We start from the raw sequence: 143,501 nt of genomic DNA, 5'->3' as shown, positions 1-143,501 counted from the left end.
GGAGCAGAAGGAGCAATTACTCCAAATGCGGGCTGTTCAGATGCTTTAAGTTTAGAGCAAAGGAGGCATCCAGTTGGAAATAAAGCCATACACCGAGTTCCGGGCCTGGCAAATTTTCTGATTAAACAGAAGCGGTGCGATCATGAAAACAGCCTGCCGTGCTCTGTACCAGACCCTGCTCTGAGGGAACTGCAGGCTGGGATCCACTGGAGCCCGCTGCGGGGATATCCTCCTCTGCCTCCCCACCCAGCCTCTCAGCTTCCGGTTGGACTCATCCAATGAAAGTTCCCAGCAAGAGGCTGGGGCGTGAGAGAAGACAGCGGTGGGAGAATTGAGGCCTCAGCCACAGATTAGCAGGGGCTAGGTCCTCCCCTCTGGCTGACAGTTCTAGGCAGGGTGGCCCGCTCTGGCTCCAGGCTGACACCACTCCCTGCCCCTGAACCTTCCAGCTAGGGGTGGTAAGCACCCCATCCCACGGGGATTTCCTTCATCCCCAGCCTCCCCTTTGTGAGCAATCCTAAGCTCTCTCTCCTCAGGGACCCCACTCAGGGGTCCCTTCTGTTCCCTGCCAAGACCTAAATGATCTCCCCACCTTCTCCAGAAATTCCCCCTGGAAGACTGCAGCCTCCTTCCTTGAGCTGCCATAAACACAGCTGTTCTTCGGATGCTGGTCCAGTTTGCCAAGCCAGTTCTGGGCCTCCAGGGAAGGGACCAGAGCGTACACACTGTGCACACCATTTATATCTACAGTGTGTCTGCTAAGCAGTTGTCTGGTTAAGCTGTCACACCTTCAGAAAACTCCCCCTTTCCCTGCCAAGTTCATGGAACCCGAGGGCGGTGGCCAAGAGGCCAGGAGGGGAGGGAGTGAGCCTGGGAAAGAGAAACACAAGCCTGAGTGTCCAGAGGGGGGGCAGAGGGGAGGCATCCCCCAAATCCTCCTCTCCACTCCCTGCCTGGCTCAGCCCCTTTGGCCAACAGCCAGCCCCGAGGCAGAGCTGGAGCCATCCTCAGCCTCTGGCTTCTTGCTTCCTAGAAGAAAGCATATGCAGTCAGCAAACACAGACTGAAAGGTTACCCAGGCCACACTGAAACCAGGCATCAGGGCCCTAAACAACCAGGACCTAGACCAGCATCTGTCCTGACTGGCCAGTGCCTGTGCTTGTATCAGTTGCTGTTGTAGAATTACAATGTGCGGTGGAGGGATTCTGACCTGGCGCCTGGGAGACTTCCCAGGGGAGGAGGCCTTTAAAGAATGGATAGTGTTTGATAATCCAACACTTCTTTAATGGAATCCGTGATGCTTTACCTCTGGAAGGGACCTCAGAGGGAATCTAATGATCCCTTCATAGGAAAAGAGAGGGAACCAGGGCCCAGAGAGGGAAGAGGACTCCTGGTACAAGGCTCCACCCCTGCAGATGGCCCGCCTCCTGCAGTGGCCCGGGCACCCTTAGGACAGGTACCAGTTCTTAAAGGACCAGCTGCCCAGCGCTGCAGTGCAATTCACTCAATGTGTGCAAGAGCCTCACAAAAACGCCCCCTTGCCACAGGGAGGAAGCTGAGTGTCTAAACTCAGGAGAGGATTCACAGTCCCTGAAATCCTCCATAGGAATTTCATTCTTCTGATTTCAATCCCTCTCATTCTGTAAATATTTGTTGAGGCTTTTAGGAGTCAGGCATTGAGAACCAAGGCCAGAGGGGAGACAAACCCAAGTCAATGGCGATGATGCCATAGAAGGCCTATGGGGAAAGCAGAGAAGGGAGCAGCTAAGTGTGCCTGTGGACAGAGGAGCCGACAGCTGAGTTGGGTTGTAGAGGATGCACTGGAGTTGGCCAGGCAAAAGAGAAGCAACTCAGGGAACATCACTCCAGGTGCAAGGAAGAGCATGAACAAAGAAGGGCAGGGTGGAACGCTCATGCCTGGGTGGAGAATGGAGCAAGGCTGAGGAAGTGGGCAGAGAACAGCTGTGGGCATCACCAGGGCAGTTCCAACGGTTTGCATCCAGCATCTGTCCTCATTGGTCAGCGCCTGTGCTTGTACCGGTTGTTAAACAATTTGACTGTCATGTCTGTTGGACAAGGGCTGGAGCAGCAAATTATCAACAGCAGATGGATAGGACCAGGCTTGTTTTTACAGAAAAATCTCTCTTTGTGCATAAGCAAGATGGACCCAATGTTGTGGAAGGAGGCAGGTGAGAGGCAAGAGCCAGTTCCAAGGACCTGGCCTCTAGCCTGCACACAGGAGCAGGCTGAGATGGCTGGAGAATCCACATACAGCTATAACATGAGCCCAAGTCCCACAGGGCTGGGTGAAGTAGAACCTCAGAACTTGAACTCTGGAAGGTCCCTCCAAGACCACCCAGGTCACGTCCCTTGTTTTACAGATGTTCTACCAGAGATGAAATTAGAACTTATAATGCATTTAATGATTCGGTCAATGTGGGAGGCCCCCTCTGTGCCAGGCACTGCCCAAGGCCTTAAAGACAGAGCAGAGAATAAAGTAGCCACGACCTTGGCCCTTGAGGAGTTCATATACTAGTAGAGAAAAGAGAAAATTAAATAATTCAAATTCTGGGAGGTTTTATGAGAGAAGTAAACAGAATGATGTGATTCAGGGCTTTACAAAAGATAGCCAGTGGGCCAAATCCTGCCCTCAAGTCTTTCGTAAGCCAGCAAGCTAAGAATGATTTTTCATTTTTAAAGAGATGCAGAAAACAAAAACAAAACAAAGAGAAAACACGCAACAGCAACTGCATAGCTCACAAAGCCTAAGATGTTTGCTGTCTGGCCCCGAACAGGAAGTTTGCCAACCCCTGCAGAGTTAGCGGGAGGCTGGGGGCTCTCGTAACTAGCAAGGTCTGGCTTTCTTCCTTGTAATATGGCCTCTTTCTACTCCCCAGAGCTGCCTCCACCTTAGGGAGGATAAAACATTGAAATGGTTCGTCACAAGTTCACTGGAGCTGGCAACCTGCCTGCAGCCAAGAGTCCGGATTTCCGGACGCCTCCTTCCCCACCTGCTGTCTGGGGTCTCACTCAAGTAACCTGGTCCTCAACCTGGCCACAGCTGTGCCTCCCCTTCCCCGGCCAGCAGACAGGAGCCACACGGACAACAGCCTCCCCCACAACAGGCCCCTAACCCCCCTGCTTACCTCTAACTCCTGCTTGAACCACTCAGTCAAAAATAGAACCACATGGATCCCTATTTCAAGACAGCTCCCTGGAAATCCAATACCCAGAAACCCTGACTTCTTTTATTTCAGACCACAGCTCAGAGTTCAACTTTACAAATCCTGACATTTGGCAACAAAGGCAGAAATGTGTCTGTCCAAACAAAATCAAATGCACAAGTCTAGCTCTCAGGAAAGAAAGTCCGTAGAACACATTCCAGCAGCAACTGTGAATGGAAACCCACACGAAGCAAGAAATACAGCGTAAATCCCCGAGCTCGCCACTCCGGTGGCATCTCTGATACATTCCATCACATTTCTGTGCAAAACAGGAACCAAGTTGTCTCTTTAAAAAAAAAAAAAGTTTGTCCCATCAACGTTCAACACTGAGCCTTTCCTCTCCCACAGCCCATCACCCTGGAAGGTTGCAGAAGATCATTTTGTTCACAGTGAAATCTGTGCTTCGTGGGAAATGAATTACACCTGAAAAGTTAACTTTGCAATCATTAAACTAGCCATCCCCTAAAGTTAAAATAACTCACCTGTTCACACAAAGTGAACAATAAATTCTTATTATGGTGATGGTGAAAACGTCTGATGAAAGGTGATAAGTGGAACACATTCACTTGTGGTTCCTCCCCCCACCACCCTCCCACCCCCACCATCCCATTAAAACCATAGCAAAGGGATTCTTTAAAGGAATAAGCCCACAAGAACAAAAAGAATTAGAAATAGCAGGAACAAAATTTGGGAAGATGGGAAGCAGATGGATGAGCTGTAACTGAGGGAGTAGAACTGAGAAAGCCAAGTAGAGCACTGGACCCCACCTGGTTTCCACGGAAGAACCCCATCCAGGCATCAGCACCAGGCACCTGGCAGAAGGGCTCAAAGTGGGGTCAAGACGATGATGATGAGTTGAACCTAAGGACCAGGTGGACCCTGATTACCCCTCACACTCCTTGTAGTCGACCCAGTGGACCTTCTGCCCCCGTGGAAGACTGGGAGCTGACTCTGGAGAAAGGAAAACAGGATCTCTACCCTGGGGGGCATCAGGGACCGATGGGGATGGAGGACCGGTGCCGAACACAGGAAATTAAGCCAAAGCTTACATGTCAGCTATCCAGACCCACAGTCTTCTTCCCCGGTTCATATCTCAGGATGTGGGCCAAAAAAGGGGGGGGGGCAGGAAAATGGAAAATTCTTCACGGGGGAGTCTGACCAAGTCAAGAGAAAAGAGCTCTGGGTGCTGACACGGTTGTCTTGTGCCCTCAAAGGACGAATGACAGACCCGTAAAAAATGTTTTCCCTGCTTTTCTTTCAGGGATATTTAACTTAGAATTTAACATCCGTCAGAGAAAACACAATTTCCTGCTCCCACTCTATATTATTTCCCACCATTTCTGCTGTAGAGGGGGGAAATAGTATACAGTGTTTGATGTATATGATTACAAGTTTACAGAATCTGCTTACATTTCTGCTATTATTGTTTCTCAAGACAGCTGAACTAAATCACCCTACAGCAGGGCTCTCAAGTTTACCTGCAATTAGAATTCCCTGAGGAGCCTTAAAAATATACCATTCCCAGAGCCCCACCCTCCAAAGGTTGATTTAATTCGTTAGGGAGGGGTCAGGTATCCTAGTTGTAAAAGCTCCCCCGGTGCTTCTAATGTGCAGCAAAAATTGAAAACCACTTAAATAACAAATACAGAAAAAGTGAAGCCTACAGACAAGCCTATTTATTCACTCAGAGGATCCAACTGGAGATACTCCACTAAAATCAGCAAGAGGAGGACATAGAATCCAGGAAGCAGAGGGTCCAGTACAGGAGAGAGGCAAGGAAAATACCCAGAAAGGTGTTGTGGGGAGATTCCGGGATGCATCAGATCTAGAGAGCAATTAATCCAGGGGAACTTGGAGCTTTCCCAGCCTACCCCTGCAGCTAGGATGAGTGCATCGGACCTTAGCCACACCAATCAGTGGATGCATGTGTGATTTCATTTCTGGAAAAAACAATTAAGAATCAGGCATCAATGAAAGACACCTGCTCATCAAGAGACGCTAGCAGAGAAGGCATCTAACCTTCCGGGACAGCAGGGTAAAGGGCTCGCATCCCTGACATCCAGCCCTGTGGTCTGAGCACTGGCCCTGGGTGTGACGTCTCCAAGCCTGAGTCTGGAGCCAGTGAACATCCTGTAGCAAATTCTTCTAGCTAGAGGGTGTTCTGCTTTTTTGCAACTAAGCACCTGACGGATAGAGTGTTACCAAATATTTAGGGCTGAATTCATAAATAGATGGGAAATTAAGCAAACAAAAAAGGCAATTGTTAACTACAAGGAAAACCCCAAAATAAAAGAAAAGAAAAAATGTAATTATGTATGCTACATGGATTGGCTGGAAACAATGTTTAATCTTATGTAAACATTAGATTTTGAGTTTTAAGTTATAAATATATCAGAAAGAAAGGGGATGAGGAAGTATGTGTGTCAAAGTGGGAGGTGTGTTTTCCATCGATGCAATTTGCTGCACGAACTTGGTAGCTTGATGCAATGGAAATTTATTAACCTCACACTCGTGGGTCCTAAGTCAGACATGGGTCTCACTGGGCTAAAGTCAAGGTGTGGGCAGAAGGAGCTCCAGGGACAATCCACCCCCTTGCCCACTCAGGTTGCTGGCAGAATTCAGATCTCTGCCACCAGTAGAACTGAGGCTCCAGTTTCCTTGCCGGTTGTCGGTGGAGGGCAGTCCCACGTCCTGGAGGCACCCACGTCCCTTGACTCCTGGTCCCCTTCCTCCACCTTGGAAGCCAGCACTGGGGCTTCCACAGTCTCCTACCTCATCTTCCTTTGTCACATCTCTGACCTACTCCACTGCCTTTCACTTTTAAGGACTCGTGATTAGATCAAGCCCACTCAGATAATCCAGGATAAGCTCCCCATTTCAAGGTTCTTAACTTTAATCACATTTGCAAAGTCTCTTTTGCCATATAAAGTAACATTCACAGGTTTGGGAGATTAGGGCAGGGGCATCTGTGTGTGCGTTGGGGGCGTGGTGCAGAATTCGGCCTACCAGGGCAGGGGAGGTGCAAGAATGTTAAATCCCCATCTTCCAGAGGAGGAAGTCACGAGTGCCTAAAATGGAAAAATCAAAAAAGAGCAGTGTAAACACTGGAAATGGAAGTAGAAGCCAGAAGACATTTCTAGAAGAACAGAAAAATCATTACCACTGAGCAGCGGGATGGGGGACAGAGTTTTGCAGTTTTTACATCAGAAGCCTCACACAGCACTATTTAATGTTTAGCTTTTTAAACCACTTATCTTTTTAAGCTATGTACATGTATGACCTCCTGCATAGGAAACACCCCTGGGTTCTGTCCACTCTCAATACTCAAAGCACACGTCAGACAACTGGGGACACATCTGACAATGTCACAAGTGGTTCTCCACACCAAGGAATCCTGCAACACCAGCTGGATGTCCTACAACTTAACTCAATTCTGACACAATCTATCTGGAGAGAGCATCACATCCCACAGGTTAAGGGCTCAGTCCCACAAGACTGCCCCCCACTTCAGAAACCACTTACACATCCAGGTTGTTACCCAGATGTAACAGACCAGATGTAAATAGGAGGTTCCCACAGCTCAGGGAAACAGTTTATTTACTAGATTATTGGTTTATTACGAAGGATATTGAAGGCTACGAATGAACAGCCAGATAAAGAGAGTCATAGGGTGAGGTCCAAAAGGGCCCCAAGCACAGGAGCTTCTGTCCCAGGGGATTTGGGGCGTGCCCCCCTCTGGCACATGATGTGTTCTTGTTCACCAACCCTGAAGCTCTCAGAACCCTGTCATTTAGGATTTTTATGGAGGCTTCGTTACATAGGCATGATTGATTGTCATTGGCCATTGGTGAATGATTAAGCCTTCAGCCCCCTCTTCCCTCCCAAGGATAGGGTGTGGTGGGGAGACTCAAAGTTCCAACTCTCTGATCACATGGTTGGTTCCCCTGGCAACCAGCCCCTCCTCATCCTTAGGGGCTTTCCAAAAGGCCCCTCATTAACATAAACTCAGCTGTGGTTGAAAAGGGCTTGTTATAAATAACAAGAGACACCTTTATCCTCTTACCACTTAAGAAATTCCAAGGGTTTTAGGAGGTGCCAGGAACAGGACGAAGACCAACTGTATATTTCTTATTATAAATCATTCTAGTTCCTCTGCTGGGAACACCCTCTTCTCTAGGCCTCCCCTTAACTGTTACTGACTCCTCTCCCAGCCAGTAACCCCACTCCATGCTTCCACAGCCCCTCACATGTCCCCCATTATAACTCTCCACCCAAACTGAAACTGCACCAGTCCACTTGCTGGAGAAAGCTTATTTGTAGGATGAAAACCAGAGACAAGCCAACCAGAGAGAGAAAGAGGGCAAGCAGCAATGAGATGCTTGGTCATGAGTGGGACATTCTCTCCTGAGGATTTGAAGCTGAGGGGATGTGAAGCCTGGAGCTGCTGCAGCTATTTTGTGCTTCTGAGGTTAGGGTCTGAAGTAGGAACCACTGTGAGGAACAATAAGAAAAAGGGAAGAGAGACATGCCAGTGTCTCTCAGTGATAGCACAGTACCTACAGTTGTTCCCCTTCCGTGTCTCTGGCCTCTGGGATTTCTAGTCCTAATTACCCTGAAGCAGTGGCTCTCAGCCTTGGCTGCCATTAGAATCACCTGGAACACCTTAAAAAAAAAAAAAACGAAAAACCCAGACCTGGTCTCACCTGCCCCCCCCCAAGAGATTTTGATTCACTGGGTCTGGGGCTCCGGGTGGAGAAGCTCTGGGAGGATGGGGAGGGGAGAAGGGACAGAGCAGCAAGAGGAAATAAGTGTTTCAGCCACATTTTCTCATTTTGATAAGGTTGGTCTGATTAAGCTTGGCTTCATGCTATTTGTGCAAAACAAACACCAGATTTTGTATCCCCTTTCCTCCCCACTCACCAGAGGGAATGGGAACTCCTTGACATTTTGGTGGAAAGCAGCAAGAGAAAAACAATTCCAGAAAGCAAATGGAGGGAGCCCTTTGGCTTTTGAAGGTGAAGGAATAGTCCTTCACTCGGTGAGTTTTGAACACTCTGGAAACAAGAGATGCTGAACAAGCAAGCAGCCCACAGTCTCTCAGAGGAGGGTGGTAAGCTGATGGCAAGGGCCCACTAGGGCAGGGAGACCTGCCTGAGCTTCACAGGCCCCACGGTGGACTCACCGTAGGAGTCAGCCAGGAGGGCAGGGGCTGGAGCCGGCTTGCTGGGAAGGACACCAGCTCTCCCAAAGGTTGGGAGACACAGACGGTATACTCTGCCTCAGGAGCTGCTGCTGGGAGAAGGGAGGGCCCCTGAGGCCAGGATGGGGAGGTCTGAGGGCAAGGAGGTCCTGGAAGGCCATGGGCACCACACAGAGGAGTCTGGACTTTGCCTGTGTCAGTTGGACCATGGAGGCATGAGAAACCCCAGACAGGTGGCAGAGCTCTGAATCATCCCCAGGTCCAAGCTCAGGTCCAAGATGACACCTTGAATGTATTTAAAATCGTTTTGGACTGAGCCCGTCTGTGTTCAGTCCCCACTGAGCATCATCTATACCTGCTAATGTGGCCCTGGACTGGAAGGTATGAAGGAAGTAAATGTTCCCTTTTGGGCTTGACAAGGTGCTTCTCAAAACACCCTCATACCCACTATCTGTTTCCAAACACTCCCAGGGGCGGCTGATCGGAAAGCCTGGCCAGGTGGTGCTTGGAAGCTTTTTAACTTGCAGAGACCAGTAACCTCCTCCTAGGCCCGAAGACGGCTGTGAACTCCTCCAACTAGGGTGAGCTACTCCTCACACAACCCTGACTCCTCTCCATAGGCAGGGAATGGTCCCTGAAGCAAACTGCTGAGTCAAAGATAGAGGAAGTCAGAGAGTTAATAAGCAGAAAATGATGCAGATAAAATACATTACTACTGATTTTATTATTGACAGCGAATACCGTTTATGCTCAAAACAGCCTAATAGGTAGATACTATTTTTATTATCTCTGTTGTACACATAAGCACACTGAGGCTCAGAGAAGTATAGTGACTTGCCCAAGGTCACACAGCTTCTCAGTGGCATGAGTTGGAACTAGGACCCTGGTCCCCCAATCCTGAGTCCACAGCTACATCTGCCTTTGCTATTATCCAGACATTCCTGTGACCTGGCATGACAGATCGCCAGGCAGAGGACCGCTGTGCTCCCTCTGGGCTCCAGCCAGCCAGCATCCCTGGGCAGTTTAGGCTCTGGCGGTGAGACCAGGAGTCAGCATGCCTCACCCACCCCAAGCGGTCTCCAGGGAACCCTGAGCAGGTCACCCTCCTGGCCACAGCTCATGAAAGGAGGGGCTGTGCAGGAGGCTTTAGCTGTCCTGCCACCAGCCCCTTGACCCACACCAGCCCGCTGCATTGTCAGCACCCTCTTAGGTAAAGCACAAGGGTCTCGGGCTTTGGGAAGAAAGCCACACTTTCCAGGACTGGGTGTCAGGCAGACACCCTGGACGCAGGGCAGGGCTGGGAAGCATTAGAGGGGAGACCCAGGAGGGGCGGCGATGGCCGTTTCCGTCTGTACCTGTGACTCGTGCTCATGCTGAGTGGGTAATGGGGCCAGAACCACTCAAGTCCCCCCTGCCTGTGAATTCAGTGTGGCTGGGGCCAAACACCCAAGGGGGTCAGGGGCATGAACCTCCCTCTCAGGGGGCGTGAGGGTTAAATGAATGAAATCACACAGCAAAGAACTCAGAACAGAGTCTGCACCCCTGACCACCCAAAGTCTCCCCACCACCCCCAGCCCTCTCCAACCCCTCTTCTGCTTTATTTCTCTCTTGAGCACTTTTCTCCAACTGACATCTCTTCTCAGCAAGCTCCTACCCAGCTTACTCTTCCGGGATGGTCTCCCTGGACTTGACATGGCCCACTCCAAGCCCGGGGCCTTTAGGCCACTTTAAGTCCCATTCCCTGGTGCGCTCCAAACCAGTGCTTTCAAACTTAAACAGGTAGTCATCCATCACCCAGGGCTCTTATTAAATATAGAAATTAAATCAGTAGGGCTGAGTGGGCCTGGGAATCAGCATTGGGATGCATTCCCAGATGGTGCCGGTGATGCTGGCCTTGGGCAGAATTCAAGCTCTAGAGTTTACCTTCTGGGCTAATGTTCTTTTCATTTTCCTTTTTTTCCGCCTCTCCTTTTGTCTCTCCCCCTGCCACTCCCCTTTTCTTCTGTCCCCCACTCCTCTCCCCTTCTCTTTCTGCTCATTGTCTCTCTGTTCCAGTCCCTCTCCCCCTCGCTCAGTCTCTTCCCATCTCTCTCCATCACTTCCACCTCTCTTAATGTCCCTTTCTACCTCCTTACTCATATCTTCCTTTCCTTTTCTTTCCCCACCCCTGCCCGCCCATTAGCTTCCCCAGGAGGTTAACTGGCACCCTCAGGCATTGTCCCAACCTGCTGGGCTCTAAGATCAAAACCCCTGATTCTAGGGGGTTCCAGAAAAGTTGCCTGGCTCCTTATTTGCAGAGGCAAAAACCAACATTAAAAAAGCCAGGAGACCCTGGAACTTAGCTATTCAGAGCTGGACTCATCACATTCCCTTCTTAATAACCACATAATGACTCCTATTAACAGCCCATCAAAGGCAATTACTACTCTGAAAGGAACAAAGGCTCCCACTCGCTATTTTTCTCACCGTTTGCAGCAAATGGCTCTTATTCCACACCTGCATCCTAACCACTCCCCCCACTTCTGAGGGCAAGTCTTACAGATACCTTCTTCCTCCTGGCCTTTCTCCAGCAGCTTCTCAAAGGACAGCTCCTCACCCATCCTTTCCCAAGGGACAGACTGAGAACCTGGCACTATCTTCCTAGTCCTTTCCTCTTTTTCCCTTAGTGAGGACATTTGATGGAGGCACAAGGAATCATCAAGAATCTGTCCTGCAGAAATACTCATAAGTGCCTCTGTTTACAAGCTTAATTGTGCAGCGTGGATTGTAAGAGTGCAAAACCGGAAATTATCTCCATGACCATCCCTGACAAGTAGAAAAACCGGAAAGCCGTAAATACAACTAGGTGAGCCCAAAAGAACAACAAGAGCCCACCCCTCCTCTGAGCACTTTATACATATTATTGCATTTAATGTCACAACAACCCTGGGGAAATTATCCCATTTCCCAGCTAAGGAAACCAAAGCTTAGGTGTTATTACTACCTGTTTTTGCCCCAAAATGAATTCCACTCCACAGCAACCAATGTCTAATCTTTAAGCAAATTTTGGGTTTTCTTTTTATGTATAGACCATGGAAAGTAAAACAAAAACTTCTAGAAAGTAATTAGGAGAATATCTTCATGACCCTGAAAGGCCAAGATTTCAGAAGCAGGACGAAGTGTGAGCTTCCTGGACTTCACAACAAGCAGTGGGTGTTACCCTTTACTCCCGTGCATCCTCTATCCTGGAATTCAGGAAGGTGGGAGGGTGGGGCACCAGAATTTGTTCAGCATGTGCAGTCCTACTGTACATTTCAGTTTGGAACTCCATCTGGGAAAGAGAAGGTGATGACTTCAGGGGAGGGGGACCATCACCGGTCATTCCCAAACAGGGCAGATGATCTATGGTGATGGACACCAGGGGGCGCCCTTCAGACAGTGCATCCAGTGGGGCCAGCGGCTCTGGCTGGAGTGAATCAGACCTTCTGCTTCCCTGCTGTCCCTATCCCAGCTTGTCTCTGGCAGCAGAGAGACAGAACCAGAATTTTCAGGAGAGGTCAGCAACTAGAAGGAAAGGCCCCTCAGCCCAACACCGTGGTTTACAGAATGCCTTCACCCACACTGTATCCTCACACCAGCCCGGTGGGGAGCGCCTACCCCAAGTGATGGATAACGCAGCGGTTCAGTAAAAGTAAAACAATGTGTCTGAGGCTTCCCGGCAAGTGAACGGCAAAGCCCAGCTCCCAGGCCTGCTGCCCGGGAGGCCTGCCTGCGCTGCCCTGAGTTGTCGCCTTCTCTCAGGCAACTCCCAAGCACTGGACCAGACCTTCGTGGCAGCGCCAGGTCTGGGTGGCCTGCAGGAGACCCACATGGGAGCCTGCTAAGTCCGCAGGTTCCTGGGGCTCAGCTGCCTTCTACTCGGGGGCCTGGTGCCGGCCCAGGACAGTGGGGGTTGACAAGCCTCCCAGAGGGTTCTGATGCCTAGTCAGCTTGGGAACCCCCAGTATGGAGGAAGGGAGGAAGAGCCCCCCACCGCCAGGCCAGGATCTGGACTTCTGAAGTTCAGCACCAACTCGGACACTGACCCGAGGGGCTCTCTTGGAAATATTTTCTCCTCGGGGCTCCATTTTCCTCCATCACCGAATGAGAGTTTGGGTCCTGGTTCAAGCTCTTAGTTTTCAGTGTTCATAGATCCCTTAGTAAATCTGATGAGAGCTAAGTACCCTTTCCCTAGGGAATGCCCCTACACACACACACACACACACACACACACACACACACACACACACACACACACACACACAAGGGGACACAATTCTGTCTCCAAATCAGGAGACTTCACAGACCCCATGTGACATCCCACTGGCCTGACTCACCTCTAAGGCCATCCATGTCTCACATTCTGATTCTATCAACAACAGAACCAGCCTCTTCTGTCACCTCAGACCCATGAACTCAGGCACCAGTATTTTTTGCACCAGTTCCCTAATGTCTGTAAAATTGCAAACACCAAGACTAATACTCTCTCTGGAGTGGTACAGACAGAGCTGGAGGGTTATATCAAGTATGGTTATTAAATTTCCATATTCAGACGTGCGAAGCCAGGGTCCTTGAGGAGCCCTTAGAAGCCACTCAGTCCCCAATAATCAGATTTCCGATGCTGCAGCCAATTCCTTCAGAGGGAGGGGAGGCTCAGGTCCTGTGCCAGGGTTAGCCCTGAGCTACCGCAGGTCTCATCTGCCCATGAGTGCAGGCAGAAGGGAAAGGACAGGGAGAGATGGAGGACAAATCTACATTACCTCCTCTGAGAAGCCCTCCTGGGTCCCCAGGCACAGTTAATTCCTGCCTCCGTTGGGCTCTGGCAGCATTTTGTGTGGGCTGCAATTATAGCCTTTGATATGGTCTGGCTGGTACTATGGTTCGTTGTGTATTTATCTGCCCTCCCCAGAGTGTGAGCAATTTAAGATCCAAATTCATCTCTGCATCCCAGCCCAGTAACTATGGTGGGGAGGGGAGGGGAGGGTCAAAACCGCCTGCCTCTGGGCTGCCTGCTGCCTCCCTGATACCCTGGAAGTCTTGGGAAGTCACTCCCCCTCAGCTCCAGCAGTGAGCCCATGACCAAGCCTCGGTCTACCAGGGCATCCAATCATCTGGCCACAGTGATCAGTTCAGGGATGGGCATGAGACCTAAGTCAGACCAATGAGGTTCAATCCTGGGATTTGTACTGAAACTGTCAAAAAAAAAAAAAAAAAGGCATTATCTTCCCACTGAGGCTCTAAAGCTGATTGGATGGAAGCCTGGATCTGCAGCTGGCCCTCTCTGCTGTGGGTGGGCACCGTCTGCCTGAGATTGAAGCCAGCTCGGAGGACAGCAGTGCTGAGCAACGCAGAGAAAAAAAAAGCCTTAATGATCTTGTTTGAAGCTCTGGATCCAGCCACGTCTAAAGCCAGCATCACTCTTGAGCTTCCCAGTTTCATCAGCCAATCAATCCCCTTTTTTTTTCTTTCTTCTTCCAGTTTTATTGAGATATAATTGACTTATAGAACTGTGTAAGTTTAAGGTGTACAGTAATGATTTGATTTACATACATCATGAAATGATCATCACAGTAAGTTTAGTGAACATCCATCATCTCATATAAAACAAAGTTAAAGAAACAGGAGAAAAAAAGTTTTTCTTATGATAAGAACTCTTAGGATTTACTCTCTTAGCAACTTTCATATATAATAGACAGCAGTGTTAATTATATTTATCATGTTGTACATTACATCCCTAGTACTTATTTATCTTAGAACTGGAAGTTTATACTTTTTGACTGCCTTCATCAATCAGTCCCCTTTTTGCTTGAGCCAGTCTGAGATGGGTTTCTGTCACTTGCATCCATGAGTCCTAGATAAAACTCCCAGATTCTTAACTTCCCTCTGGTTGGCTGAGTATCTTTAAAAAAAGATATACACTGGATTGGCGCAGCCACTATGGAGAACAGTATGGAGGTTCTTTAAAAAACTAAAATTAGTTACCATGTGATCCAGCAATCCTCCTCCTGGGCATATATCCGTAGAAAACTCTAATTTGAAAAGATATATACACTCCAATGTTCACAGCAGCACTACTTAAAATAGTCAAGATATGGAAGTAAACTAACTGTCCATTGACAGATGATTGGGTAAAGAAGTTGTATATATGTACAATGGAATACTACTCGGCCATAAAAAAGGAATGAAATGATGCCATTTATAGTAACATAGATTTGGATGGACCTAGAGATTATCATACTAAGTGAAGTAAGTCAGATAGAGAAAGATATATATCATTTATACGTAGAACCTTTAAAAAATGATACAAATGAATTTATTTAGAAAACAGAAACAGATTCACAGACATAGAAAACAAACTTATGGTTACCAGGGGGGAAAGATGGGGGAGGGATAAATTAGGAGTTTGAGATTAGCAGACACTACTATATATAAAATAGATAAACAACAGGGTCCTACAGTATAGCACATATTCATATTCCTATGGGAACCATATTCAATATCTTGTAATAATGTATAATGGAAAGGAATCTGAAAAATAATATATATAACTGACTCACTTTGCTGTACACCAGAGAATAACACAACATTGTAAATCAACTATACTTCAGTTTTTTAAAAAGATACATACTGGGGTTCATGGCAGCAGTAACTTGTTTGAGGTTATAGAGCTGCTTAGTAAGAGGGCTCAGACCAGAAGTCAGGCTGCCTGACTCTTAGACCATTCTCCATCTGACACATTGCCACTCCTCCTCCGAGCAGAGGCCCAGCATTGGGCCAAACCCAATGACCAAACCCAAAGCCACACTAAAGCCAAAATATGCAGTGCGGTGCTCGTTCAGCAAGACCCCACCTCACTCTCAGGGACTGGCAGGGTCTAGACCACAGACAAATGAAGGTGAAAACAGAGGTTTTTCAATAGCGCTCAAGGTAGAGGCTTCTTCCAGCTTGAAGATGGGTTTTTTTAATCCAGACATGAATCCAGAGTCAGTGGACAACCAAGGAGAAAGCCAAAGATAAGACCCCGGAGGTGTCATCTCAGTCTGTCCCTTGACTCAGCTGCTGCCACTGGGGGGTCAGCCTTAAAGACTGACCCCCCAGCTAGTGAGCCTGCCAAGTTATGCTGACAATGCACTCTCTGTCCTTGGACCCACACACCAGCCCAGGGAGGGATGATCTGCCCCATAATAACAGAGGGTGTCAGCCCACAGTGATAACTCTCAGCCGGGCTCCCACACCCGATGTCATGATGTTGTGAGTGTGGCTGGAAATCCTGAGAATAATTTTCCCCTTTTTTTGGCTAACTTTCACTATTGATTTGTAATTTTCTTGATTGTGGTTTGAGAATGTGGTCTGTATGATAGTGGTTCTTTGGTATTTGTTGAGACTTGCTTTGGGCTAGTGAGTGATCAATTTTTATAAATGTTTCACATTTGCTTGAAAAATATGTATTTAAATGATAAATACAGGGTTAGGATTCTCTGTGTAATCATCCAATCAAACTGATAATGATGTTCAAAACTGTATCTTTATTAATTTTTTTTGTCTACCAGAGCTCTCATTTTCCAGAAACCTGTGTTAGAATCTCCCCCTCAGATTACATGTGTTTCCATTTCCCCTTATAATTCTGTCTACTTTCTGTATATATTTGAAATAATGTTGGTAGAAGAGACAAGTCCAAGTACATCTTCCTGGTGAATTGTTCCTTTCGCATGGTGTCAGGCCCTCTTTTTCATTAATTTTGTCTGATAATAACATTGCTACACTGGCTTTCTTCTGGTTAATAGTTGTTGGATGTATCTTTTTCCATCTCTTTTGACCTTTCAGTATCCTTATGTTTTAGATGCACCATTGTTAGCTGCTGCACAAAGCTGGATTCAAGTTGTTGTTCTATTTTGTAGCCCATTTGGAGCATTTCTGTCTTTGAGATGTCAAGTGAAATCCATTTACCTGCATTGTGATGACTAAAGTACTCGGATTCCCTACTGTCATCCTATTTTGTGTTCTCTGTTTAGCCTGGTTTTTTCTTTGCTGCTTTCTTCTCCTTTCCTGAATCACATTTTCAAAAGATTTTTTTTCTACTAATTTCAAACGCATATATGCTGTTTTACTATCGTAGCTAGTTTTCTACCATATTTTAATACGAATACTTCACAACGTTTCAAGTTAAGCAACGTCGGTGTCCCCCACCTCAATGACGCAAAGACCTTAGGACACCTTGCCTTCAATCTTTCCACCATTTCTTCAGGCGTTGTGACCTAGGATTTTAGTTCCATGTGTTTCAGAACCCCCAAACCTGTTTGCGATTTCATTGCTAGTTTTTATACAATCAGTGCTTATATGCATATAATTATCAAATTATTGCCTTACAATTACTTTTTACATCCTACCTTTTCCTTCTGGGCTTAAAACTCAGAGGTTCGACTGTATTCATTGCACTCACCACTTTATATAAGGGACTTGAGCATCTGTGGATTTTGATATCCATGAGGGATTCCTGGAACCAGTGCCCCACAGATACCATGGGACAACTGTACATGCTTCACTAATTCTTTCAGCAAGGGTCTGTGAGTGTTTGAGTCTCAGACTTTCTTTGTCTGAACCTGTCTCTCTCTCTCTCTCTTTTTTTTTTTTTTTTTGCACTCATTCTTAGCTGCCCACAGATTTTTTGATTGACCATTGTTTATAGTGGTATCTTAATTACATAGTTCCATTGTCTTCTGGCCTCTATTGTTACTAAATCTGCTGGTCAGCTCAATCATTGCTCTTTGGTAAATAATCTGAGTCTGGTTACTTTTAAGATTTCTCTTTGTTTTTGGTTTTCTGCAATTTTACTCATTGTACATAAGTGTAGATTTACTTGTCTTTGCCTTCAGAGGACTTCTTGTACATTTTCCATAGGAAGAGTCTTAGCTTTCATCAGTTCTAGAAAATTCTCAGCCATTATCTCTATAAACATTACTTTCTCTTATTCCATGTTACATGTCTTGAAATGCCTATTAGATGTATGTTAGACTTTCTCATTCTATCTTCCATGTCTCCTAATCTCTCACTCCTTCTCTTTATCATTTCGTATTGCAGTTGAGATAATTTCATCACTAATTTTCTCTTCATGTCTAACCTACTATTTAACCTATTCACTGAGTACCTTTATTTCAACGGCTTTTTTCACTTCTATATTATTGAATGTAGCTCTTTTCCAAATCTTCTTTTCTTTTATTGTTGTATTCTGTTCTTTCCTTATTGCTTCTTTTCATTTTTTTTTCTTTCTTTAGTATGTTCAAATTTTCTCAAGTTCTTAAAATATTAATCCTGTGTGCCGTGTCTTCCCTGAGATGATTCTTCACATCCTTTGTGTCTGGATTCTGTTCATCTTCAGCAATCCCATGGCCCCTGAACTATGAAAGAATTTCTAGTAAAAGTCTTATATTTGCTTCTGCAAGGTGTCCCAGAGGGACTATATTTGACATTAATACCTCAGCTTGGGAAGTCGTCTAATATTTTAAATTCAGGCTGTACACTGAGAAATGTTACAGGCATAGGGCTTCAGTTTTTCATCAACTTACTTGGTTGACCGAGCCCTAGGCCCAAGTAGGTATACGATGAATGAGGTTGAGGTGCCAAAATTTCCTGGGTATACTGCAGAGGAAGGTGTCCACGGGCTTGGGAGGTTGGAAAACCGGAGTGGATCTACTGTGTAGAACTTGCTCCTTCACCCCTGGGAGGACCCAGAGGACACTCACATCACTGAGGCTTTGAGAAATACTTTGGTGGGGGTTGCAGAATATCCTTGAAGTTCTCTATGATGGTTTTTCTCTACAGGCCAGAAATGATAGCGCCATCAAACTAGGTTTCCTCAGTTCAATAGGGAAGATGAAATCCTAGAGAAGCGGAGGCCAAGTGATCATATTTAATCACCAGAGACAAGGTCGGCATGGTTTCTGTCAGCAATAGAACCAAGTGTTCCTGGTATGACAAGCATAGACCTTTGGTACTGGCTGAAGACCATGGTGACTCTAGAGATGGTGAAAAAAGATGGGCACCCGGATATGTATACTTGTACTACGCTTGAGATGTATAAACAGAGACGCTCTAGATCAGCTGAGCAGAGGTTTCGCTTGACTTCCCACACTTGAGCTAGTCCACAGGCCCAGACCGTGCAAATAACGATGCTGCATAACAAGTCATCCCAGGACTTAGTGCTTAAGACAACATCATTTATTCTGCTCACAAATCTGGATTTTGCATGGGGCCCAGTAAGAACAACTGATCTCTATTCTACTTGGTATCATCTGGGACAACTCAAAGGCTGGGGGCTGGAATCATCCAAAGGCTCATCCACATGTCTGGCGTTAAAAAGCTCAGAGGACTCAGACAGCCACCTCTCTCTCTACCTTTGTCTGGCCTCCAAATGTGGTCACTCCAGTATGGCAGCTTCAGAGTAGCCAGGCTTCTTGTATGTTGGCTCAGGATTCCCAAAGCACATGTCAAAGGAGAGAGAGAGGGGAAGGAAGGGAGGAAAGAAAAAAATAGAAAGAGTGTACACCAGATGGAAACTGGATCGCTTTTTATAGCCTCGGCTCAGATGCCAAGCAGCTCCACTACTGCCATTGTATTAGTCAGGGTTCTCCGGAGAAACAGAACCAATTGGATACATATATAGAGATAAAAATGGAGATTTATTATAGGAAGTGTCTCACACAGTTATGGAGGCCAAGAAGTCCCACGATCTACCATCTGCAAGTTGGAGAACCAGGAAAGCTGGTATAATTCAGTCTGAGTCCAAAGGCCTGAGAATGGGGAGTGGGGTGGGGGTTTAGGAGTCAGGAGCTCACAGTGTAAGTCCGGATGTGAATCTGAAAGCCCAAGAACCAGAAGCACCGACATCTGAGGGCAAAGAAGGCGGACAGAATAAGCATTCTGCTCAAGCGGAATGAATTCACCCTTCCTCAGCCACTTTGTTCTATTCATGTCAGCGGATTGGATGATGCCTACCTGCACTGGGGAAGGCCGTCTGCTTTGCTCAGTTCACCAATTCAGATGCTCATCAATTTCAGAGACACCTGCACAGACACACCCAGAAACAATGTTTTACCAGCTCTCTGGGCATCCCTTAGCCCAGACAAACTGACACACAATGTGAACCATCACAGCCATGCTTTAGAACGAAGACCAGCCCATGTTCAAGGGAAGAGATCACAGGCCCTACCACTCAGAGGAGGAGTCCCAACATCAAATCATAAAAAGAGCATGTAAGACGGCCTACATTCAACACAGCCACGTTTGGAAACATGGTATGTCACAGTCCCTTGGGAAAGAACCCTGCTCCTCCAACACAGCCTTCCCCCAGGTGACCGGGTTCCTGTGCATTGGAGAAGGAGAAATAACTAGACTTTTTAGGAAGTACTAGGCACTGGCTCTGAACTGACACCAAAGTGGCCACAACATCATGGCTCAGCAATACGACTTCCCCTCCTCAAGGCTTGCCTGGCTATAGACATGTCACCATCCCCCAAGGGGATCAGCCAGTGATCCGGTGGCAAGCTGATAATGTTGAATCACACTGAATCACTTCCATCACAGGAGGGACAACATTGTTGTCTCATTGGATAGAATCTCTAAATATGGATTTATCTTCCCTGCTGTCCAGCCGTGGATGCACTGAATACCTAAGCCATAGTCATGGTATTTACTTGAGAGCCAGTGTAAGGAGGAGAGGGTGACTTCCATAAATCAAAATAAAATCGGGGCAAAGTGTAGAATGAATATTTTATCTTCATCAATTTCAGACTTATTAAGGATCCCTTCTGGCAATCTTAGACCAGCAGATGTTATGTTTAAGGGAAGAATTATTTAAAAGAATCCTGCCCCACCACACCACAATCAAATGTATTGTGAAAAAATTAGCTGAAGAGAAAATAAAACACTTTCTAATTTATTATAGGATAACGTTTCTTCAAGTGTCCGCCAAGCTTTCTATGAGTTGCAGACCTGGAAATATATTGATTATTTGATTCTGTTTTTTTAAAAATCCATCATAAGTTTTATTCTTACAGGCACAGTGAAAAAAGTGCCCAGGTCCCAGGGTTGCATCACACTAAATAAATCTGAACTTTCCCCTGGGAACTGAAGCTGTGCAAGGTCAAGATTCCTGGCAGGAAGGCAGCTTTCCACACATTCCAAATGGACCCCTGTCTGGGCCGTGGCTCCATTACCACAAGGAGCCCTGCCTCTGACCTCCCAGCCAGCTTCTGGCTGCCCTCCAAGGAGCCGAGATGCTCCCTGACATCAGCCCTGTCCCTGGCAGGTGCTGGTGCTATGGCTTTGGGCTCTCTCATTCCTCTAGGAACAATTCTGTCTGTCCTCTCGGCCTGTGGCAGGTCAGAACCGGATCATCGAGGCACTGCCCAAGCCCAGCCTCATTCCTGAAGTAGGAATGTTGGCTGGTGGGGCTGGATCTGTTTGTTGTATTTAAAAGTCTCCTTGCGAGGTAAGTTCAGACCCAGCCTGTCCCTGAGTAGAAGTGTGAGCAGCTGGAGAAAGGGTCCTGAGGTTCACTCATCCTTCTCTGGTTCACTCAGTCCCCCTTCGCTACTACCTATGGTCTCAGAGCTGCGGGCTGAAAGAGGAGCAGGGAGGTCCTGCTGAGGAGCAGGACAGTAGCAAGTGGTAACGATGTAGCTCAGAAGTTTAAATAAGAGTTACTAACTCCAAGGAGGTGCATGTTGGGAGGCACTGATGGGCAGGGGGTGACCAGGAGTTGTAACTGGTCTGGTCTCCTTCAGATGTGAGGAACAGAACCTCATATCAAACCAATTCAAACCAAATGGAGATTTACCAGCTCATTGAGAAGTTCAGGAGTATCTGCTGCAGGTACAGCTGGATCCAGAGGCTGAAGCAATTATGTCACTTGGGCTTTGTCTGTATATGGCTTTCTTTAGCACGAGGTGCTCTTCCTATGCAGGCAAGGTGTCCACCAGCAGCTGCAGACTCACAGCATCTCAGGTAAGCAGTGTTAGTGAAAACAGCGCTTCGCACTTGCAACATGCTCACATCAATCACAGGGAAGCGTCTGACTGGTCCTGTTTGGGTCACATGCCCATCTCTGAACCAATCTCTACGGCCAGGGGGTTGGATCCTCTGATTGGCCAGCCTATGTCCTATGCTGACCTCCCTGTGGGAGAGACAGAGCTGTGATTGACAGCCCTATAAGGACCACATGGCCTGAGGGAGTTCCCTAGAGGAACCTAAAGAAGGAGTGTGGGGAAGCATGCTGGGGAGATGGAACTCATTTTCCCAGTCTACTGCCAGAGCCTTCACAAGAGGCAGCATACGAGCTGGCTCTGATGGATGGGCCAGATTTACTACAGGAGAGTGTGGAGGGCAGAGAGAACGGGTGTGGGTCAGGAGTGACCTTAGAGAATAGCTGAGAAGGAGAGTGCTATAAATTGAATGTTTGTGCTCACCTCCAACGTTATGTTGAAACCTAACCCCCAATGGGAAGCTAGATGGAGGTAGAGTCTTTGGGAGGTGATTAGGTCATGAAGGGGGAGCCCTCATGAACTGGGTTAGTGCCCTTACAAAAGAGGCCATGTGAAGACACAGTGAGAAAACAGCCATCCATGAATCAGGAAGAAGGCCCCCACCAGACAGATAATCCACCTGCAACTTGATCTTGGACTTCCAGACTCTAGAACCATGAGAAATAATTTCTGTTGTTTATAAGCCACCCAGTCCATGGTATCCTGTGATAGCAGACCAAGCTAAGACTGGAAAGCAGAGAAGACCCCTCAGAGCTCCACCCACCTGCCTCACTCTACTCCAGTTCTCACCTCTCCAGGCCAACATGTTGAATGTTGATGTTTGAATCTAGGGTGGAGGCAATGGGTCCAGTGGTGAAAGGTGAAAAACATATAGGACTCAGACTTCCACAAGGGCTGTTTTGAAACTGGAGTTTGGCACCACCAATTCCCAGCTGAAAGCATGCTCCGGTGTGCAACATGGGGAACCCAGAAGGGGAAACAGGGTAGAATGGGCAGGTGTTGCTACCAAGGGCTTCTGGCAGGTGGACCTGGTCCCTGCGATGAGCTGGCTGCAGCCTCCAGGGACAAGAAGGAGCGTTACTGTTGGGCTTTAAAAGCAGAGGCAGCAGCATCAATGAGCCAGCAGCACAGCATTTGAACTCTAACATCCTGGGTTTGAGTTTTTTATGTTTAAAAAAATAAGGCTAGAACTATGTACCCGTAATTCCACCACCTGGAGATGACCACTGTTAGCAATTATGGATGTATGTATATATCTCCTTCTATAAATATACATATATTTTCTTATGTATTTCTATATTTTTCACACGAAGTATACAGGGGAAAATATACCTACCAAATGTTTCATTTAACAAGATAATAGCAGGGAGGTCATCAGATTTTGAGACCTTGTTTAACAGCGATAAGTATGAACGGTTTTCCAAGCCATCACCTATGTCTTTATTTAACAGTGAGGAATCTGAGGTCCAGAGGAAGGAAATAACTTGTGAGCCACTGGTGGGTCAGAAAGCTGCCCCAGCTCCAGCTCACTCGGGACCCGTTCCCTTTCCGGCGGGCGACTGCTGCGTGGTGAGTTCCCTGTGTTCAACAAGGTGGGCGGGGGGCGCTGTGGCCTCCGGTTGCAGGCAGCAGCTCAGGGGAGGTGGTGCAATAGTGCCTTGGGCTCCTCCAGCAGGTTCTCGGGCTCACACACCCTCAAACTCACAGCAGCCAGCAGGGCAGCCGCTGTGGCTTCATGGCCAGGACCCTGGATCCTGCCTCCCAGGAGCTGCCACCTTCCACCCTCCAGCTGAACCCCGTCTCTAGGCAGAGGGATGGCCCTGGACTTTACCTCTGGTCCAGAGGCAGGTGTGGCAGGTTCAACCAAAGGCCGTGGGTACAGCGTGAGCCTGTCCAGACAGCATTCGTCTTTGCGCTGTCAGGGAACATGTGGTATGTTTTTCCTGTGGCAGGACAATGAATTTTCTTTGGCTCCAGGAAGAGAGCTATTCATTAGCAAATGTCACAGCGGTGGACATCAGGGGCCCTAACAATGCATCCAGCCTCCTGGGAGGCAACTCCATCACCCCGAAACTTTCCATGGGAGCTGGGGCAAGTGGAGCAATTAAAGGACAACTGGAGACACACCCAGCAGGGCGGCAGTTGGCTGAGGCGAGAGAGAAAAATCACAGCACAGAGTCAGGGCCCCTGGGTTAACAGTGCTGGCTTTAGAGTCTATTAACCTGGAATTGAAGTCCCATCCAGCTCTTGCTGGCTGTGTGACCTTGGATGCACTGCATTCCCTCTCTGAGTCTCACCCTCCACATCTATAAAGCGGGATTACCTACCACCCTGGGTTGCTGGAGATTAAATGAGGTAACAAGGTAAAGCTCTTTGCTGGACACATTAACCACAGTTATTATTTACCTGGTGGTTCTCAGAAGGGAGGGACACCACATAAGTAAATACAGGCACATGGTAGACACTCCAAATGCCAAACTGTGTGTTCATCATTTTCTAAACTGTACTATATACATTTCCTGCCCTCTTAAACAGAGTAATTGGAATTTAATATTTTTCTAATAATTCAGAATTAACATTACCAAATGATTATATCTCGCCTTCATAGGGTAGTATCTGTAGAGGTGAGTGGTTGCAAGTTGGGCTATTTGTCCAAATGCTAAATAGCCCAGCCCAAGATGGCTCTGTTCGAATCGTGTCCGTATCAGTTTTTCACAGTCTGCTGGTCTCCTCTCTGTCAGGTTCTTGGTGACTTCTTTTCACTGCTTCCAACAGGCCTTGCTCAACCCACCACCCAGTTCTCTATCACCACCACCTGACAGTCTGAGCTGAGAAACCAGACAAAGGAGCCTGTTACAAATGTGTGTAAAGTAAGAGTTCATAGGTTCCCAGAGAGGAGCTGACTCTTCTGCACAGCAAAAATGCGTTAGTAGAACTCTCTGAGACAGTTACCCAAGGCCTTCCACCCCTTCCCACTTCTCAGCCTCCCCCTGAACGGTTGAGGTGTTGGGGGTCAGACCCCTAGAAAAGCACCCATCACTATGCTAATCTGACACGACTTCCAACACAGAGAATATGTCAGGATGCTCTGTTTCTCAGATACATGGAAAAGTAATGTCATGGAAACAAATGCCATCTTCCTGTAGTATTTTTTAGAAATTAGACAGAGATTTCATCTGAGTTGAACTCAGGTCTCTGACATGCTGGGTGTCTTATTACTGCCTGAAAGGACCACTCTGAAGACAATGAGGAAGTTGTCCCAAGGAGAGCCTGTGCTTCCTCCCCTGTGGGGCACTCATTCCAGTTCACCTGCTTCTTCCTGAGCACCTTTATTCTGTTGTCACTGAGCTTCCTTCATCCAGCAGACATCTGTAAATTCTCAAGATGTGCCGGGCACTGGGGTCTTTGCCTCCAGAAGTCCCCATCCAGTGACAGGAGCAGACAGGTGGCAGTGGTTCGTCCTATTCTGTGACCAGCATATAGCAGGTACAGAGGTTCTGGGCACGCAGAGAGGAAAGTGCCCGGCTCTTCCCCGGTGGGAAGGGGGAAGCTTTCCCCAAGAGGGGCCATTTGAGCTGAACCTTGAATGCGTAAAAGGAAAAAAGAAAGATATTCCTGGCAAAGGAAACAGCTCATGCAAAGGTGTGAACATTCACAGCTTGTTTGAAGCTGAGGGAAGGCTGGGCAGAGGCTGAGGCCAGAGTAGGAATGTCCCGTTATTGTACGACCACTATCATAGAGACAGTCTGAGAAGGACCAGAAGAGGATCCAGGAATCCCCTTGGGTCCCTTACATATTGGCTGGGGCCAATCCCTCAGTCCTGCTCTAAGATTCAGGAACTCATGGTCCCGAATCAGCTTCCACCCTAGGCCCAGGCATATCTTCAAGAGCCTGTGAGCGCCTGCTGGAGGCCACACATGCAGACTGGCCCCTGGCCCTGAGGGAGCGTTTCCATAGAGCGGCTGATCCCTTGGCCAAACAGGCTAAAAATAATCTCGGGTAGATTTCCAGACCAGACTCTGACGCATTCAAACCAAAAAGGCTCAAAGATTTGCACAGTTGATGAAAACTAAAATATCAACAGGCTCCTCCAGCTTGGGGAGCACTTTGCCTAATCAGTGATTCAGCAAAAGACATTTGTTCACTGAGCACCTGCCAGACACCGGGAGGAAGAAGGCAGGCAGCGTGACACCATCCCTTAAATAAACCATGGTTCATCTTTACAGCAGCTACAAAGAGTGAGATGGCTCTATATACGCTGACCTGGAAAGCTCCTAAGACATGTTAAATGAAAAAAGCAAACTGCAGAACAATACATAGGATCTCAGATACACTAAATTTAAAAGAATGTGTGTATCCATATAAATTCATGGCCGAAGAACTGGGATACCTCACAACCACCCCAGGCAGTAGCAGTATTAACCCCTTCTGCTGATGAAATTATTAAGCCTCTGTGAAGTAGGGTAATTTGACCATGTAGCTTATAAACTGTTGAACTAGGATACAAAAACCAGCATTGAGATTTATATAGCAATTTTTTTCAAAGAAATGGAATAATAAACTAAACTCACTCACTCATCCATTCATTCAATAAGCCTGAACTGAATTATCTACAGTGTGCCTGGCACTACTGCAATCTCTGGAGATAAAATGATGAAAAATACAGATGAGGTCCCTGTCCTCATGGCATTTATATGCAGGGGTCACCTCTGGGCAGGGAATGATAGAGGGTGGGGTTGGGAAAATGAAAGAGAACATTAGCCTTGTGTATTTTGTTTGAATTTTTCATAATCGGAATTAACCCAGTATTTGAATAACTGAAATTTATTTGTAATATTTTCACTGAAAAGTTGCCTTTACCTTTGGGGAATACTCACTCTTTAAGCCTACTGCCTAGCTGCTGAGTTTCTTTGTAATAACTTTCGTTTTAATTACCATAACAGTAGTGCTCACATCGGCAGCACATATACTAATTACTGTCACAGTAAAGTGCATTCAGAAAAGTGAAATATAGATAATACTTGGGGGGACCTTGCTATGCACGAGCTAAACCTTATGCATACACTATCTTGTCTGACTCTCACAACTACACTGCGAGGTAAGAACTATACCCATTTTGCAGATCAGTTCTCAACCAGGGGCAATTTTGCCCCTGAGGGACATGTGGCAAAGCCTGGAGGTGTTTCTGGTTTTCACATCGCAGGGAGGGGGGCAGTTGCTACTGGCATCTAACGGATAGAGGCCAGGGATGCTGTTGAACAACGTACAATGTACAAGATGGCCCCCACCACAAAGAATTATCCATCCCAAAATGTCAATAGTGCTAAAGTTAAGAAACCCTGTTATAGAAGAAACTGAGATTCAAGAAAATCACGTGCCCAAGGGCACGTAGCTGATGAGGTAGGCAGAAGTACACCGCCCAGACTTGTGAATATGTTACCACTCATGGCAAGGAGGAAATTCAAGCTGGAGCTGGAAATAAGGTTGCTGATCAGCTGATCTTAAAATAGGGAACATATCCTGGATTATCCAGGTGGGCCCAGTATAATCACAAGGGTTCTTAAAAGTGGAGTCGGGGGCAGGATAGTCAGTGTCAGAGAGATACGATGTGAGAAAGACCCGACCGGCCATTGCTGGCTTTGAAGATGGAAGGTCTGTTTGACCCCAAAGCATACCTCTTCACTCTTTACTAGCAGAAGGGTGGGGAAGGGCATCTTCCGTAATCCCGCAGCCCAGGGAGAACCACTGTTAATGTTCTGGAATTATACTATGGTTACAAATTTACATCATGGGCATTCTATGTCATTAATAATTAACAGAAGCTCAATTCATTGACTTTACAATAGTTCATCATATAAATGCACCATCATTTAACTGCTCCCTTTTATCTGGTCATTGACTTGTTTTTAACTCTGTACTGTTACAAACAACCCTGCAATACACATTTCTGCTTCAATTTCTGACTGCCTCTTGGGTTATTTCCTTAGAACAGATTCCTAGAAGTCAAATCATCGATCCAATGGATATGAACACTTTGAGGCTCTTAACAGATACTGCCAATGGCTCTCCAAAATGGTAAGTACAGGAAGGGATCCATCTCAAGTTCTTGAAAATCTGACGGATTTTTAAAAATCATTTGATAGGTAAAAATAGTCTCTTAATTTGCCTTTCCTTGGTTACTAGTGGAATTGAACTTTTTTCTCATATATTTACAAATCATTTTTATGTCACCTATGGATCATTTGTTCATATTCTTTTTTCCGATATTTCTATTGATGTGTTAATAATTTCCCAATCAGTTTGTTTTATATATATATCAATATGAATATTAAAAATAGTGACCCAGTGTTCTCATATATATCCCAAATATATTTTGGAAAATATATATTGGAAAATATTTATCATACACATATGTTTGGGGGAAATATTTGCCATAAATATTTGTTTTGAGGAAACACTTGCCTTCTAGCATTTGTTGTTATTAGTGTTTTATACATTTTTGTCATGTTGTCAGATCCATTGCTTTTCCTTTGGGATCTCATCCATCATCTAAATGCTGAGAAAAACCCTCCCAGTTCAGAGATGGGGTAAATGTTTATATGCATTTCCTTCTGTGTTGTAGTGCATGTAGTTTAATTTCTTAAATATAACTCCTTAACTTATAACTACATTATGGCCATGAGATGCTGACCATAAGGGCAAAGTTCCCTGCAAGTTTTTAAAAGTCGTATACAGAATCAGGGGGAGGGTGTAGCTCAAGTGGTAGAAAGCATGCCTAGCATGCACAAGGTTCTGGGTTCAATTCCCAGTACCTCCGTTAGAAAAAAAATTAGGTAAATGAACCTAATTACCTCCCCCCAACCAAAAATAAAAAGTTGTACACAGAGTCAAATACAATCCCAGGAGATATTTCAAGTTTAGCCAAAAGCAAGCCTGAATGTGACACACACTGAATTATAAGCATCCTTACTGTGGTCCAGCAGGGCCTCGAGAAGCACCCCCTCTCCACAAACACGCCCACGTTCAATTCTTTTCATCTCACTCTGAGGTTCCCCTGTGCTTGCCATCGAGGTAGATGCAGATGGTTTTCCCAGACTTCCTCATCCTTGCACACCACATTCACCCTCACGAAGAAACAAGAGTCCTAGCCTGGGATCCCTGTGCTCCACTCCCCCATCCACGCCCTGTCCCCACCAGGAGGAAGGATGGGGGAGTTACTCAGTTTTCCTGATATCTTCCATGTATACAAGAGGTATACATGTCATTAAACTTCTGTTTTTCTACCTCCCCCTACCCCTGCAGAAAAAAAAAAAGGAAGGATGGGAACTCCTTGAACCCACCCTACGTGGTGATTGGTGTCTGCCTGTGTGAAAATGTCCAATCATCAAAGAGGCGATGGATCAGAGTCTGGAGCAGTAATTCTCAACTGCGGTGTCTGGTTGACTCTGAAGGGTGTCATCAGCAATGTTTACTAATAATAGTTAAAGGACCAAATGGTTAACATTTTGCAAAAAATTTTTTGTTCTTATTATGTATCGAGTAGATTCAAAAGACTATGTCAAAACATGAAAACGAATATATGTATGTATGCGCATGACTGGGACATTGTGCTGTACACCAGAGATTGACATATTGTAATTGACTATACTTCAGTAAAAAAAGAAAGACTACCTCAAAAACAAAGATAAGATGTAAAGAATAACAGTAAGAATCAACTATGCATAAACTGCATACTTTGCCATCACCTTAAATTTCCCTCCCCGGTCCCATGCCATCCCCAGACCCCTCACAGAAAGACTGTCCCAAATTCTGTGGTCACTTCCTTGTTCTTTTTGGACCACATATGTTTGCACCTTTAAACAACATTTTGTTCAGTTTTGCCTGCCTTTCAGCTTTATCTAAATTGGAACAGTATATGTATTATTTTGCCACCATGTTTTTACTTTTCACATTATGTTCCTGATACCATGTTTTTTTCACGTAGCTATAATTGACTCATCAGTACTGCTCAGTGGGTTCCACTGAATGGACATACCACAATTTATCCATTCCACCACGGATGAACATTTGGATGTGTTTCCAGTTTGGGGCAATTAGGAATAATGCTTCAGTGAACATTTTTTTAATAATTTTATCGGGGTATAATTTATATCATTATAAAATTTACCCACTTATAGGTGGACTATAAATGTATACAGTCGTGCAACATTACCACAATCCAGGTTTAGAACACTGCCACCACCTCAGAAGTTTCCTCCTGCCCATCTGCAGTCAGTCCCACCCACTCACCCCCACATACCCCCAGGCAATCACTAATTTGCTTTCCGTCTCTATAGAGCTGCCTTTTCTAGAAATTTCACACAAATGGAATCATACAATATATAGTCTTTTGTGTCTTCTTTTGTTTAGCGTAATGTTTCTGAGGCTCATTCATCCTGTTGTGTGTGTCAGTAGTTTGATCCTTTTACTGCTGAGTAATATTCCATTCTATGGACACACCCTACTTGTTTATCCATTTACCAGTTGGTGAATACTTGGATTATTTTCACATTTTGGCTAATATGAATAATGCTGCTAAGAGTACTTGTGTACAAGTCTTTGTGTGGACCTATGTTTTCATTTCTCTTGGGTAGATAACCTAAGAGTAGAATGGCTGAGTCATATGGCAAATGTATGTTTAACATTTTTTAAAAAACAAAGGAACTGTTTTCCAAAATGGCTGTGTCATTTTGCATTCCTACCAGAGTATACGAGAGTCCCAGCTTCTCCACATCCAAGTAGCAAAACCACTTGGTTTTGCCAGTCTCTTCTATTACACCTACTTTAGTTTGGTAGGAAGTATGTGAACATTCTTAATCATGTTTCCTGGTGTACCTGTGCAAGATTTCTCAAGAGTCTCTATCTGACTGACTGCTCCATCATAGGTTGTGTGGCTTCAACCTTATTAGATATTACCAAATTATTTCCCAAATAGACTGTAGCAACTTCATCCCCTTTAGCAGTATATAAGAATTCCAGGGGGGTTGGGTATATAGCTCAGTGGTATAGAGCATGTTTAGTATGCACAAGTTCCTGGGTCTAATCCCCAGTACCTCCACTAAAAAAAAAAAAAAAAAAAAAGTATCACAAAAAAAAAAGAGTTGCAGTTCCACCACATTTTTATCAACATTTGATATTGACAGAATATTTGATTTTGCATGTCTGGTGATGTAAAATGGTATCTCATTTGGTTTTAATTTGCATTTATTTCCTTGATTATAATCTTGTTTATTCTCTTGTTTATTGGTCATTCAGATTTTCTCTGCTATTGGTAAATTTTCACATTTTTCACCGATTTTTCTATTGGATTGTATATCTCCTATCTAATGTTTAGTTCTCTTAGGTATTTTGGGTGCTAAGACCCTCATCTCTCACATAGATTGCAAATAGCACCTCTAGTTTGTGACTTGATTTTTCACTCACTCTGTGGTGTCTTCTGAGGAACAGAGGATCTTAATTTTAATTAACGTATGTTAATGCTATTGTTAGTAGAGTTTTTTGTATGTGTGTGTCTTACTTAAGAAATCTTTTTCTGCCCTGAAGTCATAGGGTATTTTCCTGTGGGGAAGGTATAGCTCAAGTGGTACAGCACATGCTTAGCATACACAAGGTCCTGGATTCAATCCCCAGTACCTCCTCCAAAGATAAATAAATTAGTAAACCTAATTACCTCCCCACCAAAAATAAAAAAGTTTAAAAAAAAATCTGAAGTTGCAGACAAGGATATTTTCCTGTATTGTCTATCAGCTGGAGTGTTGCCTTTCACATTTAGTCTTTAATTCAGCCAAAATTGGTTTTTATCTAAAATGTGATACAGGGGTCTATTTCTTTTTTTCCATATGGATTCTCAGTTATCCAAACACTTTATTGTAAGTCCAACATAGATCAAGTTTCCAGCATAGATCAAATTTCTTTATATGTGTGATTCTGGATCCAGGTCACTCAATGTATGGCTGTCTCAATAGTACATCATCTGAATTACTGAAGTTTTGTAATAATTTTTATCTGTGGCCAGGCAAGTCCCCACCCCCACCCATCTAGTCCTTTTTCTTCAAGACCGTGTTGGCTTTCTTGAACTTTGTTTTCTCATACAAGTTTTAGAATCAGTTTGTCGAGTTTGATACACATATGCACACACAGAGTTAGGATTTTTATTGGAATTACATTGAACCTATAGATGAATTTGGAAGAACTGACAACTTTATAATAGTGAGTTTCCTAATACACAATCATAGCATATCTCTCCTATTTAGGTTTTCTTTATTATCTTTCAATAAAAGTTACAGTTGTCTCCGTAAAGGTCATGCACATATTGTATTAGACTATTAGAATTATTTTTTCCTCAAATAGGAGAATTTATCTGTAAAGTCATCTAGATCTGTTTTCTTCATGGGGAGATTTCTTAGTTTCCCCCTGGAAACCGTAAGTTTTTCTATGGCTGTGAGTCTGTTTCTGTTTTGTAAATAAGTTCATTTGTGTCTTTTTTTTTTAGATTCCACATATGATATCAAATGGTATTTTTCTTTCCCTTTCTGGCTTACTTCACTTAGAATGATGATCTCCAGGTCCATCCATGTTGCTGCAAATGACATTATTTGACTCTTTTTATTGCTGAGTAGTATTCCATTGTATATATACCACAACTTCTTTATTCAATCATCTGTCAATGAACATTTATGTTGTTTCTATATCTTGGCTCTTGTAAATAGTGCTGCTGTGAACATTGGGGTGCATGTCTCTCTAATTTCTTCTACTATTTTCATGATTTTTCCCTCCATCATGCTTTCTTCTATAATGATTATTTTTTCTTCATTCCACTTCTTTAGGTCTACTATATTGGAAGTTATACTCTCTATTTTCCTTTTTTTTTTTTTTTACAAGAGGTGCCCTACGTCTTTTAATATACATACTTCACCTATCAAAGTCTAATTTTAATTAATATTCACGACTTCAAAATGATCCACAGTGTGGGAGATGGAGTGAAAAATAAGGTGTAGGGACAGATAAAATAAGAGGCATCATACATTAAGGGAAAAGTGGGTTAGGATTTTTTACACTATGACTTTTACTTTAGTAATGCTTGAAATTTTCATGAAAACATTTAGAGTTAGTATCTTTACCCTCCTTCTGAACAACACAAGGATTTTAAAGCACTTTACTCCACTCACTCCCCTTTGATGTACACACTGTTGTTCCTGGTATTTTTGTTGTACTTGGTTGTTTGCTTGTTTTAACCAAAAACTAAATAACATCATCACCATAATTATTGTTTTGTTTTAGAAGAGCCCACACATATACTATTTCCTTTGCTAACCATTCTTCTTGCCACTCAGACCCTCGACAATCACTTTCCATCTGCCTGGGGGACACCCAAACACAATCACACACTGCACAGGGCTTCCTCACCCCACAGAGTCCCCTGTACTGTGTCAGGTCCTGGCTGGCAAGGGGAACTAAATGCACCAGCCCAGCTGACTTCTGGATATGCTACGGTCTTAGGACCCATGACACATGGGTCCCCTGTGCACTGGCTGGATCCCCCTTGCCAGGGGTCCCAGAATAACAGCCCCAAAAGATGCCCACATCCCGCAAAAAAGATGTTCACACTGTGATTCCCATTTCCTGAGACTATGTTACCTTCCTTGGCAAAGAGGAATTAAGGTTCCAGGTGGAATTAAGATTGCTCATTAGATGGCATTAAAATAGGGAGATTACCCTCCATTATCCAGGTGGGCCCAAGGGTCCTTAAAAGTGGAAGGGGAGGCAGGAGAAAAAAAAAACAGAGGGAAAGCAGCATGGGATGGATTTAATCTGTTGTTTCTGGCTTTGAAGAAGGAAGGGGGCACAGCCAAAGGAATGCAGGTGGCTTCTAGAGACTGCAAAAGGCAAGGAAACAGAGTCTCCCCTAGAGCCTCCGGAAAGGAATGCCGCCCTGCAGACGCACTGATGTGAGCCCCGGGAGGCCCATTTCAGACTTCTGACCGCCAAAACGTTAGGAAAGTGAGGCTATGCCGTTTTTTAACATGGGTGGTGATTTGTTACAGCAGCAATGGGAAACCAACATGCTTTCCCGCAAAGCATCATCATCCGTCTGCTCGTCTCTCCGCCCAGAGTGTAAGCCTCACGAGCTCAGAAGCACGCCCATCACATTCACCACTCAGCCCCCGGCCTCGACGGGGAACAAACCTGACAGCTGGAAAGGGCCAAGAAACCAATTTAGGCCACCGAATTATTTTAAGTAAGAGAAAACTGAGGCCCAGAGAAGGGCAATGACTTGTTCAAGGCTACTCAATCTGTACCAGCCAAGGCCACCATCCTGCCTTCTGGTCACTAAGCCAGAGAAGCCCCAGGACAGACACAACTGCCAACTCACCAACATGGACAGAAGCTGTCTAGGCACAAGAAATCCCTAGGGAACTCCAGACAGCTGGGAAAATGTTAAGTGTGGGTCAGGTAAGACTGAGAGAAGATGTCGAAAATGACTTAGACAGTCTTAACGGTGTTAATCCCAGTGGAGCCTCTGGACCACCAGTAACAACTAGGGCAGAACTGTGCCCAGCACCCACCTGATCAGTTGAGTTATGAAGACACATTCACCTGAAGCTTTAGAAAGGCTGATAGACACACAGTTAATGGCAAACTGAAGGCCTGCTTTCAAGAATCTTAGCATTTCACACTTCTGGCCAGAGTCAAAGCTATGGGCAAATTAGAAAAAGCCCTTCCTCCACAAGACATCTTTTTCCATCTGTCAGAATATTGTGGTAACACACTGATTCCATTAGGAAAAGACACTTTACTCCCGATTTGCCAGAAAACTGTCATGGATTCACTCATATATGCGTTACCATGTCTGTGTAGGACCAGCACTCCCTTAGACAGGAAGCCTTTGTGCAGTGCACAACCTGCAGAACCATACACAGCAGCCCTACCAGGCACTCTGGTCTACCCCTTCATGATCTCATCTTCCCCCATCCCCACCCCAGTCCTTAGGCCCACTGGAGAACAACTTTGACCTCAAAGTTTACCATCTTATGTCTAACTCCTCCATTAAGGGCACGAACTTTTATTCCTCTCTTTTTATAGGCAGCCGGGGTTGAAGAGGAGCAAGAGAAGGCTGATCCCATCCAGAAAGAACATGAGGAGGTGAGGAGACAGGAAGCAGTAGGTTCTAACTGACTGAATGTCCAGGGCAGGAGATGGCTGAGGAGGTATGGCAGCTCCCAGCAAAGGCCTTGGAGACACCCCACCCACTACCTACTGGGGAGATGCTAGGTCCACTTTCTGAGGCTCCCAAAGCCTCACTTTCCTTTCTGTGCAGAGGGTATCATTGTAGGACTGCTGGGAGGATTTAAGAAATGATATGAGTTCAGGCTGGTGCCTTGTAAGGGCTCTGGACCTGTGAGCTATTGTTAGTCCTATTATCAGCACCACCAGCCCAGGGGCACCTGCTCTTCATGCTGCCAGCTTCCAGGCATACCTTGCTTTAAACAAAACTGGCACAACCCAGATCTCTAAAAGCAAAGCATGTGACAGGAGGGAGGGAGGGAGGCTGTGTCACCAAGAGAAATGATAACTCACTGTACCAAAGTACCCATCACTGGAACAAACAGAAAAATCCACATCTCTTTTGAATGGAATTGGTTTTGTTTGGGAACAATCTCTGACACACCGGATGAGCCTAGTTCGGCCCCAGGAGGCTCCTTGCACTGTCTCATTTTGCCCGTCACCTGTGCTCTTGGCCAGACGGCCTCCCCCAGGTGAGCCCCAGAAGCCCCATGGCCAGAGGAGGCCCAGGTGCATCCAAGTAAGCACATGCCCAGCTTTGGAGACGCTGAATCTCCAAATCTGAGCCCTGCTGTTTGCGAGCTCGGCAACATGGGTAACACGAGGGCAATCACACTACTGGCCTCGTGCAGCAGCCGTTCTGAGAGAAGGCTATAAAGCACCTGGTCTGAGGGCTGTGGGGTTATCGTTACCAATATCAGCTGGGAGACCTCCGTGCAAGCAGGGTGGGTAAGAGAAGAGCCACCACAGAACCCCTGTTCACACACACACACACACACACACACACACACACACACAGACACACACACACACACAGACACACACACACACACACAGACACACACACAAATTCCCACATGGTTGTCACCTCCATCTATCTGGCCAGAACGTTGTAGCCTGCCTTTTTGACAGACTAGCCAAATGCATTTTTTTCATATTATCACATCTCAGAGTGAATTCAGCTGCAAGTAAAAGAATACCTGACGTGCAGCAGCTCAATCAAGATGTTTAATTATCCTGTGTATCAACTCAAAAGACATCAACACAAATGTCACTGAGGCTTCATTTTTTATATAACTTTTCCAGGCAGCCATCAGCAGCATGCCAGCTTTTCGTCCTTAAGACTTGTCATCTCAGGGCTGCCTCAGTTCCACAACCTGCTGGTGACCAGAAGAAGGTGAAGTTCCCAGTCTTTTTTTTTTTTTCCTTTTAAAGAAGGGAGTGAACTCCCTCCCAGAGCGCCCCCAACAGACATCCCCTTGTATTTCAGGGACCGGACGTGAGTCACCAGTAGTCTCCTAATCCAATCGGGAGAAATGGGCTGTTTTGCGGGCTTATCCCCATCATAGCTCATCCTCACCCATAGGTCGAAGGGGAGACTCTTCCAGGACAAAAGTAAGAAAGCAAGCAGTAGAAGGTGGCTGTCACTTGACACAATGAGCCCCCTAGCTGATCAGAGGAAAGAGCTGGAGCCCAGAGTGGTAAAGTCCCTCGTCCAAGGCCACATGCGACTTTCCAGAAGGACCAAGATAAAAAGCCAGCCACTGGCCCAGCAAGCTCCCACCACTTCACCATGGGGCTTCTCAACCAACTACGGCAGACTCTAAGCCCCAAATGGCTGCAGCCCAGTCCCCAGGACACTGAGCTTGGCCAGAGGCACAACACGGACAAAGTCAATACCATTACATGAGTGAGCCCCTGACGTGCCCAAAGGTGCCCTGCCCGCCTCCAAGCCCCACGGCTAGGGAAGCCAAAGGACTTCCTGCCCCTCGCAAGAGCTTGGCAGGCGGGTCAGCGGGAACCCAGAGCCTGACAAACAGCATCTCTGTGGCTGCCTGGATACCCGCCAAGCTGCCTCATTCCCTAGGGCTGACCTCATGTTTCTGAAGAGCCTCAAGACGCCTAAGGTCTGTGCATTGCCTCTCACGGCTCAGTTTTGCTGCCAGCAAAGGAAATGGCCCAAGCTGGGGGCTGGGGGCCACATGGAGAGGTGCGAGCGCAGAGCCCAAGCATTCCTCCCCACCACCCACCCCTGCCTGTCAAAAACCTCTGTCTGTGCCATGCATGCCCCGTTCCAGAAGATACTGAGCAACTCTCTAACCTCTGGGATGAGGCCCATCCTGATCTGTCTTCCTGCTTCTATCAATCTGAACATATCCCTCGAAGAAACTTTCCCACTCTGGCTATTTCTGTCCATTTCATTCCAGACTTCTGGAAAGGGAACAAAAGGCAGTCAGACTTCATCGGAAGTCCTGAGAATATCTCAGAAGTCAGTTCCACTGCCTCAAAGAGAGCTGGAAAGCTCACCACCAGGCTGAGGCCTGTGCTTGGTGATAAAAGTAACTGTTGGTTTAACCTAGAGTTGGACCAGGCACCCACTCCAGCCTTTCTGTGGTCACTGACTGCAAAGGCACCCAGAATACTGAGGGCCAGTAAGTGCCCCCCAACAAAAAAAAAACCCTTCATGCATTTGGCCTCCACTTCCAAAACATTCTTTTGGGGTAAAACACCTACCATGGGCAAGGCTGATGGCAAACAAGGTGAGCAGCCTGGAGAAACGGTGTGGAGCCAGGCCCCCAGGACACACGAGCAACCGTCCACTTCTCTCCAGGGCATCTGTGTCACAATCACCGCTACCCACCCACCCTGGCTGCAGCTCCCCATGAAGGCATTTGCTCTCATCCATGTTCACTTAAAAGTGTTTATTCCCTTTGCAAAACCACAAGGGCTAAAAACCACGTGGGGAAGGAAAGCCGTTTGCCATCCTCTCTTTAGCCTGACCAAGGCAGGTTGCACCCAGCAGCTGGCGGCTTTCACCTTTCCTCACAGAAGTTTTTCTCAGAATGGCAGCTCCCAGTCTTCAGAGCTTGAAAGGCCTGCATACCTTGAAAGTATGCAGGCTGCCGGGCTGCAAGAACAGAGTGGAATTTTCCATTTATAGAATAATACTCCTCATACCACTCTTGAGGCCGGCGTTCTCGTGGTAAGAGCTCAGAGTTCAGTGTCAGCTAACCCGCCACGCTTCTGTAGGAGCCCCACGCCATCCAGGCCCTTTTATTTATTTTTGGTGGGAGAGGGGAGGAAATAAAGGAATAGCTTCTTGAGTGCCAACATAAACTTGGAAAAGGAACTGGGTTGGCAAGTGCAGAATATCACTGCCTGGTTTGGGGACTGAAATCAACCGTTGGGAGTGGGAGGTGAGGAAGAGACCGAAAAACATATCTTCCACCCCGCATGCAGACAGGTGGCCAGAACAGGCATCGTGTTACTGCCTCTAGGCCTTCCCCACGCCTGCTGCCCGGGCCCTGGACTGCTCCTGAGGGCAGGGGCCCACGCCAAGGGCACCAGGCCCCACCTCATTTCTTTCTCTCCTGCCGGGTTTCCCTGTGTTCTGCACTTGATTTCTGCTGATGTATGCACAGACTCGAAGTCTGAAATACCTTTGAGATCCACGGTATAGTGGGAAGGCCACCAAGCCAGTCATGAAGAGGTCTGAGTCCTAGTTCTGGCTGTGACAAATTCGCCATGTGATGTTAAAGAAGCCCTTCTCTTCTCTGGGTCTCATTTTCTTCATCTGTAAAGTAAGATCAAGTTGAATGATCCCAAAGATTCCTCCCACTGCTGACATTCTGATTCACTCCTTCATCCTAATGGTAACTGGTGCCAGCACTAGGTGCTGAGCATCTCCTGTTGGGCACAGCCAGACCCATAAGCATAGCATCACGCCTAACGACGGCTGCACCACCATCCTCCCAGCCCTTGTTTCAATAGCCATAGCTCCTCCAGAGAGGGGAAGCAACCCTGCCTGCCAGCTCAGCCACCAGAGGAGACATTTTTCTCGTCCCATAGAACCCTACAAGAACCCTCCCAGTAACTAAAATCTTTCCTACTTTCCATTAAAAAAAAGTGTTGCCTTTTCTGGAAAAGGCATGATCACCTCAAAGCCACCTAATCAAAAATCTTGATTTATTTTCCACTGTTTTCACAAAAATATTTTATTCATTTCATAGTATTAAGTTGTGACACAATATGCTTTGTTTTTCGAATTGCACATACACCTCAGATTTCAATATAGCCCCCCCAAACCCTACCCCAGGGGTGTTGAGGAGCTACACACACACACACACCCCAATCGTTGTCCTAAGGCTGGAAGATTATATGGCCCAGCCCTCATCCCTACCTAGGTCACTAGCTAACGGCCACCTAGTCTCTGGACACATGTGGGGAGGTGCTGCGTGCTGTGGGAAAGTCCTGCGTCCCTCTACTACTTAAGAATCATAACAAACTCAGAGGTTTGTGCGAGGATTTCACCCAGTTGAAAGCCCTCCAAAGCGCTGTACAAACGGAAGTTACTTGATTGTTGGGCGGCTCTGACTTGAAAATTGCATCCTTAGATCGCGCCAAGTCCTGCCTCCCCTCAGCTTTTCTTACTGATGCTGGTGAGGAGAGAGAAGGGTTTCTCAGAAGGCCAGCCCAGGGCGCTAAATGCTGGGAGGTGCGTCTCACCACCAGGCCGAGGGAGATCCAGGCCTGGTCACCTGTTCCAAACCCAGGGCACAGAGCTCAGGCGAAGGCAGCCGCCCCTCCCGTGCTCCTCTCCCTTACTTTTCCCTCCCCTGCCAGCTACGCGGGCAGGACACGCCCCCTCCCTGGGATTCACCAATCAGCGTCCGGAGCGGCGCCTGTGGCGCAGGGGGCTCTGGTCGGCAGCCAATTAGCACCGGGGCCTCAGGCGGCGCCTCGCCCGCCCCCTCCCGGAATGAAGGCCGCCCCGCAGCTGGCGAGGCCGGCGCAGCGCGTGGGGCGCGGGAGCCGCGCGGGCGGGCGGGAGAGGAGCGCGCGCACTGCCTGCCCGCCCCCCGCGCGCCCGCCTCTGCTCCGCCTCCGTCCGGGGCGCGGGCGAGGTGGCCGGGGCGGGGGAGCGCAGAGGGCAGGGCCGCGGCGGCGAGGCCCGGGGGCGGGGAGGAGCGGGACCCGATAAAAAGCGGCGAGGCGGCCCCACCCCGCGGCAGGCCGGCGGGCAGGCTCGGCGCGTCCCTTCCGTCCGGCCCGTGCCGGCGGCGGGGAGGCGGCGCGCGCGGCCCGCAGCCCGCCCATGGAGGCTTTCCCCTGGGCGCCCCGCTCGCCCCGCCGCGGCCGCGCCCCCCCGCCCATGGCGCTCGTGCCCAGCGCCCGCTACGTGAGCGCCCAGGGCCCGGCGCACCCGCAGCCTTTCAGCTCGTGGAACGACTACCTGGGGCTCGCGACGCTCATCACCAAGGCGGTGGACGACGAGCAGCGCTTCGGCTGCGCCCGAGGCGAGGACCGCGGTGGCGGCGGCGGCTCCCCGCCCTCCTCTTCCTCCTCGTCGTGCTGCTCCCCCCATGCGGGGGCCGGGCCCGGGGCACTGGGGCCGGCTCTGGGTCCTCCCGACTACGACGAGGACGACGACGACGACGACAGCGACGATCCGGGGTCTAGGGGCCGCTACCTGGGGGGCGCCCTGGAGCTGCGCGCGCTGGAACTGTGCGCGGGCCCCACCGAGGCCGGGCTGCTGGAGGAGCGCTTCGCGGAGCTGAGCCCGTTCGCCGGTCGCGCCGCCGCCGTGCTCCTGGGCTGCGCGCCCGCCGCAGCCGCCACCGCCGAAGTGGCGCAGCGCGAGGAGCCAGCCCCAGTATGGGCGGCCGAGCCCCGGCTACACGCCGCCTCCGGGGCGGCCGCCGCCCGGCTGCTCAAGCCCGAGCTGCAGGTGTGCGTGTTTTGCCGGAACAACAAGGAGGCAGTGGCGCTCTACACCACCCACATCCTGAAGGGACCCGACGGGCGAGTGCTGTGCCCCGTGCTGCGCCGCTACACATGTCCCCTGTGCGGCGCCAGCGGCGACAACGCGCACACCATCAAGTACTGCCCGCTCTCCAAAGTGCCGCCGCCGCCCGCCGCCCGTCCACCGCCACGCAGCGCCAGGGACGGCCTGCCCGGCAAGAAGGTGCGCTGAGGGCCCGGGCTCGGGTCTGCTGCTGCCACTAGGGTCACCGCCTGCCCACTCTCGTTTTTGGTCTGCGCACCATCTCTCCCTCGCTGCTGGGGAGCGTGGAGCTCAGCAGTTGGCTCTACTTGGGAATGTCGTCTTGGTTTGTTTTCAAAGGAAGCCGGCGGTACGGAGTACTTTCTTGTAGAAGAGCGGTTGAGACTAGATGCTAAAATCTTGATTTGTTTATCTCTAGTTTGTGCACATCCAGACGGTGACGGATGGGTATTCCACTAACTGAAATATGGCAACTTAAAGGCGCGCTGTTTATTTACTCTGTACGTGGACCTATTTTAGACGCGCATCAGTGTGAAATGGTCTCAATCTGATCTTGGATGTTTAATTTTATGAATGGAGGCACTTTACTAGGTCTAGAATATTTTTTTAAAAGCCTCTTAACTGAACTTAAACTGGCGATTTTATGGAATGTCAGCAAAATGACTATTTTATTGTTTGGAACAAGTAATGTTTCTGTTGTCCTTAACCAGTTATTCTAATGCCAGGTGAAACGAGCCCCTGCCTGGTAGCATCATTAAGTGAAGGCTTAGTAAACTTTCCAGTATTCGTTTGGGTGGGTGTTCCCTCCTTGTGGCTTGTTTCTGTCCTAACTGGAGGTGTAAACATGAACAGTCTGTAGCAGGTAGAATACAGTTCCTTAGCCTTTTATGTACCAGATCTTTTATTACTGAATGACAACTAGCATTTTCCACCTTTAAAATTTTTGCCAAGTTATAATCATATTGTGTATACACTTGGAAATGGTGCTGTTTAAAAACCGTGTGTTGTTTATACAGTAACAGTATATGAACTCATTAATCTTGCCTTTAACTCTGGTACTTTTGTCTATGTAGTCCTCCTTCCCCCAATTTCCAGTTCTTCAAAAACATTTGTGATATAAGACCAAAAAGGAGCAGTATTAATTCACTCTGAATTGCTCAATTTCAGCGTTCCTAAATAGTGGAAAGCTCATTCCAGCTGTTGCCTCTCCAATTAAATTTAAGATGGGGTACTTTTGAGCTCCGGAAGGTTAATGTAATGCTATGAAGGTTCCACTCTGGGCTATGTCGGCTTTAAACATCACAGGCAGCTCTCAAATCAGTATAAGCACTGATTAAAGGAACTAGTGGGAGTGGGGGTGTTGGGGTGGGGTGTGCAGAGACAAGACACACAGCCTGTCTCATGTTCCCATTCTCACTGGAAGATGACCCTTTCTCTGGAACACCACCAGTTTTCCACAAATGAGATTATACCCATCCCCAGGATTAAGTTTAGCTCAGTGGTACACGAGGTCCTAGGTTCAATCCCCAGTACTTCTATTTAAATAAACAAATAAACCTAATTAACTCCCCTACTAAAAAAAAACCCAAAAACTGACTCCTACTTCAGCCTCCCACCCTCATTTTCAAACCCACTATGCATAGTGAATAATACCACACTGTATCTTACTATCAGGACAGATACGTAAGACAAAAATGGAAATGAGTTAAGATGAAGTCATCTGAAATGTACAAAATCACTATCTGAAAATACCAACAAGAGATTTAGTTTAAGTATATTGAGATGACAGTTTACCTAGGCTATTAAAAGTCAAGACTGCTTTCATATTAAACCACTTCCTCCACAACAAATTTGCTTGATTTGAACATTCCTCTCAAAATGTAAAAGGCTGCCATAAATAACACTGGGATAGCTATGAGCCTTTTTGGTCAAAGGAAGGTGCACCAGAACAAAGGAAAGGAAAGCAGACAAACCATTTCTTGGCCAGGAAAAAATAATCCACTCCTGCTACTAGCCCCAAAGCAGAGAACTTCAGAATTGCTAAGCCTGAACTCAAGAGATTTAATAAAACCGTGTAATTAACTTACTCTCTTCAGTTTTGCTAGAAACATACCAGTTTAAATTAGTTTTGCTTTTTGAGGTCAACATGAATTCCTGTACCTCTTTCCCACTGCCCTATTCTGCCTTCTCAAGTTACTACTGATGGGTGCATTCTCCTGACCAGGACTAGGCAGGCAGCTTGCTTTGTAGTTTTAAAAAAGCCAAGTTAGGGGGTGGGTGTAGCTCAGTGGTAGAGTGCATGCTTAGCATGCATGAGGTCCTAGGTTCAATCCCCAGTACCGCTGTTAAAAAGAAGTAAACCTACCTACCTACCCCCTCCCAATAATAAAAGAGCCAAATTACAGGTTTCCAGGTCTCAGGCACATGGCTTTATTATTTTCACAAGAATCCCTTGGTGACCCAATGTGCCTAATGCAAATCTGATACTACTATTTTATCAGAACTGGGATCGTGTTAAACTTAGGTCTTTAAGTACGGGGAAAGGTATCTAGAATACTCTCACAACCAGCGAGGCAACCATTATGTCCATCTACATAAGCACCACCCCATACCAGCTCCCCTCCCCCCTTAAATTTGCTAATTTTAAGAGTTAAAATATGAACAAAGAATGTCCATAGTTTTCTAAAGCTTTCTTATAAGAGGTATACTAACCACATTCTAATAAATTTAAAAGCAACGCTCAATCTGGAACGTATTTTAAATGCTTGCAAAGCTAAACTTAAGGTAAAAGAAACCCAATTTTTTGAAGTTTAAAAAATACATAAAATAGTGTGACAAAACTGTCTTATTTTCATAAGAATATACTACATGTTTGGGGCAAGGGGAGAGAAAAAAAGATGTATAGAATCTTCAAAAGAGCTTTACCAACTGTGCAGGCAGACTGCCTGTCCTTTTGTTAGACACTTCCACAGGCTTTTCCATTTCCCTATGAAGTCCTTTGGAAAACTGCAAAATTATTTGATTACAACAACTTTTGGCATAGATATAAGCCAAAACCATGTATTTTAAAATTATATCACAAATATATGTGTATTTCGAAGGAAAGTTTCAGTGTTAGTCCTAATTTTCTAGTTTGTTCTTAGCTGCAACATGAACATTCCTTCTGTTAATGTCCTATAGATTTCAGTTAAACTTATGAAATTATAAGTCAGTCTACAGCCAAATCATCCTACATCTAGAGATCCCAAGCTCCTCCTAGTAGCCACTATGAACAACTAATAGGATGTGGAGTCTTTTGGGGGCTGCTGTCTCCACCCTCAGATCCATCCATGTTGATAGCGATGACATCCCCATTTGAAACTGCAGAAGCCACTGGGAACATGGAAGACATCACTGAGTAGGTTGGTGGTTCTGATTTCCTTTGACACCTGTGAATAAACACTGGGGGACAGAGTAAGGTTGTGATGCCTTGAGAGTGGAAACCTAAGAGCAGGATCACAAAGTAGAATCAGACTCTTTTGTCCTTATCCTGTGCTCTGATTCCAACACCCAGGACAAAGAACTTGGAGAACAGTGTGTCTGGGAAAGGGGCTGGGCAGGAAGCGTGTTTGCAGACGAGCCTGGAAACCTAACCATCAGACATGCATTTGTAACTCATCCAAACAAATCAGTGAGGACGAGTTGCCTGTTGGGGGCCTATCTGTGATGTCACAGGTACAGTCCTCCTCTAGTAACTTATGACTCAGAATGGGACTGCCCCCAAGTTCTTTCACTTGTTGTAAAAGAAGTCCTCTTCTCACAAAAAGATCTTTTAAGACTTTAGCTTGCAGTCCAGATATCAAGAAAAAAATGGTTTAGAAAGTGATTTCCATTATTGTTAACATCAAACAGGAAAGGCTGCATCTGATTATTTAAGTAAAACATCATCCATACTCCCTCTTCTGGCCTTACAGCTGTACCAACAGGAATTCTCACCACTACTCAGTATCAGAAAGAATACTAAGTGCCTACAGCCGCTATAAATTTACAACTAACATTCTCTGAAATTAGTTATGATTTATCTTACTTCAGAGGGAAACCCAAGATGTACACCACACACACACCACACTCACAGAGAGGACAGCATTACAAGCAAACACCGGGGCTCCTCAACTAACAAAGGACATTTTAGTGGAAGCATCCTAGCCACATTTGCCTTCTGTTATATTTAGGCTATTTTCTCTAAGACATTTAATAGCACTGGTAAAAACTCAAGTGAAGTAACTTCAACTGAATATGCAAACTCAGCATTATAAACAAAACACTTTGACTAACCACAAATCAACACTAGAACAAATTCTGTAAGTATTTTATTTATCGTTGAAGAAAAAACACAGCAGCAAGTTCTGTGTTGGCTTCAATAAGACCGAATAGTTAATCTTTAACATGGCTACTACACTCCAAAATTGAAGTCAACACAGTCATTACTACAAATTACTTGTTGAAAGAACCTATCCTGAAGAGAAAGGAAATCAGGAAAAAGAATTTAAACAATTCTTCCAAACCACCACATTTATAAATATTGTCATATTTAAAATGCTTGAAGGCATGAATTCTCCATAAATGGAAAAGCAGTTTGCTATTGGCAAAAGAAAAACTCAGCAATAGTTTACTAAATGCTTTAAAATTTCAAAGCTGTATCTGTTTTAGATTCACACTTGAGCAGTATTTTTCTCATGACAACAATGACTGCACATTGCTTTCTAGTCACCCTCTCGAGTAAAACCTGCAGAAAATCCCACTGTATCCAATGTGTGTAATGTTTACTGCACTTATAGTAAATCTAAAAACTTTCTAAATTTAGTAAATAGTAAATACCTCAAAATACCTAGAGGCATGTCTCAACTGCTAATGGTATGAAAATTGTTTCAGCTTCCTGCTTAAATCTTCAAATATCTTCAAATACATTTTCTATAACAGAACCATACTTCATTCCAAATTAATACCAGATATTTCAAAATCAAAAGAAAAAAGGTCAGTTCCATACCAAGATACAGGTGTTACTCAATACCTGAAGAATTCACATTTTAAATTTATTTTTTACTTTTTCTTTTTTGTAAACAAATGATTGATGAAATAATGCCAAAACCTTAAATTCCGAAACGCTGCATGGTTTTCAAACCTTCCGTGGATACGGTGCATGATCGATCTATTATATAGGATTAATACAAGTTCATGCTTTTTGTGTTATGGTGAGACAACAGTAAAGAATCCAATTTAGATTGGTTGAAGCACAAGTATAATCCTTGAATGTGATCAAACCTATGTAAGACATGAGTTTGAATCCACTGTCTTGAGACTTAACGTCGTACTGTGGTCCACCCGTCTTCATCAGTCTCATTTTTAGTACGACGAAGAGATTCCCTGTCTTTCTCAGCTCTCCATGAGGGCTTCTCTTTTTCACCTTCTCTTTCTCGGTCTCGATCTCTTTCTCGATCTCTTGAAAGAGCTGGAGGAGGAACACGACGAGGGGCATCCCGCTCTTCTGTCCGGTCATCTTTCCTGTCATCAGCACGTCTCCAAGAACTTACTAAAAAGTTTAATTAAAACAAGACAGAATGAACTTGTACCACATTCTATTAGTTCACACTAAATAGAGCTTAAGCAAAACAAATGCCTCAAATTACTCAAAAATCCTATACTGAAGATAATGATGGAGAATCTCCATTAAGAAATAAAAGCTAGGTGTTAAATAAATAAATAAATAAATAAATAAATAAATAAATAAAAGCTAAATACATTTTAATCATTTTGATACAATTTCTGAAAAAACCTTTAAAACATACATCCTTAGAAATGTAAGCTGGCAAGCAAGAAGAAACCACTGGCCTGAGAAATATCCTAATTGCTTAAAAAAATTTAGGCTCAAGTGACAAAATTCTGGCTGAATAAAAAATTTCTAGAGGGTTTTTGGCTCTTTTTGAAGAAAATTTAACAGCAAATAAGTAAAAGAATGTATTTCATTATGGCTATAAAAGAAGAAATACCCTTACAATCCAGTTGTACACATAAAATAGCAAAAGCTTGTGAGACGACGACTTACTTCAGTGCAATGGTCATTTTAAACAAAGTATTCTCTACTAAAGTTTCAAATATTGCCATTTCAGAGAATGTTTTACACTTTGTGCTTATCCACGAGGACCTTACTTTTAAATAACTGATAAATTGTTTTCTTGTTTACATAAAATAAATGTTTTTACCAATATAGATATTGCTTACTATCCAATGTAGTCTACCACTATACTTCGAATTTGAAGATGACCTAAACTTCACAGAGCATAGTTAAGTTTGTGAGAACTATGAACTCTAAATGGAATAAACTGATCTACTGCCCATCTTATTTTTGGTGTTCATACAAATTGACAAGATGGTAAAACGCACAATCCCCCGTTATTCCGGCTCCCCAGGGATTTCTGGTCACACAGAAAGAACACCTCTACCTTCCTCACGCTCTGATCTGAGAGGAGGTCCCCTTCGATCTCTGTCATCTCGTCTTTCTCTTAGATCACGGCGATCATCTCTCTCACGGCGGCGGTCATCCCGATCCCTGTCATCACGACGACTCGCGTCTCTCCAGCTTGAAGATTCCTCAGCTGGTCCTCGTCTCCAGCCACCTTCATCTCTGTAGCCATTCAAAATGACATGGTAGGTTCCATCATTAGACTCCATGGGTAATTATAAGTGAAAATATCCTATCCAACTTGGTGCGCAAAGAGTTTGCAAATAATAACAGGAATAAAATTTAAACACGTGACTTGACTGCAAACTGATGCCTCAGGCATGGAAGTCAAATGAGAATATCTGGATCTGCACTGTCCAACACAGTCGTCGTTAAATTAACTAAAATAAAACCAAGACATTCCCTTAGCATTGCTAACTCATTCCAAATGCTCAATGGCCAGATGCTGGCTACCAAACTGGACACTACATATATATAGGACATGTTCATCCTTACAGAAAACTATTCAAGTGTGCTTGTCTAGATTAGCACAAAGCCACTTTGCCCAGAAGGAGCAAGCTAGAACTCTTAACTAATAGAAGTAAAGGGGCTTTTAATAATTTAAAGGCAATAAGCTGGCCTCAACCACAGGGGAAAACCAACAGCCTGGTGAAGACAACCTGGACTGGTTCCAGTGCCAGAGTTACACAGTCTATTGACAGCCACACAGCTCAAGCCTCCATGTCTTCTTCACTTTGTAGAGGAAAATGGTTCAATTAGATGACATCTGAAATTTTTTTTTAATCTGCACTATGATTCTAACTGATAAACTGGGGGGAATGAGGAGCACCACTTTTCAAAAATAGTTGGGAACGCACAGGACAGCACTGAAAGAATCCTAACTGTAACGCGGATGTCAAACCTAGGCCGTCTGAAGCGGTCCTCTCGATCCGCGTCTCTCTCTCTGTCCCTCTCTCTGTCTCTGTCTCTCTCTGGGTCCCTGTCGTTCTCGTCACGATCTTGATGGTCTCGGTCTCTTTCTTTTTCCCTGTCCCATTCACGGTCTTCTGATGGTCTCGATTCTCGAGGTGGACCCCAACTCTCTTCTCTGGCTCTTTCTTTTTCTCTCCATCCACCTATTTTTTTTTAAAAAAAGAAAAAAAAAATTTCAACTTAAACAGATTGGCAACCATGAACAGAGATCTTAAGGTTGACATTAATCCATCACCATTTTAAATGCTAATTAATTTAATGCCATACTCCAACCTCGTTTTTTAAAAAGCCTAAATTCACTTACATCATTTCACAGACTCCCCTGCTCCTATTTGTCTCCCTATTATTGTTTTTCTAACATATAACATATAGGAACTTACATGGCCTGGGTTAAGCATTCCTTATGCAGAGATTCCAGGTATAAAAATCAGTTCTGATGGCAACTCATTTAAGCAGAAAACTTAAAAGGGTGAAGGGTAGGATCTAGATCTCCGAGAGACAAGAGCCCCAATTATGAGTTCATTTATATTCTGCAACATTTTCAAAACCTTTAGAAGCAAAAAGACTCTTTCCTGTTACATCGCTGCCCACCACCATTTACCACCTATGAAATAATAAATCCTTTGGCCTTGCCCAATATCTCACACAGCCATGGGATGTCCAAATTTAGGAACATTATACACACACGCACGTGCACACGCACCAAAAAAGGCAGAGATTTCAATGAAAACGTATTATAGCTGCAAAGCTATAATTATCATTGTCACTAACATTTATATTACTATGTGCCACAGCACTAGTCTAAACCCTCTGCAGGTATTAGCTCATTTATTCAAACCTGTTCTCAGCTGAGGATGAGCAAGGCAATGCTGCCTTCTTGCTGCAGCTCTCCTACTTTAAACAAGGATCCTTTTGGTGGTCTTATTTAGTGACACGTTTTCAGACTTATGCTTTTTGTTGGTGATTTCAGTTTTTTAAATGTGCCCCCAGCCCCACCTCCAGCATTGTGCTAAAGTGCTGTCCAGTGTTCCCAAACACAAGAAGGGAATGATAGATATGCCTTAGGGAGAAAATACACGTTGCTAGATAAGCTTCATTCAGGAATGAATTACACTGCTTTTGGCCATGAGTTCAAAGCTAATGAATCAATAATATTTATTAAATAAGGTATCTCTAAGCAGAAAAATAAAACAAGGTTATGTATTGATTGACGAAAACTGTGACCAGAAGGCTTACAGGAACCTAATCTGGTATTTCCCTTAGGAGCAATGGTTTAGTATTCAGTGACTTTATAAAAATTACTATCTTGACTTAATGCAAATGTAAGATCATTCTCATTTTGCACAAGGCACAGAAAAGTTAGGTGCCTTGCCCAAAGTCACAGAGCTTCACAGTGGAATGAAGTGAGACTAGAAGAAACAGAACCCACTAAGGGTTTTTAAATGCAAGGAAGCTGCTAAAATTTGCATTTAGAACAAATTACTATGGTTACTGAAGATTCACAAAGAGGATGAACAAGCAGAGCAAACAAGTAGAGCAAAGGAGAGCTCCCAGATTTCTGGCTTATACAATCAGAGGGACAGATGTGCCCCTGAAGAGAAGCAGAGAAGCAGGGGGGTGGGTGGGGTGGTGGGGTGTGTGTGTGTGTGTGTGTGTGTGTGTGTGTGTGTGTGTGTGTGTGTGTGTGTGTGTGTGTGTGTGTGTGTGTGTGTGTGTGTGAATATACAATCCCATGGTTGGCAAGAGTACAGACAGATGTTCAGTAAGCATATTTTGTTTGTCATTATTTATACAGGAAGGCTCGTCCAGGACAGAACCTGAAGGACGTCACTACTTAAGGGCTGGCGCAGGAAGAAGAGCCCTGAAAGAAGCAGTCAACAAGGCAGAAGGAAAACTAACTGCACTAAAGCAGAAAAGGGAGTGAAGTTATTTGGTGTGAGCGATCTCACAGGCCAGCTTCTGACATAAAAGTCACTATGGAAAGATAAAAGGTGAGGTAATAAAGGAAAGATAAAAGACCAGTTTATCTAAAACTAAATAATACAGCCCAATCTGTTATACATCCATTAGAATTTCACTTTAATCAGCTGAAAAATAACACCATTTACTTAAACAATCAAAATGTAATTAGTCATTTGAGATTTGAGTTCCTCTTCTGAAATAACCTGCTATCCTCTACAGAACAGTGGAGATTAACTGGTGTAAAATTTCACTCTGTACTTGCAAACCCATCAAGCACTCTCTAAAGCATCCATCTGCTTTTCTGAAGACCAGAGTTTTACCTGGCTTGACAAACGGTCTCCAGGGACCAGGTCTCGAGTCATCGCTCCGTCTGGGAATCCGATCGTCATCAGCCCGTCTCGAGATCCGGTCGTCGTCCACGTTTCTCCAAGGCCCCCTGTCATCATCTGCACCGCGCCTGGAAATCCTATCATCATCAGTACTCCTCCAAGGTCCTCGATCATCATCCAACCCGCGCCTGGGACCCCGGTCGTCATCCATGCCCCGCCTAGGGCGATCGTCATCAGCGTTCCGCCAGGATGACCGCTCATCGTCCGCACCTCCTCTCCGCGGCCCCCGGTCCTCGTCCACCCCTCGTCTGGGTCCTCTGTCCTCATCGGCTGTTCGCCAGCTTCCTCTGTCCTCGTCCAGGCCTCGTCTAGGTGGTCTGTCGTCATCCGCGTGACGCCAGCTTCCCCTGTCTTCATCGCCAATTCGTCTAAGAGGCCTGTCGTCATCAGCATTACGCCAGGAAGGCCGGTCATCGTCTGCCCCCCGGCGAGAGAACCTATCTTCATCTGGACCACGTCTAGGGCCTCTGTCGTCATCCATGCTGCGCCGGGGACCCCGATCGTCGTCTGGTCTAAGAGAAGATTCTCTCTCTTCGTCATCCCCCAAACGCCTTGGTCGATCTTCATCTCTTCTATGCAGCCTCTCTTCAACCCTACCTTCTCCGCGTCTCCACTCCCTACAGAGCAACAAGCCAAAAATCTTTTAAGAGTAAATTTTCTTTGAAGTACATGACCCTTTTGGGAAATATCTCACTCACTCTTAAAAGTCACTTCAGTCTAAACTCATTAACCTAACAGAGTATGTTCCAATTAAAAAAAAAAATCACACAAAATTGAAACCTTGTATCAACATAAACCAGTAAGGAGACAGCTGCCTTAAAAAGGTATCTCTGGTTTACAACAAGTACCTTATTTAGCAATTTCCAAATCTATTACTACAAGCTTTCAAAACTTAATTTCTGTGTAAGGGGTTATGACCAGCACTCTTACCTAGCACTAGCAGTCCTTTTAAAAGACGGTTTGATCTAACTTAATTCAAAGGACAAGAAAAATACATTATGAAATTGTTCATTTTTACTCTGAACTCAACACTATTAGTTTAATTAAAAAAAAAACTGAAGCCCATTTCTCAAGATGTTTGTAAGTCAGTAATTACATTAGCACTGAAGTGAACTATGAAAAACATACCAGTAATACACATGCATAAATTCAAGGCTCTTTTTTCCCCACCCCAAAAATAAACTGTTAGAAAAACAGTAAGATATTAACAGGATCTATGATTATTTGGTACTATTTTCCTTAACGCTACTTACTTCTCTGGTGGGCCTCTTCTCCACTCAGAATCTGCTTCAGGTCCTTTTCTCCATGTGCCTTCTGAATCTCTATCTCCCCAACGAGAGTCCTATATTCACGGAAGTTAATAAGAGGCACTACATTGGCAACACTTACTACAACTACCAGTATTACCATTCAAGTGCTTTTGTACTTTACAGTAAACAATCTTAAGTTCTTAAATAAAAACAAGCTTTAAAATTCTGTTTCAGAACTTCTAGATCAGACTGATAGTACTGTGAAACTGGTGTTCTCATGTATTGCTGATGGCTTTATAAACTGATAAAACACCACTGGAAAGCAATTTGGCAGCATGCCCCTGGAACCATTCAAATTCTACAGATTTCCTTTGACCTAGAAATTCCCTTTTGCGAAAAAAAAGTCCAGTGCCCCAAAATGTACATCACAGTGGCAACTCAACAGAGGTGGAGCCAATGGACTGTCCAGTTGGGGATAGTTACATTATTTCCCTCTTCAAAATATTACATTGTCTTTGCAAATTATGGAAAGGTGTGAAGAGATACACACTCACCCTTAAGGTAAAAATGTAACTGGTACCACTTTTGTAATGGACAATGCACACAATCTTAATACAAACACCTCTGATACAGTGTGACTGATCCTACAAATGTAACCTGTGGCCACAATGGGACAAGTAAGAATACTCATGAAGACACAAATAATATCTAGGGGTGGAGTGGGAGAACTAAAATAAAAATCTAATGAAGTTGAGAATAAGTATGACCCCAAGTAGGTGAATAAAAGGATCTTTATTTAAATTTTAAAGCGTCTTGAAAACAAAATCCTCCAGTAGCAGCTGGTGAGAAGCAAGAGAGAAAAACAAGAATGGCCAGATCATGAGTCATCAGCCCTCAGCAGCTGCTGACTCTGAGCTGTCTCTTAAGATGGGAGTTGTTCTAAGAGACTTTCTCAAGTGGACCTTGTGGGAGAAGATATGAACTCAACTGTCGATGGTAACTTATGGTTACTACAATGGAGGGGACATCCACACCTAGAAGACGACAGTTCTCCCATCCTCCACACTCACTCTATAAATTAAACTCCACAAAGAATTCAAGTTAATCAGGTTTCACGGACAAATATTTGAACTTAGAAAAAGATTTTAGGGATGGCTATGACAGACATTAAACAAAAAAGAATTCTAAAAAACTAACATTATCACCAAAATTTTTAAGACAGTTGATAGATCAACAGCAGTAAAGGCCCTGCTGATGTATAAACAGAACAGGAATCTCAGAGAACCAGTCACAAAAGGACAAAGAGATGAAGACAGTAAGTGAAACATTAAGAGATAAAGAATAGGACATTTTTGAAAGGCCCAAATAAAGAAAAGGAGGGGGAAAAAAATTCTCCTGAGTTAAGGAAATTCTATCTGCTCTAACCTAAGGAAATAGAAACCTGACTGACAGGGCACACATGTCAAAAAGGATGAGTAATAAAGACCATAAGCTTAGGCACCTAAACATGATTTGGTGAAATTTTTAAACCCTTTACCCTAATGACAGAGAAAATTCTAAAAGCTTTCATGGAATAAAGCAGACCATCTAAAGAAGTAACAAGACCAAGACTATTATCCTCCTTGCCCATATGTGACAGTGAGGGTAAGTCTCTAAACTTCTGAAGGAGGACGATTTTGAACTGGCTGGACCAATGTACCATTCACTGTTCAACTGTGAGAAACAAAACCTCTTTTGAGACATATCCAAGAATATTTGATAAAATACACAAAACAAAACAAAAATTATCTGTAAGGAGGAAAATATGATCTACAATGGAAACATTTTAAACTAAATTATGTTTGCCAATACGGTTGTAAAACTTAAATTAATTCTAAAGAGAGAGATAACATTGTTTTAATGGACTGGAGGCAATAAAACTTAAAGGCATGCTCAAAATTTTGTTTTGTTCTGAAGAGAGGAAAGAGTTCTCAAAATTTAGACTGTGAAAGTTTAGACTTTGAAAAAAAATAGATGGCAATCACTAAGAGAATACAGAAAAACATGAACAGAGAAAAATTCTTAAGCTTGGCTTAAAGAAATGAAGGGGTGGCAAGGATATGGAAGCAAATAAAAAGCTCCAAACCAAAGGTTAGGAATAAAACCAAATGTAGTATGTTACACCATGTTAAAAGTGAACAGGTAAAACTAAAGACTTTCAAACTGAAAGAGAAGAAGGGGTCCACAAAACAGTTAAACAGAAGGTCGAAAACAAACAAAAGGATGAACACAGATTTGCAAAAACTAAAAGAAAAAAATCTGTAACCCATAATCATGCAGTGATTTACCCCATTGTCTTCAGAAGATGAAGTAAATTAACAGGATGTAGCAAATTAAACACAATAACTCTGAATTCATACATACACACAGGACAACAAAAAAAGAATACTTACCCTACAGAAATTAGCAACAGGAGTTAACAAAACCAAAAATCTACCCACAGACACTATAAAACAGAAACTGAAGACCATACAGATAACTAACAACAGGTCCTCCAACAAAGAGAAGCATCTGATACAGGTGTGGGACAAATAAAGAAGCAGAGCAGGCAAGAAATCGTTACCTCTTACCTTAAAAAATAAGCATTATTTTATTTAAAGGGCAGCACGGGCACATCTCAGGAAAAAACGAAGAGCATGCAGGCAGATGTCACAAACACACGATAAAGTGTAACAGTAGCTCAGAACAGCTAGAGTACAGGTGACTGAGAAGAAAATGGTGACAGAAGAAGCTGATGAAAAAAGCAGCAAACCTAAAAGGCCTTGAATACTAAGGCATGTTTTCTGCCTTTGGCTCTAAGCAATGAGTACCAACCACAGGAAGGTCTGAAACTGCAGAGCAGGTGTAACAATCAAATATGCATTATGAGAAACCAAGCAGGCCACAACATAGAGGAATGCCCGAAGCTGGGGGAAGATTACGATCATGGAAAACAGTAAGACCAGTAAGTAATACAAGCAAAATTAAAATGTGAATTAAGGCAGGAACATAGGGACAGAAAGGAGGGAAGGGTGGATTCAAAACAATGTGATTAAGTGGTTAATAATGCCACCACCAACTAGGGAATTAGAGACAAAAGACAAAGGGGGTAACAAGGGTCAGTTTTGGACATGAGTGCATATTAAAAATAAAAATTTGGAGCAGCATTTGAATCACCTGGTAATCTTGTTAAAATGCAGGTTCTGATTCAGAAGGTTTGGCACTGGGCCTGATACTCTGCATTTCCAATAAGCTCCCATGGGATGTTGAATACTGCTGGTCCCCCAGAATCATCGGAGTATCCTCAGATCATCTTCCTAATTCATACCAACTCCTTTCAAGGAACCAAAACAGACCCCCTTCCATACCACTGTTATCTTTTGTCAAATACTTAAGTGTTTCACAGGATTAGTTCCTACCTGACAAGTATTCCAAACTGAAGTCCGTAAAATCCCAGCTTTGCTAAGACAAGTTTAATTCCACCCTACCCCCTTAGGAACCTCTGTCTTTGGGAAGATGAAACAATACTAGACTCTAGAAGAACAGACACGGACATGCATTAACAGGTGGGTCATGCAAGAGATCTGGCTGATAAACACACATCACATAGAAACAGCAATGTCTCTGCTTACCTTCCTAGAAAGTGCATCATCACCAAGTCTTCTCTCTTCCTCCCTACGACGTTCCCTTTCTTCAATTTCCAACTCCCTCTGGCGTTTTTTCCTTTCTACTTCTTCCAATTTCTTGACTCGCTCCTGATATTCTCGAAGTTCTTCCTCACGCTTTGCCCGTTCAGCACGCTCTCTCTCTTCTCGCTCTATATAACGTAATAGGTTACGAAGTGTGCCTCGTACCATACCCTTCCCCAAGTGCTAGACCTACTTTTCTGGTATTAAACAGACAGTATAATGTAGAAGGAAATTCCCTTTAAGAATTTTAAAATAATTTACTATCAGCTAAACTTGAATATCAGGAGACATTCAAGAAAACAAGTTTACGCCACTCAACACAACTAAAGTGATAGCAGAATCCCTCCCCGGTTCCTGAGCATCTGGGATGCCAGATAAAGGATCATTGGAGACTTCCATCTGGTATGTCTTCCTCAATAAATGTTAATATTATACAGAATACAGGGATAAAAATTAAAAAGCAGTATTAATTTTTCAAAGAACACCAAAACATGGAAATAAGCTGGCAGACAATGTAACATCCTCAGATATCAAACTGCAGAAAACTAAAAGTCAGGTTCTCAGAACCTGAAAACTAGCTACCTGTAGTTAAGCCAATGATCTTGGTCCCATGTTCCTCTAGCTTCTAAATAAGACTGTATAAACTGGACCTGACACCATCCTTGCCTTACCCTTCTACCTCGGTCCACACAGCTACCTTTTAGCATCTGTTCTTCTGCCCTCCTCTGCTCCTCCTCCTCTTTCTCCCTGTAGTAGGTTACTCTGCGTTCTTCTTTACGTTGCCTTTTACGCTCTTCCAAGCGATTATGTCTTTCTTCTGCTAACCTCTCTTCAAACTGTTTAAGTTTTTCCTATAATTGAATGGTTACCAAAAAAAAAGAAAGAAAATCCAATTTTTAAGAGCTGCAAACTGGCAGTAGATTTTATGTTTATAAAAGCATTGCAAGTTCTGTGGAACGATGGAAAGCAACCTTCCAGTATAAAAACCAGAATTTCCAAATGACCGAAGTTTTTCTCTCATGTCAAATTTTAAAAAATTTGAGGGGACACTATCTATATCCAGTGGGTTTATTTTTATACAGAATAAATCCAAATGATTAAATTAGAACCTAAGAGCAGGACACTTTGATCTAATTTTTTCCTTTCTGAATCAGAGTAAACAAACGTTTGTATCAAAAGCAAATTTTATGCAGTCCACTTTCACCTTCAGAAAAATTTGTTCATAGTGATGATTACTTAGCCTATGGAATATTTTCAAGATATCCCTATGAAAATATTATTTGAATGACCATTATGAATGTTATTAGCTCAAGACAGAATGTACCACCATGTTAAAGAATTCTTAAGGCAAAACTAAGAAGCTTATGAATAAACAAACGTTTCCCTCAAACCAGTAAGTTTACCTCATAAACAGACTGTCGTGCTGCCTTGAGTCGCATTACAAATAAATCTCTGTCTTCGAGCATTCGTGACATTCGGTTCTTATGTTCAAGAGCCTTTTCCCGTTCCAGCTGCATCGTAGTAATCTGCAAATAAATGATACGAAGTTAAATTTCAAAGCATTCATTATGTGATTACTAATTTATCCCAAATTCCAAGCTCTTTTGCCCTTTTCAATTTTGAAATGTAAGTATCATGTGAGCCAACATGTCATGTCCCAAGGAAGACAATCAGGGGCCGGAGATGGATAAAGATGACTTAGGGCATCTCTAAGGAAGTAAGAGGAAAAACCAAAATGTATATGACAAAACAAAATAATAAATATCTCATGGCATATAATAAGCACTGTTGTTTAATTATTAAAGGCATTTTCTTCCTTGAAAACTGGAGGTGTTTTTAACTGGAGGTTAAGGCAGAATGAAGCAGGATGAACTACTGATGTAAGAAAGCTTTTCGGGGGGTGGAGGGGAACAGAGTGCATACTTAGCATGCATGAGGTCCTGGGTTCAATCTCCAGCACCTCCATTAAAAATAAATAAAATAAAATAAATCCTAATTACCTCTCCCCTCCAAACTAAACCAAACCAAACAAGGAAAGAGAGAGAAAGCTTTTCCTTTTGGCTCCCAGGGAAACAAAGGCTTCAGGGCACAATGCAGCAGATCTCCAGTACTTTAGCTGGTCTCTAACACTGGTTTCTAATTTTATGTATTAAAAGAATTATCACACAAATACCAACTTCTAAAAAAAAAATTGGAAAAACTGGCAACACTAGGCCCAGAAAGACAACAATCCAATGGAGCCACGAAGAGGCTGCATTCTCCACACTGCAGCCACCACAGGTATGTGTTGTCTCTTGCCTGTGGTTATTTTTTTAACCAGAATGAGGTCACCTGTTTTTACTACAAATCTGTAAGCATTTGCAAACCTTACATTTGTATCATTAGATGAATACATATAATATAGACTAATAAAACTAAGGAAGGAGCTATTTAGTCACAAAAGACCACAGATTGTGTGATTCCATCTGTAAGAAATATTCAAAATAGGATTATTTAGAGACAGAAAGGAGATTACTGGTTGCCACGGCCAAGGGGATGAAGAGAAAATGGAGAATGACTGCTAGTAGGTCCAAAGTTTCTTTTGAGGTATGCTCTAAAATTAGACCATTGCACAATTCTCTAAATATACTAAAACCATCAACTGCACACTTTATTGGTGAATTATGTGGCATGTGAATTGTATCTCCACAAAACTGTTTTTTAAAAAATGAACTTTTCAACTGTCCTTTTTATTTTACAAGTTTCATTTTTTTAATCTCTATTCTGAAAATATCTATCCACCAATCTGTCAGTATGTAGCCATTAAAGCACCATTTCTGACAAAATACAAAAATCAAATTTGAAACCTTGGTTCCATTACTGGCAGAGGACTTAATTACAGCTTATAGTCTAAAATACTACAGTTAAATGTAAAACTTACTCTTTCTTCTTCTTGCTGTTCCCAAAGATCCATGTCTTTAATTCTCTGTTCTTCATAAGCACTCTTAATCAAAGGGATTTCTTCTAAACGTTTAGCTCTTTCAAAATAGTCAATCTGAGTATCATGAAAACAAATGGTGTTAAAAAAAACTTTTAACTTGGCATGTGAAGTTTACCAGTCCTTTCATTTACCTTTTTTTCTTGATTCTTCAGGCGTTCCTGAAGTTCCTTCTTTTCTTTTTCCAGTTGTTCAACCTGCTTGGCCATGATGAAATCTGGATCCAATTCTTCAAGGTCCTGAAAAGTAATATAAATGCACCATAATTAATAACATTAAAGTGCAAACAGTCAATATGGAGCACCATTTCTTTCTAGAAACAAATTCTAAATTGCTTCTTTTTTAACAATGAGCAAATGCTTGCAATGGGTAAACTTAGGCAATATAAAAATGTTTTACAATAGCCTTATTTCCACTCGATTGTGGAGAAAAATTATGTAATCTTAATGCCTATTTCTTACTCCTCCATTCTACATATATCCAAAATCTAATTCAACAGTGGTTAAAAACTGTAGTCACTGAAAACAAATGCTTACTTCAGATTAAAGAACTAGCTGTATCAAAATGAGTGAAGTAACCGAATAACCAAAAATAAACCAATAAATGGTAAAGGGCTTTGCTTCTAAGAGACCTGAATAAAACTTAAAGTTTTTAATGCATAAGATACTACATACTTCAATATCAATATCTTTGAATGCTTTGGCACCCAGTTCTGTTTTCTTGATCTGCTCCAAACGCTCACGAACAGTTTTCTTTTTGATTTGTTCGTGTTCCTGTAAGATACGCTCCTTCTCTCTCTCCTTTGCTTCCTGTCGCAGCCTCTCTTCTTCAGCCTTCCGTACTTTCTGAAGTTCAGCTTCCCTCTGCTCCAGTTCCTCTTTCTCACGTTGAATATTCAGACTCTCAAGACGCTCTTTCCTTTCCTCAATTGTCTGACGGCGAGCCAAGATTCGCTGATGCTCTTTCCGTGAATTTTTAAGGTACGCAGTAACAGCCAACTGATGCTGTTCTTCTTTCTCTTGCTTCAAAAATAAATGCATCAAAAAAATTTTTAAGTGACACTCCATGGTATCAGACATCAAAACTATTAGTATATAATCCTGATGTATTACCATTACATGTATTTGCATTTAATAACAGAATGACATTATTCAAGCTACTGGTTCCCAGTATCAAATACTATGGCGCTCCTTCTATTCAGAGTCTTTAAGAGCAGGGACATAACTGAAGCACTTTTATCTGTCAGGCTCTTTTCTTTGAACCAAATTTACTTTAAAGTACTCAAGCCAAGGAGGAATACTAACAGATAACAGAGCTCACAAACAATAAACAACTTAAGCAGAGAGGAAAAGCCCAACCCCAGTGCTATCCGGAGAGTCGTCGTCCATGGGGCCTGCTGTTGTCTGTGACAGTGCTCCTGTTCCCACACTACCTGTGCCGTGTATCTTCTACCCCGTGGAAGGCAGTGCAATGATCTGTGTATCTGATGAAGGCATTTGATAAAATACCCAAACTATCAAACACAACTGAAAAGGAAATATGTAATCAACCCCTTCTCTCAGACATCATCTCGAACCTTTTTGTTAAAGACATAAGGACCCTCAAAAATTCTGCAGTCCGTTTCTTCCAAAGATGCATACCAGTATATGAGCTGGCTTAATGACTTCAAGTGCTTTTGCAAGTACTGAGGACATGGCTGTCAGCTGATTTCTTATCTGTTCTGAAGGCATGCTTTGCAGATGAGGACCAATTGGAGCATCTTCTCGAGTAGCATAATTCAAATCAGATCCAAAACTAAGGGTCCGAGAGGTGTGGTCAATACGAACCTTTGAAAATTAAATGGTATTATCAATAGTTAAATCCATAAGTAAATAGAGTCATTTGACAAAGGAATAACTTATGATTAAAATTTCAAATGAATGAGAAAAAAATTAAAGAATGTTAAATATCAAAGCTAGAAGATTCTTTCAATAAAGCCTCAAAATAGTGCCACTGTACCAAAAGATGAGAAACAAAGAACGTGTGCTTTTAGCCCTCAAAGGCCTCCAACCTCCGAGTCCTCCTGAAGCACCTACCTGCAGGTCACAGTGCCTGGCGGCATCTACTATGGCCCGTTCCAGTTGGAAAGCATCAACAAAAGGAACCAGAGAAGTCAAACGAGAAAACTCAATGCTCTGATAAATTTGTGCCACCTGTATAAGAAACACAAGGTTAGTAATAATAGCTATCATGTATTCAGCATTTTTTACATGGAGTCTCGTGACAACCATGGAAAGCAGAAATTATGCCCATTTTTCAAAGAAGAGAAACTGAAGCTCAGAGTATCTATATTAACAGCACATTGCTGGAGCTGGAGTTACAACCCAAGGCTGTCAACCCCAAATCCTATGTTTTGAATCATCACATAATCCTTTCAAATCCTAGTTTCATAAAACAAAAAAAGCCCTAAATGGTCATGTATTTGTAGACAGAGACCTGCTACTTACCAAATTCATCTGAACATTTAATAAAATTGTCCGAAGGAGACTGGCAGCATTACTATTTAGTTATACTGCTAATTAACCTCCAACTATTTATATCGCACATAAGAAATAACACTGCTCACATACACAAGAGAAAGCAGGTCAATGAAATGTGCACAAATACTTAAGTGAACATGTAACACACACCCCCTCCGCCAAGTAAAACAAAGAGATGACAAAACAGGAACATTAAGCTGTATTATAAACCATAATACTCAAATTTAAGTACGAGGTTGGACTAAAATATGTTAAAAGACTGACAATACTTAGGGAAAAAAGGCTATCTTGTTCACTACTGGTGAAAGTCTATAAATTGAATCTTTGAGGATCTGGTAAAGCTTTAAGTGTGCAGACTATGACTAATTCCACTTCTTAGCTACAGAAAGTCACACAAGTATGCTCACTGCTGCAACTTTTCCTATTAGCAAAAAGACTAAGATTTCCATCAACAGAGTTTGAATAAACCACAGTCCCTTTAGACAATGAAAAACTATGTAGGCATTAAAAGAAACGAGGTAAACATACATGGCTAACAAGGAAAAATATGCAAAGATAGTGGTCATCAAAAAAGGAGACAAAAACAGTTATGAATTATATAAAATAATTCTGTTTCAAATCAGATTAACAAAACTAATTTTTTGGGGGTGTGGATAGAATTTGAGGAGGCCTTCACTTTCTAGACCATTCCTAAATTTTTAGTTTAGTAATTTTAACAATCAAGGGAGAAATTCCAGTTCTCACATAAAACATTTTTTTTCTTTACCTGCTGCAGAAGCCGGAGTATGGTGTTGTTTTGCAGCTGTGGGACGTACTGTTGTAATTCTGGTTCCTTTTCAGGTTGTTCTCTAACCCAATTTAGAACCTATGAAATCCATTAAATTGAGAGAGATTATATTTTCTATATAACAGATACTGAAACATTTGCGAAACTTTTCAATTTTCTTAACACAGAAAACCATCACATAAAGCAGAAAAAACACAAAATGTAATAATATGAAGCTATTGATTCTTGTCTGAAGGTGACTGACAGCAATGGCTAAATTAGTCATGCTGCTAATTTACCTCCAAAGGTTTATTTAGCACATCAGAAATATCTTTTCTCTTGACATAGAGAAAAAAGACAATGAAATGTGCACTGAATTCAAACACATAGGAAAACACTTCTCTCTGAACAAATATAAGTATAACCTAAAACTACAAAAGGGCTGGCTACATGGTAATATAATCAAAGCTTACCTTTGTGACTCTCTCACAGAGTTTTAGTGGGTTAAATTCAACTTCCAGCCAATTGTAAAGGTCTTTTACTTCTGGGACAACATACTGTAGCACGTTGAATCTAACCTACAGTAAACAGAAGGTTTAACTGCTGAAGGTATTTTTCAACTGGGATTCTGAACTGATCATAGTTAAAGAAAAATATAAGACTGGAAATCTGGGAAATGACTGAAAGATTATCAAGCCTCAACCTCCTTTAAATTTACCAAAGAGGCATCTAGGACCTTTATGTTGAGTCTCTTGCCCCAAATTATGTAGCTCCCTATAGTGAAACCCCACAAGAATTTAAAAAGAAAATAAAAACTCATCAACACAATCAATAAAATATTTACAAAGACAAGTTGTGTGGCCAATACAGACTAACTTATTATTAGTAACAAATAAACTACCAGAAGTAACAAGTAACTATCACACACAAGTTATCACAGCACTACTTATAATCGCCCAAACTCAAAACAACTTTGGACACACAGGGATAGGTTTACATATTATATAGAAATGGTCAGAAAAAGAACAGCTACATTCAACACATGAATAAATTTCACAAATGGTGAGGAAAAGAATTTCACGTATTATTCCATTTATATGAAATCCAAATTTCACATAAAATATACAAGCAGGCAAAATTAATCTGGTGTTATTAAGTCAGGACAGTGGCTATTCTTGGGGGAAATGGGAAAGTGGTGACTGGAAAGGCCTTTGGAGAATTTACCCAATTACATTCTATGATTTTTACTTTTTAAAGAAAGTCATAGTTTGATAACATTTTAAGTTCTTATTTGAATAGACTAAACTTCCTTTCACAATAAAGATGCCGCTTGCATAACCTGCCTCACAAAGGAGACAAAAAAGTGGCATAATTTTATAAACTCCGAAACTGCTCATAAGCAAATCCTCTCTTACCTACGGCTCTAACTGTATGTAACGGCATGTGACCTTTATCCTTCACTTGTTGGGATCTGCTAACCCAAAAAGAAAAACTGCAGCGACATAACAAGACTCCAAAGCACAGGGTATGTACCCACTACAGACCAGGTTCCAAACTGAGGCAACTGCTGGCAGCCTCCATCTCCGAGAGGACGTCCAGACACTTGAGCACCCTAGTCTAACTCCAATCCAAAATGGGTACATGACTGATGCCCTACAACATATGAATACTTTCCTTGTCAGTGCCCTTACATCTTTTTCAAAATAAGATGTGATATAAGCATTCAAATAAAATTTCCCTAGCCCTAATTTCATTCCTATCTAGAAATTATTCTAGATTTTCCATTTAGCACCCTTTCCAAATAAAGAATATGCTGATAGGCTACCATAATTTATTGAAGCATATTTCTCTCTAAAATTAATAATAAACTGGCTTTCTAATCTAATAATCTTTTATGAACTTGATTAATTTGAGTCTGTTCCTTAGATATTGAAATCATTCTTTTGGTGATTATGAATTCAGTTATTTGCATCCAAAGCTCAGGTCTCAACCTTGGACATACAGTGAACTCATTAAAATTTATAAAATGCCTCTTGGCAGTCAACTTATTTACTCACCTGGTACCAACCAGTATCCTCCTTATAAACTTAAACACTTATCTATGGGCACAATGAGGATTCTAATCAGGATGTCCCAGCTACCGACCTTGATTCCACCAACACTGAGCCCTGAATCAGTATCACAACAGATCAACTTTAACATGAGTGGCATGTACAGACATGGGCTCAAGAGATATGAATTACACTTCCAATTTGTTTTCAGTATTAAAAAAAAAAATTAAGACATATTTACTAGGAAGATCTCTTCCTAAACACAATGCTGTTTTTATTACATTTAATCCTATTTCAGTCCCATAAAAACCTGTCTAAACACAAAGTTGATTTTTGCAAGTGGCAGCAGAATAAAACAAGGAGGCATACAAAGAGAGAGAAATACTACTTTAGAGATTAAATCTTTGCAAAAGTTGCCCACAGAAGGAATCTGCCTTGCTACTATAACAGAGAACTATGCAACAGGAGAAAACTGTTGCCATTTAGAAAATGTATTCATTTTTACCTAAATTGATTGATTCTGTCAGAAAAGTAAGGCCTATCTGTTATCTCTAGTAACTGTCCCTCTGTTTCTCTTGTCCTAAAGTAATTTGCTGAAAGTGTATCACAATAACCAGTAAGTCTGACTATCGCGAATCAGAATCCCTAACATCTAAGCTCCTCTAGAGTGCAAATGCCATGTATCACTTGCCCAGCACGAACAGACTCGCATGACGAATTTCCACTGAATTAAAGATTCCAACGTAAAACACTGTGAAGATACATAAGCCTTAGGTTCCATATTTTGAAAATTAGTATATACAGTGGGTAAAACATAGAAAAGTGCATTTTAAAAAGCACTTCACACACAATTTCAGTGCACAGCCCTGATTAAAAACCAATGCCTTAGCAACAGACAATGAAAGTTTAAAAGAGAAAAAAGTTGGAAGTATTGAGCTGTCCAGAATTGGGCTTAATCTACTTCACATTCCTCCCTAGCCGTATCCGAGTAACACCTGTCAGCTTGGTGTTTTCCTACAGCCCCTGAAACAAGCCATGAACCTTCCTGCCCATCGTTACTTCCACTCTCACTACTCCTCTGAGCTAGTCCAAGTCTCATCATCAAATTTAACTCCAGCTGAGACGAATCACCTCAACTGAATACGATGCTGACTTACACCAGTGGTTCTCAAACTTGTCCGTGCATCAGAAAGCCCTGGCAGTGCAATGGAATTTCCAGCATGTCATCATAAATCATAAAACCTAACCAGACAGCTTTCTGTTTAAAGCCATCAGAATACTAAACTTATACCAACCATGTCATTAATAAGGCCAATCCGCGTTGGTGGAGCCTGCAGGCCTAGCAGTGTTGCCAGGCGACGCTGTTTTTCAACTATAATGCCGTCCATATCCAAAAGTCGAGCAATGTCAGTACGTTCAGGGGTGATAGGGATGGAAAGAGTGGCCAGAAGAACTCTAGTAGACATTCTGGAGAATAAAGTTACAATCTGTTAAATCTATAAATATTACTCGATAAGCAGAAAGACATTTCTCTTTAATCATCTAGTAAAATATGCCAATGACAGAATACGCACACCACCACGGGGACCTGGACTCATAAATATTATTCGTCAAAGCATGGGATTAATGAAAAGATTACTTTAATTTCTTTAATTACATTGTATTCCTTTAATTAATTTAATGTCTTTCTTTTGAGCTATGCTAAAAGGAATACTTCATCTACCCACTTAGTGTGGTCAATGTTGTCTAGCTACAGAAAAAGACTAGAGGTTAAAAAGGCAGAAGACACATCTGTATACCCCACACTTCCTTACAGAAACAATTAAGGCAGCTTTTAAAACTGAGGAAAATGACAAGAAAGGGGGTAAATTACAAAGAACATAAGTGAACACAATTATGGGAGACGCGGGCCAAAAGCTAAATTTTATCTTCCGTAAAACAAAAGAGGAGAAGTCAGGTTGAACTTAGAGCACCAAAGGACACTAAGGATTGTGGGCTCTGGAGCCCAAGAGTCAAGGGAAAGAATCTGAGCTTCACCATTTCCAAGGCTGGGACCTTAGAGGCAAGATACTTAATTTTCTGGGTCACAAGATTGTTGTAAAGATTAAGGAAAATAACACACACAGAGCAATTAACGATTATGACGGTACTCTCACAGTAGTAATGGGAGAGCATAAAAACACTTTAAAGAAAATCAAGTTTTTCATATCCTAAACAGACATGGATCACGTAAGAGGTAGTGAATGACCTAATGAGCACTGTCCTCAAGAGTTTCCAATAATAACTCAGCCATAAAAAATAATGAAATAGTGCCATCTGTAGCAACATGGATGGAGTTGGAGACTGTCATTCTAAGTAAAGTAAGCCAGAAAAAGAAAGAAAAATACCATATGATATCACTCATGTGGAATCTAAAAAAAAAAAAAAGACAAACGAACTTACTTTACGAAACAGAAACAGATTCACAGACATAGAAAACAAGCTTATGGTTACGGGGTGGGGGGTGAGAAGGGATAAATCAGGAATTCGAGATTTGCAGATACTAATATATATAAAATGGATGGCAAATTCATACTGTATAACACAGGGAACTATATTCAGTATCTTGTGGTAACCTATGAAGAATGTGAAAACAAATATATGTATGTTCACGTATGACTGAAGCATTATGCGGTACTGGAGAGATTCACACAACATTGTGAACTGACGACACTTCAATAAATACATATATATATATATAAACAAAGTTTCAAAAAATATATACCAGAAAAATTCATTTAGTTGGTTCCATGCATTGCTGTAAAGCTACAATTTGGTGTACATAGTTCTACTAGAGGCCAAAATAACATGGTCTGCCAATAAGAGATGGTATGTGAGTTACCTAAGTCCAACTGAAATGTGTAATAAAAACCAAACATAACTGAAAGAAAAGTATGCAATGTTAAAAAATAAAATGGTCTTTAGATTATTAGGTTATAGACTACATGTATATAAAAAATGCACACACCAAATACTCTATAGTTAGGAAAAAGTTACTCGATAGAAGTATTCATTTTTTCATCTAATTAGCTCTTAGATTCTAAATACCTGTATGTGGATAGAAAGCTCATACCTTAACACTGTCTTTAATATTCCATTTTTTCAATTGGAGAGTTGGTTATCAGATAAAAGATAGCTACTGAAGACGAAGACTACTGCCCAAGAACAATGCCTGGAGACACTTTTGGTAGTTACAACTAGAGAGATTGCTAATGGCATCCAGTGGGTAAACCAGGGATGTTGCTCAAGACCCTAAATGCACAATCCCCCACAACAAAGATTTAACTAGCCCCAAACATCAGTAGTGCAGAGATTGAGAAACCCCAACCTAGAAAACACTACCATGCCACTTATAAGATATTCCTTTCATAATTTCAATACTATTCACCGGTAATATTCTTACCTTTGCATCTCTTCTTGTGTAAGATTCTTTCTCATTTCTCTAGATAGATGGTAAAGACGATGGAGCGTAGATGCATGAAAAAGAGCGTTTCCAGATTTCCAAAACACAGTTGAGACTTTGTTATAGTAATTTGCCATCAACTGAGGTTTGGGTGGTTTTTTAGACAAGGAGAACAGCCCATGAATATCTTCCACAGCTTTGAATGCTTCCTAAAATTAGTGGTATAAATCATAGTCAGTGCATTCTAAACAACAACAACAAAAATCTAACTCAAAATCTCTTTATGAAACTTAAAACACAGAACACTTAAGAACAAACGTGGCAAATAAAATGACTTCATGTGTGGTTTTTTTATTCATCTTTTAATTTATTATCTGATATAGTTCAGAAAAATGTCACAACTACAAAAATACTAAATCCTGGGTGGGGGGGCGCCCTCAGTGGTAGAGTGCGTGCTTAGCCAAGTTCCTGGATTCAATCCCCAGTACCTTCATTAAAAAATAAATGGACCTGATTAGCCCCCAAACACATCCAAACAAACCAAAAAAGAAAAACAAAACAAAACAAAACAAAAAAACCTTAAATCCTTAAACTTCTTAAACTGCACAAACCTAAAACAAGGTGTGTATTATCAGACCACTTGAGGGAATATATTATAAAAATCTGGAACAATGTAAAACACAATATAGAGGTTATTTCTGAGTGATAAGATAATGAAGGATTATTTTCTTCCTTTAATTCATCCATTTTTTTCCTATACTAAATGTTTACTTGTCTTCTACAGAACTTTTTTTTTCTTCTTTAGTTAATCAAGTACTATTTTAAGGGTGTCCCTACAGAAAAGGAAAATATTATGAGGAGAGAGCAGGAAATCACATTTTCACTTGGCTGAAAAACTACCCATTTTTGGTTTCTTACTTTGCAATTTCAATTACATTTGGGGAGGGTGGTGTCAAATATATAAAAACAAGTTATGACTACAAGATCATGCGAAAGAAAATGTCTTTGCAGAATTCTTAGAGTAAGAAGGCCATGTTGAGGACAAGATTCCCAACACTACTGAGCTCTCCAATGTAGGATACTCGCCGTGCACGCTGACTAAGCCAAGGCAGCACTGAGAAACCCAGAACCTAGCGCAGCACTTCTCCAACTATCTGCAGTAAGGGGCAAATCTGTCTTTGTAATTTCTAACCTGTCATCACCAATACTTTTATAAAATACAATAAAATTACTATAAAAATAAATCGGACACTCAGATTTTTAAAATATGAGTAAACCGACACAAAACTACCATGAAATTGTCACTTTAAAAATTTCGTACATGCATAGTCTATACTTATTTCATCACCAGGCACTAAGCCACACTTTCAGCACAAAAAAATGGACCAAGTCTGAACAAGATTACATGACTTGGCTCAGAATTGACACCAGGCATTTAGAACCAAAATACCTGAGATTTCCAATCCAGAACTCTTCCTACTCTATCAGACAACCTTAAATTCATCACCCATCTATTGAAATTAACCAACAGATACCCAGATGCAAATACTTATTAAGAAAGAAAAAAACAGTAAAATGAGCTGTTATTACTACAAATAAAAGCTAATAGTTCACAACATACCTGCCACAATTCCATGCTGATAGCACTGTCCAACTGAACAAGCCTGGTCTCCAAATGCATGGACTGGCTCTCTGGATTATTAAGATTGATTGCTGTACTTTGGTTATGGTGGCGTTGAATCTGAGACAAGTGCATTCTCAAATTGTCACACAGCTTACGGAATTCAGCCTTACGGGTATATTGGAGGCAGAATTTGAAAGCTGTAAGCATAATCGTAAAATAATTAGGTAATTTAATTTCCACCATCAAATTAAGTATTTGAATAAGTTTTATTTCAACAAGATTTACCAAACTCACCATCAGTCTTTAGAAGTGACCTGTGTCATAACTCACTTCATGTGCCCTACCACCTTTTTAGACATTTTCATCAGTCCTGATCTAGGACTAAAATATAGTTCTGGGAGAGTTTATAAATGGGAAGATATTCAAGTTTAGGTCTAAGAGGGAATCACCTTTCAAACACTTACCACTTCAAATCCTAAAAGAACAAAAAAATTCTGGTCTGAAGTACAATGAACTTTGTTACCTAATTTACATAGAAAGCAAAAAGCTTCTGCACTAATTAAAACTGAGTAACACAAATTTGGGATTTATGGTAACCTAATTTCAACTGTGTACACAGATATAAGTGTAAATGAACTACTTGCTCCATCATTAAAATACAAAGTAATTTTCTACTGTCATATATGCAATACTAGAGTAACATTTTTGGATATCCTCTGTCCTTCCCTTAAGAAAGAGTATTTCTACTTCAACAGGTCTAAAACAAAGGGATGCAGTTTAACTTCAAGTTATGCTTTACCTCAACTGTTATCAAAACCTCCTAGTTTACTTGTGTTAAACGCAAATTCACATATGCTAGCCACGTGAGCAAAACAAAACACAGATCCTAAGACTCCAAGTAAAATACTTAGTCACAAAGTCACTTAAAATTTGAATAAATGAATGCCAATTATCCCCATATTAAAAAGAATGGCAACACAAGCGTGTTCTTAAGGCCAAAATAAGAAAAACCAAGAGCCACTCTCAAGTCACATATAGTTAAAAGGCTGAGGGGAAAAAAGGCTGCATTGACAGCAAGGTAAGTGACAGTAAGGCAAAGAGACAAGATTAGGAACAGACTTAACACAGTTCTTCAGATTAAAAGTGCACGCAGTGTTAACTACTAAGTACTTTTTATGATGATCCTGAGTCATCAAGGTTTAGTTCTATATACAGTAATACTGTTTAAGAAAGGAAAAATGTATTTTTCATAGAATTACGTAAGTTTTCAGGAGCTTAAAAAGACCTTAGAAACCCAGTGTATGGTTAAGAAGCTTGCCTAAGAATATGCAGTGGAGTCAAAAGTAGAACTCAAGTTTACCAGAAAGCAATCAAAAAGTTCAAAAAGTTAAGTTTATCCTTTCAGTCACTTGGAAAATTCCAAAATGACTTTAAACGGTCTTTCAGACATCAGGGGAATACATTCCATATAGAACTAATAAAATAAATTTCTTACAATCACTTATTTAATATTCAAATGAATGCTAATCATGTTCCAATAAGAATAAAAACTATGTAAAATAAGTACAATGGAGAAAATGTTACCTTTAACAGTTAATCTTTTGCAAAATCTATCCTTTAAGTCAACGTTTCAAGTCAGTTCTTGTTTTACCTTGTTGGGCAATATCATGGTAGAGACGCTCCACTCTAGAATTGTTTCGAAGAAGGTCCAAACACTGTCTGTATGATTCCCACAGGAACTTAACCCATGGAGTTAAAAGTAATCTGTCAGTACGATCCTGAGTGTCTTCACCACTTACAGCACTTAAGAGAACACTACAAAAATATTTTAAAACGTTGAAAACAATTTTAGACATGGTTTCCTACTTTGCCACTTGATTATAAAACAAAAACCAACAATGATCATTACAAAATAGTTCAAATTTTTCCTACAACTTTGGACTAAAGCTATCACTTAGTGTCGAAGTATTTGAATTTCCAATCTGTATTACAGCCCTTTAAGTTAGCATATACCCTCCTATCTAATAGCTGTAATTTTCCACTTCTATGAATTTTGAACAGTGCATGACTTTTGGGGGTTATCATACATTTAAAATTTCAAAGATAAGCATTCTTTCTAATAAACAGCTACTTCAAATGGGGATGATGGAGACACATGTAAAGAAAAACACTGAGAAAAATGTATTTAGCAACTTAACCCACATACCTCTCAGGGGTTTGAATATTATCCAGATCCTCTATATCTAAGACCATCTGCTGGGATTCTTCTTTAGCAGCTTCAGTTTTCTCCTCTGCCAATTTCAAATATGCCCTAACAACATCCTCTAGAGATTTGATGTTTACCTAACCAAAAAAATAAGTAAAATAAAAATAAAACACTTTTCCTAACAAACCATAAAGTATTGTAAAAGCAAATTTTATGATATAAAATACTAACTTTGAGAGGAAAGCTCCTCTGTAAATTAGAAGCACTTATTAATAGACACACATTATAACACGTTTTATATATAAATAATACTATGCATTAACATAATGTAAAGAAAATAGAAAATGCACCCAACAATGATGGATTATATATGATTTTAGTTTTTTGCACCCTTATATATTTCCCGATTTTCTATAATGATACTATTTCCATAATTTAAAAAGCGAGTTTGAAAAAGAAACTCAGCTGTCCATACCTGTTGACAGATGTTCTTATACTGGTATAATCCTTCTTTAGCCAAGTGGCTCTTGCGAAGATCCACACAAAGTTCCAAGTATTTCAACATAATTGGCTCGTGTATCTTCTGCCATGTTCTGTGTTTCTTACTTTTCATAACATCATAAAGAACATCCAAAGCAGGCTGCTTTTTGCCAACCTCAAGAAATTCTGGAAAAGTAATTCAGGAGAATTAAGATCAGTTATTTAGACTATACAAAAGTCTAAATCTTGCTTTCTAACTTGGCGGTTTTAATTTTTGAACCCGCCACCATCTCTTTTGAGGTCACATTTATTTTTTACTTCTAAAGCTACTCCAAAATTATCCAATAAAACAATGAAAAACTGTACTATCTTAAATACAGTCTACAGGTAAAACTAGATTTCACTCAATTCCTCTGTACCAATCATATTTAGGTTATTTTAAAGTTCCAGAAATTGAAATCATGAGGGGAAAAAAATCTTGCAAATGCAGAAAAGTATAATTTCAATCACAGTGATATGGCTGATTTTGTTATTTGTTAGTTTATGTTAAGACTTGAAGCAGAAAAAACACTAGATTGACCTTCTTCCTTTAAGATCAATTGACTATGTGGGTCTATTTCCGGACTCTCTTTTGATCGTTCTTTACTGATCTATGTGTCTAGTCTTTTGCCAATACCTGTTTTTTTTTATTATTGAAATAAAGTCAGTTTTCAGTGTTGCATCAATTTCTGATGTACAGCATAATGCTTCAGTCATACATGTATATATACATACATTCGTTTTCATATTGTTTTTCATTACAGGTTACTACAAGATAACTGAATATAGTTCCCTGTGCTAACACCTCACTGTCTTGATTACTGTAGCTTTATAGTAAAGTCTTGATATCAGGTAGTGTGAGTGCTCCAACTTTGTTCTTCAGTATTGTGTTGGCTATACAACATCTTTTGCCTTTCCACGTAAACTTTCGAATTAGTTTGTAGGTATCTCCAAACAGCTCACTGGGATTTTCATTTGGATTTTATTGAACTTATCTTTCAAGTTTGGAAGAATTGACAATAATATTTAGTCTTCCAACCCATGAGCCCGTAATATCGCTCCACTTATCTATCCTAGTCTAACCATGAGAAAGACATTAAGATGAATCCCAGTTGAGAGACATTCTACAAAAATACCTAACCAGTAATCCTCAAGACCATCAAGGCCATGAACAAGAACCTGTCACAACCAAGAGAAGCTAAGGAGGCGTGACAAGTAAATGTAATGTGGTATTCTGAATGGGACCCTGGTATGCAAAAGGAACATTAGGGAAAGCTGACGAAATATGAACAAAGCATGGACTTCCCTGAAAAACAATGTATCAGTACTGGTTCATTAATTGTGACAAACGTACCAACAGATAAAAGATATTCATTAACAGGAGAATCTGCATGTGGTGTACAGGGGACCCTCTGCACTAGCTTTACAATAACTGTGTAAATCTTTAAACTTCTAAAATTAAAAGTTTATATTTCTAATTGGGAAAAAAAATTTTAGAATGAAGAGCAAAGAAATGTATACTCTTGAATTCTCCGCCTAAACCTGAAGGCATTCTGTGTGTGGCAACATTTCAAAATCAGTTCCAATCTTAAGAGTTTATGTATGTTGCTCCTTTCGAATTCAATCAAAAGTAAAGGCTCCTCTATCACATTATTTCTGACCAAGGTTAAAATTTATCTTGTTTTTTCTCATCTTTTATTTTCTTTTGTACAAACACTTAATAGACCGGGGAGGGGGTGGGTATTTTTCTGGTTATGTTCAATTTAAAATTCAGTAATCACAAAATTACACACACACACAAATCTTTCCACTGAACATTTGAAAAATAATTTAACAAAACTAAACTCTAGTTTACACTACAAAAAGTCATAAAACACTTCATCTCCATTTTTAAATCATTGTTTATTTTCCTCCTATGAAATCTTTGACAAAAACATTATGAAACTGCTAGGCAAATAGGCAAAGCTGCCTCAAAGTTAGATAATTTACTAGATTTACAGATTTAGTGCCATTTCTGTTATTTCTTCTTCCAATTATCACATCTTTCAGGAACACTGATTCTGAACATTCCCTTCTCCAGGAAAACTAGAATAGTCCAACTCTAGTATATTAAAAAGCTTGCAACAGGATACATCACAAAACACAATGAAATAAGTATCTTTAACACAATATCCTACATCATTCCATACTGTATCAAATCATATTCCTCACATGCAAATGAATATAAATGCCTTTTCAATATTATAAGAGTCTCAATATCAATCCTGCCAAATACGAGAAAGGCCATTTTCAGTTGAGTCAATTTTATTACAAAAAAAAAAAAAAAAAAAAAAAAAACCTACAAAATGAAACAAAGGTGTAATACAACCAGATACTTTGTTAGAATAAGACTTTACTGTTTTAACAGGAGGACCTACCCATCTTCTTCCCAGAGCATGCATACAGGTCGTTTTAAAATCCAACAGTACTTTTAAGTGTTTTGACAACTATTTAACAAAAACAGTCTCTATCAGCCAAAAATTTGGAAGAGAATGTTTTTAAATGTATCCTTTACATTAAGAATATCACAGCAGTACCACCAAAATGATCTATAATATCCAATTTCCAATCTTCCGTTGAGGATTCACATCTCACACTACTGTATGTACTACTGGAGGTAAGCACTGTCAATGTGCTTGTAACATGGATTAGGCACGTGGAGAGTTAAAGGTGACAACTGGCCCCAGCATGATGTGATGACAAAATACTAAAGTGTCTAAAAATAATTCACTTTCCCAATCTCATATTTTTAAATGAGTGTGTTATCTTAATGTCATTCTAAAAACTAGTAAGTCTTGTTTAGTGATAGAACTGGAAGTACTTTTTATTTCCTAAACAGCCAATCAAAATTAATGATCACAAATTCCATACTTTTAAACTCTGAAATAGTTTCTAACAAACCAAAGCAAATGCATCAAAAATATTTTTTTAAAAAGGACACCCCCATCACCAAGAAAAAAAAAAAAGAAAGAAAACATGGATACTAGACAACGATGTTTTTAAAAGAAAAAAAAAAAACATGAATAGGAACAAGTATATGATAATCCATGATGGTGAGTTCCTGTCTTTATCCTAACATATCTAAGGATTTAGTTCCTCTGAATTATCTAATTAGGGAGAAAAAAGCTTGAGGCTAGAAAAAATTATCACACGCTAAAAGCTCTATTACAATATTTGAAGAAAAGTTCATTTCCAGATTGATAGTCTAGATATAAAAATTAAAATTACAAACTACTTCTAGGCATTCTGAGCTTATCTTGAAGACATAATGAAACTATGTATCAGCCTATAAAGAAAAAATTTAGGTCAGCCCTTCAATTTTACTAGCTTATTTGTGCAACAGACCAAGTAGATCAACTATAATGTTACACAATTTTTGAGTTTAGTAACAGCTTTATTTTTAAGGCATTGGTTGTTGAGTGTAAATTAAGAGGCTGTTATAGGGTCCTCAGCAACTAATCTGGCAACATTAACAACACAATCTGGAAAAGGGAGATTTTTCCAAATGATTCCAGGGTATGAATTTCTGGTCTGTAACTCCTAGGCCAAGTTCTCACCTTCTTGGATGATTACTACAATTGTTTCCAAAAATACTGCTCTGATATACAGACTCAGGGTGACTTTGAAAGACTATTCCATACTTAAAATTTATTCATATTTTATTAGGATAATGTAATGGATGAGGTCTAAAGGTGATTAAGATTACAAATGTTATAGATAAAACAATATTGCTTCCATTAAATAAAATGTGCTTTGATCATCCTGTTTAAAGTTTTGAAAGCAATGCCATGTGCCATCCATTATGTTCACTTTGATACTAAGAAGGGATTAAAGGTACAGAAATTACTGCTTGATGATAAGGCATCTCTACCATAGACGCACCCTTCCTACAGCTTAACAGGGCTGCAGCAAGGAGTCAGTACAGCCTTGTTCAAAAACTGCACCAACAAATTTCAAGTCTCCACCCTCACTCCAGTAACCCTTTCTCATCTTGCCTACTTTAATTTTAGACGTTTTCCCCAAATTGCCTTTGATGAATCAAATCTACTTCAACTTACAAATTGTGAGAAAAGATTTAACATCTGTTAAGCATCATATAACCCTTCTAATTTTAAAAAGTTACTGAAAAAGTTCATATAAAGATTCAGGAGGAGTGAATTAAACAAAGCCTGAACACATCAAATGTGTAATATTTAGGCCATCGAGATTACAGTGCTTCAACCTATTAAAATGAGAGAAAAAAAATGCCTGTTGGTAAAGCATTCAAATGACTGTAAAACAGATCTGCAGTAGCGATTAGAACAGTAATTTCACCCAAGTCACTTGTTACACAATGTAATTCTAAGTTTCAAAACATCAAAAAAAAATTTTTCTAACTTTACTAGTTTATTTTGGAGGGATAAATTCCCATTTCAATCTAGTTTCTTTCCTATAAATTAATCAACATTCTTAAACTTCTTGCCTGTTCTAACCATTAAAGGGTTAGACTGAGTGGTAATTAGATCAAAGTTGTAGTTTGTAGTTGTAGATTGTTTTTTTAAGACTTACTCTATTGCACAGAATGTGGTACTATCCGATTCCACAGACTTACTTCTCCCTGAAACTGATACTTTTAGTTAAAATAACAAGCATATGACAAACATCTATGGCCCGGACAGAGTATCAGTAGTATCAATTTTATGTACTGACTGAAACTGACCTTTTCGTAAGAGAATTTTCAAACAAGCTAACAAAATAAGTTCCGCAAGCATAAAACTAAAATACATGGCATATCCATCTACAACATGGATAAACCTCAAAACCAGTTTCAGGTGGAAGGATGAAAATAAGAGCAATGGATGGACGCCCTAACACATGAACCCTAAATAAGAAAGTTTTTAAAGACCAGAGACACGTACGACACACTGGCAACCCCATAATGCCAACGTAATAAATGCCTTTTGAACAGACCAGGACACACACAAGTTTTCCCAAAAGCGCCCGTGGCTTAAGTACACATATGGAAATAAAAATCGCAAGCAGCGGCGCTGTGATGAAAAAAAAAAAACGACTGATCTGGAAGTTAACAGACCTTGGCTTTAGTCTCCTAGCTCAACAACTAACTCCCAGAGTGACCTTGGGCAAACCAGTCTCTCTAGGCCTCACTTTCGGTACGTTTGAGAACTTCAAGTCCCTCTTATAGTATCAACTCTGCCCCAACTTCCTGTGAGTCGGAACAGGCTTTTGAGCAGCCAATAATCAATGCCAGAAAAAATCAGTAAACATGTTAAACGGATCCGAGTCCCCCAAACGGAGACAGTGGCTGGAGGGGAAGGGTAAGTGGACCCTGACCCCGCGAAGCGTGGCGCTGGATCTGGGGGGCGGAGGTGTCCGCGGGACGGCTGGAGGTAGGACTGCCGGGTTCCCGGCCCCGGCGGGAGGTGGAGTCGAGGTTCTCGCGTGCATTGTCCCCCGGAGGGAGCCATGTTTCCTCCTCCCCGGCACTCCCAGATGGCGGCCGGGGGCGCGGGGCGTAAGCAGAAAGCCCCGTGGTCTGGAGGGCCAAGCGGAGGTGGACGGAGGGGAGGAGCTCGGGCCCGGGTAGGCCTGCCTCCGGAGCTGCGGCCCCCGAGAGGCACCAGGAGGCAGCGGAGGAAGGAAGGGTGCCCAGAGCGACGGTTCCTGGCTCCGCGCCTCCCACTCCCCGGTCGGTTGGAGAGAGAAAGGAAACCATGCCCAAACAGGGACTGGGTCGGCGGAGGGCAGGCCGCATCGGCCTCCTATCTGGCCGCAGTCGGGCGGAGGAGCAACGAGAAGCAGGCCGGGCCCCTCGACTTCCGAGGCCTCCTGCCGCCCCAGCCCCGCGCTGCCTGATTCCCTACTCACCGTTGGCGCGTTTGAGGGCATTTTCCGGCCTCTGGAAATAGGCCGGCATCTTGGCGGCAGGCTCGGCTCACCCGGCGTCAGCGAACTCCTTAGCGGCCCGGGCCGGGACAGGAGACGAAAGGGAAGCAGCGCGAGGCTCCACGCGCCTCGGCAGCAGTCGCCCGCGCCCAGCCGGCCAGAGACGGAAAGGAAGAGGCCACGTGACCCCCGCACGGCAGCGCCGCCGCCGCCCAGGCCCCGGATGTAGAGGGCGGGCCTCCGCACGCGCACCGCCCCTCCCCGCGCGCAGGCGCGTTGGCGTCACGCGTGGCTGCTGACGTGGCTGCGGTGGGCGTCCTGCTCGAGTTCCGGTGCCTCCTCGGGACTCCGCGGGGAAACCTTAGGGAGCCGGTTCTCAGGCCCCTCGCACATGGAGCGAGACTCCGGGTGGAAAAGGTGAGATTTGGGTCAGAGCTTCTGTCTGGGCAGCAAGCAGGCGCCTGCACAGATAAATCTTGAACATGATTTGTGCGGAGTTATGCAAAGTTACAATCTGGTCCCATCGCCTAGGGAATGGCCTGTCTTCGTTGAGTGAAAATGCCGAATTTATACATTTAACACAGATGCATTCAGCAGGTATCATTAGGCCAGCGATAGTCATCACTGGGAGATAGTGGTGACCTGTCACATGACGGACTGGCATGGGGAGGGGGGATGCAATAAATAACCAAATAGGCAAGCATATTTCTTATCTAGGCAGAATTTTTAAGTTGGTGACAGAGATTGCCTGCCCTCAGAGAAGGCGAGTTTTGAGCTGAGACTTGAGGGATGGGGACAGACTGGGGACAACAGTTTGGCTGGGGGGTGGGGTGCCTGCAGCAGAACAGACCCTCAAAATGTTTGAAAATACATAGGAATGTTGTCGCCTTTATATTCAGCACACATCACAAACAAATATAAGGAAAATGAGTGTTAGGAAAAAAATCAATTTATAACAAGCCCTTTGCTACAGTCTTTTATTATTGATTAACAATTTTAATGTTCAAACATTAACTATTATATCTAGAACTTGAAAGCCATTTAAACTGAATCTGAGTACTCAGTACCTTGTATGAAATTAAGATGTGTTCAGAAGAAAAATTCAGAAAGCAGCAGAGGAATAAATTGTTGCACATTTATTACACATTTTGTAATAATGGGTGTGGTATGTGAATTAATGAGAGTACTACATTAATGAATGAGGAAACTACATTACATACACACAAAAAGCATTTCCCCTTCATTCCTTCTGCCTCAGCAAAGAGGTTTTTCTGTTTTTAAGTTTATCACTTTGAAGAAAGAAAATTTGAAGAATGCAGATATAGACCAAAAAAATCACAAATTCTAAAACAGGTTATTTTAAAATTAATTTCAGAGAGTTCTTCCTCCAAAATGCTTAGGCCACTGTAAATGTCTGAGTTTACTCCTCAAAAAAATACGAGTCAGACAGGGTTGAGCAATAAGTACTAAGAAGCTGCAGGAACTGTTTTATGGGGCAAGATCAAGAGACTTCTTTGTGTGTATAATAATTAAGTCAAAATTAAAGAGCTAAACATAAGAGCAAATAGAGCTTTTAGATGCTATAGATAGAAAATTATTGAGTAGGCCATAGAGAGATGTAACAGAATAAAATAAAAGGAAACCTGGCCTAAATATCAGGAAAGCTTTCCAACATTCTTACCTTTCCATTGTCATATCACAAAGAAAAATGGTAAAATGATTATTGATTATTATTCATTATTTGGTAGACTTAAAAACAATAAAAATACTAGAAAATTGGGAGGTAAAGTCAAATCCAATATTTCTGTATCTTCATCCTTTTCTCTTTGAAGTTATTTAGGAAGTATAGTCAACCCTCCACACCCGTGGTGTTCTGCATCCTCAGATTCAACCAAATGTGGATCAAAAATATTCAGGAAAAAAATTCCAGAAAGCAAAACTTGAATTTGTTGTTGGCAACTATTTATGTAGATTTATGTTGCATTAAGTATTATAAGTAATCTAGAGATGATTTAAAGTATACAGGAACCTGTAGTAGAAAAAAAACAGTGTGTGTGTGTATATATATATAAAACTGAATCATGCTGTACACTAGAAACTAATACTTCAATTTAAAAAAGGGAGAAAAAAATAAAGTATACAGGAAACAACAGGGTCCTTCTGTATAGCACAAAGAACTATATTTAGTACCTTGTAATAGCCTATAATGAAAAAGAACATGAAAATATATATGTATAACTGAATCTTTATGCTGTACATGAGAAATTAACACAACATTGTAAACAGCTATACTTCAATTTAAAAAATAATTTTTTTTAATTTTTAAAGTATACAGGAGAATATGGTAGGTTACATGCAAATACTATGCCATTTTATATGAGACTTGAGCATCACAGACTTGGTACGTGGTGGGGGCTGGAACCAATCCCCTGCAGATACCAAGGGAAGACTATGAAGCATTTGGTGATATAATAGCCAGTGATCATTTAAGTGCATTGAATAAAATTATTTACAGTTTATTACCATGTTTTTAAGTGAGTAAAGGTATACTGTCAATTTCCAGGATAAATTTATCTATTAAGTCCAACTATCAGGTATTCAGTTCTAGCAAGCAGCCATAAAGTTAGATGCTGGAGATAAAAAGATGCAAAATGCCTACTTTCAAGGAGATGATGATTCACTGGTGAAGATACATGAGTACACAATGAGGGACAAGATAGGATCTATTCTGGGCCTGGAGAAAAGCATAATTACTTGCTGTTGAGTAGCGTTCAGTTAGTAGAAAACAAGCAACCTGAATATGCTAAAAGCCACTTGAGGAAGTGGCAAAAGGAAGTAATCAGGCTGATGAAGTTTTTTTCCCCTCAAGCCACTTTTGTACTATATATGACTGGATAAGTTATCTAATGCAGTAATTTGGAGGGTTTTTCCGACTTGAGTGGAATAAATAAGATTCTCAAACAGTTATTAAGGGCACAATTGAAGGTACTGCATTATACATATTTGCAACATAATATCTTACAGGTTTAAAACAAGTATCTTGTTTTACAGCTTACAAAACACTTTCACATTCATTATTTTGTTTATAAGAATGCTGTAATGAAGGTGAACTGGTGAACATAAATTTCAGAGGTAGACCAACGTTCACAGGTACACGTTCATTCAACAATTATCAACAAGCCAATACCATGGGCCAGGCTCAGGAGGTAGCACACAGCAATGAACAAGACAGACTTGGTTCCTGCCTTCTTGGACGTTGCAGTGTAGAGAGCGGAAGGCTTGGAACACTCACCAGAAGCTCAGTGGAGATAGAGATGCCAGTCTAGGCCCTCATCATCTCTTCTAGGTCCATCTCTCACCACACTCAATGTCTTTCAGTGCCTTAAATAGCCCTCTCCCACCTCCAACCCAATGCGTGCCATCCGTTCACTTGAAAATTCTTCACCACTACCCATTCCTTATTCTGGCAACAGCAACCTATTTCTCCTTCAGGTTAAACATCACTTCCACCAGAATTCTTCCCTGGCCCCCAGATGAGTTTAGAGGCCAAGGCATTGATCACCAATAACATCGTCTTAGCACTGACCATACTTCAAAGTAACTGCCTGCAGACTATAAGCTCAGAGAGGGAAAGGACCATATTTGTGTTGTTCACCACTGTATGGCCTGAGCATTGGGCAGACAGGATGCTCTCAAAAAATGATGGAGCGAGATATGAACGAATCCTTATGTAAAGATTTGTATAAAACAATTTCCCACTATCCCCATGGGGAAGTAACAAGTTCAAAGCCCAATGTGTGTCTTGTTTCCTTCATAGAGCTCAGAGTGCTCAGTATACCTAAGCCCCAGCATGCAAATATTAAAGAAGAAACAATCATGTTCCTCACCTAAAGCTTCTAATTGCACCAGTTCTAAATCTTTGGCTGTGCTGAAGTTCATTCATGATTTTCTGAGCTCAGTGTTCAAAGATATCATGCTTTCCTACACATATATATCCCTTCCTTCCCCCATCCCCTCCCCCAACATTACCTGACTTAACTCCTGCTAATACTTCAAGCCTCAGCTCAGAGACGTCCTCTACAAAGCCTTTCCTGCCAGCCAGGCCTGACTTAACGTCCCCAGTGCCTGTGCTTTTTGCTCAGGCCACCATTAACTCCATCACCCCAGTCAATCCTGAGCGCTGCTGCCCCTGCAACACTGTCCAAGGGTGGCTGTGTTCCTCCCTCCAACCACTGGTGCCTGGAGGTGGATCAGTGACTGACTAGCTCTTCCCATTAGCTACTTCCAGAGCTTGCTTGCTCTCTGTCTCTCTCTGTCTCTCTCTCTCCCCTCCTTAAGTTCTGAGTTTTGATGCTTACATCAGTCTAGGCCACACGTGATTCCTCCACATCACAGTCCTCTCTCTACAGGCATCTTCACATCCCGGGTCACACCTCCTCATTTCTTGACTCAGATCTGGCTCCCTATCACTCTGTCCAACACTACCATCATAATGATCCGTGGCCTCTGTACCCATGTAAATGATCCTGCCAGTATTCTGGCCACCTGCTTCCCAATTGTGTTGTCTACCTGACCTCAGCCACTGACACATATGGTGACACCCTAGAGTCTAGACCAGGACTCTTGGCACACTTATAAAAGGCCATAGAGTAATTATTTTAGGCTTTGCATGCCTCAGTCTGTCTACTCCTCATCTCTCTTAACTCTAAGGTTGAAAAGTCCCAGGGGTCATCTCCTGGACCTCTTCCCTCCTCTAACTACATCTCTTGGTTCTAGCTCATGGTTCCAGGTACTTCTGCTATAAGCATCTTTGCTGTGGGCATGTTTGTTGCAAGCATTTTACCCCAAATATTTTTGCAACATAACTAATTGGCCATAGGCAATTTTGCCATAAAAGGTAAAATAATGAAAAGTAGAAGAGGGACATTATCTGTCAGCTTGTTAAAGCCATCAACGACATCACTAACTGGAAGAAATGCTAATGCATTTGAACCAGTTGAAAGCAAACTGTCAAGCCAAAAACTGTCAACCAGTTATTGTATCCTTCACAGCAAAATTGCTTTATGGCCAATTTATTATGCAACAATGTCTGCAGTAAAGGCGGAAGTACCCAGCACGCCAGCTCATAGCTTTAGAAATCCCATCTGTGCTTATGTTTCACAGTTGTATCACCAACACTTGATCTCCCTCCTGAAAGCCAGCCTCACATCTGGATGTCTAGCTGACACATCTGTAAATGTTCAACACCCAGCGTATACTCAGCCTGCCCCAAACCAGACTCCTGGTCTCTTCTGACTCCAACCTGCTCGTCCTGTCATCTTCCCCCAGTGAATAATGGCAACCCCATTCTTCTAGTTGCTTACGCCACAAAAATATTGAAAACATCCTTTTCACCACCTTTTCTGTCATATCCCCACATCCAACCAACCCATCACCAAATCCCACAGCTGCCACCTCCACAGCTACCACTCTGGTCCCGGTCACCATCATGTCTCACCTGGAGTGTATAAAACAATTTCCCACTACACCCGTGGGGAAGTAACAAGTTATCTCACCTGCTAGCTTGTCTGTTTTCACCTAGCTCCCTTCTCTTTTTCCCCCACGTAGCAAGGAAGAGGGTGCTTTTAAAACAAAAGCAAGGCAATCATGTCAGTCCCCTATTCAAGACCCTCTTATAGCCCCCAGATCACTCTGTAAAAGTCAGTCCTCATAATGGCCTGCAAGGCCCTACTACCCGCTCCCTCCCCTTGTCCCTCCCATGCCGCACCAATGTTTCCTTTCCAGTGATGTCCTCCCTCACCTCTTTAAAGTAATAATAATGTCCCATCTTCCCATATTTTCTAGAACCCTTCTCTGTTTTTCTCCATAGCATGTACTTATTTATCACTGTCTGATCTCTGATACGTTTTATGAATTTATTTCTCAATTGTCTATCCTTCTAGAATATCAGTTTGTTGAGAGCAGGGATTTATGTCTGTTTTGTTCAACTGCTACATCTCTAGCACTAATAACAGTGCCTCGTACAGAGTAAGCACTCGATAAACATTTGTTGAATATATGACAACTGGTTAAGGAAAGCCTCCTGATCTGCATTTTAGTCTCCTCTATGACCCTGGAAGTCCCTTGAAGATAGTGGCTGGGACTGTTCATCTTTGTGTCTGGACAGTGCCTGGCACATGGTCACACCCAGGAAGTGTTTGCTCGGTGTCTGTTTCAGAGCACCTTGGTGGTTCCAGCTGCATGATAACAAACAGGGTCTAAAACCTCATGGCCTTGCATTCTTAACCATGAAAGCATCCGGCTGGGGTTGGAAATCTTTTAAACCAAGGGCAGATGTCAGTGCACTGTGCCTGTGCCAGACCGTTCTCACTGAGTCTTTGGGTTCTGCGAATGTAAAGCAGGAACATTGGAATGCAGATTCAGACAAATTTATTTTCTGGGGGAGAGTGTAGCTCAAATGGTAGAGCACGTGCCTAGCATGCATGAGGTCCTGGGTTCAATCCCCAGTACCTCCATTTTAAAAATACATAATAATAATAAATAACTAGATAGACCTAATGACCTCCCCCCACAAAAAAGTATTTTAAAAAAAAGATGAGTTTATTTTCAGCAGAAACACGTCCTGGCAATACTTGTTATTTATTGGGAAAAATGCATCATATACTCAGGAGTCTTCAGTTAATATTCTTCTGGATTCTAGAAGGCTGAGTGGAGAAGGAGGGGCTTATTTGTGGGAATTGGCACACGTGCTCACACATGTGGTTGTTAGCATGCCAGGAAGCCCAGCTCCTATTGGGAAGTGGGGAGATTATGCCCAAAGCTACACAAGCCAACTACAGCCAAGGAAGCAGAAAGAGTAAGACACTGCACAGTGGTTTTGGGTGTGGTTCGAAAAGAGGCTTCTTTGTGAAATGAGGTTAAACATGATTAGAAGGAACCCTGGGACAGGTCGGCTTTCATCTCAGGTTGGTGGATGTTAGACAGTTTTCCCATGGATCTTGTCATTGTGTTACCATCTCAGGGAGCGGCTAAAACAGTCCCTCCTCGGAGAACCCTTTCCTGACCACTCAGTCTAATCTGAAGACCAGCCTGGTTTAATTTTCAGCAGAGCATTCAGCACTAACTGGGAGTTTTCTTTGTTTCCTTGGTTACCGTCCCTCTTCCTGCACTAGACAGTAAGCTTTAAGAGACCAAGTTGTCTTGTCCACCATTGCATCTCCAACTCCTGGAACTACGCCCAGCACAGGGCAAGCATTCCAGAAATATGTGATGTGTGAATAAATAAAGGAATGGAGACCGTGGTGGACAGAATTCTAAGATGTCTTCCAAGACTCCGTCTCCCTGGTATACACATCCTGTTTAATACCTGGGACTGTAAATGTAATGGTGTGTTACTCCTGCAATTAAGTCATGTTATACACCACAGCTGACTTTAAAAAGGGGAGGTTATCTGGGTGGGTCTAACCGATGACATGAACCCTTTAAATCGGGGTCTAGAGATCAGAGGCAGAGGAGGCAAGAGATTCAAAGCATGAGAAGCTTTATGGAGAAAGCCACATGGCAAAAATCCAGAGGCAAGTGCATGCTTAGCATGCACAAGGTCCTGAGTTCAATCCCTAGTACCTTCTCCAAAAAATAAATAAACCTAATTACCTTCCCTCAAAAAAAAATTTTTTTCTAACCAAAAAAAATAATTCCAGAGGCAGCCTCCAGGAGCTGAGAACAGCCTCCCCACTCATCCCCACCCCCAGCTAACAGCCAGCCAGTGAACAGAGGCCTCAGTCCTACAACTGCAAGGAACTGAATTCTATCAGCAACCGTATGTGCTTAGAAGCACATTCTTCCCCGAGTCCCCAGAAAGGAATGCAGCCTGGCCATCACCTGGACTTCAGCCCAGCAAGACCCTGAACAGAGACCCAGTCACACTGATCTACAGAACAGGGAGCTAATAAATGAGTCTTGTTTTAAGCTGTTGTTTGTGGTAACCTGTTACAGAGCAAGAGAAAACGAATACAGAGATCTTAACAGATTTCTCCATATTAACTCATAGAGGAGAAAGAATGAAACACTACGGAGTCTTTTTTTGCCTTGCAGGAAGTGAACACTGAGGTACACCTCCATGGAGGAAAAGGCAAGACTGTGTAAGGTCTAAATATACAAATTCAGATGATTTGAGCAAAAGCCTCATGAGAGTTGAGACTCTGAGATTATGAACATGTTATTATAATCCACACTGGTGTTTTTAGAACTGGGAGTATGTTTTATTTCCTAGGGAACTAGGGTTATAAATACATCTCAGTTCTTCCTATAAGCATGCCAGATTGGAGTCAGATGCAGCTTCAGACCCCAGCTTTGCCATTTTACTTGACATTGGGTAAATAATCTCTCTAAGCCTCAGTTTTATCACCTATGGAATGAGCATGATGAGGGTGTTAGGTTTAGATGAGATACTACATATGTGTTCTTAGCACAGTCCCTGACGCAAGCTCTCTAGAAATCATTGCCACACATATGTACACAAGATGGATAAAATAATCAGTGCTTGAAATATTCACAGCCCCCTTCTGCCCCCTCAAATGCTAAACTATACTGATGTTGACTAATGAGCATTGCCCCTTTGCTCTCCTCCTGTTTTCTGCTTATTCTTTATTCAGTACATGAAGTAGTCAATCAAGAGAACAGCTGGAGAAGTTGGGTAGGAGATTCAAGTAGGCAAGGGCTAAAATGAGAGAGGTGACTAGAGGAGTAGGGAGAAGGCTAATGGGTGGGGGTCGGGAGAAGGAAAGAGGAGAGAAGACGAAGGTAACAGGAAGGGTTATTTGTAAGGAGAGTGGAGAGAGATGAAGAACCTGGACCAGACGAATAAGAGAGTTTACAAAAATATGAGGGAGTCCACACTGACATAAATACATGATTGAATAAAAAAGAAAGGCAAGTGAATAGACAAATTCCCCGTGGAGAAGAATTCCAAATAATTTGTGTAGATACTTCGCCCTCAAGGAAGTGGAACATAACCCTCCATTCTTTAGGTATGGGCCATGCATAGTGACTTCTACCCAAAGAGGACAGTGTAGAAGGAGGGTATAGCTCAGTGGTAGAGTGCGTGCCTAGCATGCACAAGGTCCTGGGTTCAATCCCCAGTACCTCCATTAAAGGTAAATAAATAAATACCTAATTACCTCTCCCCCCCGGGGTGAGGGTGGGGAAACTAAACACAAAAGAGGACAGTAAGGGAGAGAGGAGTCAGAAGGGAAGAAGGGAGTGACTTTACAGAAGAGAAACCCAGCAAACACTACCTCAGCCAGGTGATCAGGGTTTCATACGATGTGATGAGAACTGCACTTGACCTCTGTGGTCTTCCTCCCCCAATGCATAATCCAGTCTAACCATGAGAAAAACATCAGACAACTCCTTATTGAAGGACAATTTGTAAAATACCTGGCCATCTGCTCCTCAAAACGATCAAGGTCATCAGAAACCAGGAAGGTCTGAGAAGCTGTCACAGCCAAGAGGACCCTAAGGAGGCATGCTGACTAAATATAATAGGTTGTCCTAAATAGAATCCTGAAACAGAAAAAGACATTAGATAAAAATTAAGGAAATCTGCATAAAATATGGACATTAGTTACTAATGTATCAACATCTGTTCACTAGTTGTGACAAACGTACTAAACCGACAAAGGTAAGATGTTAATAATAGAAGAAACTGGGTGAGGGGTATATGGTAACTCTCAGTATTACCACTGCAACTTTCCTGAAATTCTAAAACAAAACGTTTATCCCAGGTTTCAGCACCAAGATTTTTTTTTTAATTAAAACATTTAAAAATAATAAACTGAAATATTTTTAAAATATGAAGAGAAAAGTATTTTAAGACATCATTGCAGGTAAGGGATTCCATCATCTTTAATTTTCTTTGAAAAGTGCAAATAAGGGTCAGAATTCATTTTAATTGCATTTTTCTTACTGAGATGCTTCTTTCAATGCAACACAGCTCCAAAGCTGGGCTGTTTGGGGCCTAGGGTCTACTGTTTCCAAAATTAGCGTCCTCAAACTTTGAAGAACACAAGGAGGCTGACTTCCTTTTGGGAATGTTCTGGAAGCCTCAATTAGGCTGGAAGCCAGTTAACCATCAGGACAGAGTGTCAGGGCAGTTGACTGAATCCCCTTCCAGAGGTGACTCTCCAGTCCCCAAGCAGGCCTGGAATCCCTTAAAAGAGCTGCCACCCGAAAGAAAGTCTTGACTGCACAGGCCTAATCTGAGTAAATCCAATTATGGAAACAGATGAAAAGAAGAGCCACGTTTGGCTCACAGAGACCTGGGCATTGGACCATCTGTGGAAAATATCAGGGTCCCTTATCCACATGCCCAGACAGTTTGGGCATTTTCCAAATCCACATCAGTGCCAACAACTTCTTTTTTCCTGGGGAGCAGGGAGCAAGCAGGCTGTGCAAACGAGACAGAGCAGGCCAGCCGGAGACCGCCACCCTTAGAAAAGCCTGCTGGGAACATAGGCCCTTGGCTGGTGTCTAAGAACTTGGATTTTGGGAGAGCTCCCACTGTTCCCAGAACCGATACCAGTGATCGACTGCACCTAAACTATTCGTATACATAGTGGGGCTCGTGCCGAACACCTGTTTCCTTCTGAGAGTCTGGAATTTTAGTATGTGCGGGGCAGAAGGTGCCTATGTGACTGGCCCTCGATAAAAAACCTTGAGTCTCTAATGAGCTTCTCTGGTCAACAATATTTCATTTGTGCTGTCACAACTTGTCGCTGGAGGAATTAAGTGGATCCTGTGTGACTCCACTAGGAGAGGGCTCTTGGAAGCTTGGACCTACTTTCCCTTTTGACATCACCCCCTGTGCCTTTCCCCTTTGCTATTTGGCTTTGAATCCTCTGCCTTTGTTAACTCAAAGCCATGAGTACAGCTATATGCTGAATCCTGTGAGTCCCTCTAACAAATCATCGAATCTGGGGATGGTCTTAGGGACCCCCTACACAAGGCTATTCTTTTTGGGAAGAGACGGCATTCGTTTATTATAAAAAGAGAGACATGGATATTATTTACATGATGAAAGATTTCAGAACATTAGAGGAACAGGCAGCTTCACGTGATGCTATCTCAATAGTGACTTATTTCAGTCTACATACTTTCCAAGAATGTCACCATGTCTAAATAAATAATCCTTGCCGTCTAGAACTACTTTGGTGCCTCCATATTGTGGGAAAAGAACTTTATCTGCAACTTGCACGCTAACTGTTGAATCACTCCACCCCTTCCTCTAGAGCGCGATCCAACAGCCACTACCTTTGCTTGCAATACTTTTCCTTGAGGTTTCTCTGGAAGCATGATGCCTCTTTTGGTTACAGTTTCAGCTGTGCTCCTTTCAGCTAATACTCGCCCGAAGAGGGGAAGAAACTTTCTAGATGCCTGGCCAAGGCAGCTCAGTTGTACTCTCCACAAGGCTATTCTTAACTGCAACATTAGCATAAAGATTTTTCTTGATCCAACTCATTAGGGCAGGCACAGAGGAAAGTAATATTAGCTCCATTTGATCACCAAGAAAACAAGCGCTGAGAAGACAGGCACCCTTCCTGAGGTTTCACAGCTCGGAGGGCCTGAACCGGGATTAGAACTCAAGTTTGTCTGTTTCCACACCCAGCTCCTTCCGCCTGTAACAATGCAGCAATCTTATCGCCAAAGGTTGGGATGCCTGCCCTCTCTCCACCCACTGCTTCTCCCCTTAACTCTGGAGAACCTGTCTGGCAGGTCCGAAAGCACGCGGTTATGAAAGGGGTGGGAGGGAGGCTTCAATTCCAGTCATCCTTCCCCCACCTTCCCAAAGATAGCCTCTCCACCCCCGCCCTGCGTCCCACTCCCTGCGGGCCTAGCCACAACCTTCTGTATCCTTCCCTCCCTGCATCCACCATCATTTCCCTCAACTCCTTTCTTTTAGTATCTACATCCTCGTTTATTTTCTGAATGTCTCCAGAATTTGTCAAAGACTAAGGGTGTACGCATGGACCTGAGCCACAGAGGGCCGTCCCTAACTCATTCTTAAAAGGAAGTATTTTAGAGTGCCTACCCTGGCTCCCCGCCCACAGCATGAGCAGCCCGCGCAGGAGCGAGGAGGGGCAATGAACTCCGGACGCTCTCGGCCGGTCCACCTCTGGGACTTCCTGGCTTTTTCTCTTTCCGCACGTTTGGATCTCTAGATCTGAAATCCTAGAAGCAGTAGATCTGGTCTTGCCTTCCCTCTTCCCTTTTCTGTTTACCCACCGGCTGCAGGGTGGTCACAGGCAAGAACTCTGTTGTGGTTAAGTCTGTACCACCAGCCTTTAGCCTGTGTCACAGTCTGTTTTGCAAATGTTAGCACACTGAGCAAGGGAAATCGAGTTTACTGATTGTACATTCTTGCTGATTTAATGGAAAATGATTACCCAAGCCCAGATGCCACAGAAAATTATTACACATTTTGGGCTAAATGTGTCTCTGTAAGATTCAGCAAGTAACCTTGAAGTGGAAAAGGCAGGATATTTGGGGTCTATGGATTTAACATATTTTCTTGTTTTTTCTGTTTACCATGTTTCATCAAATCTAGAAATGCCATCAATGATTTAGCATATCATTTTATGTACCATTAAGGAAGTAAAAAACTCTCAATTATAATTGTAGGATGCATCCCAATTTCAGATTTGAAAATTTGAACTCTTGGATGCAATGAAATACAGTACTTTTTAAATTGTGAAATAAAAGTAATAGGAGGAGGAAAAAATTGTTGAAGTCTTACTCACCTAAAGAAAACCACTGTTGCTAACATTTGAATATTTTTCTGTACTTTTACAGATATGGACCATATATAGTACATTCAATGTATCTATGTACTAAATATTTACGTTTATAAACATTTATAAATATATACCTTTGTATACTATACTTTTAAATATTTATATTTGTATTTTTATTATACAATTCATAGTGTTCTGGGGGCCCAGAAGGCAGCTGTGCAAGCCAAGGAGAGAGGCCTCGGAAAAACCTAGCACGCGGACACCTTTTTCTTGAACTTCTAGCCTCCAGAACTGTGAAAAAATACATTTCTGTTGTTTTGGTGTGTTTGTTTTGGTTTTTTTGGGGGGGTAGTTAGGTTTATTTTTTTTATTAATTTTAATGGAGCTACTATCTGCACAGTGGCTGCACCAATTTACATTCCCACCAACAGTGTAAGGGGGTTCCCTTTTCTCCACATCCTTGCCAGCGTTTGTTACTTCTGTTCTTTTTTGATGATAGCCTTTCTGACAGGTGTGAAGTGATATCTCATGGTGGTTTTGATTTGCATTTTCCTGATCATTAATGATGTTGAGCATTCTTTCATGTGCTTGTTGGCCATCTGCATTTCTTCTTTAGAAAAATGTCTATTCAGTTCCTCTGCCCATTTTTTTTTACTTTTTTTATTGAGTTATAGTCATTTTACAATGTTGTATCAAATTCCATTGTAGAGCACAATTTTTCAGTTATACATGAACATACATATATTCATTGTCACATTTTTTTCACTGTGAGCTACCACAAGATCTTGTATATATTTCCCTGTGTTATACAGTATATTCTTGTTTATCTATTCTGCATATGCCTGTCAGTATCTACAAATTTTGAAATCCCAGTCTGTCCCTTCCCACCTCCTGCCCCCTTAGCAACCACAAGTTTGTATTCTATGTCTATGAGTCTGTTTCTGTTTTGTATTTATGGTTTTTGTTTTTTTTTTTTTTTAGATTCCACATACGAGTGATCTCATATGGTATTTTTCTTTCTCTTTCTGGCTTACTTCACTTAGAATGACATTCTCCAGGAGTATCCATGTTGCTGCAAATGGCATTATGTTGTTGGTTTTTATGGCTGAGTAGTATTCCATTGTGTAAATATACCACATCTTCTTTATCTAGTCATCTGTTGATGGGCATTTAGGGTGCTTCCATGTCTTGGCTATTGTAAATAGTGCTGCTATGAACATCGGGGTGCAGGTGTCATTTTGAAGTAGGGTTCCTTCTGGATATATGCCCAGAAGCGGGATTACTGGGTCATATGGTAAGTCTATTCCTAGTCTTTTGAGGAATCTCCATGCTGTTTTCCACAGTGGCTGCACCAAACTGCATTCCCACCAGCAGTGTAGAAGGGTTCCCTTTTCTCCACAGCCTCTCCAGCATTTGTCATTTCTGGACTTTTGAAGGATGGCCATTCTGACTGGTGTGAGGTGATACCTCATCGTAGTTTTGATTTGCATTTCTCTGATAATTAGTGATATTGAGCATTTTTTCATGTGCCTATTGATCATTTGTATTTCTTCCTTGGAGAATTATTTGTTTAAGTCTTCTGCCCACCCTCTGCCAATTTTTTAATCAGGTTGTTTGTTTCTTGATGTTGAGTTGTATGAGCCACTTATATATGTTCGATATTAATCTCTTATTGATCATATCATTTACAAATATTTTCTCTCATTCAGTAGGTTGTCTTTTTGTTCTGTCAATGTTTCCTTTGCTAGGAAAAAGCTTTTAAGTTTAATTAGGTTGTATTTGTTTATTTTTGCTTTTATTTCCTTTACTTTAGGAGCTGGCTCCAAAAAAATATTGCTGCAATTTATGTCAAAGAATGTTTTGCCTATGTTTTCTTCTAGTAGTTTTATAGTACCTGGTCTTACATTTAGGTCTTTAATCCATTTGGAGTTTATTTTTATTTTCCACTCCTGAGTATATATCCAAAAAAAAAAAAAAAACCCCACTAATTTGAAAAGATACATGTACCCCAATGTTCATATAAGCACTATTTGCAATCACCAAGATATGGAAACAAACTAAGTGTCCATCAACAGAAGAATGGATAAAGAAAATATGGTATACACACACACACACACACACACACACACACACACACACACACACTGGAATACTACTCAGCCATAAAAAAGAATGAAATGTTGCCTTTTGTATTAACATGGATGGACTTCGAAGGCATTATGCTAAGTGAAATAAGTCAGATAGGAAGAGACAAGTACTGTATGATATCACTTACATGTGGAATATAAAAAATACAGCAAACTAGTGAACATAACAAAAGAGAAGCAGACTCACAGACACAGAGAGCAAACTAGTGGCTACCAATGATAAGGAGGGACAAAATAGGGGTGGGGAGTGGGAAGTACAAACTGTTGGGTGTGAGATAGTTACCGGGTTGTATTATACAACATGGGGAACATAGCTAATGTTTTATAGTAACTGTAAATTGAGTGTAACCTTTACATATTGTATTAAAAATTTATATATATATATATATATATGTTTTTATTGACGTATAGTCAGTTTACAATGTTGTGTCAGTTTCTGGTATATAGCACAATACTTCAATCAAATATGAACATACATATATTCGTTTTCATATTATTTTTCACCATAAGTTACTATAAGATATTGAATATTGTTCCCTGCGCTATACAGCATGGATGGATTTTGTGAGAATCCTCCTATATTTCAAAGCAAGAGACACTACCAGAGTTCAGTAGGTGTTCTGTGAAATTCAGTGGGTTTGTAGATGTAGTTCTTGGTGTATTTGTGGGAGTGGATGAGCTATGAGTCTCTCTACTCTGCCATCTTGGCACCTCTTCTTGCATTAGAATTTTTTCTAATAAAATTTTAAAAACAATTAAAAGAAAAGAGAATCCACAAGAAGATGTTTTCCTTGTAAATACTTTATCTGTAGAACCCCACTAGAGATTGAAAAGGCCATTGAAACATGAGTGCAAATGTCTGTTTGGCTTTTAAACTGATTCTGAACCTACGTTCCCCTCCTTAACCCCTAATACCTGCATATCTTCTGTGGGAACTAGAAACATTAACAACTATTTACTACAATAGTAAGCACAAAGAATCCAAAAGTGCACAGTTCAGAGTTCTTCCCTCCAGGAGTTCAGTCTAATGGAAGAAACGGAAGAGCCATATACACACCTAAATATACTCCAATCCTAGCTCTATGGCCAAATGCTATTTGACCTTGGAAGAGAGAGAATGTAGTTTTGCCTGGGTTTAGAGAAGAAATCATATTTGAGACTTGATGGTATAGAATTTCCCAAGGTAAAGAGCAGGTAAAATAAGGAGACTTGTTCAAAACAGCAGCAGTGTAGTGATGTAGTAAAAAACAACAAGCAAACTTAATGTCCATTAACAGACAATGGAAATAATATTTTCATATACAAAATATCTCAACAGTTAAAATTACTGAACGAGAGCTATAAATATTAACTTGTATAAATCTTTAAAAAAAAAAAAAGAACCATAAAGCTGAGCAAAAGGGGAAAAAAAAAAGCAATTTACAAAGGAATACAAGCAGCAAGCCACAAAATGGGAAGCTGTGTATCACAGAGACTGGTGTGTGTCTGGAATCCTAAGGCTTGGTTCCACATCCTGGCACTGCTACTTGCACGCTGTGTAATCTTGAGTAAATTGCATCACCTTTCAGTTTTCTCCCCTGTAAATTGAGGATCATAATAGGACTTACAGGCAGGAGTACTGTGAGGACTTAAGGAAGTAATGCAAGGAAAACAAGTACCTGCCACTCAATACATGTTAACTACTGTTGCAATGGTATAAAGTTTTATGAGGAGTACAATATTTTGTTGTGTGATACACACACATATACCAAAGTTTACAAACATATGAAAATGATAATTATCAAGTTTAGAATAGTGGGTACCTCTGTGGGATAGGGAAGGTCAGGAGATTAGGGAAGAGAAGGAAGTGCTTCACCTGCATTTGTAATACATTTATTTGTTAGGGTGGTAACCGTATGTTTTTCTTAGATTGGTATGTATATATGAAATATTTCATTTTAAATACTTAAAAAAAAAGATCAATCGAGGTGGGGGTGGGATTGTATTCCTATAGGCACCAAGGATTCTCCCTGATTAGTTTTATGTGATTTGGGTTTGGAGCCACAGAGAATCCAGAAGGAGGGATCTTGGAGCCACCCAAACGGTCTGGCTTTTTCCCATCATTCAGATCTTGGTTCAAATATCCCTTCCTGAAAGAAGCCTTCCTTGACACTTTAGATCAGCACACTTCCAACCGCTGACAAACGGTAGGCACTGTTTTATTGCAATAGGCTTATCACTCTGGGCTGTTATTTTACTCGGTAACTCCCTTACTGGAATGCTCTGTCTTGGTCAACACTATATTCCCAAAGCCATTTTAAATTCTCCCCTTTTTTTTTTGTTTTGTGGATGGCTGGATGAATGAAAGAATGAGTAAATGGAGACACTTCCTCCATCCTTGGGTCGCCTCTTTTGAGCCAGATTGGAGGGCAGAGGGAGAATGAGGAAGGCCTGAGAAAAGCAAAGACTACAGTGAGCTGAGGAGGAGGCAGATGAAAAATTAAGGGAGGTCTCAAGAGGGTGAGAAACCAAGGGGTGAAGATGAGTGGAGAGGCAGGAAGTCCGGGAGAGAGGGGGCAGGGGTGGAGTCTCTAGGGCGGAGGCGGGGCCCGGTGGAGGAAGGCGGGGCGGGAGCCTGCGGGGCGGGGCCTGAAGGAAGGTGGGGCCAGCTGGCGGGGCGGGGCCTGGAGGAGGGACTGGGCCTGCGAGCTGGGAGCGCGGACCCGGGAGCAGCGCGCTGCGGTGGCGGCGGCGGAAGATGGCTGCGGCTGAGGCTGCAGACACTCAGCTGATGCTTGGAGTCGGGCTGATCGGTGAGGACGCAGGTGCCCTGCCCTGCAGGCCCACACTTAGTTCTGCCTCCGCCTGGGCCCGGGGTGGCCCCTGCCCCCGCGGCCCCGGGCGCCGCCAGCGTAGGAGAAGGCGCGGCTCCCTCCACAGGCCTGGGATAGGGGGTACGGGACCCGGCCTTCTCGGTGCAGGGCCCCGGTCTGCCCCCGTGGGCCCTTGCGCCCGCAGCCTTGTGTGGGGCCTGTCTGGGCCAGGCGGCGGGGCAGGGGGACCTCGGAGGCTTCCTCGGTCTGGGAGGGAGCTCCTCCGGGAAGCCCCGGGCTGCAGACGAGCCCAGACATGGAGGGTGAGCGAGCTGCGCAAACGGGCCCCGGGCCAGGCCCAGAGCATCTCGCAGGCCGTTCCTGTGAGGCGGCGGGGCAAGGGTCCCTCGAAGCGAGGAGGGAGCCACGCGAGACTGCCAGCCTGGCGCTTGGCTGGCCCCAATCATGTGATCGAGCGATTTGAGACGCTGTGGCCAACTGTGCCGGCCAGGGGTGCCGTGTGTTATGCATGGATTATCTCTCGTTTAACTCACCTCGGCTCCAGGGGGTCTGGGTTATGTTTGATGCCCATTTTACGGAGCAGGTGGAGGCCCAGGGTGTCATTTGTGCACGGACGCACGCTGCAAAGTGAGGGACCCAGGGTTGAGACCCTTGCAGTCTAGCTTCGGAGCCCCAACTCATACCACTGGGGAACTAATGCATCATGTGATAGAGGTTGTGCACGGGTGACTACATAATCACATTGGGTGGAATCCCAGTTAGTTTTGAGGAGTAAATGGATATGGAAGTGCGTTGGGATCTTTGGGCAGGCCGGAATGTGTGTCAGAGCCGTGTGCAGTGGTTCGGGGTGAATATTTGAAGCAACCATTCATCTGACAGCGACTTTGAGTACTGGGTTGCTTGAATGAACGTCTGTCGGTTCCCAGCGTGCCATTGTCCTTTGAATAAGTATTCTCCCGAGATTTTTACATATCAAACCCCAGGGTACAAGAACATTGCTTGGATTTAGAAAAGCTGGCGGAAATGTAGTTAAATGTTGCTGATTATTTTTCAGTGTCTCAAAGGAGTGCATATTTCTGGGAACGGCTTCCTGTATTTCTAATGTGATTTTGAAACCGTTTCAAAGGAAAGCCTATGTACCTCAGACATCTTAGTCCTTCTTGAAGGTACTTCTCAATTAAGGCTGAGTTAAACTCTGACTTTATCTGGTAACAGCGAAGAAAAGGATGACATATTTTCAATTCAGTTTTTTTATTTTTCATGTTGACATGAATTTAAAAGGGATTTGCTTAAAAATAATGGGGGGAGGGGCGCTCCTCCCCTTTATGAACCAATGAGGGCCAGGTGTTGGTAATTGCTGAAGCTAAGTAATGGAGATGAGGGAATACATTTTATCATTCTCTACTTTTTAATGTTATTTCCCATAATAAAAGGTTTTTGGTTTTTTTTTTTTTTAAGTCTGTAGATTAAAACAGGATTTTTACTGCTATATGTTCAGTAACTATTTCTCTAAAGTTTAGGCTATTTTTGCCTGGAGTTATTATTAGCAAATTGTTCCTATTTTGTTATGGAGCTGCTGACTTTGATAATGAAAGTACATATATGACTATTTAACGATTATTATTAAAAACTTTAAATCTAGAATTCATATAATCAGTACATACCTTGATTTGAAAGAGATTTCACCATTTTCTTAATCTCCAGTTTTGTTTTCAACACACCCTTCCTATGTATTTATTAAAGATCCTTCCAACTGGATCAAAATGTAAAGTGACTATAAATTTATGAGAATTTGTGTGGGAGGAGTTAGGGCAGACCCCTACCAAACCTCTAAGGCTACATTTTCATTCATGACTTGTAAGAAAAGCTTCTTACCCAGGTGGCCTACAACTGAAAATCAGGAGAGCTAGGTAACTTGACCAGGAAAGGTAGGTGGGAATCTGGGGTCTCACATGCTCAGGGTTGCTTTGTAAAATGGGATGTTAAAACTGATTCCACGAAGTGCTTCTGAGTAACCAATCAACTCACTTCCTTGCTGCTGTTTGACATTCTCACAGTGACCATCTTTCCACCGTAGAAAAGGACACAAATGGAGAAGTTCTGTGGGTGTGGTGTTATCCTTCCACGACAGCTACTTTAAGGAACCTGCTGCTGAGAAAGTGCTGCCTTACAGATGAAAATAAACTTCTCCACCCCTTTGTCTTTGGTCAGTACAGAAGAACGTGGTTTTATATCACAACAGTTGAAGTTCCAGATTCTTCCGTTTTGAAAAAGGTATGACTGTATGAAGGTCAAAAAACCCAAAAATATTTTTAAGTGATGTAAGATTATTCCAATAAACCCTTTAGACTTCATCATTCACAATATACTTTGTAAAGATATTAAATATATGATATTCATTGGGAATGTTCTCTTTCACATTTCATTCATTCATTCTATTAATATTTATTGGTATATATTATATGACTAACCCGTGGTTGGTGTGGAGGAGCCTTTCCCAGGTTATACTTGGAGTAGAAATGTAGAAGTAGTTTCAAAGCCTTGACTCTGATTAAAAATGGGAAGAAGTATTTTTCCATAATTAAAAACTAATTTTAAGGGTATAATTATTCTAGTTAAGAAAACTTTTTCATTTGTTGATGATAAGGATATGTTAAGAATAGAAAGGGTAACTAAGGAAATTCATGTGTTCAGTAGACTTTGTGTGTCATTTGGTATGAACACTATCAAGATGACTTGCTGAAAACGAGTAAGTATGTGGTCATTGTGGACTTCCCTAATCCCAAACAACCAGCCCTTTTTCCAGAGAAGAAAAATCTTGGAAAGAAGTGGCTGAGCTCCTGGCTGTGATCTTCTAGGTGGGGACTCCTTTTACCTTTTCAGGGCTAATTTTATAGCCAGCCACAGACAGTATGAAGGATGCCCAAGATACTGGCTTAAATTTAAGGAATTACATTTAAAACAACAGGAAGGCAACAATTTAGTAACTCTAAGACGTTTAAGACAAAACAGATTAATAATTAGCAAATGTAAATTGCAGAAAGACGTTCATTAATGGGAATAATAAGTGTATGATTATCAGAAATTTATATGTATAATAATAGAGGCATATAAATAAGTGAAGCTTCTTATAACAATGCCCTTTAGCTTCTACAGCATCCTACAGAGAATTGACTATTTTGGGAACTATGATTTTTACTGTATGAATTTTACTGAAATGTATTTTTGTGTTTTCCATCCTATTTCATTCGTGAAAAGTAGTCACTAAGTCGTAGGTCTGATAGAGAATTGCGAGTTATCTTTTTTTTTGAATTATGGATTTACTTTATTCTGTAATTTATATCTTATAGGTTTTTTTTAGAACAATTTTTTTTCTTTTTTGGGGGGGGTCATTACATTAATTTTTAATTTTTTTTTAATGGAGGTACTGGGGATTGAACCCAGGACCTTGTGCATGCTAAGCATGCGCTCTACTGCTGAGCTGTACCCTCATCCCCTCATTTCTGGTTCTGCTTTGATGAAGGTAGGGGGCTTTAAATAAAAACTCACATTTAAAAAAAATTTTTTGGTGAGGGGGGAGGTAATTAGGTTTATTTGTTTATTTTTAACAGAGGTACTGGGGATTGAACCCGGGATACTATGTCCTCTATCACTGAGCTGTATCCTCCCCACCAAAAACTCACATCTTTGATATTTGAAATATTTTATGCTTTTGAGGAAAGAAACTCTAACTCTAAATGCATTACATTCTTATGTAGGAAATTAAATATATGTATATATAAATATAATTTTTTATATGTGTGTTTATACCCATAAAAGTATAAAGAAGCAAGTGAGGACTTGTTACATTTTGGTCTTTTCCTTTTAATGCTGGTAGATCTTGTACAAAAGATTTGTTAGAATATAGTGATAAAGATTAATTCTATTAAAGTGTCTTTAAAGAGTGTACTTTTTTTTTGTTTTGGACAGGTGACTCATTTTTCTATTGTTCTGACCGCCAAAGATTTTAATCCAGAGAAATATGCCGCCTTCACTAGGATATTGTGTAGGTCTGTATGAAAACTGTGTTAAATACTAATACAAACATGAAGATCTTACTCAATAGTTACATAGCAGACTTCTACACTGAGGAAGCGTATTTTAGCCCTCTGTTTCCCCCACTTAATCATTACCGGCCCTTCAGACACTGTTTTATAAAGAGGAACTTTGTCTTCTGCTTCCATGATACTGCTCCTCTTAGTAGGGAAGATGGTAGAGGGGAGAAGAAAAAGCAGTTTGCAATGCTGTTGTAATTTCTGGGCATTCTGAGTCATTTGCCACTTTTGGTTTGTTATTTCTACTCACTTCCAATCTGGAGCTTTCCTTAGGATGCAACTGGTGAGCTGGGTCCTGTGTGTCAGGGTCTGTGTGTGGGAGTCATTTGGGGGAAGGTTAATGGGCAGTTTGAATTATGCTAAAGCACAGGAAAATATTTCTTAGTTGGAATGCGGAGGAGTGGAGAAACTCTGATTAATTGGTTAATTGCGATTCAAGTGGACTCCTCCCATTTCATCCCAGCTGTTGAAAAAATTTATCTAAATTCTACCAGTTTACTTTCTTGCCTTGATAAGTATATCTAGTGAAATTAATGAAACCTGTCTTATATGTTAGAGATACTAGCTTTTTGTTTAATCAGGGCTTTTTAGGGTTTTGGGTTTTTCCTAATATCATTGGGTAGAATTATAATTCTGGGTGTTACGTATAACACTCAGTCCTCAAGTTCATGCCCAGTAAGTGTTTTTTTTGAGGGGAGGGTAAAGGGAATTATTTTTGTTTTTTCTCACTATAATCCCAATAAATGATTGCCTTTTTGCCATTTTTATGTACACACACACACACACACACACACACACACACACACGAAGAATATCATCTCATGACCTAAGAGTTTCAGTTAGGTTGTATTTCGACAAAAAGAACTTTTACTGTTTTAGCAGTCAGCTCTGATAAGAAAGACTTCTTGCTCTCATGCGATAAATTGCAGATATATGGCTCACCTGAAATATAAACAGTTGTCTGCAAATATGGCACTGACACAAAGGGGAGATTATTATCGTTAGAAGAGGCGCTATCCAGAAGCCATGAACCAAAACTACTGCAAAGGTGTTTTTGAACAAACATTAGGCTCCTGTTTCATTTAATTGAGTCAGAGTTAGGTTACGCAACTGAATTCACTGGGAAATATTCTGGGGCCCAGAAGGCAAGGTTGCTTTAGACCCCACTTCCTGCTCAAGAGGAAGCCCTAGGGTTTCTCAGCTTGTTCCATGCCACAGCACTGTCACACTCCCCTGTCACAGTGCAAGAGAAATGAGGACTGAAAGCCATCGCCAACCGCTTCCTCTGCCCCCAGCCCCCACCACGCTCAGTGCTTGCCCAGGCACCTGTCCACGCCCATGTGCTTGTGTGCACATACTCACTCTCCCCATGAACGCATATGCCTGTTCACACACATGTAAACAAACACTTCTTGAAGGCCGTGAGGTGCTCCCTTCCATCTCTGGGGAGAGCTGCCTTCTCCAGCATGCTGCCTACTGTGGCCACGGGAGCCCACAAGGAGGGGTTCATATCCCCTGTGGGACCCGGGTCCAGTGCCGTGACCCCTTCTTATAATATTAAACTAAAATTTTTTAAAATTAAATTTCATTTTATTTTAAAAATTTAATAATTTTAATGGTGTTTTTGTTTGTTTGGGTTTGGTTGTGGTAATATAGGCACATAGTTAAAAAAAAAAATACAAAGGGTATACAGTGAAAACTAAATCCCCTCCTTCCCCTATTCCCAGTCTCCAGTTCTGCCTCCCGACCCCCCACCCTAAGGCAGCTCTTGGGCCTGTTTTCTTTATTTCATATTGGAGATGTTTTCTCCATAGATAAGCGTGTACAAGTTCATGGGGCTGACTATTATTATATATAGATACACATACATATATATATAATGATAGTTTACCATATTCATTGTTCTCTACCTTTTCCCCCCAATTTGTGCATTGAAATAATAATTAAAAAAAACACTGATGACTGACAAAATTTATTAGGCAGTTAAAACACTTGCTTTTGTTTTTTCACTTAATGTGCAATACATACAGTTCTCAAGTGATCTGTCTTAAACAATGATTTTATTTTCATCCCAATTTTCTGTCCCTACTGAAATGCCCAAGTAGATCCAGTCCTACTTCTCCAGCAGAATTCAGATTTAGTTTCTCACAGGAAAAGTTTTCAGGGGAAGGGGCTGATGTCACATGTTAGGTATAAATGTAGCCAGTTTCCTGTCTGCATTTTCTGGAAGCTTTAACTTGATAAATGTATCTAGTGTGCATTTATCACCAGAAACTTAGAGGAGTCTGATTTCTTAATTATTTAAATATAGCTACCTCTGAGAACTCTGATAATAAATATAAGTTCTACATCTAATTACTGCTTTCTCTGTGAACAATGCGTAAGACTCCTTTCTTGTCAAAGGAAATCCCAGCAGTAAAACAGCAGTCATGACTAACACCACCAGTTATGAAAGTAAGACAAAAAAAGAGATAAGGATACAATATTCTCGAGAACAGCAGGGCCTCAGAAAGTCCACAGTTCATTCTCCTGCCTGCGTGGACCATAGCAGGCCTCCCCAGATATAACAAGAGATCCTACTTCAAAGAATTATTGAACGTTTCTCAAGGGGTGGTTTTAGTTTTTTTACCAGTATGTTTTCAAATTATAGACGTAACCGTGGTCATGAAAAGATTCAGGCATTCAGAAGTGTGTCAGCAAGTCGGCTTGGATTCTTTAGAAAGTACCCATGCCTGTCCTCAGCGTACTTCTCCAGGTGGTTCATGCTAAATCAGGTATGACTGCTTTTTGTCCTTTCTCACAGAATGTACCTGAAACACGGGAGCCCTGTTAAGATGATGGAGAGTTACATCGCGGTTCTCACGAAGGGCATATGCCACAGTGAAGAAAATGGCTCTTTTCTCAGCAAGGACTTTGATGCCCGAAAGGCATACCTTGCAGGCTCCATCAAAGGTAAAAAAGAAAAGAAGAGAAACAAACCCATCCCAGATTAGTCCATCCCAACAAAAACAAAATCCCTAAGCCAAGGACAATCTCCCTTTAAACTGTGATTTCATCTTTTCACATACTTCATCTATACAATATTTATTTCTTACTTGGGAGTGTAGTTCAACTTCTCCATTTCCTTATGTGGTTAGAAGTCTGTCAGGAGAGGAGACATTTGTGGTGTTCCTTTCTGTATGATTCCAACTGTCAATGTAGAAATGTTCTTTCACCAGTAAACTGAAGTTCTCGGCTTGAGATCTCCCCTGACTTCCATCGTTTTCTTTCCTTAGATCTTAGCAGTGACTTCCTCCATCCAGGGAGCTCAAGCCCCTGCCCCAGAGTTCCCAGTCTAATTCCCTGCTTCTGTCTCCTCCCTGGAAAGTCCAGCCTAGGGCTAAGCCAAGACCTCGGGGTCCTTAAAAGGGAGGAGGCGGGAACTCCAGGTGATGCTGGCCTCCATTCTCATCCTCCCACAGCGCCTGCCTGTCTTTGCTCTTGATCCTGCTGTTTTATATGGTTTCTAAGCATCCCTGATGAGGTGTTAGGTGTTTTTCCAGCTGTCTCACAAGGACTTATTTAGTGATTTATGTGTGGGTTGGGAGCAGTCTGTGAACTTTTTTTTAAACTTGAGCTTTCATGGCACCAAAGTTGCTGGTTCCCTTCACATAATTCGACTTTCTTGTGAGTCAGGCTTCTTCTGTGCATCCAGCATACAGTCCCTTGGAGGGTGCAGGGGTAGCTACTGTAACACCCATCCTGGGAGCAGACATATGGATTGATTTGCCCACCCACCAAATAAGGTGCTTTTGTATTTACAACATTTACCTACATTTATTGTCTGTATTGACAAGAATTATTTCCGATAAAAACTTAATTTTTTAACATAATATCTAATGCAGTAACATTATCATTTCTTTTGTTTTAAGACATCGTATCTCAGTTTGGAATGGAAACCGTTATCTTACACACAGCACTGATGCTAAAGAAAAGAATTGTTGTCTATCACCCCAAAATAGAAGCTGTCCAGGAGTTTACCAGGTATGGTCTCCTGTCATTAACAAGTGCAGACTTTGTTGGCAGCCAGTTCGGGGCCCTCCGTGTTACTGTGTACTCTGTTCCTTTGTACATTGGTATAAATAGCATGTGTTAGGCTGGGGGTAAAATATCGTTTTGGTTTAGATTTAGTAGTTCAAGGTCACTGAATTTCAGCAGATTCTTCTTGAAATTTTGAAACCTGAAAATTTTGGAGCAGGGAGTTGCAGACTTCTTGCCAGAGAGTAACTATTTTAGGCTTGTAGGCCATACAGTCTCTGTCCCAACTACTCAACTGCCACTGGTGCATAAGAGCAGCCACAGACAGTACATACGTAAATGAATGAGCTCGGCTGGGTTCCAGTAAGACCTTGTGTGCAAATCAGGCAGCCGGCCACAGGGCCTGACCTCTGTTTTAGATAAGTTGTTTCTTCCATTCAGTTTTACCACCAATTCTCTTATTTATATAATAAATGTAGATTGTTTTGTTTTCTTTGCCAAATCTAAGTTGTTCTTAGATTCTTTTTTAAAAGCAGGCGCACTAGCATTTATGCTGTTTACTGTATGCTAGGCATTGTATAAGGCACCTTAAGTCACTAAATTTACTCATGATGACGGGAGTGGCATGGCCTGTTTGTGGATGAGAAGACCAAGGCGCGGAGAGGTTAAGTGGTTAGATAATGGAAGAAGGCAGGCTTGCGAGTCCGAAAGACCTGGGTTAAAGTCCTGGGAGGGCCACGTATCAGCCCTGTGACCACAGAAAGGATACGTAATGTTTCTATGCCTCAGTTTCTTTATCTGTAAAGTGAAGATGATAATACCTACCTCATAAGCTTGTTTTTCGGATGGGAAATAATTTGGGTAAAGTGCTCGCCATGTGGCTTCAGAGTGTGCACTCTCGAAGTCACCGTTGTTATGACTGATTGCCTCCCATCCTCGGTGAGAGGGCCAGAATATTTACCCTCTTCTAACTCCAAAACCCTGTGTTTTCCCACCCAATTACCCTTTCCCTCTACATTTATGCTTTTGAAACTAGGGTGTCCACAGCTTCTGAAATATGTAGCAGGTCACCAGGGAGTTCACAGAACCACAGATAAATTCGGCACACAAAGTAGTTTGTAAATTTAGCTGGAATTTTAAATCTGAAATGAGAGACTTCAGAAAATTTCTTGCTTGCTTAAAATCCACTTTGGATTTTGGCTTCAGACCCCCTCTGTGGCAGTCTGCAGAGTGGGGCATTTGAAGGAAAACTTTGGAAGCCTCGCTCCATCACCATGGAGATTTTTCAAAACTTTACCTTGAACTCTTTGTAACCAATCGGACCCCAAAAGCAGTGTTAAAACATTGCATTACTGTACTTTGAAGCCTGGAGGTGTTGGCACGATTAGGGCTTACTGTCCGCTCTGCCTCTGGTAGCCAGTTTCCTCCCCAAGAGTGAGAGGGAAGAGGGCGGGCTGAGGCTCAGGTGCGGGCCAGCAGCCATCTGCATTCTCGCCTTGCTCCCCAGGACTCTGCCTGCCCTGGTGTGGCATCGACAGGACTGGACCATACTTCACTCCTACGTGCACCTTGATGCTGATGAGCTGGAGGCCCTCCAGATGTGCCCAGGTAGGCAGCAGGCTCCCAGGTGAGGAGAGGAGAGGATTTAACTAGGGTTGCTGTTTGTTTTTTGGGATTTAAAAAAGAAATCTTATTTTTTTGGTAAATGCATCTAATTTTTTCCCCTTAAAATTTTTTTTTAATTTAAAAAATGTTGTAGTAAAATACACATCACATAAAATTTACCATCTTAATCATTTTAAAGTGTATGTCCACATTGTTATACAACCATTAGCAAAATCAACTTATTTTTAACTTGTAAAGCTCTCATCTTAAGAGTTTCCCTGTTGGTGATCTGATTTACAGTTTATTTTGAGCCTTTCCATATTTTTTCTCAAAGGAAAAAATGAAGTTATTTTAAAATGGTGTTATTATGTAATACAATATAATAATTATTAATAAGATTCTGGGAATAGCTTAATAATACAGTATTACTTAGGTCTACAGGAATCCTAACTTTGCAGTTGACACGGTGTTTTGTTTTTATTTCTTCAAATTTAAGTATATGACCTTTATATTTTTAGGATCTTAAAGGTCTTTTCATAAAATGACGATGATGATAATGGTGATGTCAGATGGTAGGAGCTTTTATTGTTGTTTTTTCAATTATGAAATGTATTTTATAAATAATATGTAATATTTATGCAAGTTATAAAAGACACAAGGAACACCCGGGACTCACCAGAGTTGGGAGTAGGCTGCTGTCAGTCGTCTGAAGCACCTGTGCCTTCAGTCTCCTTCCACCTTCTTCCTCACCGCCTTCCTCTGGCCACGTCCCCGTGAACACACATCCCTAAACAACGCATCGTTCACTTTTCCTAAACCAGCTTCATGTATGTGGACTCATGTGGCATGATGGGTGAATTCTTCTGAGGCCTGTTTGGTTTTTTCCTTAATGTTTAACAGTTTTGCAGAATTCATTCATGTTCACGTGTCTGTAAGCCCACTCATTTTCACTGCTGTATGGGATTCCATTAAGTAATATACCATAGTTTATTCATTTAGACATTTCTCGTCATTCAGTTTTATTTCTACTTTTGTTGGGGAGGGCAGGAGGATTAGATTTATTTATTTTTATTTATTTATTTTTTATTTTTTTAATGGAGGTACTGGGGATTGAACTCAAGACCTCGTGCATGCTCAGCATGCGCTCTACCACTGAGCTGCTATACCCCCCCGCCTCGTCACTCACTTTTAAAACAGTGCTGCTGTGAGCATTCTTACTGTGGGTTTCCTGGTGCACGTGTGCAAGGCCTTCTCTGGGTTACACATTGCAGAGTAGAACTTCTGGGTGAGAAGGTATGCGAATCCTCAGGCTGCTGGATAATGCCACGTGTTTTCCTCAGAGGTTGTACCGATCCACCCTTCCACCAGCAGTGTAGGAGAGGTCCTATTCTTGTCCTCAACAGCACTTGGTTATGGTCAAACTTTAAATGTTTGCCAACTTGGTGGGTTTACAGTGATTATTTTGTTGTGGTTTTAATTTGCATTTTCTGTATTCCTAACAAGGTTAAGCATATTTCTGTTTTTGCCATTTTTGTCTTCTCTTCTGCAAAATAACTTTTACTCACTTTTCCATTGGGTTGTTTTTCTTCTATATTTTCTTATAAACATTGAAAAAGTTTTTTCTATGTGGGGGAGGGTATAGCTCAAGTGATAGAGAGCATGCTTAGCATGCATGAGGTCCTGAGTTCAATCCCCAGTACCTCCATTAAAAAAAACTAATAAATAAATCTAATTACCTCCCCCAACTAAATCAGTAAATAAATTTTTTTAAAGGTTTTTTTTTTCCCCACTGAAGTCTTTTGGATTTGGAATTATTATTTTTGTGGGAATCTGCCTAGAATGACTATTTTTGTAGGGTGTGAGTCTGAGATCTGATTTTTTTTTTCCATTTGGATAGCAGCTCAGCTCAGGAATACGTATTGAATAGTGTCCTCTCTTAGGAATCTGCAGCATCGTCTCTGTCACCTGTCACATTTTCTCATACAAGAGGGAGTCTGTGTCTGGGTGTTCTGTTGTGAGTTTTTGGTTTTGTTGCTGCTGTTGTTTTTATAAGTGTCCTCACTTGGTAAAGCAAAATTGGTCCTCAAAAAAAATTTTTTTTTAATTGTACTGCACTGTGAAATCCAAAAAGTCTGGGAACCAGTCTTAACGCCAACTGCAAAGGTCTGCTAATTCTTGAGTGGCCCTGATTCCTTTAGCATTTGTTGTATCAGATCTGACATTGGTGAAGGTGACACTGTTTCCATCTCAGGGGTGATTCGATCCCTGAGAAAACTGAGTGTTCAGCTATGACTTCTTGGCGATAAAGACTTAGGGGGGACAGTAGTCCAGAAAATCCTTGCTACCTGCCGCCTCATCTGCCATGCTCGACTCAAATAGCGATGACTGAAAAGCAGATGCTTTGCTTCAGCCTTCTTCTTTGACACTGAAATCTAGTTTTGGAACATCATGAGTTGTGTGAGTTTCTTCAGGCAATTGACAATAATGTCATCTTAATAAATGTCACAGGGTGCAGCTAAAACGCCCTGGATAAATAAAGCAGAGAAGAAAACCAGCTGATGAGTTTTTAGATTCGGTTCTCTTTGGTATGTTCACAGCATGATTTCTTCCTACTCCAGTAACGTTGGTCCTCTTTGTGATGCAGGTTACGTTGCTGGATTCGTAGACTTGGAGGTGAGCAACAGATCAGACCTGTATGATGTGTTTGTGAACCTGGCAGATAGTGAGATTACCATTGCTCCACCTGCAAAAGGTTAGTTCTTTGTTCTGTTCTGTTCTTTTCTGTTGTTGACACAAGATGTGAGCCAAGCAGTTGTATATTTTCAGTTATTCTCTAAAATCAGTATTGGAGGGCCCGCTTCACCTTCTGTGCTGAAGCTGGAGGGATTTTTCTGCATCTTGAACACAGCATTCATTCTTATAGACCTAGCCCAGTTAGCGATACCTCTGGGTGCTTATGCCACATTACGCATTAATATGATGAATGGTCTATTCGTCTTGCTTCTCCACTTTTCTGTTTAAACAAGGTCTATTCGTTAGCCATTGCTGCATAACAAATTACTTCTAAAACTTAGGGATTTAAAACAACAAATACTTAACTCAGTTTTAGTGGGCAGGAGTTCAGGAAGAATTAGCTAGGAGGTCTGGCTCAGGGATTCTTAAGAGGTTTCAATCAAGATATTGCCAAGGCTGTGGTCAAGTAAGGGCTTGACTGGGGCTAGAGGACCTGCTTCCAGGCTAACTCACATGGCTGTTGACAAAGGCCTCACCACATGAGCCTGTCCTTAGGGCAGCTTGAGTGTTCTCACCACATGACTGCTGGCCTCCCCAGCAGGGGGTAAGTAAGTCAAGGGTGGGGGACCACAGTGCCTTCTGTGACCTAGTCTCAGAAGTCATACACCACCACCTCCTCCATCGTCTATTCGTTAAAGCAAGTCATTAAGAAAGAAGAATTAGACTCCACCTCATGAAGGAAGGAGTATCAGAGTGTGTAGACATTTGTCACTGAACATGACTCCCGTGTGGAAAATCTTTTTGAAGGCTATCTCAGCAAGCATCGGGGAATGAGAGTATTCTTGGGTCTAATGATCGAGAGTGTTCTAGTGTCCTAGGGTTGTCTCTGGGAACTGTACATTGTCCTAAATTATAGCTGCATAAAGTAGAAAAGATGGGGTTAAATGTGTTTTGAGCCCAGGGCACTCTGAGGTATTGGTTTTAGATGGGAATTACTGACAACAGCTTTTGTGTCCTCATTCATCTTTCTCCTAAAAGTGTGAGCAGCTGAATGCTGGCCAATTAAGGATTTTTTTAGCTAGATTCTGATCATGTGAGGTTTTATCTAGCAACCTCAAATTAACAGAACCAGAACAAGTTTCCTTTTCATTTGCTTTGAAATTACAAACCTAATACATACTCATGGTGAAAAATTTCAAAATATAGAATCAGGTCTTTAGGATACTGCCTTTTGTAAAGCCAGTGATAGAGAACTAGCTATGGCCAGGCCACTGAGACTGCTGGAGGGTTAGGACCAGAAAGAGGGGCCACTCCCTGCAGCCCTCTGCTGCTCCAGGTCTATCAAAAGGGCTCCTGCCAGTGGAGTCTGTCCCTCAGTGTCAAACAAATTTCTGTTAACCTCCTTGCTGCAGAAAATAGCAGCGGGTATAATTAATGTAATTTAGGTTGTTGCCTTGGCTCGTTTCTGAGGGCCTTTACACAGTGACTGTTGAGCTGCTTCTGCAGAAATGACAGGAAGTGCTGCTTTCACAACATCCCTGCCAGAAAGATCAACCTGAATTCTCAACCGTAAAGACTCAGACGGGAGAGGGGTGGAATAGCTCAGTGGTAGAGCACATGCTTAGCATGCATGGGGCCCTGGGTTCAATCCCCAGGACCTCCATAAAAAAAAAAAATCAAGACTTGGACAGAAAAGTTGAGCTCTTAGCTTAAAATCACAACTTATTTGTAGTCAGAAGTTTTCGTTAGGTTTTATCTAGAAAAAAATAAAAATTTTTATCAGAATTTTGGTTTGATATTGGCATGTTTTATATGGAACATGAAGTAGATAAATCATGACCGTGCCTTACCTCCTATTGTGTCACCATATTTGTGTGTAGTAATAAGATGGAAATGGGGGGGAGGGGGGTGTCAGTTGCTTTTTGAAAATTCCGTCTATATGATCGTTCCAGTTTTCAGATAGGATGGCATGATTACTTTTTATTACATAAACTTCTAAATATTCACACAACATATTCTTCTTCTTGCCAGAGGCCATGACAATGGGAAAACTGCATAAAGAAATTGGTCAGTTAATTGTCCAGTCAGCAGAAGATCCAGAGAAATCAGACAGCCAAGTTATACAGGTAACGCCTGACCCTGCCCACTGACCGAGTCCTGAAAAGGCATCGCTGGGCAGCAGCTCGTCATCTGCTGTTCACGTGAACAGAGTGAAGCGACTGGAGAGGCCGGTGGGCAGCTGCTCAGATGAGCAGAGGGTCTGCAGGACAGCCCTGGTGAAGATGAGCAGCCGCGGCCACTCCCTTACCGGACTCCACAGGCAGATGGATACAGGGGCTGGTGCTGAAGCCAGGCATTCACAGTGAAAAATGCACTGAGTCCTCAGCCACCCAAAGGGAATGTCAGTCAGTGAAGAGGAATAAAGCCCGTGTAGCAGGTGCTGGGTCACTCATCCCAGGCAGGAGAGGACTCAGGGAAGAGATTTGTTCTGAAAACAACAGCAGGTTCCTCAAAAAGTTAAACGTAGAATTAACGTAGATCTGGTAATTCTACTTCTTGGTGTATGTATGTATATATGTATGTGTGTGTGTGTGTATGTGTGTGTATGTCTATCAGAAAGAGCTGGAAGCAGGAACTCAGCTAGGCATTTGTGCACTGCTGTCCAGAGCAGCATTATTCACAGTAGCCAGAAGGTGAAAACAACCCAGATGTCCAAATGGATGGAGAAAAAAATGTAGTCCATACATACGGTGGAATGTTACTCAGCCTTAAAAAGAGTGAAGTTCTGACGTGTGCCATAACATGTATGAATCTTGACAAGAACCTTGAAGGATAAATAGTGTGATTCCACTTACATGAAGCACCTAGAATCAGCAAATTCATCGAGGCAGAAGGTACAATGGTGACTGCCAGGGCCTGGAGGAGACTGGAGTGGGGAGTTACTGTCTAATGGGTACAGAGTTTCAGTTTGGGATGATGGAAAGAGTTCTGGAAATGGATAGTGGTGATGGTTGAACCACACTGTAAATGTACTTAAAATGCCGCTGAATTGTACACTTTATGCCCATCCGCCCCCACCGCCCAAAATTACTCATGACATTTATCTTGTTATTTTAAATTTTAAAAAAAATTATTTATAAAGTTAGTCTGATAAACCTAAAAAAACAGCAGGAAGGATTCTGGAGAACTATTCAAATTTTTTGATACTAACATATTATATATTTTCCTGTTCTTTTAAAGGATATTTCCCTAAAAACAAAAGAAATCTTCACCAACCTGGCTCCGTTTTCAGAAGTTTCGGGTGATGGAGAAAAGCGAGTGCTCAATTATGAGGCACTAAAGCAGAGACGACTTCCGCCAGCAACAGAAAACTTCCTCTACCATCTAGCAGCAGCGGAACAAATGCTGAAAATCTGACCACGGGGCAGAATGTGTCACTGATGACAGATCTAAAGCCCTGGCACCGTGACTATCCATCGCCTATGTAAAATACTGGAAATAGCAAAGAAAACGTTCTATTTTTAATGATTTATTTGAAAGCATTGCAGTTTGACCTGAAAAAGCACTGAAACACATACGAAAACACTTCTGAATTCCTCCTATCTGATTAATTTCATGCCTCCTCTCAATGTTTACAAAGTGCTGTAACCACCATATGTAACATTATACAACTGCCCGATGTCCTGGAGTAAGCGCGAAATAGCTCTGTCGAGTTCTCATGCAAATGACAGCAACTCCGAAGGCCTTCGTTACTCTAAGTTCCAGTTTGTCTCACTGTGTAGCCACCAATGAATGGTTTATTTTCAGAAAGCTGCCTGAAATTTTGCTTTGTATTCTTCTAGGAAGAACTTTAATTCCTTGTGAGGAACTCTACTTTCTGAGCCAAACTACTAAGTTTTCTGCAGAACCGTCTAGAAGATCATTCAGAAGACCCTGCAGTTGCACTTTCCTATAAAAGAAAATTCTTTTCTTAGCCTTTGAACATGTTGCCTATATTATAAGGGTTTTGCATAGATTTTATACCTGGGTAGACAACTTTAATAATCCATATTTATACTGTCGCAGAGGTAAGCAGTTGGCAATCTTCGGCCATTAGTTCTCTTTAACTAACCCTGTTGCTAGCAATATTCTTTTGAAAAAGATGCCAGCCCTTATGTGATAGAATAAAATAAGAAGCCCATTTTGAACGTAAATGTCTGCATTGAAGCAGCAACTTTATATAATTGGTGAGGGAATGTGAGAATTCACTTCTTGTGAGGGCCAAAACCAGAGAATGTTTTCAAACAACTTTAGTAAAAATAATTTGGCCACATATAAAGGCAATTGTTTTTGTTCAGTTAGGTACCTTTTTCATAATTAGAGACCTAAAAATTGCAAAATAAGCATGGGGGTCTAAATTGTTTTTGTTATTATATACATTCATATTAATTATGAAAGGGGATTTTTCACTCTTTTTTACTCAGTACTGCTGTCCTTAGAAATCTTACCCAGAAAAAATGTCTGTAAAAATACTTGCCTTTCTTGGATCTTTCATTTATTCTTGGTGTCAGACATTTGTTAAGGAAAAAATTTTTAACATACTCCCCTTGGGTGGGGGCAGGGGAGGATTTGAAATGAGATGATGTTTACTGAGACAAACAATTGAAAATTAAATCTGCACTTTATGAAAATACTAACATCTTTTTCTCCCTCATTTTTTTGTATTACTTTATTAGCTAATGATCAAAGTTGTTAAAATTAGAAATTTATGATACAAAAATAAAATGGAAATATTTTGATACTCAACAGAGTTTTAGGCAGATGAAGAATTGTGCCCTCTTTCTCTAATTCTCCCCACTCCAAATGAAAAAAGAAAAAAACCCTTTTTGTCAACTGCAGAACCACTGGGGAGTTACCCCAAGACCTATTTGAAGGTTAAGCAGTCCAGCTCCTTGCATTGGCTCGGCCCTCCTCCCCCGCCCAGTCTCTTCCATCCCCACTTCTGGAGCTGACTTTAATGGTGAAGCGTTTTCTTCAAAAAGATGCTCTTAGATTACTCCTCTGTCATCTGTTAGTGGCTAAACCTCCACCTGGAGCCTTTGCACATTTTGTTCTTTTTGTTTAGTATAAGCCTGTGGCTACATGGAGCCGACTGGTAGCTCATTCTCACAGATTTTTATCCTTTTAGGCTGCTGTGAAACATCTTCTACCAAATTTGGAGATAACTGTCATTGTGACCTAGGGAAAACTGAACGACACAGGTTATTTCTCAGATGACCTGGGGCAGGATGTGATGGAGACCGTCCTCCAGTGCGCAAATGTTTGGGTACCTACTCTATGCCGTGCACAGTGTCTTCTGGGGCTTCCTTGATGCACAGGATGCTGCTTCCTGCTCTCAAGGTGCACAGTCTTGGGGGCGCATAAGGTCAGCAAACAGGCCAACGCACTGCAGTGTGGCAAGTGCCAGGCACGGTATGAGTGCTGCAGGAGAGGGCGCCTAATTCTGTATGGTGACTCCTGGAAGGCTTCCTGGAGAAGAGTGATTGACATCCAAGTCAGACCTGAAGCATAGGCAGGCGTTAGCCCAGAGCAGAGGGGACGGCTTGTGGGAAGGCCCAAGGAAGAGAGACCACAGCACATCTGAGGAACTGGATGTTGGTCCAGAGTGAGGAGAGGGAGTGGCAAGTGATGAATAAGGTAAAGGCTCCAGCCTGCCACGGCAAGAAATCTGGACTTGATCCTGATGCATTGGGAGGCCACTGAAGGCTTTTGAGCAGGTGTGCTTCAGAAGAGCAGGCTGGAGGTAGACTGGAGGCAGCCAGACAGCAGGTAAGATGAGTGATACCAGTTGGGGATGCTGCTGGACCGAGCTGGGGTGGGAGCAGTGGATGCAGAGGGGTGAGGTCTAGAGACTTAAATTAACACCGTTGGGCTAAGTCTGTTGAATGGGATGGGGGAGGGCAGGGTAAGGGTGATGCTAGTGGTCCTGAGTGATGGAACTGGGGAAGTGGTGGTACCACCTCCTGAGAGTGGGAGGGAAAGGTGGTCTCAAGTGGACATCCAAATGGCAGAGTGCAAGGGGCAGCTGGACGTGGGCCTGCTGCTCCAGGGAGAGCAAGGCCCATGACAGGCCTGCGCAGCCGGCAGCATGGCCGTATGAAGAGGATTCGCGGTGGGGAGGGGCGGGCATGGATGGCAGCAGTCTTAGTGGAAGGTGGGATGGAAACAGGATAGAAACCTCTGAAAATGTTTGGCTACAAAGGCGGGGGGTTTGCTTTTTTCATGAGGCAGGTGACTCAAGCAGTTTAAAGGGTACTGGGAAGGAGCAGAGAATTGAGGCTGGAGCCAGAGGGACAGTGGCAGCTGCAGAGAAGGTCCAAAAGAAACAGGGAGGGTCGGGCAAGCCGACCTCGGAGAAAGGAGGTTGGCAGGTTTGCTGCCAGGAGGGTGACAGCCTTGGTTTTCACCGTGCAGAGAAGACAGGGTCACTGGCCATTGAAGAGGAAGAAGGAGCTGGCAAAGATCTTCAGCTGTTTCCAGGACAGGAAGAAGCTGAGGCAGGAAACGGAATTGTTTTGGGGGCTGAAGGCCTTCACCAGCTCACTACATGTGCACCCTGAGGTGGGGCATCAGCTTAGTCCCTGTGCCACGTGGGCGTGGTGGACATTTGTCCTTCGTTTTCAACTACTCAACTTCAGACAAGTTTATTAGCAATTTCGCAGTATCCTTTCACAGGATGACGAACAAACAGAACACTTGATCTTACATCACACATCCCCTCAGCAGCCCCACGGGGTGGGTCAGACAGGACAGACCCCCATTTTTCTTCTTCTATCCAGGCTTGTTTAACACTGGGCACGACCAGCCTCAAAATCGTCTCGGCAGGTGTAATCATAAGCTTTCCTGTCACCGCGGACACCTCTGGGATTCCCAGTTCACCTCTGGCAGAGTTCCTGAAACTGAAACCTTAGGAGGAAGGTTTTCACTGCAGGAACCAAACAGATTCACCTAAAACTCACCCCTACACCCCTCTGTTATAGAAGAGTTCTGTTTCTTCTGTTGCAGATTGAATTTCCTTTTCCAGCTCACTGCACTGTATCTGAAAAACAAAGTTAAATTCTTAACATTCATATTAAGAAAGTTTTCTTGCCTTAGAAGTCAAGTTAAAAAAAAATTTTTTTTCAGAAAGCATCTATTTCACATTCTAACTTTTTCAGTGATGTCTAATCTATAGCAAAAAACATTAACTTCTTAAAAACTTTTTCATGGAAAATTTCAAATGTAAACAAATGCCAAAAACATATAGTGAATCCTCATATACTCATCACTCAGCTTTAACTATTAACAGTCTGCCGATCTTATTTCATCAAGCATCTCCCATACCGAGTTGTGGGGTATTTTCTGGAGTATTTTAAGGCAATTCTCAGGTGTATCAGTATTTCATCTACAAAGACTTCAGTATGAAATTCCAAATGATAAAGCCTCTGTCACCCAACTACATGCTATTATCACACCTGACAAAATTAACAACAATCCTGAAATACCATGCCACATTTCTAGGCTAGCAGGGTGGCAGAAGTACCAGCTGACACTGGCAGGCAGAGGTGGCTAATGGAAAAGGAGCTTCGGGAAGGACAAGTTTCCTCGTTGGGGTCCTTGAGGTTCCAGACCTGAAATTCGCTGCACCCCATGCAATGTCTGAGGAGGTGCCCCAGGGCAGAGAATCACTCCCAGCCTGGGGCTCTCTCTGCAAGCCACCCCAGGCAGGACAGGCAAGTGGGGCTCCACTTAGCCCAGGCCCACCATTCAGCCGCTTCCATGCCCACCATGGAGTAACAAGGTATTTTAAAAGCCCAGCAAATGCCAAGACTTGCTTGGCGGGGGCTGGAGGTATCTCGAGGGTAGATGGACTCCATTTCCTGCCTCCTCTCTGGCCTCTAAGAGCCCTGCACCCATTAAGACTTGCACAAACCACCTGCTGCCTTTGGAGTAGGGTCTGCTTCCTCGGCCTAGCAGTGCAGGCCCCGCCACCTGCCCCAAGCATCCTGTCAGTCACGTTTAGCCACGTGTGTCCAGGTTCACTGGACTCCTCAGCCCTCCTGCTCCCTGCACTGGGGATGCCCTTTCCTTCCCCATCTCTGCCTGTTCAAATCCATCCATATCCAAAGCCTACCTCTTCCATGCAGCCTTCCTGGATCAGTTAGAAATTCTCTTCCTTCCCTAATCTCCCCATAGCCTTTCAGTCATGTTCACTTTCTGTCACGTGAGAGTCATTTCCATACCATGTTACCCTTCCCGCTAAAGCCCGTGGCAGAAACTGCCACCCGCCCCCAACATCTGCTCTTTGCTTCCACAGCAGCAGAACTTTAAATAGGTCCAGAAGAAAGACCTTATTTCCTAGCTTCCCCTGCACATGACTCAGTTCTGTCACGGTGATGAAAGCCGACACGCCAGGTGACTGTGTAGAATGAGAGTGGTGTCATCTTGCTCCCTAAGGATGAGGGCCAACCCCAGGGTGGGCGGCGTGCTGAGCTGGAAGGAGCCCAGGTTCCAGAGGACTTCATGACACACGGGTGTCTTACCTGGCCTGGCCACCCCTCACTTCATGTGAATGAGACATAAACATCCCCCTTGTTCGAGGCACTTTCTGGATCTGTTACAACCAGACGCAATCCTAGTTCTCGGTCCTGGCTCTTGGCGTCATGCCTGAGCCAGAAATCTGGGTGCCCCAAGGTCCCCTTCTCTGCAACGCTTTCACCCCTAATCTGCTCAGAAGTTCTGACTTACCCAACTGAAGTATTTCTCTCCAACCTACTACCACGGGTCTGCTCTGAGCCCCCTTCACCCTGCTGTGGGCATAATTTTACAGCCTCCCAACCATCTCCACCCACAGTGTGGGGTCCAGAGTAACATTCCTAAAGTACAGCCTGCTAAGCCACTCGCCCCGCTGCCTCCAGGATAAAGTTCCATCACCTTGTGGGGCTGGTGAGGCTTTTCATCATCTGGCCAGAACCAGCAAACCTGCCCTGCCTACCGTAGCTGAATAACCTATCAGGGAATTTCACATTTCCCCTGAGCCTCAGGCTCTCCATCTGCAAAATGGGAATACAAACTACCTTGAAGGGTACTTCTGAGGACAACTGCCCAGGACACAGAAGGGACTAGATAACACAGGAGCCTCACTTGTTTTAAGTGGGAATACCCTGAAGCTTCCTCTCCCACACACTCCAGCCACCTGCAACCCCTCGGAGTGTCCCAGGTGGGCCACGCCAGAGACCTCCATGCCTGTGTCCCGGCTGTTCCCTCTGCCCACGCTGCCCCTCCCCAGTGCACCCCGCCCCACCCGGGCTCCACCACAATCCCACTGCGGCTACAGTTCCCTCACTGGCCCGAGGACCCGAGCACGCCCATTCAGCCATGTAACTTAAGTTAGCAGCCGTCTGACTCCAGAAGGCCAGGGAGTGGCATCGGGATGTGGGGCACAGAATGGCAGTGGTGAAGGCTGACTGCTGACACGCTGTCCCGGGCCCAGCTTCTTGAGGGTGACCACGTACCCACAAGGGCCCCAGCCATAGAAAGAGGCCACTGGCCGAGGAGCAAAACCAAGTTACTCCTGACCCCGGAAAAATGAATCCCACTACACATCGTAACTTTAATCCATACAAAGCAAGTGGAAGGAGAGCCTGGTTATCCAACAACAAACTCGCCGATTCTGGATTCTGACACCCCAACGCCAGTGAAGGGAGCTCCCAAAGATTCCTTTCCTTGGATCCCCTGAAGCCCCCTGCTCCACTCTCAGCCTGGTCAGTTCCTGGGCTCTGTGTACCCCTTACGCCCACCTCTCCAACCTTTACCGACCTCATAGCGAGTATAGCAACCATCTGAAATAATTAAAAACTTCTATGTTATGTGCTGTTAAGGTTGCCAGCATTAATGACTCTATAAACCTAAACTTACAACTTGGGTTTCGAACAAGATCATTCCATAAATACAAATGCTTTTGAGGACATGAGTGATTTTTTAACTTCAGTGACAGCAACAAGCATTTGAAATTTTCAGCCAAGAAATGCCAGAAATCGATAATATCTTACACTAAAAACGTCCTTGATACCAGCAACAAGGTTTTGCCGAGGTACTGTGATCTTCATCTGTCTTTCATAGAAACTGAGCATCAGAGAGTTTAAGCAAACTGACTATGGTCGTGGAGGAACTGGGAACTTGAGTCCAGGCAGTCAGACTTGTCATAGATCATCATGTATCCTGGTCCACAGAACTGCGCTGTCTGGAACAGTAGCCACTAGCTGCATGTGAGCACGTAAGTTAAAATAAAACTATACTAGCGGGGAAGGCATAGCTCAGTGGTAGAGTGTGTGCTTAGCGTGCACGGGGTCCTGGGTTCAGTTCCCAGTACCTCCATTAAAATAAATAAATAAACCTAATTATCTCCCCCCCAGGACAAAACAAAATTAAACCAGATTAAAAATCCAGTTCCTCAGTCACACTAGCCACGTTTCAACAGCCACACGTCATGAGCAGCTACCATACTGGACAGCACAGATACAGAACACTGCACAAAGTCCCACTGGGTGGGGCGTCGCTACAGATTATAAAATATCTCAAAGTTTTTTTTTTTTTTCTAACGTCCCAGAAAAATGCTTCTGATATACCATTAAGAAAAACAGTATCCAAAGCTGGACAAGTCTTCTGGGGAATGGGATTATGTGCAAATGTCTTATACTTTCGTAAACTTCACAGATTTTTTTCAGAGAATAATTTATTTCACTCCGATAACAAGGGGAAGAAATAGTTTTTTGGGTTGTTTTTTTTTTTTTTGAGAGGAAGTCCAAGGGGTCACTTACCCGTCCAATCTGTGGGAATATGCTGAAAGAAACCGGCACCATCAGTCCCATTACAAGGACAGTACAAGAAAACTTTAAGGACCACAATGACCACGGATACCGCAGGAAAAACTGGCTCCTGGAAGAGGCAAAGTTACAGGGGTTACAGGGCTTTTTTTAGAGGCTGGCCCTCTGCTCGAATGGTGGCCAACTGTCTTGGGAGCCGCTGCAGGCCCTGCCTCGGTTCCCACTGGCCCCACAAACAGGCAATACGAGTGGCTGCATGGACGGAACACCCACTATGCGTCAGGCTCGGGGTTAAGCACTTCACATTCATTTGCTCATTTGACCCCCGAAGACCCTGTGAGGCCTGTGTATCATCACTCCTTCACAGGAACAGGAGAATGAAGCCACTGGCCGGGTAAGTCACTTACCTAAAATCTGCCAACTCTCAAATGTGAGAGGTCAGATTCTAGAGCCTGTGCTCTCCCCTGGGCCACGTGGACATGGATGTGACATTCTGACCCTTTGACAGTGTGGGAAGGTGCAAAGAACCTCAGCCTCCGAGTCAGAGACCTGGGGTCCTGGGGTCTGGTTAGGGCTCAGCCACTGACAGACTGTGTGCTCTTGGGAAAATCACTTTCCCCTTCATAGCTTTGAGTTTTTTCAGATACAAAATGGAAGAGGTGAGTTAGAAGAGCCACTGAGGTCTTCCTAGCCTGGCTACGTTTCATGGCTGTGGGCTGGCACGAGGTCCTTCCAGGCACCCCGAGGCCCACCGGGAAATGAAGACCATCTCTTCCCACAAGGCAGCTGGTGCCAACGGATAGGCCTCAGGGGACAAACTGGAAGGCTCCATCTCTCCCAGAAGCCCCCACTCTAAGGACAGCCAGAGAGCTTCAGGAAGACCCTGACACAGCAGAAGTCCTCACACCCACCCAGCTGGATTGACCATGGGAAGTAACTGTTGATTCTGTCCAGGACACTGCTACGTCCTGAAATGCACTCCTTATGTGGTCCTAGTGGAAGCTTGCTAGCTCGGCACCCTGGACAGAGCCGGCTGGTTCAGCACCAAGCAAGTTGACCCCACTTGGGCCAAAAGAATCCTTCCCCAGGAGTTTATGAACTCAGTGGAAGACATTCTCTGTCTCCCCAGCCCCTGGGGTTTGCTGTTTTCCTTTCTCATCAGGACACTGTGAGGATATGAGCTGGGAGATGGCAGCAGTCATGTCCCTCATCAAAACAAAGGAGCCAATGTGTGGCAGGAGAGACGGAAGACAACTCCCACGAAAGAGAAAACTGTCCTGCACGAGAGTCTCTGGTCAGTTGCCATAGGCTACGCTTCTGCCCATTCCCAGGATCTAAATCAATGCATCTCCCTTCTGCTCTAAGCTACTTACTGCAGTGGGGCGTCTCATACTGGCTGATCCTCAGGCTCTCCTTCTAATAGGTCATTCCTCACTTCTCAAAAGGGATGGCAGTCCACTGATTCTGGACCAACTGAGCTAATTTAACACATGTTTGGAAGGCAGAAAAGAGGCTTGAGCAATATTCACAGCATATCAGAGGTGGGAGAGCCTGCAAATCATCCAAACTCAGCATTGTAGAAGTGAGGAGACAAGCCTCAGCAGGTGCCGGGACACGCCCCAGGAGCAGAAGTCACTGAGGACAGGGCCTGGGCGAGATTCCAGGGTCACTGGAATATACAAATCAAGATTTCCATAGCTGCCCTAAATCAATCCTACTGTCTTACCTGTGGTGAAGAGCAGTTGGAAGATTCTTAAAGCAACTTCTTCCCACCCTTCCCACCAGATTCAGGATTTGACAAGTTTTATATGGACTTTGACTATCAAAATGTTTATTCCTACTCAGGGAGATGAGCGTACCTCTTACCTTTTAAAGAAGTATGAGAAGATTTCGGGGATAAAAGCTGAAGTCCCAAACAGCACAACTCTGGATGTTGCTGTATCTTTAACAGCCTGGTGGAAATGAAAAGAGAGCAGCTTAGCACATGGAGTGAGAGGATTTCCAGGGATCTTGCAACTCATGACAGAGACCAGTAAACCACTACTCTCCCTTCTTGCTTAGAAAAATAATGCCGGTGCAAAGAGGTGGAGCCAGCAGCTGACACGGATGCCCGGGGTTGGTGCCCGGAGTAACCAGAGACGAAATTTACCTCCTCTGACTCTACAAGGTCTCCATCATTTCCACCAGCCACCCCAAATAAGATACTCACTAAGCACAAGCAAAGGCAGCTTGCAGACAAATCCTTACTTAGAACCAAATGGCAGCCCCTTTGGTGGAAATACTGGATTTGCCACCGAGGACCACTCCATGTTTTCCTTTCAGTCCAGGACTCTGCCACTGGCCTTCCTCTCCTGAGCAACTCCCCAGTTATTCCCACCCCTTCTAGTGAAGGAATCCTCCAAACGTCCAGCTCCGAGTGCACTGGCGAGGCAACACACTCACACGTAACTTGCACGAGTCTACCTGTATGTGCCCATCTTTTCCTTGTGTAGTTAAAAGTATGCTATAAAATTTTCTTTTGCACAAACATGCACGTATAGTTTATAACATTTTGTCATTTTTAAGTAATGTACATTACTCTCTATGTTGAACGTTTAAAGATGTAACTTACAGTATGGGTTATATGCACAAAATCATGTATACTCAAGGGCAATGTAAGAGACATTCAAGGGAAATTTTGACTACAGATGACACTCACATGCAACTTCAGAACTCAACCCCCAATAAGACACAACTAACTGCACACACGGCACCACCCAGCACGAGATGACTAGGCAGTCACTCCACCATTCCCTCCCCTGAACTCTGTTCCTTGCACTTCCGGCCTCCCATGACTCCATGGCTACACCCTACTTCCTGGCTCCTCTGCTGTGCCCGGTACCCTATTCTCTGCTTAGGACACTAAGGCTCAGCTCCCCCATCCTCTGCGGGATTGCCCTTTCCTCAGGAGGACAGAGGGCGCCAAGGAGGGTGGCTTTCAAAATAAACTTTCAGGAATGTAAAATAAAGTCGCTTGACTCCAGGAAGAGAAAACTGGCTGCAGGGAGTGGGAGGGTGTAGCTTGGTGGTAGAGTGAGTGCGTAGCCTGCATCAAGGTCCTGAGCTTAATCCCCAGTTCCTCCATCAAAAAAATAATAAATAAATAAATAAATAACCTAATTACCTCCCCCTACCTCCCAAAAAAATAAAAAATAAAAAGAAGTGAGCTGAGAAGCTTTCACTTCTTTAAAAACAAAAAAGTGGCTGCAGAGTGTAGCGTGTTTTGACATCAGTGGGCGAGGCCAGACTCTCTCCATTTGTCTCGTGTGGAAAGAGAAAACATTCCAGACTGGACACCGATCATGAGGAGGCCCGGGGAGACGCGTGTGACAGTTTGCAACTGACGGGCTGACAAGGCCAGTCAAAGGAAAACGACGTGGATGAGGCTCCTGAAATCTGATCAAAGGTGCCCTATTACAATCAGATATCGCTGGTTACGTAGTTTCTGAAATTTTAGCCAAAGAAAAATCTTCCGGCAACAGGGAAATGATAAAAGAATGCTAATGCTTACGCATGGTCGCAGTCACTTTATTCTTAAGAGAAAGATAAATTTTTTTTTTAAGCAGATCATCAAACCTTTCTTTTACCCTAAATTGGCCTTCATGCAAAAAACGACACTCCTCTGGACGAGATGTGATAGAGAACTGGAGAGCCAGCGGGGCCGAAGCCACCTCCCTGCAGCTCCTGGGGAGAAGGCATTCTGACTGGTGAGGGCTTGGGTCACCAGAGCCCAGCACAGCGCCTGGTGGGCGGGAGGTGCTGTGGAACAACTTGTGGAGTAAACATTCGCTCTCACTGTTCTCTTTGGCATATTTATGCCTTGCAGTTAAAATTGAGTTAAAGAGAAATGCAAACATTCCTCCACACACAGAGTTGTCCATGAGCGTTCAGAGCAGCACTACGCATAACAACCGAAAACCGGACACAGTCCAAATGTCCATCGCCAGGGGAGTGAACAAGCAAAATGTGGTCCATCCATACGACGGAACACTGCTCAGCGACTCTAAGCCACACAGCACACTACTGACACATTAAAAGATGGATGAACCTCAAAAGTCGAAGAAGCCAGACCCAAAAATATTGTATGATATATCTGTGGGAAATTTCTAGGAAAGGCAAACCTATGAAGACATAAAGCAGACCAGCGTTTCCCTGAGGCTGGGGGTGGGAAGGGGTGTGACTGTAAATGGGCACAGGGGATGAAGTGTTCTAAAATTGGACTGTGGTGATGTTTGTACAACTGTTTAAATTTACTGAAATTCATCAAACTATACTCTTTCAATTAATTTTATAGCATGTAAATTCCTCCTCAATAAAAGTGTTAGAAAATGTCTCTTTAGGGCATATTCTTAGGCACAGGACCTTCATTTCAAAAACGAGGTATTTCATTTCTGGCAGTAATTTCTCTCCTTGTGACTTGCAATTTTCATGTCCTTATTGTAATTCACTGAGGTGGCCACTATTTCCAGACATGCTATTAGATGCACTAGTGGAAATACTTGTAGCATGTATCTGATGGTTTATAATTCAACTTTGTAAATCAGTGATAGGATTTACAGTAACATATTTCATGAGCCCAATAACGACAGATTTATGGACTGAATGAGAAGCCATCTTTTCTGACCTCCTCTTCCACCGACAGGCTGGGCAGGAGGTCCAGTTGGCTCAGAGAGGCCCCCTGACCGAGGACACAGTGAGAGACCCAACTACTCTCTATACTTTGCAAACAATTGCCTCATGTTACAATTCTTTAGCTAAAATCACTTCACAGAGACCAAAAAAGATCTCATTTGCTTAAAAGGTATTTTTCCCCCTTAACAGAGGCACTGGGGATCGAACCCAGGACCTCATGCACACCAAGCACGCACTCTACCACTGAGCTATATCCCCCACCCCCGAAAAGGTATTTTTTAAGTTTATACTCAAAATGAAACCACAGGTTAGTGCAAGTTCTCTGAGCTGAATGCAGACAGAAGCTATTATATTGAATGGAGCAAAAGAACAAACTATTTAACAATAAAAATTCTTAAAATGCGAGGCCTTTTAGAAGAGTTGTAGGTCAGAGTGTTGGATTTCCTCAGGCCATCCTTGACAGCAAATTGGTCCTTAAAGATGAAGACTCTAAGGAAATCTGCTGGGAGGTGGGGTGGGAGGCTTCTCTTAAACCCAGAGAGGGTGTCCACTGACTTCCACGAGCACAGAGCAGGCTGGGAGGGCGGGTACTGAGCTTGAAGGACAAGACCTCACACTCAAAGAAGGGCTAGTGTTTGGCGATGCCCATCTGTGATGGTCAGTCTTATGGGTCCACCTGTAATTCCCAGTTATTTAATCAAACACGAATCGAGGTGTTGTGGTAGGGGTGTGCTGTGGATGTGATTAACATCTACAACCTGTAGAATTTAAGTAAAGGAGATTGATTACTCTCCACAGTGTGGATGGACCTCATCCAATTGGGTTGGAAAGTGTTCAGAGCAAATCTGAAGTTTCCCAAAGAAGAAATTCTCAGCCCCTGAGTTTCCAGCTTGTAGGCCTGCCCTACATATTCCTGGTGCTACAACTGTGTGAGCCAATTATTGGAAATGTATGTAGGTGATAGGCAAATAGGCAGATAGCCTGTTTGTTTGTTTTTTTTTTCAGTATATATATTTTCATTGAAGTGTAGTCAGTTTAACATGTGTCAGTTTCTGGTGTACAGCATAATGCTTCAGTCATACACGAACACACACATATTCGTCTTCATGTTCTTTTTCACCATAAGTTACTACAAGATATTTGAATATACGTCCCTGTGCTGTACAATATGAACTTGTTTATCTCTGTCGATTCTTTTTTTCTTGGGAACCCAGACTAACGCGTCGCCTTTTAAACATCAGGGCACAAAATGTAGAATCTCTCTCTCAGCATAATGAGGGAAGACAGATAAGAAAAGGATGAAGGGAGACATGAATTTGTGACCAGCTCTCAAACAGAAAATGCAATTCTTTGCCCAAAAGGCAAACAGCTCACGGCTCCGTCGTGTCCCCCTACCTTGGTCCCAGCTTTTCTGGAATAGCCTATGACGTTGCCGTCCTTGTCCATGACCTCAATCCCTCGCATGGGCTCCAGACTTCGGGAGGCAATCACGTTCATTCCACTGAGTTGGGCTGTGGGTGGAAAGACGACACAGAGGGATAAGCGTCAGTCCAATGGAGGAACATCTTTCCAAGTGTCGTGCCTCTTTCTTTGACAGCTGTGCCTCCTGGTCCCCAGGTGCTCACCTGACAGGTGCTGGGCCACCCGAGCTCTCCCCTGGGCTGAGGAGTAGGGTCAGAGCTTCAGTCTTTTTTTTTTTTTTAATTTTTATTGATTGATTGATTGATTGATGGGGGAGGTAATCAGGTTTATTTATTTATTCATTTTTAATGGAGGTACTGGGATTGAACCCAGGACCTCATGGGTTCTAGCACTAGCACAGCATAACACTGAGCTGTACCCTCCCCACTGGCCTCTCAGTCTTGAGTCCTGACTACCACCCAGCACCAGGTTCCAACACCCCTGGCAGGATTCCCAGAGAAACCAAGGTCCTTGAAATATGCCTGCCTTCTTGGCTTCAGCTGGTTAGACGAGGTTTCTGTAACATAATTTCCCAGTGTTACCACTGACATAATTCTGCCAACCCTTCAAGCTGCTCTGATTCCCAAACCCAAATGTGGAGTGTGAACGCGTGAACTTGCAGGCTGGCAAACTTAAAAGGGTTGGTTAATACGTCTGTCACTCCCTTGGAGTCAGACCACTGGGTTGGAGTCCCCTATACCACCACTTCCTCCCTGTGTCACCCCAGGAAAGTTCCTTAACCTCCCCCTGCCTCAGTCTCCTCATTTGTAAATGGGAATAATAATATTATCCGCCCATGAGTTGTCAGGATCAAGTGAAGTAAGACATGAAGAAGGCTTGTACAGAGAGTCTTTAAAATGTAATGTGTGTTTCCAGGTTTGTGTTCATCCACAAAGGTGGCAGGCTCCCTGCTTACCGAGCATGACGACAGGAAAGACATTTCTGCTCAAAATGCTACTCAGTGAAAACTTTACTTGCAGCAAACGAGGTAATAACTAGAAAATAAGAGACAAAAATCACTGTTGCACAGGACCAAAAACTCAGCTGAACACATGTGACAGCAGGGAGCTAGCGTCAACTTAGTTCCCATTACAGGTCAGACCCCAGCAAGTGCCCTCCGTGTATTTTTCATTTTCATTCTCGTTCTCCCTGATCATTAGAGAAATACACGGAGGCTCGGGCTGCAGAACTTTTCCAGGGTCACTAAGTCGTTAAGGATTTGAGCCAAGATGTGAACCCAGACTTATCAGACTCTAAAGTCTACATTTTCAACCATAACAGCGTCCTGACATCTAAAGCAATATATAATGTGTATAACATGTTCATACAGCATGAATTATTTTTTTAAAAAGATAACAGTACTGAGCATATGCCTAGAAACTCGGAAAAATCAGATGATAATTTGGGAGTGATAGGATTCCAGATGACATATTTCCTTCTTTATGTCGTAATCATGCTTTCTAAGTTGAGGTAGAACATAAAATTATGATTCTGAGAAATACAAAAATTCGACATATTTTTAAAATACATACTCCAAAAAAGGTAGAGGAAGTGATTACTCCTGCCCCAAGTAATATACTCTCATAGGGGCGACGATTCTAGGGAAAAACAAAAGTTCATATTTAGCAAATACCACAGTTTTACCCAGAAAAGATAATTAAAACAAATGCACACACACACACACACACACCAACTCCAAAAGAAATAATACAAAATTGCAGCCCCCTGGGCCTCGTGATACTCACGTAACTTGCGTTTCCATTGACGATGCTGAAGACTGTACTGTAGGTGTAGAAGGAAACCTGCAGTAAGACAGAGGCTAATACATCACATTTTGGTTTTAAGCACAATAAAATACAGTGATCATGAAATGGGAGGAACTGCTACCTGCGGTAAAATCATGGACTTTAGATTTTTTACTGGCAGCACTGACAAAAACACCTGTAAAGGAAAGAAAGCAGAGCTGTGAGTGTTTGGGGGGAGGGAGAGCCTGTAGAGCAAAGAACTTCCCCAGGGAGATGCAGAACTGAGCCCTCAGGAGCCGGGGCAAGGAGGGGAAGGAGCGGATGCGGGGGGCTAGTGGTCGGTGGACATGTGATGTTGGATGGGCACCCACAGGCACTGAGAGCACCCGGCCGCCTGACAGTGGTCCCCGTGCCATGGAGCAGGGGGTGAGAAGCAGCACTTGCATGGGGTGGAGGCTGTTCTCACTTGGTGAAAACACCTCGTGAAAGCCAAGGTCAGATGGCCTTGCTGGGAGCAATTTCGGGTTCCAGGAGAGGGACTGCACGATGGGGGAGGCTTGGGGAGAGAAGGTGATGGACAATCACACGGGCCTATGCCAGGGAGCACATCTTAACTCATCCATCTTCTCCATAGTGACTTGCACACAGTAGGTGTTCAAAGAAAGGATCACCCTGTGACACTGTGGACCCTCAAGAGGCCCAGGTGCCTGGCTGGATAAGTGGGGGTGGGATGGGGAGTAGACCAGGGTCAGAGGTGGGGGAACCATAACCAGCTATCAGGGGTCCAGAGCTGGAGGACACCAGCCACCAAGCTTGGGAGCTGGGTGGACATCTTCCTAAAGCCCCGGCTTCTGAACGGTGAGCAGTAGCTTACTCACCATGGGCGCCGTGAAAGGCAGGAGAGCTGGCAAAAAAAAAGAAGAGGGTCAGTGACCGCAGAGAGGCCAGAAAGGGGCACCGCCCATCCCAAAACCTCTTTTCTGGCCAACTGAAGGCACGGACATCAAAGAGTATTTTTCACTCATTCTTTTTTTTTTCCTAATAAAAATAATAACCATATGCATATGGTAAAACTCTAAATCAACACCGTAGAGGAAGACCTGACCAGGCTCCCTCTCACGGAAGGTAAACCATCACTCGTTCCAAGTCCTGGTTCATCCTTCTGCGTGAATTCAATGCATCTGATGCTGTGACTTAATAATAAGACAGGCATATTGGCTTTTTGTCCCTGTTCTGGCACAGAGAGCCTAAAAACCTTGGAATTTCCTAAATGAGAAGAGTAATAAGGTGAAAAGAGCATCTTTTATTCTTCATAACAAGCCCCTTTCAGCCACATCTGAGATAGTGTCCATGAGGTGACTTTCGGAAAGCACCTAAGGAAGGGGGCTGGTTGCCAGGGGAACCAACCACGTGACTAGAGGGAGGCAAAGGTTTGAAACGGTTACAAACCACTTGTGAAAATTAGAGTCAACTCACCTGCTGGTCGAAAAGGACCGGGAATCAGCTTGCTATTGTCAGGATGTACTGTTGACTTCAGAAGGGTAAACAGGAAGTTTAGTCTGATGTTTGATTTTGTTATTTTAGGCTAAAAATTAGGACAGGGATGAAACTTACGAGACTTCTCTTCCAAGCTTCTTGTATCTAAAGAGAAAAAAAACAAGCGATAGCCTTTTTAAAGGTGCCCTGGCAGCCAAAGCATCTCCTCTCATTTCTGGTGCCACCTTTGTGAAGCAGCGAACTGTTTTCTACCACATGGACCGAACAAATCAAAACAAATGAATCAAATGAATGAATGAACAAATGAACTAATCAGAAGCAAAGAGATGATCCACATGAAAATGATCAGAACACTATAAAAAGCCCCTAGTCTCTGACCCTGGAGAGGACTCAAGGCCAACACCTGACTTGTCACTCAGGTGAGGACCTGAATGCAGCCAGCCTCCCCCGGCTCAGAGCAGAGCAGGCTGTGGCAAACCACGCCATTAGCCAAGTCACTTGCAAAAGAGCCAGGCTGTGAGCCCAGAGGCCCCAGCAAGTTCTTAGAAAAACCAACTTAAACATGTGAGCTTTCCGCAGGCTGCCTCATGGGACTGATGATTGTGGGCCCCGGAAAGCCCCATACACTGCAAGGTAGATAACAAATGCTTGGTGTAAGTCCTTAGGCAGGACTGTAACCCTGCCCCAGAACACGGCCTCTAACAGGAAGTCGATTCTGACTTGGGAGGCCTGCCTGAATGCTGGAATTTGCCATGGGCCTCTAGGAATCTGCTACAGGGAATGACCACTAGTATCTGCTGCACAGGAGGAACCCTATGCTTTTTCTCCTTCATACAATTCCTACTAATTTTAATCTGGTTTATCAGAAGGAATTCTAACTATACTTAAAAAGCTAACCCTACTGACAAAATCCCACCTGATTTGAGACCATGCAAGCAGAATCACCTGAAGGCAACCACACCCAGCCTTGAGCCAGGCACACCTGGGCACAGGAGACATACCCTTTTGTCCTCCAAGTCACCCCTGGATGCATCTTCATTTGTTAACAATAGTTGCCTCGATTTTTCTATTTTTTCCTGGAATCAGATATTAAGAAATCAAGCGATGATCTCAACATTGTTCAGATTTATCCACAGATTCCATTAGACAGTCCTGTATGTCATTCAGACTCAGACCACCCAAATTCTTAGACAGTTCCAGCAGCTTACCCCACTGGTGCTGCCATTTCCCGCCCCACACTGTTCTTCTCTGATGTCCACTATTTCAGTGAATGAGTGATACCACCATCCACCTGGTTACACAAGTTAGAAACCTGGAAGCCCCTTCTCTCTCACTCACCCCCACATCTAATCAGTTCAGTCTTATCTCTTCTCTTCTTTAAAAAAAAATTAAATACAGGAGATACAAAGAATGATTATATACTCATAATCCCCTCACCCAGAATTAACAACCATGAATATTCAGTTATATTTGCTTCTGATTTTTTTCCCAAAAAGGTCCATTACCTCCAGTCTCAATTCCCTCCCCATTCTATGGGAGGTAATCACTATTATGAATTCAAGGTACAAACTTCCAGATCATCGTTTATATCTATACATACATGAATACATGTATCCATAAACAAATATGTAGTTTTGGTTTTTTATGTTGTAATTTGTATAAATGTTGCACTATATGCATCTTGTTTCCTTTTTTTTTAAAGTTTTGTTAAATTTAAAAATTTTTGTTTTTTGGGGGGGTAATTAGGTTTTTTATTATTATTATTACTACTACTACTACTACTACTTTAATGGAGGTACTGGGGATCAAACCTCACCACCTCACCCTGCAGGTGAGGTATGAACCCCCCCTTCTCTAAGTGACATTCAAGGACCTTCAAGAACTGCCTGGTTCCCCTGAATTAAAAGCCCCAGGGACCAGGTGACATGTTCTCCCCCCACTGGGCTTTGCTTACAGTCCACTCTCCCTGCCCCTCCCTCCCAGCCTTCCCTCAACAACCTCCCCCAATCCCCTGCTACATTTTACCCTAGAGCCCGAGGTCCCATCCTCCATGACCTAGGAGGCTTGTTTTGATCACTTTTGAACCACCAGCACCTGGGCCAAGTCTTGGACTGCCTGTTAAATGGGTGTCCACTTTTACATATCACCTTTCCAATCCAACAGGCTCATTTGGAAGGAATAAAAACAATATATACAGTTTCTGTCATTTCAACTACTTTCAAAAGAGACACAGTTTTCATGTGTCAGTATACAATGTGAAATGCACTATTTCTGAAAACAAGAAAATACTTACAACTGAAACAATCAAATTTGTAGGATCCAACAATTCTGTCCACAGAAGAACTCTTTGAATAAAAGACTTGAGGGGTAAGAGCACCAGAGAGGTTAATGGCAGCAGAAAAACAAAGATATGTGGTAATAATAACAGTTACCATTATTTTTGAGAACCTAATAGGGCCTTCTATTTGCAGCATCTCCTGGAATTCTTACAAAATCCCCATCTGACAGGTGAGGAAACTGAGGCTTAGAAGGGCTCTTGAATGTACTCAAGGAAACCCAGCCAGGAAATGACCCAATGGCCTGTGCTCTTGACCACTCCAATATCAATTTGCTCTTGAGGGTTAAAGTCCAAACTTTGGGGACAAATGAGCCTATGCTCACATCTCACATACGACCTTGAAGCAACTACCGAGAAAGTTCTCAGTATCTGTTTCTTCCGGCTCTTAGCATGGTTATAAGGCTTAACTCCAGTCGCAAAGAACCAGTCACCCCAGTGAGGCTCAATAAAGGCAGTTTGGCTCACATGTGGAGAAATGAGGCATGGTTTGCTCCAAAAAGCCCCCAAACTTTGCAGTGGTTCCAGTTTTGAGGCCTGGCTCTGCCCGGACAACTTGAGTTCCCTGTCCTTTCTCAACTTTCCACGTAAAAAAACCGGGTGAGGCTCTACTTTAGGTAAGCGCTGAAAGAGAAAGCTCTAGAATTGTGCTGTCCAATTAGCCACATGTGGCCAGGCCAAATCAGATGTGCCGTATGTGTGAAACACACACCGGATTTTGAAGACTTCCTGCAGAAAAGGATGTAAAATATCTCATTCATAATTGTTTATATAGATTACATGTGGAAGGTTAATATTTTTTATCTATTGGGCTAAATGCAACATATTGGTAAAATTCAAAAATTTAAAAGCCACGTTTTTAATGTGGCTACTAGAAAAATTTTAATTACCTACGTGGCTCCCACGCTCTTTCTATGGGACAGCGCTGCTCCAGCTACAGGCTGGAGGCGGGGCCGTGTTACTTTTCGATGGCGGTTTGTCTCACTGGTGGCTGAGCCCACAGACTCTGGGAGGCGAGGGGCTCCTGGGACGACCTTTCCCTCTCCAACCTGCTGCTCAGCAACAGCGTAGGCAGCAGAAGGCAGACGACTGAGTGGTGGGGAATGACTCGGTGCCATTGCAGGGTGACACTGTGCGACCCTCCCCTAGCCAGGCCTGAGGCAGAGGCGACGCACGGTAACCGCCATGGCCGTCGGCTTCGGGCAAGCTTGGGCTTCCCTCCGTCCCCTCCCGAGGTCTGAGATGGGAAGGCGGGTGGTGCGACCACGTGGCCTGCCCAAGGTCACCGCGGCCAGCGCCGACTCCACGCCGCGCGGCCCACGCCCTCCCCACCCCCAGCCGCGCCGGGCCCGGGCCGTACTTGGCGTTCGGTGATCCAGAAGCGCACGTTGGGCTCCATGCGGGCGGCGGCGCCACTGCGCCCTTGGAGCCGCCCGGCCCCGCGATTCCTCCTCCGTCTCCGACTCTTCTTCCCAGGACCTACGCGCAGCCAGGAGAGGCCGCGGCCGCCGGGCCAGGCGCGGAGGCGGAGCCCGTGGCAAGCCCCGCCCCGGGCGCGCACGTCCCCTGTCCCTGCTCCCAGGGCCAGCGCGCCCGCAGCTCCTGCTTCTGGCTTCCCGCTACTGGCTTCCTGCTCCCGGCTCCCCGCACGCACGCTGCTCTCTGCTCCCTGCTTGGTGTCCCTGCGCCACCGCCCCGGGCCCCGCGCGCCCGCTGTTCCCGGGAGCCCCCGTGTCCCACAGGCCAAGTCCTCTCAACCTTGTTCCGCCCTTTCCGGTAGCCCCGTCGCCTCCAGGCCCGGAAGGGTCACCTATCAGAAGCCCCAGATCATGGTACCTACCGCGAGAACTCGCTCGTTGGCGCGTGTTGCCTTCCACAGCCCTGCGCTCCTGCGGCGTCTAACCCCGGCCCAGGAGCACCCAGGCTTTTGGACATACCCTAGAAGATCCCTTCAGTTGCACCCAAAGTCCAACGTACACAGGATCCGGGACAGTCACGACCCACTATATAATTTGTTCGGCCCAGTGAAAAATGAAAATGTGGCAACTTTTATTTTAAAAAGATTGAAAGTTTTCAAAAGTCGACATCAGCGCATTAAACCAAGCCTGGGGCACTTTAAAGTGAGGAGCTCCGCCGTCACCCCGGGAAGCACAATGTCTCAGCCTAAGAATTTTTCCCCAGCCCTGGGGCAAATATACGGTTTCTTCTTCTGGATACTGGATCAAGTAAGGCCCATTTGTAGAGGAAAAAAGTGCCTGCCTGCCTTCTTCAGCCCCAGGGGGTTCTGTGTTTGTGGAAGCCAGTGTGGATGTGTGGATGTTTACGGTGTTCAGGGGAGTCCTCGGGGGTCCTGGGTTGGGGCCCCAGCAACATCCATTACTTTGTGTGACCCTGGTCAAATCTAAGTCTACTTTCTCATCTGTAAAATGAGGGCAATAATCGTACCCATTTTGCTTTTGTTGTGGATTAAGTAAGATAAAACATATAAAAGCCCTAACAGTGCGGGAGTCCATAGTTAGTGCTCCGCCTGGGCCACTAACAGGAGCAAGCCTATTCCTTCTCTTGTCTGGCCTTGCCCTCCAGGAACAGGAAACCAACTCATGGTTTTCTTGAGGCCCATGTGGCTTCTTGGCTCCCACTTTTGCTCACCTCACATAGCTCACTTTTCCACAGCCTTCAAGACTCCATCTCCTCTTCCAGGACTTCCTTGATGCCCACAGCTGGGTAAGGCGCCCCCTCCTCACTCTGGCCCAATGTTCTCACTGCCCCAGGCAGGAATGCATCTACTGTACTACAGTATTTAGCACACCTATATTATCCTGTTGGCTCTACCCACAAGTACGTCACAAATCCAGCACAGCTGACCTCTCTGCTTCCCTCTCCAGACTCTTACAGTCTAAACAAAGGAGCCAGCGTGATCCTCTTAGAACAAATTGATGTAACTCTTCTCAAAACCTTGCTATTTCTCATCACAGAATAGAATACAAAATCCTTATCTTGCCCATAAAGCACTCTGGGCTCCCCAATACCATTCTCCTCCTTCACGGCTCCCATCTCATGGCCCTTCTTCACTCACCCCAAGTCCAGTCTTGCCTCAGGACCTTTGCCTAGAAATTTATCCCCCTAACTCCCTCACTTTCTACACATTTTATCTCTTTTAAGCCTGTCAAGGCACTGAGATAGGTACAATTACAGTCCTCATTTTACAGATGAGAAAACAGACCTGGAGAGGTTGACTCCCTGACAACACCTGCAATTCTCTACCCTAGCCCTTTGCTCCACTTTACTGTCCTTCCAAACATTCTATGAATTTTTATTATGTTTACTCCCTCTAGAACATAAGTGCATGAAAAAAGGGATGTTCTCGTTTTTGTTCACTCTTGTGCCTCCAAAACAGCACCTAGCATATGGTAGGCACACCAGGATTTATTAAAATAATGAATAAATGCTCCCATATTTCTCTTGTCCCCTAAACTGAGTTCCTTGTATGTGGAGCCAGCATCTCATTCATGTTTGTAGTCACTGAGTTAAATGCTCAGTAAGTTTGTTGATATAATCAGAGAAAGAAAACTAGAGCCCCACAACATAAACTAAGCCAAGAATTAATGGTGTTCAAAATGCAATCTGCGATGCATATTTTAAAATCTGTCCTTTATTATATTTTTTTACATTGGGCACTTCAGGAAAGAAAATAATTACAATGGTTCAAATGCATGAAGGATTCAAATTCAAAATGCAATTCCTAGATTCAATAAATAGCCTTTATAATTACACCCAATCAATATTAGAAATGCAGGTAGACACTAGGTCAGCTAACATAATAGGTAAAGTAACTATATAAACGATAAATCTCTAGGATGGGGAACATGCATGATCAGTTAAGTCACTTTGCCACCATAAGTTTTTTTTAAAAAACATGATTCACAGTTGCTTCAATCAAATAAACTCTAAGAGTTAAATTAGACCACTGATGCTAACAACTTAAAACTATGATCTCTGTTACCTTAAAAGAAAATTCGATTTAATAGAGATTCAAGAAGAAAATTTCAGGACCCTTGATTAGAAGCTTTCAATGCTCGTTGTACTACTCTGGTGTACACCACGGTTCAAGTAAGGCTAAGCAAGAAGAGTTGTTTCCTTTTCCCACTGAAGACATGATCCAAGAAACAGGTGAACCACACGTCCCATAGAAACTAGCTAGCCATCCACACACTGGCAATGAAGGACTCTGTGTTAGTAGCTAACCACATTTTAAAAGCCTTGGCCAATGTTATAAAAACAAAACGTTTAGAGTAATATTTACGAATATAAGCATGATTTTTTTTTTTTTTTTTTTGGCCTTCTAGAAATAATCATCTTTGAAATGCTAAAAGTGAGTTCCAACTGTGGTTCTTTTCTGGCATGGGAAGCCGCAGGTGCACATGGGACGATCTACTGATTTACTTTCTCAAAGTATTCTTTGGAAGCAGTCGGATGTGGCTTGATCTGAAAATAAAAAAGATTTCACTGGGTAAGTGACTTTATGGTAACAGTCTCAAAAATGAGTTGAAAGCAGTCAATTTTTAACCTAAAGATCTTTAACTTTTCTTTTCTTTTTTTGGGGGGGGGGTAATTAGGTTTACTTACTTATTTTTTCTTTTAGTGGAAGTACTGGGGATTGAACCCAGGACCTCCTGCATGCTAGGCATGTACTCTACCACTGAGCTATACCCTCCCCCTAAAGTTCTTTAACTTTTTAAAGATTGGTCTCTTTTAAAATACACAGATGAAAGTTATGTTAAATGCCAGCTTGGTGTCTGGTACCTGGTCCCACGACACCCCCACCCTCAGCAGCTTCACCCATCTGCACACCATCTGCACCCTTGGTCCAAGAGAGGGCTTCTTCTGTGGATATTCTAGGCCAGCAGCCCTTGAGGCAACGAGGACCTGGGACCCTCTGCTGAGGCCCTGAAGCTTTTGGAAAAGAAACCTACTGTAGGAGAATCCGGTGTCCAGTTGGCTGGGCAGACTTCTCCATGGGTTTCCACAAACTGGAATGCCTTCACCAAGCGGAGGGTCTCTTCCACGCTTCGGCCCACTGGGAGATCATTGACACTCAAATGCTTGACGACTCCATTGGGGTCAATTATGAAGAGACCTCTGCATCAAATTTATCCTCATTAGTATCTCAACATTACCAGAGCTAGAAAGACTCTAACTTCTACCCCTTTCTGTCTTTAATTCTCCCTGATAGAGCATTAAACTCTATCATATGCTTAAAAATGGGGTTTTCCTTGTACAAAAAGATGGGCCTGGACTAGGCCACCATGGAAAACAGGCAGTATGATCACATTTACAAATGTGACCTGAATGTCACACAGTATCTGTAAGTCACTGAACTACAGAGAGCAAGGACTCCTTCTTAGTGATTTAGCAAGCATTCTTTGGGCTGTTGTATCAAATCTTGGCAAGAAACCATAGGCAAATGGGAAGGGACAGAGATGTATTCTATCTATATTCAGTAAATATTTACAAAATAAGCAAATTCTTAGGTAGGGAGGGGAAACCCCCATGGTAAAAATCTTTGCAGAAGGAACATACTGGCCTTAAGTCTACACAAAGGAGAAATCTAAAGGAAAAACCAAGCCAACCACTCTTTTTGTTACCCCGAGGTACAGTTTATACAGGAAAGACAGTACTATTTCATTACTTAAAGTTTTCCAAATAACTGGTTCCCTGGAATTCTTCAAATCATTGATTTAAATATATCTGATGTGTTTCAGTCACTTATAGTTATTATTCTGATGCTCAGATTGTCCAAGGCCAACACCCTTTATCACTTGGCAGCAGTGCAATGAGGTGATCCGTCCTGAGATCTGTGTTCATCTTCTATATGAGTGTTGGTGTGACTATGACATATGCAGATATGCCATAAAACCTCGGTTGTAACAGTCCATCTTACAAGGGTGTGGCATTCCAAGCGTTAATCACTCAGGGGAAAAGGCAACTTAGAGAAAACTCACTATATAAAATGGTAGCGCCCTCTCCCTGGCCCTGGCCCTTGGGAGTCTAGGTTCTGGGGCTAAGGGGTCCTGGTGCATGCTCCTGCTGGATGGAGATGCAGACACAGAGCTGGGATGGAGCAGGGCCCACACACTCCAGAAAGCAAGCCTTGTCTTACAAGCCAGACTTGGCTCCTATCCCTTTGTCAGTCCTAATAGTGAAACTAGGATGGAGGTTAACTGCAAAATTCGCAAGACTCTACAGGGAAGGGGATCCTGGGAGGGAAATGCCACACACTTTTTCTCCTTCCCTTACCAACTCTGTCAAAGCGAAGCTTTAGTTTATTAAAGGAAGACAGTAATCTCCTTGGAGTCAAAAGGACCCAAGCTCCAGGGTGGCCCCCAGAGTAAATTCCAGGGATAATCCAAGCAGGCCAGTGGTCAGCTACAGCAGAGGGCAGGTGAGCAGGTTCAAGCCAGCTTCCAGAAGACCTGTGAGGCCCATCAAAGTGGGGCCCCTGCCTGCTTCTTGGAGGGAAAGTTCCATCCAATCCCTCCTTCACTCAGCAGCCATCAAGATGCCAGTACAAAGGCCAAGTTCTCATCCCTCCCAGGAAGGCAGCAGTCTGGGAAAGAGGTCACAACAGCTACCAAGACCTGTGCTAAAAACCTTGGCTGCCTCACCTTATTTAATCCTCAAAACCAACCTGGGAGGTACATTTTCATTTCAGCTACGGGAAGAATGGGACTCAAAGAGGTTAAGTATCTTGCCCAAAATCATACAGTTAAGTAGCTGAGTTTAAAGGGGGGGGGGGGTATGGAATCAAACTCCAGTCTGATTCCAATGCTTGGACAAGATTCCAGGATACTGATTCCTACCCCTGTTGGTTACCCCTGTCTCCAAACAGTCTGATGGCTTCACTGCCAGGAATGTGCCCCCAGGGAGTGGCTCCAAGATGGTCAAAGAGAGCGGAGCTAAGACGTGTTATCCTTCTTCAGAAACAGACCCAGGGGGCAAATGTCTCAGCCATTTCTGAAAGACTGGCAACCCCTGCAAGAGGCATTCATCGGTGCTTATTAAAAGACAAAGTGAGGATTTGGGGTTTTAAAAATGCTTTACCAAGGTCTCTATAAATCCCCTAAGACAAAGGATTGATGCTAAACATGAAAAACAATTTTAAGTTCATAAGAAACAGAATCTTACCTTAGGGCCAGACCAGCACCTTCCAACAGCACACCGTAGTCTCGGGAAATCTGTTTAGTCAAATCTGACAACAGTGCGATGTTCATGTGGCCCAAACCGCCATTCTAATAAAAACGCAAACAGGGCTGGTGGTTATATGGTGCGATCTCACAACACCCTCGGCCAGGAGGCACAGTGTTTGAGACCCACAGTAATGGCAATAGATAGCAGTAACTGAGCACCAATGGGCTGAGCGCTGCTCTAAGCTTTCTATGGACTCTCTTCCATCTCCAACCATCCTGGAGCAGAGACCATCCTCATCGCCACTTTACAGACGAGCAGACTAAGGCACACAAAAGTTAAGCACCTTGCTCCAGGTCACAGCTAGAAAGGAGCAGAGGCAGGATTTGAACCCAGGTGATACTACACACTTTTCTTTCTCTAATTTTTAAAGTATCCCTTTGGTTGAAGATTAACTTCTGAAGCATAAAAATGAAAATTAAAAAAAAAAATCCAAACTTTAACTAATTTGATATTGATAGTCCAGCAGCATAGCTAGAAATTCTGATTCTTCCCAGCAAGTTTCTAGGCAAGAATACTGATCATGCAGAATAGTGAGATCAGAGAACTTCACCAAACCACGTGCCCTGCAGGGTACAAGGGATCTACAGGGTCCAGATGAGAGGGGAAGCAACAGTCCCCAGCTGTTCCCAAGCCCTGCTGAGTCTGCTCTCTATTACTGTTTGTATCTTGGAAAATACACGTGTCGTGGGGAGTGAATACAAGCAACGTTACAGGAGATATCGATAGAGCTTTAACAGCATGTGCCAGCAGGTTAGGACGTACAAATAGCCCATTTCTGACTAGTCCTGCTTTAACAACTTCTAGGTTGGTCTTTAAGGGGATTTCAGATTTTAAGATCACAAGCGCAGAGGCCGGGTGAATGATGTGTGTACCTTCCTTGGTGTGTTTATCCAGGCGAGATGGCTGAAGTGGGAGTCCACTGACACTGCAATGACTTCACAGTTCACATCATGAAATTCATTGGCTTTGTCACTGAAAGCTATAATTTCTGTAGGACACACAAAGGTGCTAGGGAAAAAGGGCAGAAATTCTCATCAGTATATTTAAAAACAAGGATTTAAAATTTGAACAACAGGTGTCTAAAAACTAGTTCAATTTGCTTAAAAGTGAAAAAAAGTAAAATGGTTAACCATCCTCACTGGACTCCTGATCCCTATGATACTCCAGTAAAATTAAAAAAAAAAACTTTATCACCTTTCTATTTAAGAATCATATCCAAAAATGGGCATGGGGGAGGCATATTCTAAAAATAAAGAAATATTTTTATTTAAATAAGGTAGCTTTATGAGAAAATTCATTTTATTATCCTTACTTTTCTCATCTTCCCCCAGACCAGTGAAAACTTCCTCAAAGACTGGCTTATAGGAACCACTGCACTGGGGTACATACAATAGAGTCATATGAAAACCCTGCCCCATTAAAAGGAACGCCACTCCACCCCTAAATTTACCACTTATAAATTAGCTACAGATGCAAGCTAATCAGTGGTAACGGTTACCCTTCCTACAAGAGTAACTAGAGACAGGCAATGTCAGTGGGGAAGTGGGGATCTTTGCTTGCTCTCAGAATGACATTAAAGCATCATGGAAAATACACTTACAAATCCAAAGGATAGAAGAAAAGCACCAAATATTTCCCCTTAAAGTCATCAAGGCTTAGTTCTTTGAACTCTCCATTGACAACGGCTGTACCCTTAAAATAGGGCGCATGCTGGGTGACAGCAGGGAAATTGTATGAGGAACCTGAAATAAACACACACATATGTTTTACTTGTTAAATCAAGCACCTATGTGATTTTATTTAAACCTCTCACAATAGTTAATTAGTAGCATAAATTAAAGGTTCAACTGTACATCTTAAGTAATTTTTTTCCATAGTACGTAGTTCCATAGATTGTACATCAATACAAAGTGTCATGTAAACTAAAAAGAAGACAAAAGATATGAGGAATGGAATGAACACAGAATTCAGGATGGCATGGGGGAGGGTACAGCTCAGTGGTAGAGCATATGCTTAGCACACATGAGGTCCTGGGTTCAATCCCCAGTACCTCCAGTAAAAAAAAAAAAAAAAAAAAAATTTGAGGATAGCATGAGCCTGGAGGTGGATTCTAAACATGGTTTGGATTTCGCCAAGACCAGGGCAAATGGAACAGAGGAACATGGCTGGTATGGGGAGTAGCCCTTGGCAGAATCTGATTAGAACATAGAGAACAGGTATATGGGGAAGGAAGACAGTAGGAGACAAAGCTGGTGGAACGTCACACTGGGAGGGCCCTTAAGTATCAGGCTGATGAGTCTGTTCTTAAAAGAAGAAACTAATCACTGGAGGTTTTCATGTAGGAGGTGGAAGATGAGTCAGCTATTCTCAGGAAGATTAGCTGGGCAGCAGAGGGTAAGAGGAGCAGGGAGAGGGGAGCCTGACGTTAGGAGGTGATTTGTTATCTAAGTGAGAGGTATGGAGGGAGGGGTGTGGTAGAAGGAACAGCAAGAAGGTGGGGGAGAGTAAATAAGTAAACCGAATTACCTCCCCCCACTGAAAAAAAAAAGGAAGAAAGGAAAGGATGGGAGAACTGTCATAACTGGAGAGGACATGCTTCTGACTGGGAAGGCATGTTAGACATGCTTCTAACAAAGGAGACCAAGTATCAAAATGCCTAGGCTTCAGAAACAGGAGGAGCTGTTGGGGGCAAGGGTTTGGGACAGGTGACAAGGAAAATTTTAAACTTGTGGCATCAAAGTACTACTACAAATTTTTTTAAAGTTCTGGGGTAAACTTTTTAGAATATTTCATACACAAAGGTTTTACAAAAGTGTATAACCCAAACCATTATATTTAATGTATGTTACATTTAATGCTTCTTAAAAGGTGGACAAATCCTGGGGGAATGTAACAGCTCAGTGGCAGAGCACATGTTTAGCATGCACGAGGTCCTAGGTTCAATCCCCAGTACCGCTATTAAAAAAAAAAAAATAAAGATGGGACAAATCTAAAGGAGGCATTTTTCAAATACCATTCATTATCTGAGGCTCACCTTAGCAAAGCCCATATTCTAGAGAATGGAGTGTTAAGTCTCAAGAAATAGCTGCACTTCATTCAGATCAATCAGGTCATGGAGGGCCTAATGATGGGTCTAATGTGGCAAGTGGAGCCAGCCCACAGGTTTGAATGCAGAAACCTTCTAGGAGCGGCACTCTGAGTCCCCAGCTATCTCCCATCCCTTTGCACACAGCAGGCCTGGAAGGCCTCTGAGGGTCCTGGCTCCCTTCCATGTTCCTTGACACAGGTGATTAAAACCTCTGGAACCAACAAGGAAATGTGGCACAAGGGCAGTTTGCCTCCGTGATTCTCAACACCGGCTGCACATTCGGAATCACTTGGTGAGCTTTTAAAAAATATCGATGTTCTGGTCTCACCCCAGAGACTGACTGAATTTGTTTGGAGTGGGACTGGAGCAGTGTTATGTTTGTAAAAGCTCCCTAGGTGAGTTTAATATACAGCCAGGGTTCAGAGCCCCTGTCCAGAGATGATAAATGTTTCCATTATCTGGTTCAAGCCAACACACTACAGCACTTACTGGTGCTAAAGGTGAATTTTGCTTGACTGGAACTGGACCACAATGCACTTGTCAACCACATTCTTCGAGAGGCATAAGGCCTAAGGGCTGCAGAGGCAGAAATGCCCCAAGGAATGGCATTCCTGTGTCGGACAAGCTAAAAAGAAAAACACTTTACATTAGGAAGTATTCCCAGAACGGTGGCTGAAACCCTGCTGAAAGGGCATCAGGCTAGTAGTGGCCTCGGCTGTCCTTGTTCCTGCGAACAAAATACAAAACTTTGAACTCTAAGAGTATGGACTGAGTCTCCACATTCTTAAAGTTCCTTTCTGCTTCCTTATCCTTCAAGACTGTAAGGCAGTGTGGAGGGGAGGGAGGATGGGGAGATGTTGGTCAAAGTGTACAAAGTTGCAGTCCTGTAGGATGAGTAAGTCTAGAGATCTAAGGTACAAGCATACTATATAACCATACTTCATAATACTGTATTGAACACTGCAAATAGGCTGAGATTTTAGGTGAACTCATGGCACACAAGGTAACTATGTGAAAAGATACATTAATTAGCTTGTAGTAATCATTCCATTACGTCTATGTATATCAAATCACGATGTATCCCTCAAACATACATAACTTTTATCTTAAAATACATACAAACAAATGGAGGGGGTACTGCAAGGCAGAAGAGAATTATCAGAATATAAAACATCCTTTTAACAGCAACCAAGGAGACTTGGACAGGCCCTGTGTATTAAGCCCTTTACCAGAAGATCCACTAAACACGTTCTACTATGTCGAAGTTTTCCTTAGAAAAGGCAAGGCCCTTACAGCACCACAGACAAGCAAATAAGTAGAGCAAAGTTCAGTCTCTGGGAAAGTTTGGACAGGGCTCAAGGGAAACGTCCGCTCAACTTCAGCGTCCAGCATGACTCAGGAAGAAGAAAGAGCCTGCGATGACCCCCACAGTGAGAAAGGGGAGGGAGGATAGCTAGAGAGTAACAGGCTTTGCCAGGAGAAAAGAGCAGGGACGGCCTCGGGGGCGGGGGGAGGAGGAAAAAAGTGCCTTTTGCACTTAGGCACTTCCGTTACTTTAGCATTTTGGTTTTCATCCAGCATTTAAGTGGATGCTCACGGCAACCCATGAGGTAGGCATTATTCTATTAAAAAGTTCGGAAAGGCGAAGTCACTTCTCCAAGGTAACAGAGTCGGTTACAGAACCGGGACCAGGGGCCAGGTGCTTAGGTGGAGAGGGGACGGGGACCCACGACTCGGACCGAAGGGGGATGTGGGGAGGGGACCGCGAGGAGTGAGGGGGGGAGGGGGGTCCTGCGCAGGCGCAGGGAGCCTTCCGCAGAGGAGGCCTCTGGTCCGCTACCTGCTGACATCCTCTAAGAAGGGAGAAAGGACCCCAGGATGCAGGGGAGCAAGCTTCTATCTGGGAGGCATACTGTTGGACCACCGCAGGGTCTCCGCGCCTCTGCCCCGCCGGCAGCCACTCACCGAAGCCCGGAGCAACCTTCCCGCCGCGGCCGCCATCTTCAGTGCGCAAGGGAGCCACGGAGCCGACCGAGAAGCAGAGGGGGCGGGGTTTACGGAGAGGGCCGTGTAGGGGCGGGGCTTCGGCGAACGGGGCGGGGCCTGGGCTGGAGCCGGAGCCAGGACAGGGAAGAACTTCCCCCCTCCCCCCCCTTTTTGGGAACCTCCGGGTGTAAAGGTCCCTGTCGTCGGGTCCCTAGGCCCGGATTCGGAAGGGGTAATTCCTCTCAAATTTCTAAGTAGCAGGATGCTTGGGAAAGCGATACTTTGTCTCTATTTGTCACCCCAACTTAAAAAGGACTAATCCATGTGGGAACTAAGTATTTATTTGTATACATGCTGACTTTTTTGTTAACCTGGATGGATTACTTTCTGTAAAAGGATCCCTTTCCTCTTTCAGCCAGAGGTAGAGCCATGTGGCTTCAGGATGAAATGGAATTAATTATTAATGCAATTTTAGTCCATTAATAAGCTAAATGGGTCAGACACATCAAGGTTTTGTTGTCCTGAAAGCCTTTGGGATGATGTGTGGCCTTCCATTTTGACTTCTCTTGCCAAAACTGGGAGAAGTGGGAGAAATTCAGAATTTGTTTTTGGTTGATTAGTAAAGCCAAGAGCTCAGTGGTAAGCATGGTACTTTGAAGCAAGTTCATCAAACATGATTAAAAATCGTACATAGCCTTACAGTAAGTGTGACAAGATGTGGATTCTAAGTGGGTATTTTCCAAACACCAGTCCTGTTACCTGAAAAACTGAGTTCACTTCTTGGTGAGTGTGGAGCCAAAAGACACAACCCAGGCAAAGATCCAGAGAAGGAAGGATTTATTACTTGCAGCAAATAAGGATCTTTCCAAAAGCAGTGTCTCCTGGACAGCAAAACTGAGGACGTTTATGCATATTCATGAAGGAGCTGGGGTGTGACTGAGTCCAAACTTTAGTTGACTGAAGTCATGACGGTCAGAAAAGGTCAGTATCCTCCCTTAGGTTCCAGTTGATCTGGTGGTTGAGCACTTCCA

General features: G+C 43.2%; 5 protein-coding genes, 3 non-coding genes and 1 pseudogene across 11 annotated transcripts; 2 read left to right on the top strand and 7 right to left on the bottom strand.

The window, feature by feature from the left end:
• The first annotated feature begins 39,629 nt into the window (after positions 1 to 39,629).
• On the top strand, positions 39,630 to 41,645 carry NANOS1 (nanos C2HC-type zinc finger 1). The gene has a single exon (XM_074373545.1). The coding sequence runs from the start codon at positions 39,901 to 39,903 to the stop codon at positions 40,777 to 40,779; it is 879 nt and encodes a 292-aa protein (XP_074229646.1). The 5' UTR covers positions 39,630 to 39,900; the 3' UTR covers positions 40,780 to 41,645.
• Positions 41,646 to 44,926: 3,281 nt separating this feature from the next.
• Positions 44,927 to 77,564, bottom strand: EIF3A (eukaryotic translation initiation factor 3 subunit A). Its single transcript, XM_010969864.3, has 22 exons — positions 77,378 to 77,564; positions 71,430 to 71,620; positions 70,955 to 71,091; positions 70,400 to 70,563; positions 68,746 to 68,945; positions 67,125 to 67,333; positions 64,978 to 65,149; positions 62,105 to 62,209; positions 61,632 to 61,730; positions 60,422 to 60,538; positions 59,987 to 60,172; positions 59,021 to 59,368; positions 58,481 to 58,585; positions 58,290 to 58,403; positions 56,773 to 56,895; positions 56,067 to 56,220; positions 55,313 to 55,497; positions 51,666 to 51,754; positions 50,344 to 51,029; positions 47,991 to 48,204; positions 47,070 to 47,251; positions 44,927 to 46,159 (listed from the first exon to the last, which is right to left on the bottom strand). The coding sequence occupies exons 1-22, from the start codon at positions 77,424 to 77,426 to the stop codon at positions 45,930 to 45,932; spliced, it is 4,059 nt and encodes a 1,352-aa protein (XP_010968166.2). The 5' UTR covers positions 77,427 to 77,564; the 3' UTR covers positions 44,927 to 45,929.
• LOC123612787 (small nucleolar RNA SNORA19) lies at positions 60,857 to 60,986 on the bottom strand. The gene has a single exon (XR_006720069.1). It is a non-coding gene; the product is annotated as a small nucleolar RNA SNORA19 (small nucleolar RNA).
• On the bottom strand, positions 61,876 to 62,004 carry LOC123612788 (small nucleolar RNA SNORA19). Its single transcript, XR_006720070.1, has one exon. It is a non-coding gene; the product is annotated as a small nucleolar RNA SNORA19 (small nucleolar RNA).
• A 97-nt stretch (positions 77,565 to 77,661) lies between the features above and the next one.
• Positions 77,662 to 112,380, top strand: DENND10 (DENN domain containing 10). Of its 4 annotated transcripts, none has more exons than XM_045506570.2 (9): positions 77,662 to 77,812; positions 97,204 to 97,420; positions 99,116 to 99,195; positions 102,044 to 102,192; positions 103,152 to 103,263; positions 104,765 to 104,865; positions 107,507 to 107,614; positions 109,627 to 109,721; positions 110,836 to 112,380. In XM_045506570.2, exons 1-9 carry the CDS (start codon positions 77,787 to 77,789, stop codon positions 111,010 to 111,012), a joined length of 1,065 nt encoding a protein of 354 aa, XP_045362526.1. In that variant the 5' UTR covers positions 77,662 to 77,786; the 3' UTR covers positions 111,013 to 112,380. The 4 variants fall into 4 exon arrangements, with proteins under 4 accessions (XP_045362526.1, XP_045362527.1, XP_010968168.1 ...); XM_010969866.3 differs by lacking the exon at positions 77,662 to 77,812 and adding an exon at positions 94,971 to 95,125 and having other exon boundaries at positions 97,224 to 97,420; XM_045506571.2 differs by lacking the exon at positions 99,116 to 99,195 and having other exon boundaries at positions 77,681 to 77,812; positions 97,224 to 97,420.
• LOC141579223 (10 kDa heat shock protein, mitochondrial pseudogene) lies at positions 88,536 to 88,882 on the bottom strand (annotated as a pseudogene).
• Positions 112,381 to 114,262: 1,882 nt separating the features above from the next.
• On the bottom strand, positions 114,263 to 131,686 carry SFXN4 (sideroflexin 4). Its single transcript, XM_074373546.1, has 14 exons — positions 131,509 to 131,686; positions 130,107 to 130,172; positions 128,815 to 128,889; positions 127,931 to 127,957; positions 127,793 to 127,847; positions 127,195 to 127,220; positions 126,459 to 126,512; positions 126,317 to 126,373; positions 126,104 to 126,169; positions 125,488 to 125,566; positions 124,506 to 124,621; positions 120,306 to 120,391; positions 118,434 to 118,551; positions 114,263 to 114,673 (listed from the first exon to the last, which is right to left on the bottom strand). Exons 1-14 carry the CDS (start codon positions 131,545 to 131,547, stop codon positions 114,596 to 114,598), a joined length of 942 nt encoding a protein of 313 aa, XP_074229647.1. The 5' UTR covers positions 131,548 to 131,686; the 3' UTR covers positions 114,263 to 114,595.
• TRNAT-GGU (transfer RNA threonine (anticodon GGU)) lies at positions 123,297 to 123,368 on the bottom strand. Its single transcript has one exon. It is a non-coding gene; the product is annotated as a tRNA-Thr (tRNA).
• A 2,094-nt stretch (positions 131,687 to 133,780) lies between the features above and the next one.
• On the bottom strand, positions 133,781 to 142,590 carry PRDX3 (peroxiredoxin 3). The gene is made up of 7 exons (XM_010969870.3): positions 142,450 to 142,590; positions 140,974 to 141,109; positions 138,997 to 139,138; positions 138,269 to 138,404; positions 137,334 to 137,437; positions 135,122 to 135,287; positions 133,781 to 134,633 (listed from the first exon to the last, which is right to left on the bottom strand). Exons 1-7 carry the CDS (start codon positions 142,483 to 142,485, stop codon positions 134,580 to 134,582), a joined length of 774 nt encoding a protein of 257 aa, XP_010968172.1. The 5' UTR covers positions 142,486 to 142,590; the 3' UTR covers positions 133,781 to 134,579.
• Positions 142,591 to 143,501: the final 911 nt, after the last annotated feature.

This window comes from Camelus bactrianus, chromosome 11 (assembly GCF_048773025.1).
Source record: "Camelus bactrianus isolate YW-2024 breed Bactrian camel chromosome 11, ASM4877302v1, whole genome shotgun sequence".
NCBI lineage: Eukaryota > Metazoa > Chordata > Mammalia > Artiodactyla > Camelidae > Camelus > Camelus bactrianus.
This window is presented reverse-complemented; position numbering and strand designations above follow the sequence as displayed.

Coding starts and splice junctions, on each gene's coding strand:
- PRDX3 (XM_010969870.3), bottom strand. CDS start 142,485: ATGGCGGCCGCGGCGGGAAGGTTGCTCCGGGCTTCG. Junction 141,110..142,449: donor GAAGGTTGCTCCGGGCTTCG/GTGAGTGGCTGC, acceptor TTTTCTTTTTAG/CTTGTCCGACACAGGAATGC. Junction 135,288..137,333: donor GGTGCTGGTCTGGCCCTAAG/GTAAGATTCTGT, acceptor AATTTGATGCAG/AGGTCTCTTCATAATTGACC.
- NANOS1 (XM_074373545.1), top strand. CDS start 39,901: ATGGAGGCTTTCCCCTGGGCGCCCCGCTCGCCCCGCCGCGGCCGCGCC.
- EIF3A (XM_010969864.3), bottom strand. CDS start 77,426: ATGCCGGCCTATTTCCAGAGGCCGGAAAATGCCCTCAAACGCGCCAAC. Junction 70,564..70,954: donor AATATTCAAACCCCTGAGAG/GTATGTGGGTTA, acceptor ATATTTTTGTAG/TGTTCTCTTAAGTGCTGTAA. Junction 61,731..62,104: donor TCTGTGAGAGAGTCACAAAG/GTAAGCTTTGAT, acceptor TGGATTTCATAG/GTTCTAAATTGGGTTAGAGA.
- DENND10 (XM_010969866.3), top strand. CDS start 95,071: ATGGCTGCGGCTGAGGCTGCAGACACTCAGCTGATGCTTGGAGTCGGG. Junction 95,126..97,223: donor GCTTGGAGTCGGGCTGATCG/GTGAGGACGCAG, acceptor TTTCCACCGTAG/AAAAGGACACAAATGGAGAA. Junction 107,615..109,626: donor CATTGCTCCACCTGCAAAAG/GTTAGTTCTTTG, acceptor TCTTCTTGCCAG/AGGCCATGACAATGGGAAAA.
- SFXN4 (XM_074373546.1), bottom strand. CDS start 131,547: ATGGAGCCCAACGTGCGCTTCTGGATCACCGAACGCCAA. Junction 127,958..128,814: donor GTGACTTGGAGGACAAAAGG/GTATGTCTCCTG, acceptor TTTTCTCTTTAG/ATACAAGAAGCTTGGAAGAG. Junction 127,221..127,792: donor CGGTCCTTTTCGACCAGCAG/GTGAGTTGACTC, acceptor TTTTTTTGCCAG/CTCTCCTGCCTTTCACGGCG.